The 138,013-nt window shown below is 50.4% G+C and overlaps 7 protein-coding genes and 1 long non-coding RNA gene across 19 annotated transcripts in view; 3 read left to right on the top strand and 5 right to left on the bottom strand.

The window, feature by feature from the left end:
* The window catches only part of Ehd1 (EH domain containing 1), a 22,307-nt gene extending 13,599 nt beyond the window's left edge, over positions 1-8,708 (bottom strand). Inside the window, exons 1-2 of the mRNA XM_006980691.4 lie at positions 8,112-8,708; positions 3,816-3,913 (exon numbers count right to left, since the gene is read on the bottom strand). Of these exons, the coding sequence (XP_006980753.3) occupies positions 3,816-3,913; positions 8,112-8,515 (502 nt within the window). The 5' untranslated portion in view covers positions 8,516-8,708. The remainder of the gene's footprint in view (positions 1-3,815; positions 3,914-8,111) is intronic.
* A 230-nt stretch (positions 8,709-8,938) lies between these two features.
* Positions 8,939-10,884, top strand: LOC143269974 (uncharacterized). The gene is made up of 2 exons (XR_013046790.1): positions 8,939-10,354; positions 10,406-10,884. It is a non-coding gene; the product is annotated as an uncharacterized LOC143269974 (long non-coding RNA).
* A 12,868-nt stretch (positions 10,885-23,752) lies between these two features.
* Atg2a (autophagy related 2A) lies at positions 23,753-45,383 on the bottom strand. 4 transcript variants are annotated; one of them, XM_006980690.4, is made up of 40 exons: positions 45,018-45,383; positions 41,467-41,629; positions 41,218-41,370; positions 40,961-41,063; positions 40,412-40,646; positions 39,758-39,854; positions 39,516-39,677; positions 39,274-39,414; positions 37,751-37,988; positions 37,517-37,664; positions 37,345-37,437; positions 36,687-36,842; positions 36,356-36,599; positions 35,868-35,964; positions 35,622-35,781; positions 34,901-35,043; positions 34,642-34,757; positions 34,381-34,538; positions 33,864-34,014; positions 33,557-33,750; positions 33,357-33,437; positions 33,003-33,109; positions 32,824-32,916; positions 31,714-31,784; positions 31,408-31,484; positions 30,856-31,020; positions 30,582-30,711; positions 30,282-30,496; positions 29,664-29,872; positions 29,343-29,478; positions 28,409-28,612; positions 28,127-28,228; positions 27,958-28,042; positions 27,734-27,866; positions 27,564-27,636; positions 27,365-27,447; positions 27,016-27,137; positions 26,018-26,172; positions 24,488-24,640; positions 23,753-24,417 (listed from the first exon to the last, which is right to left on the bottom strand). In XM_006980690.4, the coding sequence occupies exons 1-40, from the start codon at positions 45,186-45,188 to the stop codon at positions 24,181-24,183; spliced, it is 5,754 nt and encodes a 1,917-aa protein (XP_006980752.2). In that variant the 5' UTR covers positions 45,189-45,383; the 3' UTR covers positions 23,753-24,180. The 4 variants fall into 4 exon arrangements, with proteins under 4 accessions (XP_006980752.2, XP_015854614.2, XP_076414065.1 ...); XM_015999128.3 differs by having other exon boundaries at positions 30,850-31,020; positions 45,018-45,324; XM_076557950.1 differs by lacking the exon at positions 24,488-24,640 and having other exon boundaries at positions 23,753-23,848; positions 26,014-26,172.
* A 4,972-nt stretch (positions 45,384-50,355) lies between these two features.
* Positions 50,356-58,439, top strand: Ppp2r5b (protein phosphatase 2 regulatory subunit B'beta). Its single transcript, XM_006980689.3, has 14 exons — positions 50,356-51,102; positions 51,512-51,964; positions 52,621-52,817; positions 53,541-53,642; positions 53,802-53,894; positions 54,023-54,153; positions 55,231-55,290; positions 55,390-55,498; positions 55,825-55,878; positions 55,944-55,994; positions 56,105-56,224; positions 56,938-57,065; positions 57,256-57,357; positions 57,672-58,439. The coding sequence occupies exons 2-14, from the start codon at positions 51,766-51,768 to the stop codon at positions 57,817-57,819; spliced, it is 1,494 nt and encodes a 497-aa protein (XP_006980751.1). The 5' UTR covers positions 50,356-51,102; positions 51,512-51,765; the 3' UTR covers positions 57,820-58,439.
* On the bottom strand, positions 58,437-59,867 carry Gpha2 (glycoprotein hormone subunit alpha 2). Its single transcript, XM_006980688.4, has 4 exons — positions 59,500-59,867; positions 59,117-59,216; positions 58,819-59,003; positions 58,437-58,731 (listed from the first exon to the last, which is right to left on the bottom strand). Exons 2-4 carry the CDS (start codon positions 59,214-59,216, stop codon positions 58,630-58,632), a joined length of 387 nt encoding a protein of 128 aa, XP_006980750.2. The 5' UTR covers positions 59,500-59,867; the 3' UTR covers positions 58,437-58,629.
* Positions 59,868-62,230: 2,363 nt separating this feature from the next.
* Majin (membrane anchored junction protein) lies at positions 62,231-94,500 on the bottom strand. 5 transcript variants are annotated; one of them, XM_042259664.2, is made up of 12 exons: positions 90,597-90,689; positions 90,332-90,457; positions 82,893-83,010; positions 79,273-79,318; positions 74,211-74,286; positions 73,586-73,711; positions 72,511-72,542; positions 71,795-71,886; positions 70,065-70,128; positions 64,784-64,856; positions 63,777-63,885; positions 62,231-62,949 (listed from the first exon to the last, which is right to left on the bottom strand). In XM_042259664.2, exons 3-12 carry the CDS (start codon positions 82,991-82,993, stop codon positions 62,904-62,906), a joined length of 765 nt encoding a protein of 254 aa, XP_042115598.2. In that variant the 5' UTR covers positions 82,994-83,010; positions 90,332-90,457; positions 90,597-90,689; the 3' UTR covers positions 62,231-62,903. The 5 variants fall into 5 exon arrangements, with proteins under 5 accessions (XP_042115598.2, XP_006980748.2, XP_042115611.2 ...); XM_006980686.4 differs by lacking the exons at positions 90,332-90,457; positions 90,597-90,689 and adding an exon at positions 94,317-94,500; XM_042259677.2 differs by lacking the exons at positions 90,332-90,457; positions 90,597-90,689 and adding an exon at positions 94,279-94,393.
* A 10,212-nt stretch (positions 94,501-104,712) lies between these two features.
* On the bottom strand, positions 104,713-130,738 carry Batf2 (basic leucine zipper ATF-like transcription factor 2). 5 transcript variants are annotated; one of them, XM_076557846.1, is made up of 5 exons: positions 129,886-130,737; positions 114,408-114,651; positions 113,795-113,989; positions 109,256-109,360; positions 104,715-106,456 (listed from the first exon to the last, which is right to left on the bottom strand). In XM_076557846.1, the coding sequence occupies exons 3-5, from the start codon at positions 113,981-113,983 to the stop codon at positions 105,767-105,769; spliced, it is 984 nt and encodes a 327-aa protein (XP_076413961.1). In that variant the 5' UTR covers positions 113,984-113,989; positions 114,408-114,651; positions 129,886-130,737; the 3' UTR covers positions 104,715-105,766. The 5 variants fall into 5 exon arrangements, with proteins under 5 accessions (XP_076413970.1, XP_076413961.1, XP_076413969.1 ...); XM_076557854.1 differs by having other exon boundaries at positions 104,716-106,456; positions 114,568-114,651; XM_076557855.1 differs by having other exon boundaries at positions 104,713-106,453; positions 113,795-114,651; positions 129,886-130,738.
* Positions 130,739-131,903: 1,165 nt separating this feature from the next.
* Arl2 (ARF like GTPase 2) lies at positions 131,904-137,723 on the top strand. Its single transcript, XM_006980684.4, has 5 exons — positions 131,904-132,210; positions 134,113-134,223; positions 134,324-134,486; positions 135,850-135,930; positions 137,299-137,723. Exons 1-5 carry the CDS (start codon positions 132,146-132,148, stop codon positions 137,431-137,433), a joined length of 555 nt encoding a protein of 184 aa, XP_006980746.1. The 5' UTR covers positions 131,904-132,145; the 3' UTR covers positions 137,434-137,723.
* The last annotated feature ends 290 nt before the right edge of the window (positions 137,724-138,013 follow it).

Raw genomic sequence — 138,013 nt, 5'->3', positions numbered from 1 at the left:
GTGTGGTGTGGCTCAGTGGTAAGAGCACTGTTTCCATCTCCAGCACAGGAAGAAAATAAAAATCACATTCTCAGAGCATCACTTTGGTGGTTTTCCCCAGACACAAGCAAGTTTAGATCCTGCCGTGTCTCTCTGCTAACAGGAAAGGACATACCCCTGCGGCCCCAGTGGCAGGCTGGGGATCCCAGGGCATCAAGTCCAAGCTGCTCTGCCTAGGAAACACTGAGGACACAGAGAGCAGACGAACACCACTGTGCTGAGTACTGGCGGCCTCTGAGCTCCTTCTCAGGAGCTCCCGAGGGCTCCTGGGGCCTCACACCCTTCCCATCCCATCCCTTCCTCCAGGCCCGAGGACCTCACGCTGCCTCACCAGAAGGGCATTCTGGGAAGATAAGCCTTTGAGGGTGAGCTATTGTCTCTTATCTGAGGCTGTGTTCTCACCACACACCAGCCTGCTGGAGTCTGGCTCAGCCAAAAGATAAGTCTGTGGGCCTCAGACAATGGGCAGCAAACCCCGGCCCGGTGCAGGCCGGGACAGGCTCCTACTGCAGTTCTCTTACTTAAGAGACGCTAACCTGGATTTTCCAGCTTTACTCTGGCTTTGGTGAAAGAGTTACTTCTGTGTTCCCTTTACGAGCCTACAAAGACCACAAGAACCCCAACCCCTGCCCCCCACCAACACCCTGAAGGTCCACCAGCAATGGCGTTCGTTCTAGCAAGAAAAGTGTGATGCATGCCAGACATGGCAGTGTACATCTTTAATCCCAGCACTGGGGGGCAGAGGCAGGTGGATCTGAGTCAAGGCTAGCCTGGTCTACAGAGTGAGTTCCAGGACAGCTTGAGCTACACATAGTGAGACGCTGTCTCACCCTCTACCCCGAAAAAAAGAAAGAAAAGTGTATTGCTTACTAAGGCCTTTCTTTTCTTTTCTTTTTTCTTTTCTTTTCTTTTCTTTTTTTTTTGGTTTTTTTTTTTTTTTGTTTTTTGAGACAGGGTTTCTCTTTGGCACCTTTCCTGGAACTCACTCTGTAGCCCAGGCTGGCCTCGAACTCACAGAGATCCACCTGCCTCTGTCTCCCGAGTGCTGTGATTACAGGCGTGCACCACCACTGCCCGGCCTTTTCTTTTCTCTTTAGTGATGAGAACTGAACCCGGGGCCTCACGCATGCAAGGCAAAGGCTCTACCACCGAGCTCTATTTCCGTCTTCCTTCTCTGTGTGTGTACACGTTAATGAGGGTGTTCGTGTGTGGGGGCCAGAGGTCAGTGGCAGGTGTCTTCCTCTGTCAATTTTCCAGTCTTATGTTCTGCAGTAGGGTCTCTCACTGAACCTGGAACTCACTAACTCGAATAGACTATCGGTCGCTGTCCTCTGGCACTGGGGTCACAGGCGTCTACAGCCACAGCCGGCTTTACCGGCACAAACTTGTGTGGCAGGCATTTTACCAACTGAGCTGTCTCCCCAACCCTCTTTTCATTTGGAACAAGATCTCACTAACTTACCCTGAGCCCACTCGGTAGCCCAGGCAGGCTCTAAGCGTGGGATGTTTGGTCCCATCCCCAAGTAGCTGGGGTCACAGGCTTGTGCCATCTGCTCAACAGGTTGAAGCCAGGCGATGGTGGCACACACCTTTAATCCCAGCACTTGGGAGGCAGAGGCAGGCGGATCTCTGTGAGTTTGAGGCCAGCCTGGGCTACCAAGTGAGTTCTGGGAAAGGTGCAAAACTACACAGAGAAACCCTGTCTCGAAAAAAAAAAGTTGAATAGTAACAGCAGTAGAAAGAAGAAATGTGGCCCCTACTTTTTCGCCATAGGTCTCAAAATCTGTTCCCTTGAACTTCCAAGAGAGTCACTCTCCTAAGAGTGAGTGAGGCTGAAGCCTAACTAGTGTTGGGGCCACTTGTAATCCGGGCATTTGGGATGATGAGACAGATGCATAAAGAGCTGGAGGCCAGCCTGGGCTACGTGATAAAAACAAAACAAAAGCTGAACCGGCCACTTCTAACCTGATTAGAGATAGCCAGCTCACTGCACTGCAGTCTGTACACAGCCCCCACCCTGCTGGCTGGGGCCCCCACAACCCGAGAAAAGAGACACCACCTAGCACAGCCACAGCAGGGACACATGACTGCTCGCAGGCCGCTAGCGTTAACAGCCCCACCGCAGGGCAAGGGCCAAAGGGAAGAGCCGTCAGCGAGAACAAACTGGTCCTCGCAGACAGAGTCTGAGGAGGGACGGAACCCTCCTGCCTTCGTCCCCCCAACCCTGGAGTAGAGCGCTACACCAGCCTCTGGTGTTTCTCCCTTTTCTTTCTTTCAAACTTTTAAATTACGTGTGTGTGTGTGTGTGTGTGTGTGTGTGTGTGTGTGTGTGTGTGTGTGTGTCTGCCACAGCACGCATATATAGGACAGAGGATAACTTGTGGGAACTGGTTCATGCTTTCCATGACATGGGTTCCAGGGACCCAACTCAGGTCACCAGGCATAGTGGCCTTTAAACACCGGGCCATTTCACTGTTTCCTCTTTTTTTTCCTTTCCCTTTCTCCAACACTGCCCCTTGGCTGGCTTTCCTTCCTTCCTTCCTTTTTGAACCCAGGGCCCTGTGCCATTTTGCCCAGTGCCCTCCCACTGAGCTACAGTGAGTGAGGGTTTCACTTCTTCCTTCGCAGTGGCTCACTCCACTTCCGGCCAGCCCTCAACCTCTCCCAGAAGGTATTTCAACTCGATGGCTGGTGCCTACCCCTCCACCAAGAAGCCAGGGTTAAAACAAAGCCGTGCTCATCCTACACTAGGACCTCAAAGCAACATGAGGGACAGATCAGAGGATCCCCTAGCCTCTGTGGTCAGGGTTGGAATACACCCAGTGAGACAGCTCTCCTTGAGGCTCCAGGCCCTCCTGGAGATGGGGGTCTGTTTCTGTTTCTGAAACAAGGGTCTCATGTCAGACTTGCTGTGTGACCAAGAATGACCCTCATCAATTACTGATCTCCTTGCCTCTCTTCCACGCCAAGTGCTGGAATATAGGCGCGTGCCCCCACGTTCTGTCCACGCTGTCCTGGGGACTGAACCCAGGGCTCCTGCATGCTAAGTGGGGACTCTACTGACTGAGCCACACCCCCAGTCTGCCAGGCCCTCTCTGAACTATGCTGGAAAAGGTGGTATCTTTATGTCTATGGAAATAAAGTTCTATTTCATAAAACAAACAAATAAAAAGCCTAAAACATTTGAAAATGCATGGCAAAAGCTGGCCAGAGGTGACGCAACTGGACTGGCCAGGGCACTGACCGACCAACTGACCGGAACCTAGCAGGAAACCCCCTGCACTGGCAGATGGCCCCTGGGAGGCTGAGGATCAGCAAGGGCTATGCAAATGGAAGCAAATTCCCACCGCTGCTCAGGCAGGCCGCACACAAGTTTCTCCTTTTGCCTGGCTGACAGCTAACTAGGAACTGACATGACACTGAGAGGCACACAGTTCCCATGCTGAAGGGACAAGGAGTCCAGGGGTCAGCCAATGCTGGCTGGGACGCTCGGGCACAGAGATCAGGCAATTTCCTGCCCTCTACTTCACAGCCCAAGGCCCGAGCCTCAGTGGGTTCAAAAGCAGCTGGCTATATCCAGCATGGACCGGACTGTGATCTCAGCTGGGCCACTCTGGTCACCTGAGCACAGGGAGTCAGCTGTGGCCCCTCAGGTCACCACTGTGTAGATGAGATATGAGGTAAGAAGTCTGTCACCTGAACACACTTTTCTAGAGCCTGGGGCTGGAAGGAACCTGGAGCGTGGGGCGTGGCCCTCCAGCACAGAGCCTGCTTACCTCGACTGATTCGCTGCTTCTCTCCAGACAGGATCCCCGGAGTGTCAATGATGCTGATGCTGTCCAGGACCGGGTTGGGCAGCTGCGCACACATGAACCTGCAGGAGAGCAAAGCCAGGGAGACATCAGCGTGGGGCTGACACTTGTCCAGTGTCATGGGAGGGGTCTCAGCCTCCTTCCCTCTGGACAAACTGACTGGAGATGCTATCAGAAGGTCCAGCTTTAAAACAGCAGCTCTCCCTCCCGTCCCTCTCCTCCCCCAGGGCTCACAGCTCAGCTTCCCAGCTGCTGACTGTTCGTTAGTGAAAGCTGCACGAGCCCAGGCAGTGCTTCAGTTCTGAAGGGAAACAGTGTGTGATACTGAGACTTTGCAACTCCATCTTAAAACTTCCTCAGGTATATATAGTGTTGCACACCTATAATCCCAGCACTTAGGAAGCAGAGGCAGGAGGATTGATGCTAATTAAATTCTAGGACAGCATGGTCATTACAGGAAGTCCCTGGCTCAGTGGGTAGGAACAATTGCCACCAGGCCTGACAACTTTAGTTCAATCCTCAGAACCCACACAGTGGAAGGAGGTGACTCACTGTCCACTGATCTCCACAGCACTATAGCATGTAACACTAACACAGAATAAGTAAGTGTAAAGAAATAATAACACAGCAGGGCATGGTGGTGCACACCTTTAATCTGAGCACTCAGGAGGCTGAGGCAGGCAATCTCTGTAAATTCAAGGCCAGCCTGGTCTACAAACTGAGTTCCATGACAGCCAGGGCTACACAGAGAAATCCTGTTTCAAAAAACCAAACCAACCAAATAAACAAAAAGCCAAAAGTCCAGAGGTAGTGGCGCACACCTTGAATCCCAGCACTCAGGAGGCAGAGGCAAGCAGATGTCTATGAGTCTGAAGCTAGCCTGGTCTACAGGACAAGTTTCAGGCCAGCCAAGGCTACACAGAAAAACCCTGACTCAAAAAAACCAAATCAAAACAAAATAACAACAAAAAGAATAAGAAAAACCAACTACTTAGCTGAATTCCCATACACTAAAGAAGAATGGTTTCTTTCTGTGTGTGTGTATGTGTGTATATGTGTGTGCGCGTGTCTGCGCACATGGAGGCCAGAAATCAACCTCAAGTGTCTTCCTCTATCACCCTCTGCCTTACTGAGACAGACTCTCTCACCAAGCCTGTAGCCCACAGATTAAGCTAGGCTGTCTGGCCAGGGGCCCCCAGGATCCACCTTGGTGTCCATCTGCTCCCCTACCCCTAACCCCTTGCTGGGATTGCAGGCCAGCAATACGATCCTGTACCCAGAGTTTACAGGGGTGCCGCAGCTCCGAACTCAGGTCTTCGCCTTCCTCACTGAGCCACCCCCCAGCCCCTGGGATGGCTACTTTCTACTACTGCTCGGGCCAGCTGCTTGTGAGGGACTGCAGTGGCCACCGGTCGTGAGCAGTGTGGAAGGAGTGCAATCACACCACTCTCTGAAGGTCAAAACCAGCCGCGGAAGAAGAAGCCACAATACAGAGGGGAGCCTTGATGAGGCTAGGCTATGGACCTGCGCTCCATGCTGAACTAAGAGTTACCAGAGCAGCTATCAGCTGTCTAAAAGGGTGGGGTTCTTTAGTGGACAAAGAAAAGGCTCCTTTAAAAACCTCCTTATTATGAGCAAAGGTATTGTGAGCAAAGAAAATACAGACCCATGTGCCCGGGCAGGGGTGGCGCACGCCTTCAATCCCAGCACTCAAGAGGCAGAGGCAGGAGGATCTCTGTGAGTTCGAGGCCAGCCTGGTCTACAGAGCGAGATCCAGGACAGGAACCAAAACTACATGGAGAAACCTTGTCTCGAAAAACCAAAAAAAAAAAAAGAAAAAAGAAAAAGAAAATACAGACCCATTGTCTGCCAGACACAGGCTCCAAGCTACCCTTCCAACAGTGGGGAGCACTCAGGTAGATGAAGTGTCTCCTGTGGCCCCACACCCCCAGATGATAATGGTCAGTGTCCTCACAGGCTGGGGGCACCAAGTGAAAGGTACTGTCTCCAAGTGCAGCAGATCTTACTGCTGCTAAGTCACTGCACGCCAGACCTGACTTTCTTCTTGCTTGGGAGGAAACTTCTAGACTCAATGGAGAGTGTGTGACAGGAAAAAAAAAAAAAAAGTAACATACACAAAAAGGAGCATCTGCAGGTCCAGGAGAACCTACTACTCCACAATACCTAGTAACTGTACAGCAAGAAAGGCGGGGGCAGTAAAAATGCTTCCCTTGGCAACAAGGATGGAGACTTCAGTTCCTGGGACAAGTGGGTGGGTCCAGTTATGCAAGGAGGAACATTCACAAACCACTCTTGGGATTCTTTCATGCCTGCCTCCATCTGTTCCTCTCACTGTCTCTGAGGAGTACTCGGAGAAAAAGGCTAGCAAGTCAAGTTCACGACTCAATGGTCCCTTAAGAGTCCCAGGAAAAGTGGTATCAGCCAGAGAAAAGCCCCTTTGTTGTGCCCTCCCTGGCCAGAGGCACTGTGCTCTGAACATCCTGACACAGCTCCGGTCTTGGACTACACCAGCATTTTAGGGACCTCTGGAATTGGGGTGTGACAAGGAGGAAATGTAAGTATAGTTCTTGGGTCCCCTGGACCCCATGCTATCAAAGTGCCTGTCCTTTGCCAAGGGTTCCTCAGTTCTTCCTTTTGGGGGGACAGTAGTAGTGAACGCACAAAGCACAAAAACAGGCCATCGGCATGGCCTTAACCAGCAGGGCCTGAGTTTCATGAGTTAATGAGCTGGGGGTAAATGGTGTGTGAGATCCTTCCAGCTCTTCAGCTCTGCATTTCCAAAGGTGGGAAACTGAACAGGGGCCAAGTTCTTGTTTCAAAAGGTCTGCCCTCACAATGAAGTGAGGACACAGGACAGCAGTGGCTGGAACAGTGAAGGCTCACAGGAGCGAAGGCTCCTGTCACTCCTGAGGCAGAGACCTAATGCATGAACGAGCTCTGGTCCAGGAGCCAAACTTCTCACCAGACCAACGGCTCCCACCAACAGGAGTCTGAGTCAACGGCCTACCTACAGGCGCAGCAAAGCTCAAACACCCTTAGGGAAGGGCTGCAGGCTAAGGGGACCAGAGCATTGTGCTCAATCCAGGCCTGTCAGCAACCACCACCATCAACAAACAAGGCAGGCTGCAATTGCCTAGAAGGGACAAAAAGACAACATTAAAGGTCAGGTCCCTGCAGGAGGCAGGCCTGGCAGCAGGGGAGCTCTGGAACAGGCTGGCCCGCCCCGCACTGCTGGACAGTGTCTGTAGAGGAATGTGCTCACACAGGGCGGGGACCTGGAAAGCAGGATTGGGATTCTTTCCTGGGCCATTCCCCCAGGCTGAATGCAGACTTCGAAAGGCATGTAGAGTCAGTCACTCCTTGAAAGAGGGAGCACAGAGGGCAGGTCTGTGAGTCCCGTCATGCCTTCTGGGGGTGGAGGCCAGGATGCCCGACTGCCTTTACAGAAGTGATCCTGGGGGTTAAAGCTCCTCACACAGGCAGGCCACTGTGATCCACAACATCCTGAGGAGCTCAATCTCGCCTCATCCTTTGAACTGGTGAAACTGAGGCACATAAACGCCTCTCAATTCTATAGTGAAATGTAGGAGTCTGGTCATTTCAGTCTTACCACTCCCTGAAGTCTCCTGAGACAGCATTGACTCATTACAAAGTTTCTCTGGGACAGGGTCATCTCATGTACTCCTGGCTGGCCTGGAATTCACTTAAGTGCTACTTTTAGGAGGGATGTCGAGACTCCGTCATCCCCTGCCTTCAATGGGGGCCGCCCTCTTACACAAAACCACTGGTCCCTGGGGATATGTAGCACAGAGTGAGACACACACCAGCAAAGAGAACATATAAGTCTCGGGTTTCCCATGACACTTAAAAAACAGACTCCAGCAGAGAAGGAGGGAGACTGAATTGGTTGCTTCCAGAATGAGGAACAAGAAAGGGGGGACGGCAAGGGCTCATCTTCCTACGGCGGCTCCTGGCTCTGTGGGAAGGTCTGGGGTCTTCGAGGGGGAGGGAGTCAGAGTTAAGCTGATAACCTGGAAGATCCTGGGGGTGACTGAAGCCAGAAGAGAGGACGATGCCTATGCCCCGACACCTGGGCAGTCACTGGGACGCAACTAGGCCACTGTCCCTGGGAGTGGTCGCCTAGGGTCTGGCGGGGGCTCTTGGAGACAAAGGCCGGCGGGGGCCATGGCTGCGGGGGCCCACGGCGGTCCTCGCGCCTGGAGAGAAGGGGTAGGTTACCTGTTGAGGAAGGCGTTGCCGAAAGCGTTGAGCTTGCGGAAGGGGCGCCGCGGGTCGACGACGAGCGCGTTGCCCGGCACCACGCCCTCGGTGGGGCCGTGCATGACCGCGATGAAGGAGTCGGTGGTGGGCTCCGGCCCGATGCGCATCCCCGGGAAGTCCTGCTCGATCAGGTGGCGGATGAAGGTGGTCTTGCCGGTGCTGTACTGGCCGACCAGGAGCACCATGGGCTTGTTGTCGAAGTCAGCGTCCTCCAGCGCGGGCGAGTGGAACTCGTGGAAGCGATAATGCTCCTCCAGCGGCAGCAGCTTCTGCGCGTACAGCTGCCGCAGCCCCTCGGCCACCGTCTGGAAGAGCTCCGGCTCCTTCTTGCGGCGGGCATCCTTGCTCACCCAGCTGAACATGCTGCCGGAGACGGAGCTGGCTGCGGCGGGACGGAGCGGCGGCTGAGCGGGGCGAGGGCTCGCGGCCGAGGAGGGGCCGGCCGGCCGGCGGAGGGCAGCGGGGCAGGGGGCGGGGCGCGGCCCACACTGCGCAGGCGCAGGCTCGCGGACGGGCGCGCGGATCGCGAGAGCGCCCTCTGCCGAGAGCCGCGCCAGCCCCGCCGAGCGGCCCCTTTATAGGCCGGAGCCCGGCGTTCCTGGCGCGCAGGCCGCCGCCTCCGGGCCGGCCGGGGAGGGGGCGGGGGAAAGTCCTCCAAGCCCGGCCCCACTCGCGTGCCACGTCTTCCCCTGCTTCCCATTGGTTGATTTCAAATCTCGCGAGCCCGTGGCTGCGGTGCCCTGGCAACCGCACCTGTTTTGCTCCGCCCCTCGGGGCGTGGCTCGCGGAAGTGCTGCAGTTGGCCGTGCCAGGGGCTGGTGCCGATGTGTACTCAGCCTGAGCACCGTCCAGCACCCGCGGACTCCTGGGCACCCCAAACACCTCCACTGTGCTCCCCAACCACAGTGCTTCCACCGGCTCGGAACCCCAAAAGCATCGGGTGCTGCCTCTTCTCCCGCTTCCCTACCACGCACTCCTCACCCCTTAGTCTTTTAGCGGCTCTGGGGAGAGCCAGGACGGCGGGGATAGGGAAGCTGAGAAGGTAGAGGACCACGGGAGGAGGAAAATCGGTAAGGAAGGCGGAGGAGTGCAGCGGGACTCCACTCAGGCAGATGGGAGAGGGACCCAGCAGTGGACACAGTGAGGGGCCCTGGTGGGCAGAGGCCAGGGTCGCCCCGAAGAGCTTCATCCTCCGAATGGGGTGAAGAAATCGAGGCTTTCTGGCTACTTGAGTTTTGAGGAAGTGAAATCGGAAATTCCCCTTGTGAGGAAGAGGGGGAAATGTTGGGCAACAATGAAATGTTGTGGGAACTTAGGGGAAATCAAAAGCCCAAAAACTTCCGCTTTCCTGTCAGGGACACCACCAGTACCATCTTTTGTTCCGTTCTGAGTCCCAACCTCCTTACCAACTGATGGCTGTTTCACGGGGCTCATGCCCCCGCCATCATCCCTGGCCACACCTAGGCGCCCTTGGCTGTCTCTGCTGGTGAGAATTTTCAGTGGGTGATGTCAGAGATTTGGGGACTGTGATTGTTAGGTAACCAGTATCAGGTCACCTAAGTGGAAGAGGATCTAAGGGCTGATGGAGAAGTCTAAAATGAACCTGGGGAGTTGGTACTGGTTGACACACCTACGGGGTCTCAGCTGTTTGGAGAGCTGAGGTTGGAGGATCACTAGAACCCAACAATATGAGAGGCCAGCCTGGGCAACAGACTCTGTCTTAAAAATACATCTACTTATTGATGGATTAGGCTCGTCAGTTAATGGTAGAGCACTTTCCTGGCATGCACAAGCCCGTGGGGCCCATCTCCAGCACCACTACAACAAACAAAGCCTGGGTCCAACTTCATAGCCTTGAGATATTTTAGAAGCCTGGGGTCTGGACACCTATGTCAGGGAAGAAATCAGGAAGGGGAGAGAAAGCACCGGAGGCCCAGTGGAAGACAGAGAGATAGTGTACTGGGGATCTGAGTCAGGTGGGATCCCGAGAAGGCGAGCTGGGGAGGTTTTGGTCATCCACTTCGGAGATCACAGCCAGAGGAGCAAATTCCAACCTGTTTGCCAGCCCAGGACCCTGACTTCAGCTTTGATCTGGAGTTTCTCTTTATGGGGTGGGGGTGTGAGTGTGTCGTGTACAAGTCAGGAGACGGCTTCCAGAAGTTCTCACTTTCCACCATGTGGGTCCTGGGCACTGAACTCAGGTCACCATGCTCCTTGACAAGTGTTTCCTCCCACTGAGGCACTGAACTCAGGTCACCATGCTCCTTGACAAGTGTTTCCTCCCACTGAGCCGTCTCGTCAACCCTCACTCATTAGCATTCTATTCACCCATCGCTGTAATAGAAGCCATGGCCCTTTTTTAGAAAGAAGCTCGTGGGCAGGGGCTGTCGCCATCAGATGTGTGCCAACTGGTGACCAGGAGCCTCAGGCAAACCCAGTCCAGACTTCCTCAGCCAGCCTTAGAAGCTCAATGATTCTGCCTCCTACGCAGCCTAGATGAGGGGTCCACCCCGGAGATGTAATTTCAGGCCTGGTCCAGAGAAGAGCCGGAGGCTGAGATCCTAAATGAGGTGGTTGTTTAGACATCTGAATAGCTTCATGGCACTCTGTCTCCAGCAACACTCACACTCACCAGCCATGGTTTCCATGTCTCCCCAGAGCCCTGTGTACTGAGAAAACCCAGCCCCAAAAAACTGAAAACAAAATGTTCCTGGGTTATTTATAAATGAAACGAGATGTGTGTGTTCGCTCAACTTTGTCCAAGGAACTGAGGGTAGGAAAAGGGTCCTCACCCTTCCTTCTTCCCTCCCTCGTCAAGGCTTCCCCAGGTGCTGGCTGTCTTCCTGTCTTGTAACATCCCGGATTGTGAAACCCCTCATTTCCCTCCCAGTTGTGAGCAGGGCACTTTCTGTTTGGTGAGAACGCATAGAAAGTGAACAAGCAAATCACACTTTTGGTTCCTCCTGCTGCCTGCCTGGGTCCAGGACAGATGGGCAAGATTCAGTTATTTGCCTTCTGCCTCACAAACTGTGCCCACTGCCGGTGACACACACACACACACACACACACACACACACACACACACACACCTATGAACTGGAAGAGCAGTCATTGCCCCAGCAGAAATCTCCCACTTTCTTGCCCTCAGTCTGCTTTGTCCTCTATTGGCTTGTTCTAAGAAGGTGATAGCATTTATCCCCAAAGACTTTTTTTTGGGGGGGAGCGATTTTTTAAGACAGCCCTGGCTCTTCTGGGACTCGCTCTGTAGACCAGACTGACCTTTAATTCACAGAGATCCACCTGCTTCTTTCTCCCGAGTGTCCACCACTACGCCTGGCTAAAGGCCAATTTTATTTTTGAAAGAATGTGTGTATGTATGTTTTGTCTACATGTATGTCTGCACAATACCGGCATGCTTTGTGCTATTGGAGGCCAGAAGAGGGTATCAGATCCCCTGGGACTGGAGTTAAAGGACGTGTAAGTTACCATGTGGGTGCTGGGAATCAAACCCAGGTCCTCTTGAAGAGGAATCAACTTCTGAGCCATCTCTTCAGATCCAGCCTTCCCCCCTTTTTTGACACATGGTCTCACTGTGTAGTCCTGGCTGGCCTGGCACTCATTATGTAGACCAGGTTGGCCCCCACCTCAGAGATTAGCCTAGCTCTGTTTCTTTTGTGCTGAGATTGAAGACAACTTTTGAAGAAATAAAAGTGGGGGAGCTTTTCTCCAAATATGGCAAAAGAATTGGACTGGGAAAAGCCCAAAACACGGGTTTCTCCCTGGCTGAGCAGTGGCTCATTCTTTCCACTGAGGAAGTCAGCACATAAGCACAGACTTTTGCTCCCACAGTTAAGAGTAGATTTGGCAGCAGACCAGTTCTATGAAAAAGTAAACAGGGCTGGAGAAGTGGCCTAGCTGCTAAGAGCACTCGCTGCAGAGGCATGAGGGCCTGCGTTCAAATCCCCAACACCCACAGAAAGAGCCTAAGAGGCGGCTCTTCCAGAGGACCCGGGTTCAATTCCCACCACCCACATGGCAGCTCACACCTGTCTGTAACTACAGTTCTAGGGCTTCTGACACCCTCACAGAGACATGCATGCAGGCAAAACACCAATGCACATAAAATAAGCTGGGCAGTGGTGGCACATGCCTTTAATCCCAGCACTTAGGAGGCAGAGGCACTATATAGTGAGTTCCAGAACAGCCAGAGCTACATAGTGAAACCCTAGGGCGGGGGTCGAGGAGGCTGTAACCCCAGTGCTGTGATAGCAAAAACAGGTGGATCTCTGGGACTTACTGGCTACCGAACCTAGCTCCAAGTTCAATGAGAGTTCCTGCCTCAAGGGAATAGGATTTAGAGGAGCACACCTGACATCCTCCTCTGGCCTCTGCAGGTGTACAGGGATTCATGTGCCCACATACACTACATAAACATTAAAAAAAAAAATACCCAGCCAGGTGGGGGCACACACCTTTAATCCCAGCACTCAGGAGACAGAGGCAGGTGGAGCTCTGAGTTCGAGTCCAGCTTGGTCTACAGAGTGAGTTCCAGGACAGCCAGAGCTCCACAGGGAAATCCAAGTCTCAAAACAACAAAACCAAAACTAAACATGGATCCAGGTGTAGTTATACCCATCCCAGGCAGAGACAGGTGGATTTCTATGAGTTCGAGGCCATCCAGAGTTACAAGTCAAAGAAAGGGTCTGCTCCTCTGCATCCGGGTTTTCCGGTGCTGGCTGGAATCTTGGTTGCTCTCTATACCAGTAAGGAAAAAGCCTGAGGACCCAGAGTGTCAGGTGATTTGCCTGAAGAAACACAGGCTGAGGAGAAGCTAGACCTTTGGAATCTGAACTGCTTACACTCATCCCATCCCACCTGCAAGTCCTGCAGTCAGAAAAGCAGAGGTGGCGTCAAAGCCTCTTGGTGAAGGACAGGTTGCTGGGGACTGCCCCGGAGCTCACCTGCCCTCCGCACCTCTGCATCTTGCACCAGCAGATGACGCCTGTACTACAGTGTGCACATGCAACCAACCACACAGTGCTTTGCAGAGCTCAAGTCTAGATGCCTCTGAACGCTTTCACTTAAGTGACAGTCCAGGGTGGTGGCAGCTCAGTGGAGTGCTTGTGTCACAGAGACTGGTCCTGTACCCAGCGCAGTATAAACCAGGCATGATGATGCACTTGGAAGGTGGAGGCAGGAGGATTGGAAATTCAAGGTCACCCTTGGCTACCTAGGAAATTGAAAGCCAGAATTCATTCATTTAGATAAGATCATGAGATCCTATCGAAAAAGAAAAAAACAAACCCCCCAAAACGCTTTAGTTAACTGCCAGGCTAAAGGAGAATCCTGTTATTGGCTCCAAGTATCGGGCCTCTGGCTGCCGAAGCAGGAGCGACAGCTGAGCAGCTGCAGGGTGCAGCAGGATTTCCCTAAGGGCACTGGCTAGCCTGGCTACCCTCCAGCCTTTGCTGCGGGACCCCCAGGAAGTGGTTCAAAATTTGAAACGGGGCTGGAGAGATGGCTCAGAGGTTAAGAACAGTGGCAGCTCTTCCAGAGGTCCTGAGTTCAATTCCCAGCAACCACATGGTGGCTCACAACCATATGTATTGAGATCTGGCGCCCTCTTCTGGGGTGTAGGAATATATGCAGACAGAATATTGTATACATAATAAATAAATAAATCTTTAAAAAAAAATTGAAACAGGAACATTCTGCCTTCTACAATAGAGTGGGGTCAGATAACATAGGAGGATGCCTTTCAGGATCCTGGGGTTCTTTTTAAATAAGGCGTCATGGTCTACACCTATGAAACCAGCCTATAGGAGGCCGAGACAGGAAGATTGTTAGTTTAAGGCCAGCCTGGGCTACATAGCAAGATTCTGTCTCAAAAAGAAAAACACACCTATGAAATGTAGAGATAGAGAGCTTCCCAGCCTGTCGCCAAGCTTAGTCCATTAAGTGAGCATGGCCACTGCCTTCTGAAGGTCCCCTCTGTTGGTTAAGCGGTGGCGGAAGAATCATGAGCCATGGTTACCGTTCTAGAGCTTTATTGGGGGGGGGGGAGAGAGAGAGAGAGAGAGAGAGAGAGAGAGAGAGAGAGAGAGAGAGAGAGGGAGAGAGAGAGAGAGAGAACGGAAGGAGAGAGTGCGGAAAGAGAGGCCACAGAGAGGGCATTTTCCAACTTTTTAGGTGGGACGTTGTCGCAGGCTGGTGACGTAATTAAGGACATAATCCTTATACCCTCCAGGCACTTTTGAGGGTGACTCTGGCCTGTGTCTTGAGGGGCTCACAAAGTAGTTGTGGGGGACCTGCTCCCACTTTCTTCTCCAGGGTACTCTTGAGGAGTGAGGGATAAGGATAGAGGAGAGAGAGACAGAAACACAGGATAGCCTCAGGAGGGCCTGGATCCTTAGCCACCTAAAGGGCTATTTATAACAATGTCAAGGGGCGAGGCAAAAGACCTCCCCCTTGCTGGATCCAAGTGTAGAGCCTTCCAAACACCCGGTACCCTGACCTGTGATCCAGTCATCCTCTTCTGCAGCCCTGCTGGATAAAGCAAGCTCAGACCTCACTAGGAAACCTCTGTGGGCTCCCACAAGTAGTCAGCCTCTGTCCTCCTCCTCCTGCTGCTCCTTGACCCTGGCCTCCCCATCCTGTCCACTCTGGCTGGGGGTTCCTTGTGGGGCTTACACTCTGGGGACTAGAGTAGCTGTGTTCCTAGCCATGTGTCACAGAAGCTGCCCGACCCTCAGCAAGTGCAGCCCCTCTGCCCTGTGACCCGGGATCTCACACCTACACCTCGGCGGGGCCAGACAGTGTGCAGGCTACTGTCCAGCTGCTCCACGGACTTAAACTCCCTCATCTCCTCAGCTAGCCTTGCAGGAGGTGGGAGATGGCTCCTAAGTAGTCCTTGCAGTTGCCCAGGATACCTGTCCCCGAGGTCCACAGAGCCTCACTCGAATCTTCTTCACCCTGTCCTGAAGGGCAGGCAGTGGTGCTGCTGACAGAAAGGGACAGAAGCCACATCCTTCCTTCCACCGGGGCGTGTGTGCCCAGCTCCACGTCACCCCAGGAGCACATGTTGGGACATCCCAAGGATGTGTGCGGTGGGCCCTCCCCAAGTGGAGACCTGCTGCTTACCTCTCCTGAGTCCTGACTCCTCCATTCACAACCAGCCCCAGACACACTGTCTTATCCTTTTGATCATTGTGGAAGGCAGAATTGCAAAATGTCCCCAAGATCCCTTGGCCCTGTGGTGCATACCCCACACTAGTACTGAACATATTGTGGATTCTTCCAGATAGATTGTGTTAGAAGGCATGCCTTCCTTTACATAAGGTCATTGTCCCTGAAGGCTGATGGACTTACATTAAGTCTTTTGTTTATTTAATGGATTTATTTTGTGACAGGGTCTTACTCTGTAGCCCTGGCTGGCCTGAAACTCATTCTATAGACCAGGCTGGCCTTGAACTCAGAGATTCCTCTGCCTGCCAAGTGTTGGGATTAAAGGCGTGCGCCACCACTGCCCAGCTGTTTTTATACTTTATGTGCATTGGTGTTTTGCCTGCATGCATGTCTGTGTGAGGTGTCAGAACCCCTGGAACTGGAGTTACAGACAGGTGTGAGCTGCCATGTGGGTGGTGGGAATTGAACTCTGGTCCTCTGGAAGTCCTCTATTTTTTTTTTTTTCTTTTTGAAAGGGGGTCTTGGGCGGTGGTGGCAAATGCCTTTAATCCCAACACTTGGGAGGTAGAGACAGGCAGATCTCTAAGTTTGAGGATCTATAGAGCGAGTTCCAGGACAGCCAGGGCCACATAGTAAGACTTTGTCTTAAAAAACAAAAACGGGGCTGGAGAGATGGCTCAGCGGTTAAGAGCACTGGCTGTTCTTCCAGAGGTCCTGAGTTCAATTCCCAGCAACCACATGGTGGCTCACAACCATCCGTAATGAGACCTGGTGCCCTCTTCAGGCCTGCAAGCATACAGGTAGGCAGAATACTGTATACATAACAAAATATAAAAATTAATTAATTAAAAAAAAAACAACAAAGAACCAAACACAAAATGAATGATCTCACCATGTAGCTAAACTGGCTTAGAATTCACAGTGATCCTCCTGTCTCTGTAGCAGAAATTATGGAATTACAACTATGTATCACCACACCCAGCTTTTCTGAGAGTCTTTTAACAGCCTTACAAGGTAGCCCAAACTTGTCTTGAATCTCTGCTGGGCCTCAGGGTGCTAGGATTACACACAGGAGTCTCCATGCATGGCTCCATGAACTTCCACAGAATCCTCTAGCTGGACAGTTGTGGAAAAGGAAGGAGTCACACCATACTACAGGGCTCACCCGGGAGGTTTATTGAGGGGAGGGGAGAGGAGGGACAGAGAAGGGGGCACAGACCCTCGGACGAGAGCAAAAGAAGAGAAAGAGAAAGAGATGGGAGGTGGGCAAGGCCTGCCTTTTATAGGGTAACCTAGCAAATGTGCATAGGGGGCGCCCTTAGTGGCTGCAGATGAGGATGTATCCTGTCAGGACCCTAAGGGCGGCCAGTACAGATGCCTGAATGCTAGCAAAGGCAGAGATCAAAATGCAGGAGTGAGTCAGTGGCCCCAGGCCTGTGAGCCCAGCGACTTGGAGGCTGGAGCCAAAAGATCACCAATTCAAGGGCAGCAGCCTGAGCATCCTGACTAGAAATGAAAAAAAAAAAAAAAAAAAAAAAAAAAGGGGTGCTCCGTGGGTAAAGGCATTTACTGTGCGAACCTGAGGACTGAGGTTCAAGCCCAGGTGGGAGAAGAGGACTGACTCCTGAGAGTCATCCTGACTGCCACCTGAGTGCCGTACACAGTGGCCCACGAGTGAGCGCACACACAGAAAGTCCTAGTAATTAGTGAATAAACACCAAAAATAAGGACTGGAGAGATGGCTCAGCGGTTACGAGCGCTTGTTGCGTGAGAGCCAAAGTTACAGTTTAAGTTTTAATCACTATGCCTAAGAGATCCATGAAACAAAAATGCCTCTGATCTGCAAGCCCCTTGCCCAAGGACAGACAATTCCTGAAATCCTGGAGGCTCCTGTTTATGGGAGAAAACAAAGCCATGTTTTTCATTCCCTAAACAAGTTTGTTTGACCCATTAGCACTGATGTGCTTGGGGGGGGGCGGGGTCTGTCCCCCCCACTCGGCAACATCTAGAAGAGGACTGAATTGAAGAACAGGGTTGCATCAGTGGGGCGGACCTAATTTGCCAACTTTCTGGTTGTGTAAGGTATCATTTTTTCTCAGGAGATACATGTTGAAAGAGTTCATGGTGAAGGGTCATGACCTGTGTGCTGGTCTCCAGTAGTTCAGGAAAAACATGTATGTCTGTGAGAGAGCAAGAGAGAGGAAGCAGATGTTACCTTAGAATGCCAGCTGTCCATGAATCCAAATAAAGGCTCCGTGGGTGTTGAGTGTTCTGTTCTTGCAACATGTCGGAAGGTTTCCCAATTGTCATAAAGAAAAACAAAGTGTCTCTGAACCCAGATATGCCCTCCCCACCACCACGGAGACGGGACTGTGGAGCCCCACTGCTCCCAGCCCTAAGGAGGCCAGGTGCCAAGTCCCTTTGTGCTGAAAATGAAAAAAAAAAAAAAAAAACTTTCATTCATATAACAGAATATTGTTCCGCTGCAAAAGAATAAACTATGGTTCCAGAAATCTGGGGGGGGAACTTGGCCAGACCCAGCCATGCCACTCCCTGTATATAAACAGTGGCGACCCATTGTGTGGTTCTTACCCATTTTCTTTCTTTCTTCTCTCTCTCTCTCTCTCTCTCTTTTTTTTTTTGTTGTTGTTTTTTGTGTTTTTTTTTTTTTTTTGTTTTTTTGAGACAGGATTTCTCGTGTAGCTTTGAGCCTTTCCTGGAACTCACTCTGTAGACCAGGCTGGCCTCGAACTCACAGAGATCCACTTGGCTCTGCCTTCCAAGTGCTGGGATTAAAGGCGTGTGTCACCATCGCCTGGCTACGAGGACCCATTTTCTTTCTCTTTTTTGTTAGATTTATTTATTACGTACACAGTGTTCTGTCTGCAGACCAGAGGAGGGGACCAGATCACATTTCAGATGGTTGTGAGCCACCACGTGGTTGCTGGGAATTGAACTCAGGACCTCTGGAAGAGCAGCCAGGGATCTTAACCTCTGAGCCATCTCTCCAGCCCGAGGACCCATTTTCAAACCCACTCAGTGAAGGATAAAAGTGTGGCTTGGTACAGTTCAGAGGCACCAGGAGAGACCCCAGGGAGGTGCTGCGCTTGGTTTAGGAAGCAGCAGAAGCCCAAGAGGTAGACTGCCTTGGGGCACCTAACAGGTCCAGCTCGGTAGCTGCGTCCCCGGCGCCCCCTGGTGGTGGTTCCGGGGAATGATGCTTGCAGAAGAGCAAGCTGCCTCCTCCGCGGCTGCCTAGTGGTCTCACCAAGCTTTCTCTCCTTTCTGTATGTTTGTGCTCCTGTCCAGTTGCCATCCTTCACTGCAGCAAAAGCTGAACTCAGGTTCACCTCTCAGGAATCTTTCTTGGTCATGTTCGCCCGTTCTTTGCTGTGGGAATGTGAATTATTTGCACACGCTCCCGGGATGCTTGGTGGTTCAACATGTGTGCCATGACGGCAGTGGTGGGGAAGACAACCACTGGCACTTAAGGATCTCCTGTCCCCAGGCACTATATCAACCCTACTTCGTAATGCCCCTCCCTAAGAATCTCTATTCACACAAAGTGGTGGGTCCTCCTATAAGCGTTTATTAAGCAATTCTTGTGTTAATCTCTGAGGCTACAGGAAACAGTCAATGGCTATCACTCCCAGGGGTCCACAGTTTGTAAAGGGAATCGATGCTGGTGATGAGGTACGACAGGGTCACTAACAAGCCACCTGCACCAGGGAAGTGGGTGGGGCAAGTGACTCGGCAGTTTCCCGAGGCTCAGGCAGGTATCTGGGAGGCAATCAGGATTCTGAGAATGGGAGGAAGCCAGCAAGGAAAGATGTTCACAGGTCCAGGGTCTGCTGGGGAAAGACCACAGGTCCACAGGGGTCAAGAGACTGGACCGGAGAGAGCTGGGTGTGCTCTCAGTTGAGACAGTTCCTCAAAGCATTAGAGGCTTTTATGAGCTTGGTAGAGACAATTAGAGGAAACTCAGGCCAGGGACTACCTGCCATCCCCTTCAGCCCTAAGCCAGCACCTGGGATGGAGTAAGGGATGGTCCAGTGCCCATCTGTTCAGCCAGGGCATCTCCAGTACCTACCATACCAGAGGGTGTGGAAGATCAGAAAGCCAAGGACTTTGTTCTCTAGAGGCTGAGACCAGCCAAGGATTAGATAAGCATTCAGATAAGGGTGGTGGAGCAGACCTACAGGATCCAGGGGAGGTCCCTGAGCACGCGGGCCCAGACCACTCAGGTATGGAAAGGGGTGAGAGAGAACATTGGGACCCAAGTCATCCATTTTGTTGTCGCACAGGTCCTCAGAGAAGGTCCTGTGTGGCTTTGGCCAATTCTCTTCCTGGAGTCCGCATCTTCATTTCTGAGGCAGGCTCACAAGTGACCACACCAGGTAGCCGAGCCCTTGTGGTTTGTGAATGCCTGGCGCAGAGAGGGATCTCTCGCTGACTGCCTCGTGTCACTAAGCAATTTGACTTTATTCCTGGGTCTGGGTTTCTAATTTTAAAATTTTTATTTTTTTAGCTGGCCAGGTGCTAGTACACACTCAGAATCCTAGCACCCAAGCAAAAGCAAAAGGTTGGCTTCAAGTTCCACGTATACACACACACACACACACACACACACACACACACACACACACAAAGGGGGGAAGAGACCCTGTCTCAAAAATAAACAAAAAAACAGGTGGGGGGAGGCAGGCGCCCTTGTCAAGTGTCTGTGACGCCATCTCGGGGGGGGGGGGGGGGGGGGCCCTGACATTCTCTTCTGACTTCTGTGGGCACCGCTTATATGTGGTGCGCAGACATACCAATCTTTTTAAGAGGCCCGGGTGAGACTTAGACTCAATCACTTTAAGAAGACGCCTAGGCTGAGATTGTAGTTCGGTTGGCAGAGTGCCTGCCTAGCATGTACAGGGTTTAAGCATCAGCACCACCAATAAGCAGGCCTGGTGGTGCATGCTTGTAATCTTAGCATTTAGGAGGTAGCAGCAGGAGGATCAGAAGTTCCCAGTCACCCTAGACTACACAAAGTTTGAGGCAAGCTTGGGCTACCTGAGACCCTGTCTGAACAGAGAAGCTTCTTCCTTGGCTGAGAAGTACCTGATGCTTAGCATGAGGGCCTGGCTGCATCCCTATTACCTCCAGAACAAGGTAGCAAATGCTTGGGCTGAGCCTGGACAGTGGTCGATGATAAGAACACATCTGGAGCTGTGCACAATGACTCATGCCTGTGTGCCTATAATTCTGGTACTCTGCAGGCAGGGAGAGGTTCAAGGCCAGCCTGGGTTACATAGCAAGTTCCCACCAGCAACCAAAAAAGAACCTGGCAGAGAAGCTGGGGAGGGGACCCCGCAGAACACACAGGCATGCTACAAAGGGGGCAACAGGTGGGGGTGGTGTGGAAGGAGTTGGGGCCTTGACCTTGACGTCTTCCTCCCCACCCCCCGCCCTGCTCTTTCAGGTCCTTGTGGCTGGCATTGAGGCAAACATACCTGTGACCTATGGAATTGGCAGCCAGAGGAGAGACCAGAGCACTGGCTGTCAATTCATAGGTCAGAGCCCTGTGCACTCCATCTCGGCGGCCCGCTGACAGCCCGCTGCTTTCATTCCCAGGCCCGAGGGCCGCCGCGTCGCTGCTGGCGTGCGGGTGGCCGTGGCTTCTCTTCCTCCGTGGGTGCCAGCCTGCACCCCAGATAACAGCAGCCCCACTGGAAACCAGCGGGCACTTCCACATGGAGTTGCTGTTACAGGGGGTGGGGGCCAGAGTCGGTCCGGGCGCAGGCACCTCCTTTCCGGCAGGACCTGGGAAGAACCCCGCAGCTGCCCACCCATGCCCCTCGGCCCTCTTGGCTCCAGGTCCACACTTTTTATTGAGGCTTCTTATCATTCATCCAAGGCCCACACCTGGCACCCCATAGGACGCCAACCTTCTTCCTGGGCGAAGTCCAAGCTCAACCCGCGAGGCTCCCCATCGGATGGGAGCGGCTCTGATTTACAACTCTCCTGCAGCAGCCTTTGCTCAGGGACACCCACACCCTTTGCCCCCGAGTTCCCTTGTTTCCTCCACAAACAGACCTGGGCCCAGCTACAGCTTCTGCCCACCACCCTCAGGGCTGCAGCCATGGGGCAGAGGGACAGCAAAGGAGAGCTGGGCTGTAACCTCCAAGGATCTCGAAATGCCACTTTCCCGGGGTGGCCCTATCCAGGAAGCTGGAGACAAGAGTGAAGGAACCGGAAACATGAAAGACAGAAAGCGAGGCTGAGGGGCCAAGAGAAAAAGATGGGGACACGGGAGGAGGTAGGGAAGGAAAGGACAAGGGGCCCCGGGGTGACACTTAGTGGTAGAGTGCTGGGCTTAAGACTCTGAGCTTAATCCTCAGTATGTGGGGGGAGGGAGCGTGGACGGTGGTGCCCAACCTGGTTCCTTGAATGCTGAGAGCGGTATGGGCAGCCAGGCCCTGGAAGGATTCAGTTCCTCACCAGTCTCCGCTAGCGAGGGTCTGGGAGCTGGGTGACCTCTAACGAGCAGCTTCACTTCTCTGGATTACTTACTACCAACTCCACCTGTGCAGGCCAGGGCTTCGGGGAGGCCATCTTGCACACTGGTCTGTGCTGGTGAGAAGCTGCCTACCCTTCCACCCACCCCATCCCTGCCGTGACAAGGAGCTGAGAGGTGGGACCCCTGAGCTGACCCAGGGGTCCAGGAACTCATCTACGTTCTCATCATTTCCACAGATTCTGGCCCAAAAGGCTTCAGGGACAGGGGCCACTGTCTGTCCTACTGGGACTGAAAAGAAAGGGAAGCTTCCGGAGGACCCCATTTTGGCAGTGGTAGAAAAAGGCCCAGAGAAGCAGAGGGTGGTGCCCAAGGTCCCACTGCTGGGCCTTGGAGGGGGTCCTGCCCTGTGCTTTGCAAGAATCTTCCCTGGGAGGGCCGTCCTATGGAGGAAGAGTAAGTAGACGGTCAACCCTCTCCCCAGAGCCCTGCTGCCCATCCCAAGGCCTAGGCAGGCCCAGCCGCCTGCCGCACGAGGCACCAGCACTTCCATAAGACAGACATGGCAGCCGTTTAGGAATCCTGTCTCCTAAGAGCTAGCAAGCTCCAGGCCTGGACACTGCCGCCACCTCACCCAAAGGTGTAAAACCGAGGCCACAGAACGGGAGTCGGCTCCCCCGAAGTCCCCATGCCCACCTCTCTTTTCTTCCTCAGAAGGGCTGATGGCTCTGCAGGAAGGCTTGGAGTTGTGGACAGTCATGCCTTCCGGGAGACAGCCCGGGAGCTCTTACCTTCTACCTAGCTGGCCTTCAGGGCACAAGGAGGAAGTGGGGCCACCCTGGGCCCAGGGCCTTTTGAGCCGTTGGCCCAGCCCTGGTAGTGTTAATGATTAGCCCACTGCCGTCAATACTGATCACAAGTGGGGTCCGAAGGGCAGCAGACCTGGACTGTGCCCCGGCTGGTGGGGCGGGTCCAGGAAGTCCACGGGGCCTTCAGCTACCTAGTGGCAGACCCTGGCCACCCATGGGCTTGTCCCCCCTCAGGCTTCAGTGGCTCAACCTCTTGACTAGTCTGTTGGCCTGAGCTAACCACAGGCAGCCAAAATGGGGGGTGGAAGGGGACAGGGACAGGTCTCTGTTCAAAACTCAGATCTGTGACGGAGGCCAAAAGACCACCGTTGACTTCAGTGCTGGCCAGAGATGCTCAGCAAAGTGAGGGACCTCTGGGACTCCACAGACCCACCCATTTCCTGGCAGTGCCACTGAGGGTGCAGTCACTGGGTTGACTCCCTTGTGAACAAGGTATGTGGGATGGGGGCAATGGGCATCTTCTAGATGTCATGGCATTGTCCCAACACATCTCCCCTTTAAGGCCTGGACATCCCAAAAGCCTTTCTTTGAAGATGGTGAGAATAGCCTCCACAGGGCCTAGGAATCAGCCTTCTAGAGTGGGACAGCCCTGGATGCTGTCTCAGCTGGCAGACTAACAGATGTAGCCTTAGGCCACAACCCAGGGCTTCACAGCAGTGACCTGGAGCCCTGCTTGGCTCCAGCCCAAGAATAAGGCTGGACCCTGGGGTCTTACAGGGATAGAACCAAGAAATGGGGCTTTGATCTGGGCTCCTAGATCTCATCCTCTGAGATTGCCAGGTGATGCCTCACAGATTCACTCAGCAACCACCACTCAGAAGTAGTGCCAGGGTGATAGGCACCCAGGATAGTAGCTAGGTTGAGCCCAAAGTGGAAGAGGAAGCTGGTTTGCACCAGCAGAAAGCTAAGGGTGGAGTGTGGTGCCCCCTGGTGGCAACAGGCGGGTACTGCGTGCAGAGGTGGGACCTGGGAGGTCAAGGTCTAGGCTGAGGCAGGGCCGGCTGGGTGGGGCCTCACAGGTACACAGGACCTGAAAGAGGGGCTGGCGGTGGGCAAGTTTATTCCACTTCATGCAGACACTGACCCACACGCTCAAGGATCTTAAAAATACACTGACCCACATGGCATCTGTCCCCCACCTCCCCACGAGACATGGAGAGACACTTGGCTGAGCGGGGTCCGCGGGTCCAAAAGCCTCCATCCTCATTCTGGAACAAGGCAGCAGCGTGGGCCCAGGTAGCAGGGAGGAGCAGCGTCCTTTCTCCCCAGACGAAAGTGCAGAGACAGGGCAGAGGCCCCACAGCCGGAGGCCCCACAGCCGGAGGCCCCGCTCCCGCGGCGAATTGGCAACAGGCGGGCTGGGCAGGCATCCTTCCCAGTGGCCATCCCTCGAAGGGCCTGGTGGCGCCACTGCGGCTGGCCGGACACGGCGAGCACGTCGGGACAGTGGATGGATCCCAGGTGCCTGCAGTCAGTCCTGGGTCTCCTCCAAGCGCCACTTGAGAGCATGGTCCTTGTGCGCATCAGGCAGGATCTGGTTGCGCATGCCCCCGAGCACGTTGGATGTGGCCTCCGTGGCTAGGATTATTGGTTTGACCACTGTTGGGGGCAGCTGTCGGATCACACCCCCCACGGCACCCGTCAGTCCCTTCTGCTCATGGCCCCTTGATGCCACATCACAGATGGTCTGAGCTGTATCCAGGATGCCCTGTGGAGGTCAGAGGTCAGTGAGGGAGTCGGGGTGGGGCAGCTGGGAGTGGGACTAGGCTGGTTCTCACCTCTCGGACAGCATCATAGGCCTTGGCCATGCCCTCCCGGAGGTCAGCAGGTTGTTGACCTCTGCGCAGTTTCCGTGAAGAACGCTTGTCTTGTAGGGAGCGGGAGATGGGGGATGCGGGGGACAGGATGTCATACACTGTCTCAGCTGTAGCCTGAAGGACACCAGAGATGCCAGCCTGGGACCAGAGCTCCATCAGCACGACTGTCCCTTCCTATTCCGTCTACTTCCTCACCTCCTTTTCCCTCTAGTGGTTCCCATCACTTACCTCAGGGAACTTCCTTTTAAATTTCCCTCTTATTACTCATTTATCTTTATTTATGTGTGATACTGTGTGAATGCAGTGCCCCTACAGGCCAGAGGAGGGCCCAGGATCCTTTGAGGGAACTGAACCCAGGTCCTCTGCAAGAGCAGCAAGCAGCCCTAACTGCTGAGCCATCTCTCCAGCTCTGCAAGGACTTCCTCGATGTAAGGAGACATTAGCAAGCCATTCTGGGGCTGGCAAGATGGCTCCGAAGGTTAGGGTACTTGTTCTGAGGTGACCTGAATTCAATCCCCAACCTCAGAACCAACATGGTAGAGAGAACAGATTCCCCAAACGGTCTGACCTCCAAACTACAAGCCAGAGTACACATAGAGTAAGTAAATTAAAGAGAGAAGAAGGAGCCGGGCGGTGGTGGTGCACGCCTTTAATCCCAGCACTCGGGAGGCAGAGCCAGGCGGATCTCTGTGAGTTTGAGTCCAGCCTGGGCTACACAGAGAGTTCCAGGAAAGGCGCAAAGCTATACAGAGAAACCCGGTCTCAAAAACCAAAAGGAGAGAGAGAGAGAGAGGGAGGGAGGGAGCATTTCGGCTTGGTGAGACAGCTGCTGGAGAGAATGCCTGTGGGCCCCACACCCGGGCTGCCGCGGCTGAGACCTGCCCGAGCTGTCTAGTGCCCCAACTAGAGGGCAGCCCCTGTACAGACAGACCCTAAGCGTCATCAAAACAAGCCCACTGCCAAACAAACCCACCTTCTGCCCACCCACCCGCCCTTGGCTCTGTGTTCTCTACCCACTCCCTGTCTTTCCCGTCCAAATGAACCTCCACTGCAGACCCCTGGAACCCTGCCCTTCCCGCTCCGGGCTGAGCACAAAGGTCACTGATACACAGGGTTCCACACGTCTGCAGGCTCACCCAGCCCCACCCCGGAGCTCAGTCATTTCCGGGAAGACCTGGGCTTTGGGGTGTGTGTGTGTGTGTGCACGCGTGCGTGTGTGTCAGGGGGTAGAGACGCGCTCTGGGGCACTTTACTGGGCCACTTTCTGCATCTGCTCCGTGTACACTCCTCACTTACAAATAGCTGGAGCATGGAGACATGGTGGGCTCTGATAGCCCAGAACATACTTTTGGCCCCACCCATGGGAGTCACCATGTCATGTGGCCTTTATCTGTGCCCAGCCTTTTCAAGTTCAGCTTTCAGCAGAACTGGGAGGCCAGAATCAGGAGCCTGGGGATGAGGGTCTCCCTTTCCGGTCCAGCCTGCACTCACCTGGATAGCCTGCACCAGCCGGTTGCTCAGTTCCAGGGCAGCAGAGGCTGTGGATGACCCAAAGGAGGCAGCTCCACGCTGCAGCCCCCGGATGAGACGCCCATCTTTCCTGTACTGCTCAATGGGTAGCCACAGGAGGTCCCGGAACCCTTGGACTGGAGGACAGGATTATCAGAGATGCCAAGGTTGCCCTGGCTTTTCGTCCCTGCCCAAGGACCTGTACTTCTTTCCCAGTCCAGCTTTATTTTCCTCTTTTTAAAGATGGGATATTGCTAAGTAGCTTTCCCTGGCCTGGCCTAGCCCCATTCAGGCTGTTCTTGAACCAACAAGCAATCCTCCTGCCTCTGCCTCCCCAGTGCTGGGAATACAGCTATATGACACAGTTCCTTGAGTTCAAGGGCCGTTTCAAGAGTTCTTGGGCTTGATGGCACAGGCCAGGTGTGGTACCATAGGCCTGTGATCCTAGCAAGGGCTACATGAGACTCTGTCTCAAAAAATAAAATAGGAGGCCAGTGCCCTTTAACCCCAGCATTTGGAAGGCAGAAGCAGGAGGACCTCTGTGAGTTCGAGGATAGCCTGTCTTACATAGTGAGTTCCAGGACAGCCGGCACTACATAGTGAGACTCTGCCTCCAAAATCAAATCAAATAAAACAGAAGGGCCAGCAAGATGGCTGAGCAGGTAGAGGCCCTGCCACCAGGTCTGCTGACCCGAGTCCAACATCAGGAGAGGACTGAGTCCTGTGAGCTCCTCTGGCCTCCGCATATGCTCCGTGCATGTATGCATGCAACCACCCACATACACACAAAAGAAATGGAACTGTTTAAAAAGTGCGGTCTTCCCTTGGACCCGCCGTGCCGCCCGCCGCCCGCCACCCCCCGGGAATTTTCCTCACTTCCCCTGGTCTGTGTGTGTTCTGTAAAAACACACTTCTCTCCTCACTTCTTCCCCTGGTCTATGTGTGTTCTGTAAACACACTTCTCAAGAGCAGACACTCACACAGTTGCACAACCGAGTGCATGGGGCCCACGCCCCCCAGCAGGCCAGGCAGCTGATTCTTGCGGATGTCTTGCAGCCATTCATTGAGGGCGTAGCCCAGCACCTTGTCCACACCCAGGAGACTGGAAGGGAGGCAAGGATGAGGGACAAGTGTGGCCGGGCACCTCTAAGACGAGAACTGGGAGTGCCACTCCCTGCCCCAGGCTTACCCAGCAGCGTGGACTAACAATAGCCTACTACAAAGGAGAAACTGAGGCCTGAGAAGGGATTTGGACCACGACCATGCAACCCATGAGAAACAGCAGGGGGAGGGCTGTAGACCCCCCCAGGGGGCGGGCAAGGGGCTCACCCATGCCGGCAGCAAAGTCGCTTGAGCTTCAGCTCGGAGCAGTTGAGCTGGGCCAGGCCGATGAGGAGTCCTGTGAAAGTGCCCTGTTGGGAGGAGGGACACGGGTGTGTGGCATGTTTTGGGATATACACTGTCAATCTGTGTCCCCGACCCTGGACCTGCAGAGTGGCTCACACAGCCGCCTGATGGTAGCACTCACCACCTGGTCCACGGTGACATGCTTGCCGTGGTAATCCAGGCAGATGGGCACCTCGGATGTGAAGCGGAACTCCCTGAAAGGGGAAGGAGGAAGGGAAAGGGAGGTCTTTGGTCACTGACCTGGCCACTGACCTGGCTGGCAGGCAGCCTGGCTCAGAGCCCTCTCCCTACCTGAAGTAGATGGGCTGTGGATCGGAGGAGCTGTGGCCACTGCCTGGAGCCTCCTGAGGGCTGCTTACTGTCTCTGGAGCCTCAGACTGCCCTTCCTGGGGGCTGCTGGGCCGGCTGTGGGCTTCTCGGTTAGCTGAAGGAAGAGAAGTCAGAGACCCCGGATGGAACGGAGAATGGCTGAGGCAGCCAGGATCCAGACTCCCCTCCCTGGTCTGGCTTCTCACCCTCAGCAGACGTGTCCCCTGGCACCATGGGGTTGATGCCAGCTGCTAGGCTGGTGAAAAAGTCCTTGAGGAAGAAGAGGGCATCCTGTAGGAAGAGCTCTGGGTCAGATCCAGGGTCTGGAGATGGGGAGGGGGCCACGCTGGGCTCTGCCCTTGCCCATCTACTCACCTGGTCCACATTGAGCCTCAGAGGCATCATGGAGACTCGAAGACAGCACTCTGGCCCTCCCAGGCTGCTGGTGGGAGCCACGTGCAGCGCCTTGATGGTAAGCTGGTGGCCGAGGATGAACTGGGTGACTGCCGGGCTCTGGCAGCCCATTACCAAGTGCCATCGACCTTGCCTCTGCCCATGCTGTTCCCTCCCCTGAGCCTGGGCTCTGCCCCCCAGACACACGCCACCTTCAGGAGGGTCTATGGGAAAGAGGCTGCCCACACCCAGGCACGCTCTCACCATGTTAGAGTGTGTGCGCCTCGGCAGTCGCTCACTCGTGTGCAAATGAAGGAATTTGTTGATCTTGGAGGTGGCCAGCCGGTCTCGGATCTCCAGTTCTTGAACAATGAGCACCTGGCGGGACAGTGGCCGCTCCTCCAGCTCCTGGCCAGGGCCTCCGCCTGCGGCTGACTCTTCTGGGTATACTTCATGCTGAAAGCTCACCTGTGGGTAGAAGAGGCCTGAGTCGGGTCCTGGGGCCCAAGAGGGAGGAGGTCTGGCTGAGGCCCCTTCCCTGGCAGGGATCCTTCTGACCCTGTCCCACCTCGGGCCCATACTTTGCTGCTAATACAGCTAAATTACTGGCACCAACCTAGCCACACTAAACTTGACCTATCCCAACCCATCCACCTTCCCCAGCCTTTGTTCCACTTAAGGCACAGAGGCGCACCTTGTCAGACACTGCTGAGGCCCGTCCTGCACCTCTAAATGCCTTCCCTCTGCCCAGGATGGCTCCATCCTCTCTAAGCCATGCTCCATACCCAGGGAGGCATGCTCTGCTTCCCGTCCTGGGGGGCTTGACTTCCCCTCCACACCTGTCCTTGTTCTTGCTTACTGTGTGGCTGACTGACTGCCGCCCTTCTCTTTCTGGATGCTCCGGCTCCCCCAGGTCTGCTAGCTATTGCCAGGATGCTGTTTCCTGAGCCCTCCCGGGTACCAACAGCCTTGCACGTTCCGTCATCTGCTGCCATGCTTGCTCAGTACAAATGGGTCCTCTGAAAAACTGGAACCCCTAACACCCTCATGGGCGCAAGCCTTTTGGACCACTCTCTCTTTCTCGTAGACACAGCTGTGGCTCTTGCTAGCCAGTCCCTCAGGAACCCATCGTCACACCCCACGACCCTGCACTATCTGACAGTGTCTCTGTTTTCCCCGTCACTCGCCTTGCACTCACTTTGCTGAGCTGGATCTCCATGAGGACCTGGTGCTGCCGTCCGATGCCACCTTGGGTACGCCAAGAGTTCTGGGGCCGGTTGGGACCAGAGGAGCGGGAAGGGGAGACCCTGGGGCCTGTGAAGCCAGCTCTTGCTCTGAGAAATGACACATGGGGACAAGATAACTCTGAGGAAACATCTGCTCTCCTCAACCTCAGCACAGGGCAAGGACAAACTCAAGGTCAGATACGCATGAGGCTTGAGGTTGCCAGCTGCTGGAAGCCATAGCTAGGCTATGCCCAGATCTTAATGTCACCAATCGCCACCCACATGCCTCTAACCTGTAAGCAGGGTGAAGGCCAAAGTCTCTACCCCCGTAGAGGTGCCAGACGAAGGAGACCTCCCGTAGCACCACACGGATGCTGGGCACTGGGAAGTGGGCAGGTGCCCGCAGCAGGTCGGTGCTTCCCAGGGGCTGGGAGAAGTGTCCGTCCTGCACGATGATGGGGCCTGGGTGCAGCTGGGTCACAATGGGCTCCCCGTCTCGAGGCTGCCAGGGAATAGCCAAGCAAAAATGTCTTGCAAAGAAAGCAAGGGGTGGCCAACCCTGCACCTCCCCTTCGCTTCCCTCCCCTCTGCCCTCCGGGACTCGCAGCCCTGCTGTGTCTGGGTGGTCTGTCGGGAGTCTGCTCCTGCCGGTCCTGTGGTCCTGTCAGCTGGAATCCCAAGGAGTGTGGACACTCCGCTAGCCCTTGCAGTTACATGGTACCCATTCTGCCACCTGGCCCTCTTCTTCCTCTATCCTCTGTCTATGTAGGGTATTGTGTCTTCTCTTCTAGACTTCCGCCTGATCCTTTAGCCTGGAGCCAAGGCTGCTTCCTGGCTGCTTTTCCTACCTAAGAGTTCTAGAAGGGCCGGGCAGCCACCTGAGCACTCAGGACCCCCATCCCAACACACACCGCGATGCCTAGGCCGGGGGCGTCAAGGATGCAGAACTCATCACTGTCCAGGGTGTCTCCATCGCCCTCCTCTTCTTTTTCGTGCTCCTTTGCCTTAGAACAGGACTCCAAGGTATGAGAAGAGCCCCCAGGAGGAGGCAAAGGGGCCTGGGCCCCGCTCCGTTCACCAGGGAACAGATAAACGGAGACCGGGGAGGCCTGAGGAAGGGGGCCACCTATGGGGGGAGAAAGTGGCCAGTGTGAGAAGATGCGGCTGAGGGCTCCTGATCGGTCTGCTGTCCCTAGAACACCCTCACCGACCTGATGACTGGGCAAGCTCCCGCAGGCCACGCCGCTCAGTATCCAGAAGGGCATCAGTTAGGTCTCGCTGGTTGATGAGGGCTGTCTCGACTGGAGGGCAGGAGGGCAGGGAGGCAGGGCTCTCCGAGAGCTGGGCCAGGAAAGGGAAGGAAGGGGCAGGAGTGAGCCCCAGATGGGGGAGCTCCAGGGCTCCTCCCATCCAGGGCTGGTGTCTGTGAAAAGAGAGGGGCCTGGCCGAGCTCTGGTAGCCTAAGTGGCCAGGCCTCACCTGTACCTTCTGGCCAGCGATCTCCGTCGGGCTGGAAGGCCGGGGTGGGGGGTGCAGGTCGCCAGAGCTGGTCACGTACTGGAGCAGGTTGACGAGCAGGGCGCAGGAGTCGGCACAGCTGTGCACATGCACCACATTGTTGGAGCAGCGCAGCTCGAACAGCGGCTGGCTCTGTGGGTGGCGGGCCAGGGTTGGCACAGGAGCCACCACCTGCCAGGCTCCTCATCCCACACTGACCAAATATGCAGACATCCCAGACAACTGTTGAAGGTACCCCCCGCTCCAGGGTACCCACCACCCCCGCCCCAGACTTCAGCCTAGTGATACAGGAACTGTTATCTCACCATGAAGATGAGAAAAACTGGCGCCGACAGTGGCTGTCTCCCCGGGCCCCACCTCTGTCTTGCCTACAGGTGCCCTCTGTGCCCTCAGTGAGTTGGAAGGACACTCACAGGGACCTGGCCCTCCCCTGGAGGACACTAATAGTAGCCTGGTAAGGCAAGGGCGTGCACTGTGACCCTCCCGAGGCTCCTTTGACCTCTGGCGCCAGGCACTTACCGGTCTGCCCTCAGTGCTGCCCTTCCAGGTTTTGATTACAAGCTCTAGGAGGTCGATGTCCAGGACACAGACATAATCTGAGGCAGAGGGCACAAGGGTCTCATGGTCTCCATCTACCCTGCCCCATACTACCCACCACCAGGGGAAGAACCCAGGGTGTCTAGTACATCTGTGTGCAGGTGTGCAAGCAAAGGCAGGCATGTGTAGCTGAGAAGAGGCCAGCAGCCGGGTGACATCTGGCTGCTCTGAGTGTGTCAGGGGCTTGTCCCCTCAGTGTTGGGGGAGCGCAACCCAGGCCCTGCCCACCTCGCCGCAGATCCAGGGTCTCCACCTCACACTTGTCGGACAGGTACAAAGCGGAGTCGTCAAGGATGAACCTGGTGGGGAACAGGGCTGAGAAGGGCCCGGGAGCCACTGCAGGCGGCAGCTCAGTGGAGCCGGGCAGAGGGGCGGGAGGGGTCCCGGAGGCCATGGGCAGAGGCCCAAGCGCCTGAGCTACAGTGATGGGACCTCGACAGTCTCAGCACTGACCTTGACAGTCACAGGGAGCCTGGGAAGACCCTGCAGGTCCTTACTCCCATGGGACTTACAACACTCAAAACACTTCTAATTCTGCAGTGGACTTGGACTTCCCAGTGTGTGGCGGGTGCCCTTTTCCCCACCCCCTACAGCATTATCTGTCTGTTCATCTGTCTATCCATCCAGTACTAGGGATTCACTGAACACAGGGCCTGTCTTCTAGCCATCGGTGCACTAGGGACTGGACAGAGGGTACACGGTCTAGTTTTGAGGCAGTCTCACTTCACGTCCAGGCAGGATTCCCTCGCTTCAGCTTCCTAGGGAGCTGGGATCCCACACCTACTCCCCCCAGTACCAGCTTGTGTCTGAACTCCTGTTTCTTCCTCTCGCGACCTCCTGCTGGGATCTTAGGCTTGTGCCACCATACCCACCTAGTGTATTTTTTTAAAATATGTAGGCTGGCAATGCAGCTCAGTTGGTGGAGTTCTTGGCAGAGCACACAAGGCTCTGGGTTAAATTGCCATCACCACTAAAATAAGTTTTAAAAACTTTGTTTTTCCATCTAAATGTTCCCAGTAGGCACTGCACTACAGCCCCCTCCTTTCTGGAGCCGTGTGGAGATGTACCTCACACTGGGTTGCACTATACTCTAGCCCTCCATCCTTTTGAATACTTTTAGAACTCCCAGAAGTGAGATCACAGACCCATGACACCAGGCTCCAGTCTCATTTTGGGTGGAAGTGGAGACAACTCACATTCCTGAGGACATGTGAGAATATGGGACACCATCACCCCAAACACAGATGGCCCCAAGAGGCCCTGGGTAGACAGGCAGCAGGAAGTTGGCCGCAGCCCAGCCAGGTGTGGGATGGACCAGGTCTGGGTCAGCCTGCATACCTGAGCAGGAAGGTAGAAGTGTCCATGACAATGTTGCTGGAGACGGTGAAGGTCTCTGCCGTGATGAGGACTCGCACAGGGAGGTAGAGGGGCCTGAGGGGCAGACTTGGAATGGAGCAGGCTCCTCACATCTGAGGCTGGCCTCTGACCCTCTATCCCCAGCCCCCCAGCCTGGGTACCTGTAGTCCACAGCACAGGAGAACAGGTGTGTGTGTAGAATAGTGATGACTGTTGGGGGCAGGTAGCCCAGCACAGGATCATCCAGGACATCCAAGAAGTCCAATAGCTACAGGGTGAGGATGGGGGGCAATAGTGAAAACAAAGTGACCTTTCCTCTAATACCACCCTGACACCCTGCCCATGGCCCATCAGCCATCCACCACACCCCTTGTCAGGAGCTCTGACCAAGGCCAGCTCCAGTCCAGTCTGTAGTGTTCACACTGGCCTGCCTCTTCAGCCCATGTTTGACCTGCTTGCCCAAATCAGAAGTCCAGAGTCACAGGGCCGTGTGACCTCCCAGGTCCTTTGCTCACCTGGGAGTGCCAGCTTTGCTCAGGTGGGGCCATGTAGTGGCGTAGAGTGGCTTTGTACAGCCTTATTGTCACCAAAAACTCCTGGGGAAGAAGGTGCAGTCAGGAGGGAGGGGGCAGCGTGGGGACCCAGCTCCAGGGGGCACCAAGGAGGCAGTTGCCCCCAAGTCAAGTGGGCAGGTGAGCAGCTGAGGAATCCATACCTTGACGTTCTTGTGGGGGTCCAGGTGGATTCGGACGGCTGCAGACAGCATGGGGGGGCCCTGGCCCTTGCGGCCCGAGGTTCCCCGCTCTGTCACCCCTTCCTCTGATGGGTAGATGGTTGGAGCCAGCTGAGCTGGGGGAGCAAAGCTGGGTAGCTCCAGGTGAGTGGGCAGCAGGTAGTCCTCAATGGCAGCTGAGGAGGAATCTTGTGAGCCCTGTTGAGGATGTTGACCACCCCACTCACAGCCCACAGCCCCCCTGAACCTCCCTGACCCGGCCTGATATATACTTCAGCGGCCCCCACACCTTGATGGTAGAGTGTCGCCTTTTCAGCTTCCAGGCAGAAGTAGCCGAGCCCTGGTTGGCCACGGTACTGGGCGACACTGAAGAGGGTGCCCTGCTCCACGTCTAGTACCAGCTCCCCGTGGGTGACATCCGGCCGCCTCTCTGTCTCACCCTGCAGATATGCACATATTTAGCTTTACCCCGCATCTGGCACCGCTAACACCCAGAGACAGTGGCCTCTTGGAGTCCTAGCCCGAGGCGGCTCCAGCTCCTTCCAGGCTTCACTGGAGGTCTGCACCATGCGCCGCTGGCTGAAGGGGGAGGACACGCACCCCTCCCGCTGGTGTGGACCTCATGCTTTACATGGAGAAAAGGCTGGGAGGAGGCCGCCAGCTGGAGGGTGGTGTGGGTGAACAGGTAGACCGCGGCAGTGGGTGCTGCTGGCCCTCTATGCTTTCTGCCCTCTTGGTTCCTAACTTGAAGTTGGCAGGCTTGTTTGGCTGTACAAGAGGAACCCTCTGGAATTGGGCTGCCTCACCTTAGCCTCACAGAGCGCGGTGATCCGTCCCTTCAGCACTGTCACTAGTGTGGAGAAGGTGCTCTGGGACTGACGAGGGGAAGGCTCGGGGGCAGGAGTCTGAGGGGCACCTGATGCCATCGAGAAGAACTGGGTGTCTTCTTCGTCCGAGTCCGAGTCTGAGTGAACAGGTTGGCCGGTGGGAAGGAGATGTGGAGGGCTGGCCCAGCCCTGCCCGTACCAGGACTCCTCCTTCCCGTCTGCCCAGCACTCCTCTCGTACCCAGCTTGAAGGCCGACTTGCACATCTTGAACCCCATGGAGCCAGGCGGCCGAGTGGCAGTGGTGGACGTGGGAAGCAGGTCTGCGGGCTCCCACATGAGCAGGTCATTGTTGATCCTGACATGGGATAGGGACGGCGGAGGTAAGAGCACAGGGCTTTGAGCCCACCCAGCCCAGCCCAGCCCAGCCCAGCCCAACCCAGCCCAGCCCAGCCCAGCCCAGCCCAGCCCAGCCCAGCCCAGCCCAGCCCAGGTCTCCACCTGTTGTAGATGCTTTCATAGACCTCCTTGCTGGGCAGGAAGATGTGGGCACTGGGCATGACCACGTCCAGGGTACAGCGGGACATCGCCAACGTCCGGCTCTGGAATGTCCTCATCTCCTCAGGATCTCCAGGGGTCACCATCTAGACAGGTGAGGAAGGTCAGCCAGGTGACCTGCCTGGGCCTGTCTCTGGCTTCAGAATTGGAGATTCAGTCATCCATCCATCCATCCATCCATCCATCCATCCATCCATCCATCCATTCCCTGGTTAGTCCCTCCATCTGTCTATCCATTGGTATTGGTGCCCGTCTCTCCTCGTGGGTGGGTGATGTTCATCTGGGACACAGTGCCCAAGCATTCCCCCAGGCTCTACAGACTTCATGAAAGTGAATCCCTGCAATCCTCACAACAGCCTTCAAGACAGCAATTCCAGAGGAAGAGACACACGAGCCGGCAGGGAGCAGAGCCTGTCCAGAACCCAGGCGGTCCTGTCCCACCCAGGGTCTTCCCCACTTCACACGTGGCGCTCACACCGGTCGACTTCAGAAGAGGCTCCCGAGGCCCAAGTGCAGCCCTGGTATTAGATGGCTGAGGCGGCCAGGGTCCTGACCTCGGTGTAGCAGGCAGGCCCTGCTCCTGGTGAACTTCCCTCCCGACCCTGGGCAGGGGTGGGTGCGTCAGAGTCCTTGTTACCCAGAACAGGAAGGAGCCACCCCTCACCTCCTCGGTCTCGTACATGGTCCGCTTGGAGGAGAAGGGCGAGGGCTCCGGCTGCCGCAGCTCGCATGGACTCTCAGTGGATAACTCTAGGTCCCGGCCTTTCTCAGAGGCTGTCTCCCACTGTGTGCCACTGGACTGCGGGTTCAGGGTCACAACTACCCTGCCAGGACACAGGCCTGTTAGTGGCCTGCCACCAACACCAGCAGATCCTTCCTCTCCAGCTGCCCCTTCTAGTACCCCACTTACTGAGGTAGGAAGTACTTGGACCCAGTGCTCCTGGGATCCGGAGCTTTGGAGACTCGCAGGCAGGGGACAGGTGGCTTCTCTCCATCTTCATAGATTCCTGGAGGGGACAGAGAGGACAGGTCTCACTGCTGCCTCTTTTTTTTCCTTTTAATAATTTATTTACTTTTATTTCATTTGCATTGGTGTTTTGCCTGCCTGTATGACTGTGTGAGGTGTCAGATCTTGGAGTTAGAGGCAGCTGTGAGCTGCCATGTAGGTGGTGGGAATTGAACCCGGGTCCTCTGGAAGAGCAGTCAGTGCTCTTAACCGCTGAGCCATCCCTCCAGCCCGCTGCCTCTTTTCTTTTCCTCCCCATTGCTGGGTCAATGTCAGTGTCTCTGGGATGAAGGGGCCCCTCTGCCTGTGCTGGGGTCAGCTCCAACTGTAACCCAGACCCACCTCTCCAAGGGGCCCAGGCCTCTGCCCAGCTGGTCCCTGGCCACCCTTACCTTGCAGGTCTGAGCAGGTAAGTTCTAGGCGGGTGGGAGCTGGGGGGCCAGGCCCACTGCTGAGCTCTGAGCGGAACTGGGGCTCACTCAGCTCCAGTCGCAGCCGGTCAGCCCGCACAGCCTGGCCAGCCCAGGGGTCCCGCTCGGGCCGTAGGTCTGGGATGGGGAAGCGCAGCCTCAGGGTGGCCCGGGGTGCTGAGAGCCGAAACACCGTCTGCTGCTCAGTGGCCTGTGGGGGCTCTGCCTGTGGAAGGGCTGCAGGTCAGGGCTGTCACAGCGGACTGAAGGGAACTTGAGTGCCTGCTCCCCACCCCAGTGCGGGGCAGCTCACCAGCAGGCCAGCGGGGGGCTCCGAGGGTGCGGCGGTCTGACGAAGCAAGGCAGCAAGTCGGTCCAGGGACCCCAGCTCCACATCAGCTTGGAAGTCGGCTAGGTCCAGGGACAGTTCTGAGTGGCAATGGCAGGCCACGGAGCGCCGGGACCGGCTCTGGTTAGGGGCAAGGTGATTGGGTCAGCAAGGGCTGTGGGGAGTGAGGTCAGGGTAGGAAGGAAGGGGCTCCCACAAACCAAGCTTCCCAAGGGTGGGAGAGAAGCTGGGGCAGGAGCCTCAGCAGGGGACAGAAGAGGGCTTTGAACATCCCGCAGTGCTAGGGACCAGTGCGGCCCAGCTCCTTCTGACCCTTTTGAGACAGGACCTCATTGAGGTGACTGGCCTGGCCTTGAACTCTATCTGTAGCTCAGGCAGGCCTTCAACTTGCTGTCTTCCTGCCTCAGTTTCCCAGCCCCTCGGACTACAAGCCATGCCCTTTCACCCCACCATGCTGGCTTAGACAACCAAAGCCACCGCGCTCGCCTCTGTCAACCTCACAGGTCCAACACAGGCAGGCAAGGGGACGTCAGGCCACAGTGATAGCAAGGTCAGAACAAGGACAGATGTGCAAGGACCCTGAAGAGAGGGAGGCAGTCTGGCTCGGACAGGGACTGGTTACCTTGAGCACCCGGCGCAGGGTCTGTGTGTGGCGCAGGTGGGCACAGGGTCGAGCTGAGGCTTGGGAGCCCGAGTGACTGGGGAAGCTCAGGATCTACACGGGAACATACAAGGTAAGCGAGTTCAGGCTGGCCTGGTGCCCGCCCGACCCCCGGCCCTCCCTCCGGCCTCACCTCTGTGTACTCTGGCTCCGAGGCGGCCCTGGGCCACAGGCACTCCAGGACCTCCAGCTGCCCGAAGTGCATGTCCATGCTGCTCGTCCTGCGCCCGTGGCCGCCAGCCCGCAGCTCCCAGGACAGCTGCACAGCTGTGCCTGTTAGTCTGTGGGCAAGAGTACACGCTTCAGGGGCTGAGCTGTGGGCTCTGGGTGTTCCCTGGTGGCTCCTGACTCGGGCTGTGGCATGTACCGGACATGGCTACAAGGGCAGGCCCTCTGGAAGCGTGGTCGGAGGTGGTGGAAGTCCCGGGAGCCGAAGGGTCCATCTTTGGCAGCATCAAACTCAGCAAAAAAGTGGGTGGTGAGGTCAGGTGGTCCTGAAGATGGGGCAGCTGTCTGAAGCAAGGTCAGGGTCACACCTCCCAGGGTCATCTTCAGCAGGGAGTCGGGGCGCATGGTGTCCGGAAGAGGAGCTGGGGCCGTCTTGCCTGGGGGAACAGAGGCTTTAGTAGGGGGCTCCTGGGTATCTTAAATGGAGTCAGAGTTGGCCACTGAGCAGAGGGTTGGGAAACCCTGGCTAGCCTGGGCATGGTGGCACACACCTTTAATCCCAGCACTTAGAAGGCAGAGTCAGGCAGTCAGATGGATCTCTGTGAATTCAAGTTCAGTCTGGTCTATATAGGGAATTCCAGGCCAGCCAGGGCTACATAAGTGAGACTGTGTCTAGAAGGAGGAGGAGGAAGAAGAAGAGGAGGAGAAGGAAGAGGAAGATGAGAAGGAAGAAGAGAGGGAGGAAGAAGAGGAAGAGGAGAAGGAAGAAAAAGAAGAGAAAGGAGGAGAAGAGGAAGAAGAAACTGGCTAAACTGGACTATGGGAGACCAAATCCGTTGTATCACATGTGCCTGGAAGGACACCTGGTTCCTCTTGTATGCCAGGCCCTCTGACCAGGCTCAATCTAATCCTCTGAAGGTGTTAGAAGGATCAGTCAATGTGGTAAAGCACCTACACCAGTCTTTGATCTACACACTTAACTACTAACTAAAACATATAGTCTGATCTTCACTGTGCCCTTTTGTAGAAACGGGAACTGAGTCCAAAGAGCTGGAGTTCCTGGCCAAAGCATTCACTAAGAAACCTAGACTGTGGACTGAAAAGATGGCTCAGTGGTTAAGAGCATTGCTTGCTCTTCCAAGGGTCCTGAGTTCAATTCCCAGCAACCACATGGAGGCTCACAACCATCTGTAATGAGATCTGGCACCCTCTTCTGGCCTGCAGGGATACATGCAGGCAGAACACTGCATACATAATTTAAAAAAAAACAAAAAAAAAAAACACTGCTGACTGCTTTTCCAAAGATCGTGAATTCAATTCCCAGCAACTATATCACCGCCATCTATAATAGATCTGATGCCTGATGGAATGCAGGCATACGTGCAGACAGAGTATTCATACATAAAATCCAAACTAAATAAATTTAAGAGAAAGAGAGAAAGAGAGAAAGAGAGAGAGAGAGAGAGAAAGAGAGAAAGAGAGAAAGAAAGAAAGAAAGAAAGAAAGAAAGAAAGAAAGAAAGAAAGAAAGAAAGAAAGAAAGAAAGACCTAGATTGTGCATATTGCCTCACCAGCCTCCACTGAGTTAGGAGCTGGGAACCCCACGGATGGTGGGTCTACAAGCATCACTGAGACCTCCTGAATACACCTGACACCCCACCATCCTGAGGCTCCTTCCACCCCATCTTGCCCCTGGAATAAGCGCCTAAGGGGTCGACTTACCACCTGAGTGGGCTGGGGTAGAGGGCCGGTGGAAGGCCACGTTACTGTGAACAGAGGAGCCCAGGTCTACGCTGTACATGGAGAGCTCAGAGACAGCCGAGGTCACACTGCTTGTGAGGCCAGCCATGGAGAAGAAGAGGTCTGGGGGTGAGGTGAGGGGCAGTCAGGGATAGACAGGCTGGGCTCCCACCTCTCGCACTGACACACACTGCCCCTTCAACCTGCAAGGGCCTGGCACCCACCGGTGCTGTCCAAATTGAGGGGGTTGGTGACGGGGTGGAGGCTGAGGGACTCAGTCCCAGCACCCGCCTGTAGCTGCTGGTTCAGATCCTGCTCAATGAGCCACAGGTCTTCAGCACCCAGTGGGCGGCTCTTGTTTAGCCTGTCAGCCAGGCCTCCTGGGTCTGTAGGAACAGTGTTTCAGTGTAGCCTCCATGGTTACCCCAGCTCACCCCACCCGCCACCCAGAACCCAGCGGCTTCACCTGCAAGGTTGATGGCACTGAGCAGTTCCTGAAGCTGCTGGAGCTGGCGCGGGGTCAAGAGCAGGTGCAAGGAGCCCAGCTGTCCCGATACCTCCAACTGGGAACCAAATGGACAGCATGGAGCCCTTACATGTCACCTAGCCCAAGAAGGGCAACCCACCTACTCATACCCTGGGGACATGAGATACCAGTTGTTATGTGAAATTTGCTATCAAGCAGCTCTCGGACTCGGCCAGCCTGATCTTTCAGTCTGTTTTTTCAGTCACAAAGAAGACAGCAACATTTCCCCCCATCCCCATTGCAGGAACTAGAACTAAGCCAGGCGCTGATGGAGTACGCCTTTTGTTTTGTTTTGTTTTGTTTTTCAAGACAGGGTTTCTCTGTGTAGTTTTGGTGCCTGAATTCACAGAGATCCGCCTGGCTCTGCCTCTCGAGTGCTGGGATTAAAACAAACAAACAAACAAACAAACAAACAAACAAACGAAAAACCCTGAAATTCTCCTGTAGTCTAGGCTGAACTTGAACTGAAAGTAGCCTCTGTCAGGCTCCTGAAGGCTGGGATTACAGGCATGACCCGATATACCTGGCTCCTCCTCCTTAGGGCCTGGGGTCCCTCGGGAAGGGTCTGGACCGTCCGACTCTTCAGGGACTCACCTTGGGGCCTGGGAAGGCCTCATTCTGCTTGAGCTTCACCATGAGCTCCATGAACCCGGTGCAGCTGCCAATCTGCACAGGGGCCTTGGGGGGGTCGGCCTGGGGGGGCAGCTCCTCAAAGTGCAGGCGGACCCCAGTCAGCTGCAGCAGCTTGTGCAGAAAGGCAGGTGGCTGGTGCACATCCACAGGGGGCGCCTGGCTCGGGTCCCGCACGGCTTCATCACAGTACTCCAGTCTGCGGAGGGAAGGGTCCGGCCTTGTCTAGACAATCGCAGGTCAGAAGCCCCTCTTCAAAGCTGCTCTAGGGGCACGGAACTGAGGAGCCTGGCCTCCATCTTGGAAACTCAACTAGCTCTGCTTCCCAGAGTCTCAGAGTCCTTAGGCTCAGTTATTTTAGGCCTGGACCTCCTGGTCCCCGGTACCAGTGCAGGCTCTCAGCAGGGCCCGCATCCCCAGTCCCCCCAACCCTGCCCTACCCTGCCCCTGCCTGGGAGCCTGGCTCGGAACGAGGGTAGAGGTGCTTATCCTTCCCTCATTCCCTTCACCTACCTCTGTACCCGGATCTCCACAGCCGCGTTATGTTCCACATCACCCACCGAATGCTCCACCCTCACAACGGTGTTCAGAAAGGTCACCTTGATCCTCCGAAGCACTATGAAGGAGTGTCTAGAGTTAGGTGGTGCCGTGGGCAGCAAGATAAGTTCCTGCCACTCCGGGCGAAAAGGTGGCAGCCATGCATTTATCTAGGGCCCTGGTCCTGTAGTTTGGAGGGCCCGAGAACAGAGCAGCGGCAGGGGCCTGCTCACCAGTCTCGATGGTCTGTGCAAACATTTCCAGGCCCTCCAGGGGCTGAGGCGGTTCTGAGGGCTCGGGCAGCCCTTCACGCAGGCACTCTTGGGCCAGCTGCAGGCTCGTGGTCATGCATGAGGCCCAACTCTGCGAGTCGGCAGCCCCTGGTCCTGCGGGAAAGAACAGGGATTCAGGGTCAAAAGACCCAGATAGCTCCCGGGCCCCTTCCCAGCAACCTCCCACCCTCGGTCTTGCCCTGCCCTCACCTGGTCCCTGGCGGGGCTGTAGGACAAGCTGGAGGCCTGACACACACACCGTGCAGTGGTCAGTGAGAAGCGCAGCCCAGGGGACACCCACCTCGATGGAACTCACGAAGCCTTCCACCAGTTCCAGAGGTGACTCCATCGACCTCAGAACCTCGTTCACGGACTGGGCAAGAGGCAAGGTCAGTCAGCTCACCGAAACTCCAAATATGGCTACCAGCCACAGTCTTGCACAGCCATTGTCTTGGAGAAAACCTTGGTATGACCATCCTTCTTTATGCTATTTATAAGGCCTTCCCTTTGGCCCTGACCTCTTTTCATCTCACCCAGCTGCTCAACCCTTTGGGCCAGCTAAAGTTTCCTTCTCTGTTAGGTTCAAAACTTCATTTACTGCTGGGTGTGGCGGCTGGCGTGCCTTTAATCACAGCACTCAGGAGGCAGAGGAATCTTCTCAAGATCCAGGCCAGCCTGGTCTACAGTTGGTTGAGTGCTGTGTCCCAGCTCCAACAGAGCGAAGCTGGATATGGTAAGACTCATCTATAATCCTAACATCAGGGAAGCAGAGGCTGGAAAACTGTTGTCTATTTTTGCTCTTTTGGGGCCTGCCACCCAGCCCCCAAATAAATTACACATGGAGGCTTTTTTTTTTTTTTTTTTTTTTTTTTTTTTGAGCTGAGGATCGAACCCAGGGCAGCACTCTACCACTGAGCTAAATCCCCAACCCAAACTTTATTTTATTTTATTTATCTATTTTTTGTTTTGTTTTGTTTTTTCAGACAAGGTTTCTCTGTGTAGCTTTGCACCTTTCCTGGAACTCACTCTGTAGCCCAGGCTGGCCTCGAACTCACAAAGATCCGCCTGGCTCTGCCTCCTGAGTGCTGGGATTAAAGGCGTGCACCACCACTGCCCAGCGGTGTGTTACTTTTGTTTATGTTGCATTCGTTTAACTCTGTGAAGCTGTTACTGTGCCTGTCTAAAACACCTGATGGTCTAATAAAGAGCTGAATGGCCAATAGCGAGGTAGGAGAAAGGATAGGTAGGGCTGGCGGACAGAGAGACTATATAGGAGAAATCTGGGAAGAAAAAAAGAAGTAGCCAGAGAAGGAAGAGGACATTAGGGGCCAGCCACCCAGCTACACAGCAAGCCATGGAGTAAGATTTACAGAAGTAAGAGAAAGAGAAAAGCCCAGAGGCATAAGGGTGATGGGATAATTTAAGATTATTTATATTTAAGGCCCTGGATCGATCCTCAGCTCCAAAAAATAAAAATAAAAAAAAAATAACACACCTTAAAATAATATTCTACAACACTGGAAGATCAGAAGTTCAAGGCTATCCATTTTGAGCTAGAGGCCAGCCTGGGCTACATGAGGCTGAGCACCTTCTTGTGGCAACCAGAGGCTTCAGAGGTAGGTAATAAATGCCTTCATCTCCCAGTCTGGCTAGGTTGTAGCCAGGGTCTCAGAATGCCAGGCTGAGCTTCAGAAGTGAACAAGCACCAGGAAGGGGTGAGAGGAGCCTGCACCTAACCCAGCAGGGCCCACCAAGGGTGGGACAGTAGAAGAGTGAAGACCAGCAGCCAGGCAGAGGGAAGAGGATGGTGGCCTATTCCAGGCACAAGATCAAGTGGAGGGACCTAGTCCAGGGGGCAGCAAGCAACCCGTGCTCATCCCAGGCAAGCAAACAGTTCAAGGGGATAATGTCCAGGAGAGAGATTGACCTGAGGCCACATGGGCCCTGAGTCCTAGACCAACGGCGGAGCCGTGCATTTCTTTGAGACACAGGATAGAAATGTCTGTGGCAGGGTTGCCTCCCTGCCAGCCTGGGAGCTCCTGAAGGCATGAGTCACTGGTCTTCTCTCTATGACCCCAGGTGCTCTGGGTGGTACCAGAGGGCCTCAATAAACACCTGCTGGGCCCTTGAATAAACAAACACAGCCAGAGCCAGGAAGCAAGAGGAGACTGACTCAAAATTTCTTATCCATGGATGGGGAAACTGAGGCCTAGGCTTAGTCACTCGGGTGTATCTTAGTCAGGTACAATGAAAACTGCGACTGGGGCCCAGGCCTTGCTTCCCATCTCAACTCAGTCCCTAGGCATGTGGTCTCTTTGACAGCCTTCTGGGAAGGGGCTGCAAGGTGACCAGCTGAGAGAGGGCTGGGTTAAGTGAAGAGCCTGTGCTGTCAAGGGAGAAGCCAGACAGCCAATGCCATGGACTCCCCAAAAAAGGAGCATTGGGCCGGGTGGCGGCGGCCTTTAATCCCAGCACTCAGGAGGCAGAGGCAGGCAGGTCTCTGAGTTCGAGGCCAGCCTGGTCTACAGAGTGAGTTCCAGGGCTACACAGAGAAACCCTGTCTCTCTTTCTCTCTCTCTCTCTCTCTCTCTCTCTCTCTCTCTCTCTCTCTCTCTCTCACACACACACACACACACACACACACACACACACACACACACACAGGAGCATTACAGAGAACTAGGGAGATTTCCTGGAACTGGAAATGAAATGGGGGAGCCCAGATGCAGGGCAGCCTAAGAGGCTGAGGTAAGAGGCCAGAGGCCTCCTACACCAGGCCACTAGGAGATGCCACCAACTCTACAAGTCATATTTATTCCTAGGCACGGCCCACCTCCAGCTTTTCCAGAGTGGAAACCCAGAGGGCAGCTAAAAAGAAGGCCGGGCTAGGAGCCCATCCTGCCTCTGTGGAGCTGGGAGGATGACCCCATACCAGCCCTTAGCTGGAGCCTCTAATTGGTGGTTCCCTGGCTGCTCCCCAGTCATCTCAGCTGTGAGTCAGTGCCCCCACCTGCCACCCCCAGCAGCCTGCCCCTGACTCCACATAGTAGGCCTCAGACCGTCTAAGCGTCTTCTTCCAGAATCTCATCCCACCCCCTAGCCCCACCCCCAGGCTGCCCGAGGCTAGACCTCAACACCTTTCCTGGAGGGCTGCCCTTCAGGTAGCTATACCAGAACCAAATCCCTCCCAAACCCAAGCTAGGTCCCGCCCACTCTCCCAAAAGCAGGAAGTAGAGAGCAGCCGCAGTCACACGAGGTGGATCAACACGGCAGGCAATGACGCTGTTGTTGACATCCACATCCGGGGGCGATCACCACCCTTTATGCCCAGGATCACAGGGGTCAGGAGGCCAGGACACCGTTTTCTACAGGTGCCCCTGACAGGGCTCTTAACGCCCCCCAAAGCCTCCTCTGACTACCCCAGTCCCAACCCTGTCACAACCCTTGCCGGGCTCCCCTCACCCAAACTCTCGAGAACCCCCTTCCCCAGCCAGCCCCCCTGAACTCCATATGATAATGGTGGCAAGTGACACCCCACTGCCCAGCCCGTTTCTCCCGTTGAGGGGCGAAGACAGGGACTCCTCTCCTGGTCTCTGGTTAGGAAGTGAAGGGCCAGCCAGGGGGCCTGGCGGAGGCGGTCGGGACCCACTGGCCTCTCCAAACACAGTGCCCGTCCCCCAGCCCAAACCTTCGGCGAGGCCCCTCCGGTGGCCGTGCTCCCTCCCTCCGCATCAGGCCGGCTCTGCTGTGCAGCTCCTCACCCAGGTCTCCAGGTGGATATCCCGCAGGGCAACGCTGCCCTTGTACAGATCCAGGCTGAGCTGGTCCAGGCTGAGGTGCTCCTGAAAGAAGTGACCCAAGTAGTGCTGGAGCAAGTAGCGGCAGACACGCTCTTTCACACAGTTCGACCATGGCCACAGCCATCGTGACATCTCGGGGACCGCCGGGCCCGGGCCGCTGCCTCCAGCCGCCAGCTGGCGACCTCCGTCCGGCTGCGTTGTTCACTAGAGCCCCTGGTTCGCCCCGCCGCTTCTCTCGGCGCCAGGCCGCGCCCCCGGACGCCCAGCCACGCCCCCACGCTTGGTGCCATTGGTCATTGCAAAGGGCGAGGCCCGCTGATTGGCCGCAGGAGGCGGAGCCTGGAGGAGCGAAAAAAGGACTGGGCTCCCTGCGAGATACGGTGCTCCCAATCGGAGTTTACGCCTGCGCGTCGATTCTGAGTGGGAGGACCTTTAACCTCCTTTAACAAGCTGCGGGAAGGCTGTAACTGAAAGGCGGCCGGCAGGCCCGGGGCAGTGCGCAGGTGCGGGTTTGTCCACCTTCTTACGGCGCTTGGGAAGGATTTAAAGGGACAGTGACCCACCTAGCTCTGCAGACCGCTGCTGATTCGAGGGGTGAAGTCAGGGCGAACTCTGCAGCGTACATTGTGGCAGCAAATACACATTTGCAGTTTATAAAACTTTTTAACCGCTTATCTCATCCAGTCTTATTAACAACTCCCTAAAGAGGAACTATTGTTTCCACTTTTTTTGTTTCTTTATTGAGACAGGGTTTCTGTAGTCCCGGCTGTCCTGGAACTTGCTCTCATATGCTCTATAGACCAGGCTAGCCTCGAACTCGAATATGGGTCTCTCTCTCTCTCTCTCTCTCTCTCTCTCTCTCTCTCTCTCTCTCTCTCTCTCTCTCCTCTCCTCTTCTTCTCTCTCTCTCTCTCTCTCTCTCTCTCTCTCTCTTTCATTGTGTCACCTCCCAAGAAATTACTTTTCTCAAAGTCTGGTATTTAGACAAAAGCCAGCATTCCTTCAGGGACTTAAGATAGTTCCTACTTAGCTGGGCGGTGGTGGCACACGCCTTTAATCCCAGCACTCAGGAGGCAGAGCCAGGAGGATCTCTGAGTTCAAGGCCAGCCTGGTCTACAGAGCGAGATCCAGGACAGGCACCAAAGCTACACAGAGAAACCCTGTCTCGAAAAAAAAAACAAAAACAAACAAAAAAGATAGTCCCTACTTGATCAAAGGAGTCATTCAATTTATCTCTAGCAAAAGGGATGTATGGCTCCTCTATTAATTATGCCCATGGTGCCTATTAGCATGTCAAGGTCTATGCTGGCCTCCAGGCTCCCTCAGTCCCTACTCACAAGTACTGTTACATTACAGAGTCATCCTGGCTGACATACCTTGTCCCCCAAGCCTCTCCAGCCCAGGGGCTTCCTTTCCCTTCCCATCCCCCAGCTTCTGATTTCCATATAACCCTGCCATTTCGGCCACACATGTTCTTGGTCCTCTTTGCCCTTTTGGCTCTCTCTTTTCTCTCCTCTTCTCTTCCTATCTCTCTCTTCTCATGGCCAAGTTAAGTCTACTACTTTCTCTCCCTGCTCTGGACTCTTCCAGATGCCTCCGGCTGTACTCTTCCTCAAAACTACAGTAAAACCCCCCTCAACTGTACCTTGGAGTGGTCATGTGCTCATTTTTATTCAGTTTGCTATTGTTCCCATTTTAAGGGCTAGAAAATAGAATTACAAAGGTTGCTTAGACCATCTCCAGGAAGCCCCTCCCCACTCCTTACTAAGGAATGTACAGCAGGATATTAAAGCACCCTCCCTTCTGTGGTCCTTGGGACTCTCTCTGAAATAATGGCTTTTCATATCTCTAATCTTAAAGTCAATGATCCAACTCCCGGAAGCAGGGATCTACAGTATCCTACGGGCTGGAAGCTGAAAGTGACGTGGAATTTGTGTTTGTTGTCTCCTTACTGTGTATTCCTGGCTGGTGGGGAACTCACCTCAGACTTGTGATCCTCCTGCCTCTTGGACGTGTCTGTTTCTTACATAGTTGGGGAGAAATGGAAGGAAGAAGGACAGTTCACGACATGAAGAGAGAAAGTCTCAGCGTTCACTTCAGTGCTCAGACAGCTCCTGGGGCACAGGCTTGCTCACTTGCTAAATGCAGTCTAGGGCCGCTCTCTCCCGATACAGTGGCAGAGCTCGGGAACTGAGATGGAGGCAGAGGCCTACAAAACCTAAAATACTTCTTTTTTGATCATTTACAGAAAAAGTTTGCCCACCTCTCTTCTGTGGAGGTGGCCTCCAAACCTTTCCCATGAGAGACATGAAGGACACCATGGGTAATTGTGAGCCTATTTTAGCTTTGATGGAGTTGGACTGTTTTAGTATAATGCTAAAAGCCAGCTTGAAGGAGTCTGGTGTGGTAAGCCCTGTCTCAGAAAAGCGCTGTGGGAACTGAGAGGTGGACTGCAGAAACCTTTCAGATGGTCCAGTGCTTGCCTAGCAGGGTGGGTCTCTCTGAATTAGACACCAGCCTGGACTACAGAGCAAGTTCCAGGACAGCCAGAGCTACACAGAGAAACCCTGTCTCGAAAAAACTAACCAACAAACAAACTGCCTAGAAGCAAGCATGAGCAAAAACCCTGGCCTGTGACAGAGACCTGGCTTCCTCTCAGCTCTTGGTAGCTTTGGCAAGTCATTAATCTCTGTGCTTTAAGCTCAGGTCTCACAGCTTGGGCTGGTCTTGAACTCCTAATCCTGTTGTCATTTACCATGTGTTCTGGTATTTCAGGCATGCCCCACCAGGTTCAACATGATATTCTGACTTGCTTATTTATCAGTACTGGGGATTGAACCCAAGCCCTTGTACATTCTAAACAGACCCTCCCGCTGAGCTGTATCCCTGACCAGCCTTTTGTATGTTTAGACCCTCCACCTCTATGTTAGAATGGCACCACGGTAGCTCATTATTGCAACAGGCTTCAAAGAGCCTCCAAGAGAATTGGGAAACTCTGTGGTCCTGGAAGGCCCCATTCAAAGAGACAGATCAATGAGGGTAGCCATTTTGAAACTATCTGTGGAATGACTCAAGAGATCTATCTGTCCTTGACAGGCCTGAGGAATCCAATATTCATCAAATGCTTATTTAATTAATAATAGTAACAGGTGCACAAAATGAGTGCTAGGAATGTAGTTCAATTGGTAGAGCACTTGCTTAGTTAGCATGCATGAAGCCCTGGGTTTGATCCCCATTGTTACCTAATTTTGGCATGCTGATGCAAATTGGTAATCCCAGCCCTGGGATCTATACACAGAACAGTCAGAAGTTCAAGGTCACCCTCTGCAACATAACAAGGCAAAGACAAGTCTAGACTGCTTGAGACCATTTCTTTTTCTTTTTTCTTTTCTTTCTTTCTTTCTTTCTTTCTTTTTTTTTTTTTTTTTTTTTGAACTGAGGATTGAACCCAGGGCCTTGCGCTTGCTAGGCAAGCGCTCTACCACTGAGCTAAATCTCCAACCCTGAGACCATTTCTTGAAAAAAAAAAAAAAAAAAACTACTAATAATAGAGCAAGTGCAGTAGCTCACACTTGCAATCCCATCAACTGGGAAGAGAAGGAAGAGGATGGTTGTAAATCAAGCTGGGCTATGCAGCTCTAGGTAAGCCTGGGTTACAGAGGGACTGTCATCCTATGAACCTGGGAGGCAGATGCAGGTGGGGCTCTGTGGAATCCAGGCTGGCCTGGCTTACATAGTGAGTTCCAGGAAAGCCAGGGCTACATAAAAATAACCTGTCTCAAAATAAACAAGCAAACAATTTGAGTGTGTACAGGGCATGGTGACATACATCTTCAATCCCAGCACTCAAGAGGCAGAAACAGACAGATCTCTGTGAGTTCAAGGCCAGCCTGGTCTACATAATGAGTTCTAGTCTACACAGTGAGACCTTGTCTTAAAATTGTAAAGAATGGCCAAAATGTAAAAGGATCACCCACAAATTCTAAGCAGTGAGTTCTAGGCCAGCTAGGATAACACAGAAACACACAGAGAGATAAAAATCAATATAATGAAACTTTGCTAAGACTAAGAGTTTAAAAAGAATAAGAAAAGACTTTTCAATCCTTTACGTCTCAATGCCTATTTGAAAATCAATTCAAATTCCACTTCCGAAGCAAGGGATACACTCAGGAGTAGAGCTCTTGCCCAGCATGTATGAGGCCGCATGACTTAACCTCCTAGAATCAGAAACAAAGAATCCCAAAGCCACTTCTTCCAATAGGTCTCCTCCTGCCTTGTCCAGGGCCTTGCCTTCCATGGTCAGTCCGCCTTGGTCAGCCTGGCCTGAAGGACACAGCACAGAGGTCTGTGGAGGGTCCTAAAGCCAGCTGGTGCCAGATCCTTTGGATGATAAACTGTGCCACCATGGACAAGTCTCCCCTGTCTGGGCCTCTGGGTCCTGGTCTGGCATTAAGAAGCTCTGTGGATCTGGTTTCCCCACCTTCTTATTAGGCAGGAAGGGGAGGAAAGTCCTGTTCTGAGCCTCCGGTGGGCCAGGTAGTAGTTTAGAGGGTTCCTGGCAGATGAAAAGCCAAGGGAGTCCTGGCTGGGTCTCCACTGATGCAGTCCTACATTCTAGCCCAACTGAACTGTGAGCCTCAACCCAGGCCTCTGCTCTCGGTTGCTCTGCAGGGGGGCACCTCTTGGGTATACGAGCTTCTTCTGCATCACTAAACATCACCAGGACCCAAAGCCGGGTGGGACCAAAGGCATCCCAGTTTCCCTGACCCCATTGTCCAGGCTCATTGCTCGCTCCTGCTGCTCGGTATGGACCAGTTAGTCACCCAGACAAAACTTCGGGGTGAAGATCTCACAGTCATTGCAGGGAATAATGTTGGAGTCCAGGTACTATGATGGGGCCCCAGCACTGCAGCCTGAGAACTTTTGGCCAGAATGCCAAACTCTTGGAACACAGCTGAGCCTTGGATACCAGCAACATTTTTTTTGTTTTTTGTTTTTGTTGTTTGTTTGTTTTTTAAATCAAGAACGCTCCACTCCCCAGGGCACAGGAGCCAGAGAAGGTGGGAGGTCCGGTTGCCTTAGGGTGGGGGCAACTCCAAGGTAGCACCTTCTGCCTTCATGCTTTGCCATCCCAAGGCTGGCCCTTTAAACTATAGGCCATGATGTCACCATAGACAGCAAGTGACAGGAGGGGCACTGCAGGCCCGAAGGATGGACTACATTTCCCAGGACTCTCCAGTGAACCACACCCCTCCCAGCAGGCGCTAAAGCAAAGCAGACTATTAACCACTCCAGCGCCGGATTCAAGGGGTTTTGGAAGTATCCGGCTTCATTCTGGGCCGAGTATGGGGCTCCTTTGGGGTTGGCCTGAGGCACAGATGGCCCAGACCAGATTGTGGGCCTGGCACATCATGCTAGGCCTCTGTCCTGCCACAGCTCTGTCATTAGTCCGGAGTCCTCTTCTTTCTCTACACAGTGTCCCTTCCAGAACCCAGGGGTCCAGCTCTAAGCTGGAGTCCGTCCCACTCTGCTGCAGGTTTGAAAAGCCTCAGCTCTGTCCCGGGAGTGAGGAGTCTGTCTCGGGGGTTACCCGTAATGTCGGGTCTCTCCCTTTAAGCAGGGTGCAGACTACATTTCCCAGCGGCCCCGAGGCCTCCCTGACGCAGCCCCCCCAGAGGAGGGGAGGTGCGGACCGGGAGGGGGGAGGTGACTTGATGTCATCCTGAGCAGCTGGGCGGCGGGTGCCGGTGCGCAGCGAGCCGGGGCTCCCGCTGCGCTGCACCGCGCGGGTCTGAGTCCCGAGATAGCTGCCGTGGATCGCGTGCTGCTGGGGTCCAGCCCAGAGCCCGCCGAGCGCGCGGCCCCTTCTGGGGCTGAGCTGGGGGCATGCTCCAGCACCCCCAGAGCCCGGGAGCGAACCCAGGAGCGCCGCCGCCCAGCCCCAGCGCCCCGAGCGGCGGAACCACCGCTAAGGACCCTTGAACCGCCGCCCCGTCCTCCGAGTCAGCCTCTAGGGGTCGGCGACCAAAGTCTGGGTTTCTGAGAAGTGAGTGTGTGCCCTACTACCACCATGAGGTTTGGAGATCAGGAAGGAGCGGGATGCAGGGAGAGATGCTCGGGTTTGGAGGGGGGTGCGTGAGAACAGGACCCTCGTTTCTGTATGAGTGCACCGGGCCGGGAGGCATTAGTGGAGCAGGAGAGTCCCACTGCTGTAAGGAGCTGGAGATGCTAAACAGAGTCCCATCCTGAGTAGAAGTAGGCCGTATTTGGGGAGGGGCTACTTGGAGCTTGGGTCTGGAAGAAGGCAGGGACATGATTGCACCCTTGCTTGGGGGATCTAGCAAGGGGACGAAGGGAAAAAAGTGAGAGTAGCTGCAGCACACGGGCTGTTTCTGGAAAAGAACCCACCTGCTCTCTGTGTCTCTCCTGCTGACCTTTCTAACCTGACTTCTCAGAAGAGCCAGCGTGGGAACCCTGACTGGACTCTTCTGGACCCCCAGGAAAGACCTGAGCCATTGCCTTTCTACCTTGCCTGCCCCCCCAGGACTGGGCAGTGGCCAGAGGCCCTGGGGGGGTCAGGACTGCGGTTGTGCCCCCGCAACACGCTGGTCAGGATGGGTCCCAGTTAGTGTGTGTGGCCTCACTCAGCTTCCTCCAGACCTACAAGGAGCCCCCCATGCTCTGAAAGGTTGACGGCTGCCCACTGGCCATGGAGACGAAGCTGCCCCCTGCGAGCACCCCCACGAGCCCCTCCTCCCCAGGGCTGTCTCCCGTGCCACCACCAGACAAGGTGGACGGCTTCTCCCGCCGGTCCCTCCGCAGGGCTCGTCCCCGTCGCTCACACAGCTCTTCTCAGTTCCGCTATCAGAGCAACCAGCAAGAGCTCACGCCACTGCCCCTGCTCAAAGGTGAGCCCTTGCCTCATGCTGAGGTGCCCGAGCCTAGAAGGAAGCAAGGTAGGGGAGGACCGAGGGACGAACATGTCAGGTAGAATTCGGATACCCTTTGTAGGCTAGGAACTCCATGGGAACTGACCCCCAGTCTCCAGCCCTCTGCTGACGCATGGCCTGACCGGCCTGTCATCTCCGGAGGTGGGGCATCTGGAAGTGGTGCCAGGGGCAGGCAAGGGCCAAGGGTGGGGCACACAGCCTACATTTCAGGAGGCTCCTATCAGCCCAGCCAGCTGCCTAGCTCTTGGAATAGGTGCTTGGCATGATTCCCTGTGATCACCACATCCCCGCAACCTTACTTCTGCCCCGCTTTCTACTTCTGGCTCATAAATCCATGTGCCACCAAGGAGAGAGGCAGTGACTGTTTGGGAGAATGACTGTATATCCAGAGTTCGTGGTCTTGCTTTAAAATGATGAGGTCTCTGATCCTGGATTAGAAAAAAGGACCACCTTCCTACCCCCAACCTCCCGGGAGTGAAGGATGGGACTAGAATTGTTTGGTAGCTGTACCCTGGTACCCTGTGTGAAAGTCAGCCTGAGGGATGAGGAGATCCGCCCCTATCTGGAGCGCTAGCGGCGATGGCCCAGGCTCCGTCTCCTGCTTCCTCTCCCAGATGTACCAGCCTCTGAGCTGCATGAGTTGCTGAGCCGGAAACTGGCCCAGTGTGGGGTGATGTTTGACTTCTTGGACTGTGTGGCTGACCTCAAGGGGAAGGAGGTGAAGCGTGCGGCCCTCAATGAACTGGTGGAATGTGTGGGGAGCACCCGGGGTGTCCTCATCGAGCCCGTCTACCCAGACATCATCCGCATGGTAAGCACTGTGCCCAGCCTCGGGGGACAAGAACCCCATCAGTCGACCACTAGGCCCCCTGTGGGAAGAATTAATGCATGTTCTTTAGCTTGGCCAAGGACTAAGCTTCCAGCTCCACTGAACCCACTGCTGCCCAGCACCCACTCAGGATTTCCTCTCCGTTGTCCCTGCACCTCTGAGCTGGGCCTGGGGGACCTGTCCTTTGAGCCACTTGTCTTCCATGGCCTGACTCAGGCCTGGGCTATTCTGTGAAACCCTCTCTCAGGAGCTTCTCCGAACCAGAAACTCTGACCCTAAATGCCTGGGGGCCTCACTGCTCAGCCTTACCATCCCCACTGATCACACCCACCCAGGGATGTGTCAAGCCACCCTTGGGTCCCCAGCCCTTGGCTCAGGGTTTTCATGAACTTGGTGCTTAAGTGAAGGTTGTCCCGAGGGGTGAGTTGCTTGCTGGGGAATAGGTCAGTCCAGGAGAACTGGAGGAGGAAAGGGCTGGTGGTAAAACTCAGTGCAAGGCCTCAGGTTCAAGCCCCACGTACTCAGTGTACTTGAAAAGTGCTTGGTCTGGCGTTACATGCCTATAATCCTAGCTACTCGGGAGGCTGAGGCAGGATGGTCACAAGGTCATTACCTGCCTGGGATACAGAGAACTTTGAGAATTCCCAAAACTTGTGCCTCCAAGTTCTCATCCTTAAAGAACCCTGCCTTGCCCCCCGCCCCCAGATATCAGTAAATATCTTTCGGACCCTGCCACCCAGTGAGAACCCTGAATTTGACCCTGAAGAGGATGAGCCCAACCTTGAGCCTTCGTGGCCACATCTACAGGTGTGAAGGGCTGGGGAGCAGGGGGGTCTGCATTTCAGAGGCGACTGGAGGGCTGTGGGGGAGTTTGTATAGTTTCTGACTGTTGCTGAGAGCTGCAAGGTAAGGGGAGTGGGTGAGGCTGTAACTGAACTCACCTTTTGGTCTGTCTCCCACCCCCAGCTGGTATATGAGTTTTTCCTGCGTTTCTTGGAGAGTCCAGACTTCCAGCCCTCTGTGGCCAAGAGATATGTGGATCAAAAGTTTGTCCTGATGGTGACTTGGGGAGCCCAGGCTGGGTGGTACCCTGCAGCAGGCACAGGCTATCTGGGGAACATGGGGATAGGATGGGGAAAAGTAGGGGTTGACACCTGGCCTTATATACCCTAACCCTGGTCCTACAGCTCCTGGAGCTATTTGACAGCGAGGACCCTCGGGAACGTGAGTACCTCAAGACCATCTTGCATCGGGTATACGGCAAGTTCCTGGGTCTCCGGGCCTACATCCGCAAACAGTGCAACCACATCTTCCTCCGGTGCGTGATTGCTGTCTGCTCAGCAGAGACCTGGGAGGGAGGCAGGGAAGGAGGGACCTGCTGGGACCCCCAGGCTGTGTGGACTGTATGTTTACCAAGTTCTGTCTCTGCAATGCATAGTATTGATGATACAAAGCCTGTGAAATCAGTAGAGAATGAGTTTTCTTTCCATTTTAAAGATGAGCAAATAGAGGCCAATTAAGTAGTTTAGAGGGACTAGGGCAGTCCAGTGCAATATAGAGTCTAGATCTTCTGATCCTTATCAGGCTTTCTACAAACATGTACTGAGCACCAATCCACTGCGCATTGGGAGGCCCTGTGACCTTGTAGTTGAGACTATGGTTGGATATGTGAGTTTGGTTCAAGTATTCGGGTGAACTTGGGCAAGTCCTTCAAGTTCTCTGTTTACTTCACTCTTTGAAGTGGTTACACTGCCTGTGCTAATGTGGGTCCGTTCTTCAGATGAAGCCCGATGGGGTCTCCAAAACACCTGGCATAGCTCCTAGCCTGAGGTGGGGCCGCTGAAATATTAGCTGTTGTTTCTAGTGATAGAATAGAGGAGACATGACCCATGTTCTCTAGGAGCTCAGAGTCCATTAGCTTCCCCACTTATTAACTTTGAGGCAAGTAGCCTTTAGTTAGAGTCTCAGCTTCATCTCTGTAACGGCTTTCATATGCCCTGCCTGCCAGGGGGGTTTCGGGAATTACAGTGCAGGGTAGAGATGTTTGTCGTTGCTTTGGTTGACTGCGTGAAGGTTGAAGGTCCTAGGCTGGGTGCCTGCTGGCTGGGCATCAGGTAAGGAGTGCTAGGGACTGGAAGAGACGAACTGGGGCTGTCTCACAGATGAGAGGCTGAGCTGGGACTGACAGTGGCCGAGATGGCTGGGCTGGGTAAGACACTTTGCCTGTGGGTGTGGACTCAGTGGGGCCTGGTTTGGGGCGCCAGGAAGGGAGCACTCCTGTGGTTTGGGGAACGTTGGACAGCCGTGTGGGGTGAGTCAAGGTGGCTGGCAGGAAGACCGACGGAGAGCTGGACCTGTCCCAAGCTCCCACCCTCTAGATTCTTCTCTCCTGCAGGTTCATCTATGAGCTGGAGCACTTCAATGGTGTGGCTGAACTGCTAGAGATCTTAGGAAGGTAATTCTCCTTAGCTTTGGCTAGAGCTGGGGGTTCTGGTAGGCGGGACTGGGAGGCTGATTGGATGAGCCCTGCTCCTCTCTTCTGTCCATTCCAAAGCATCATCAATGGCTTTGCGTTGCCCCTGAAGACCGAGCACAAGCAGTTCCTGGTTCGAGTCCTGATCCCCTTGCACTCTGTCAAGTCGCTGTCTGTTTTTCATGCCCAGGTGAGCCCCAGGCCTGGCCCTGCAGCAGCAGGTGTGCTGACACTCAGGGCTGCCTGTGGGGCCAGGAAGTCAGATTGACCCTTGCTGCATCCTATCTTACCTCTGAGTCAGTCTCCTCTACCTGAGAACTGACCTCAGACACCAGCTCTGTGCCGCTTGGCACTCGAGAGCTTGGTGCCTTTAAGTCCAAAGCAGCAGTAAGTGCTCAGTGAACAAGAGTGTGAAGGCAGTAATGAGCAGATACCTGGCATGCTGTCCTGGGCAGCTAGTTCTTGGCTCCTGGCCCTTCCTGACCTTGGCTCCTTCTTTCCATTCTGGCCCTGCAGCTGGCGTACTGTGTGGTGCAGTTCCTGGAGAAGGATGCCACCTTGACGGAGCATGTGAGTACCTTGGAGGGAAGGTGGGCCCCTCACTCTGCGTATCTGACTCCTCCTCCACCCTACAGGTTATCCGGGGGCTCCTCAAATACTGGCCTAAAACCTGCACCCAGAAGGAGGTATGAAGGGCTCTCACAACCCTGGGAGCGGGTGGGAGGGCTCAGCTTCCAGAAGGCGAGCAGGTGTATGCTTTAGGAGAACGTGAGCTGCTGCCCTGCCCTCTCCCCAGGTGATGTTCCTGGGGGAGATGGAAGAGATTCTTGATGTCATTGAGCCCTCCCAGTTTGTGAAGATCCAGGAGCCCCTCTTCAAGCAGGTGGCTCGCTGTGTCTCCAGCCCCCATTTCCAGGTATGTGCCAAAGGCAGGTGGAGTCAGAGCAGGGCACAGCCTGGCAAAGTTTCAGAGTTGGCCTAACATAGTCCCCTCTTCCCTCAGCTTCTCTTCCAGCCCTAGACCTGATAATAGGGAGATGCTGGCCTTGGGTCATGAGACCTAGGGTCAAAGCGCAGATGGGTATTCCACTGGCTGAGAGGCTTTGGAAGGAGCACTTTCTCTGAGTCTAAGTAGGTTTCCTTGACTATAAAATGGGCCAACAATAGTCTCTTCGTAGTGAAAAGGAGCTCACAGCAGTGAACACATCAGGAAACCGACACAAAGTGGACTGCAGGATTGTTAGCCCCTCTCTTCTTTCCTTGGTAACCTTCGACTTCACTGGTCCCATTTTCTGTGAGGAGGCTCAGTTCCCCATGCCAGTACACTCACCCCCACTCCTAGGAGCCATAACCTGGTGGAAGCTGGTTCTTCCTCATGATGGCTCTGGTATTTCACTTTTAAAACACCTTGAAGTACAGGAACTCATTTCATCCTGACAGCAGCTGGTGGAGATGGGTATTCTTAGCCCCATTCACACAGCAGACAGCTCAGGCTGAGGCGCTGAATGCCTCACAAGGCCGCACGTGTGCGGTGGGCTCTGAAGGAGCCAGGACTGCTGATGTCGACTGTGAAACCACTTGTCCCCTCCAAAGCCATTACCAGGCCCTCTCTACTGCTTCCCTGCCCAGGTTGCAGAGCGGGCTCTGTATTTCTGGAATAATGAGTACATCCTGAGCCTCATTGAGGACAACTGCCACACTGTGCTGCCTGCGGTATTTGGGACCCTCTACCAAGTGTCCAAGGAGCACTGGAATCAGTGAGTGCCCAAGCTTTGTCCAACCCTTGGAGACAGGCACCACAGCTGGTCCGGCCCCCAGGGCCGCTCCTAGTGGGCAGAGAGCAGATGTCAGGATGCTAAAGGGCGGTAAAGGCAAGTGGTCAGGGACCGGGGATGAGCAGAATGGTATTTCATTCAGCTCCTTAACACCTCGCCTTGACTCTGCCAGAACCATCGTATCGCTGATCTACAACGTGCTCAAGACTTTCATGGAGATGAATGGAAAGCTCTTCGATGAGCTCACAGCCTCCTACAAGCTGGAGAAACAGCAGTGAGTACTGGACAGAAGGCTGGCCAGGGGAGGGCAGGAAAGCAGGAAGGCATCAGACCTCAGGCTGGAGGGGATATGAAGAGGACCCATCCCAGTGCGTCAGCTTCACCCCGTTTCCAGCAGGGGCTGCCCACGGACTGCTCTCACTCCCTGTACCCGGGCAGCTCACAGCCCAATTCTTCCTCTCCTTTCTCCCCTCCCCTCCCCTCCAAGCCGACTTCCGGGAGTCCTAGTCACTTTACAGTGGGGTCCTGGTATGGGAGGTTAGACTGCTGGCAGCTGGGGAGGAAGGGCTGCCTCTCCTCTCTCCCCAGGGAGCAGCAGAAGGCCCAGGAACGGCAGGAGCTCTGGCGAGGATTGGAGGAACTGCAGCTACGCCGGCTACAGGGGGCCCAAGGGGCTAAAGAAGCCCCCCTCCCTCGGCCTCCACCCCAGGTGGCTGCCAGCGGGGGTCAGAGCTAGACAAATCCAGAAGGGGAGAAGCTAAACCCAGAGCTATCAGCCCCTCCACCCCTTCTGCCCAGGGGCCCAGTGAGGCCCACGCCTCCCCGTGGCCTTGCCAGAGTGGTTCTAGGACTCCCTGCCAGCCCCATGGGAACAGCTTTCATGGTGGGGGGGACAAGAACGCAAGATGGTAGTCTTGGCAGCAGAACTCTCAGGCCTTTGTGGCAAGATTCTGGCAAGACTAGACCAGGGCAACCATGTGACTGGGAAGCTGCCATCAGGGATCCTCCCCTGCCCTGTACAGCTGGCCTCCCATCCCTGCCCCTGTCCTGGGGCATGGGCACTCAGCACCTGGCCTGGCCTGCCTCAGCCTGGCCAGGGCCTTCCTCATCCCCACCATGGGGGCACAGTCTATTTATTCTGCCCAGCTCACCCTCAACAAGACACTGTCCAGGGACATTCTCCTCTCCCTTGCCCTGTACTTCCTTGTCTCCTTTTTATTTATTGGGCAGGGGGAGGGGTGAGGGCACAGGCGAGAAGAGATTCACATTGTCCTGGGGTGAGGGGGGGGTTACAGTAATCATGGTCTGCCCCCTTCACCTGGCTAGGGGGCAGACTTAATAAAGAGCGAAACTCAAGCCTTGCCTGCTTTATTGAGGACAGGCGTGAAGGACAGCGTAGCAGTGAGACTGCTCTGAAGGCCGGGTAAAAGGAGGGGAAGCCCATCTTCGCTGGCTCTAAAGAGGGTCAGAGCTGAAGCAGCCCCTTATTTGAGAGATTCGCCCATGGCAGATCAGTGGCAGGACTGGAGCCTGGGCCACCCAGGGACTAGTAGCGGGAGAGACGGCACATGTCACACCGGCAGGCCCTGGCAGTGAAGATCTCAATCTCCCCCTGCTGGCTCCCCACGCAGTTCAGCCACACCTTCACCTGTTGGGGGAGGGACCCAAGTTTGCTCCCATCCCCTCCCACCCTGGGTCCCCACCCTCACGCCCCCACCAGGCCCAGGCCCCTCACCTTTTTTAGGCTACTAATGGTGCAGCACTGGGAGACAGAGGTGATGTTGTGTCGATAGCCACTGGCCACCAGCACGGAGTACCGGGACGGGAAGGCACTAGATTCACAGTGTCCTACACAGGCCTGTGCCACATGGGAGCCCTGGCAGGTGCCATGGCGGTCACTTCGCACTGTCACATTGAAGGCTGGAAGGAGACAAGGAAGCAGGCTGTGAAGACTGCTGGTTGGGGTTATCCCAGTGCTCAGTGGGACACCTCTGCTCTCGTCCCCAATCCACTCTTCCTAGAGAGTTACTCACGGTGCAAGTGGCAGCCTGGGATGGCTGCCTCCCGACAATGGCCTTCAGTGACTGCCAGGACCAGCAGACAGAGGAGCAGGACACATGGGGCCATGGGCATCTGAAACAGAGTAGGTGGGGGGGGGGGCGGCGGGGGGAGGCCAAGCTGCTGGGTCGTCCGACTGGTGAGGTCTATCCTGTCTTTAGCAGGAATGTGTGGGGTGTGTGCCGCTCTGCCTGGGCTACTCAGAAACCGTATGAGTAGCCATTTCTGGATGGGACTTGTCATCCTTCTGTGCAGGTTTTCCCTGGAAGGTCCCATCCCATCTGGGGTACAAACCTCTCCCCTCTCACAACCCTCCTCCCTCCCCAGCTCCACCTGCTCGCCTGCTATGGCAGCTCACCAGTCCAGCAGAAACAGGCTGGAGACTCCCAGGGCCTCCTGCTGGTCTCCAAACTGGTGCCGGCCCTCCAGGCTTTTATCTGCCAGTGTTTTAGAGCCACGCCTTCCTAGAGATCAGCTTTCAGGCCCCTCCTAGCCTGAAGCCTCCGTGCAGCCCCACCTGGGATGGGAGCTGAGGTCTCTTCAGGGAGCAGTCTCTGCTGACATTTCTCTAGGGTAGAGTACTTCGAGGGGTGAGGTAAGCTCAGGAGTGGCCCCGTGTGACGTGTGTGCAGCTGGGCTCTCTTCCCACTGCCAGCTTGGGCAGGACTCTTCGCTGATCAGCCTTTCTGTCTAAAAACTACCCTCAGTCCTGTTGCCTGTCTGCCTCTTAGTGATTGCAAAGTAATGGGATTAAAAAGCAACCTTTTTCTTTTTCTTAAAACATAATCTCATGCGTCCCAGAAGCAACCTTAAACTTCTGATCCTCCAGCCTCCACCTCCAAAGTCCTAGAATAACAGGCATAAACCACCATATCCAGTTTATGTTGTTCTGGGGTCAAATCCAGGGCCTTGTGCATACTAGGGAGGCACTCCACCAATGAAGTTACATCCCCAGCCCCAGAACAAGATCCATTTGTTCAAGGGATGTCCCACCAGTGGGGGCACCTAAGCTGTGCTTGGTGGCAGACTAGGGGTATGTCCATGTCAGTCTCCCAATAGTATCCTGTGAATGCCTTCTCCTCATGTGGCCAGCTACAGAGTGAATTCTGAGCCAGAGAATCTCCCAGTCCCTGAAACAACAGGGACCGGACCCCATATAAGCAGAGCTGAATCCCAATCTCAGCACATCTGTGGTGTCCAGCTCTGGTTATAGAGGAGAGGCTACCTACTAAACATCACGTTCAAATATCCTGCTATCTATCCATGGTGCTAAATGACACCTGAGACAAGAATGTGACATGTTGAGATGTAGTTCAGTGGCAGAGCACTTGCCTAGCAGCTTGAGGTTTTGGGTTCTATCTATTTTTAACACCATAAAAAATAAATAAATAACAAGCCAGGTGGTGGTGGTGCACTCAGGAGGCAGAGGCAGGCGGACCTCTGAGTTTGTGGCCAGCCTGCTCTACAGAGTAAGTTCTAGGACATGCATAGCTGCATAGAGAAAAACTGTCTTGGGGGCAGGGGAACCAAACGAAACAAAACAAAACAAACAAACAAACAAACAAAAAACCCAGAAACCAACTAACCAAACCAAACAAATCCCATACCAAAACAAAGCACAATAACGAAAGCCTTAGCCACCATCAGCTGGAGGTTGGAGAAGGCCCAGATCAGTGTCTACGGTGGTTGCAAGCAGCCCCTCTCAGAACCACTACCACACTGGCCTGGCTCCAAAGACTAGGGCAGTCCACAGCCTGCCAGAGCTCAAGGGATCCTCAGAGTTTTCAAATCCTACCTCCCACTTTCCAGATGAGAAGAAAGGGCCACCGAGGTCCTTTGGTAAGGGGTCCCGGTCAGTGTGAACACTCAGGTCTCCAGGCTTTAAGCTGTCCCCTTCAGCAGCAGCTGTCAGATTATGCTTGGGATCTTAGGACGAAGGTAGTAAACAGAATTTGGGAGGAACTGGAGGTGTCCATGTTGCTCACCCGCCTGTCCCTGCACCCTTGCCTGCCTTTTAGTGTCTTCCTGCTCAGGTCCCAGGTCCTTGATTGGCAGGCCCTCCCAGAGCACTCTGGAGGCCTCCCTTTTCTCTGTCAAAGTAGAGGCAGCCTATTTGAAACCTGGAGCTTATGCAGGGACGCTTGGCTCAGTCTGGGAGGAAGGGACTGGACCTGCCTGGACTGAGTCTACCAGGTTGTTCGCAGGATTTGCCCTGGAGGAGGTGGGAATGGGGGGTAGGTTGGGGGTAAGGGGATGGGGTGGGAGGGGGGAGAACAGGGGAAACCGTGGCTGATATGTAAAACTGAATGGTATTGTAAAATAAAATAAAAGGGAAAAAAAAAAGATAGAACAAAAACAAAAAAGTAGAGGCAGCCTAGCAAAGGAACTAGGAGGGACTTAGCATTCTAGCCCTAGGCTTCCCATTAAGAACCCTCTGGCATGTGACAGGCAGTTTAAAGACCCGAGGTGGCAAGGGCTCCTTACCTACAAGTAGTCCACTCTAATATCAGACTTCACTAAAAGTTAAAACGTTGATGCGTTTGTTCAGAGCTAAAACGAGTTCTCCTAAATTTCCATCCATTATTCTTTTGGTTCTCTGAGGCCGCATAAGTCCACTCTAAATAGTTCTCTAAAAGGCCCTTTCGTTGAAGAAAGGACTTAGGTACCTTGGCCTGCCTTCTCCAGGGGCCCTAACTTGCACAGGCTTCCAGTTAACTGATGGACTACTTTGTGTTACTGTGAAGGAACCAGAGGGAGAAACAGGTGGGGAGCATTTTACATTTGAGGCATTATCCTCTGGGGACAAACCAAATAAAGAAGTGTTTCTTAGGGGCAGTGGGACTCAGGCCAGTGAATCTTGTGTGACCCTATTCCCTGACCTCTGGTAAAGAACCGTAAGAGCTGAGATCAGGTGAACATCCATGTGGTTCACTAAGCAACAACCTGTGACCCAGGGAGAAGGTCTGTGAATGCTTCTCCGGTCTCTCATGCTCTGCTTCTTCAAGTTCAATCAATAATCTATCATGAACAATTATTGACATTAGAATCCTAAGCACTAGAGACAAAAGACTTAAACTTTGGGGCAGTGGAATTCTTTCCTTAGTGTTTTAATTTTTATTAAAACTACATCTATTCTGTATGAATGTACAAGCCATGGTGCATACATGGAGGCTGAACTCAGGTCATCAGGTTTGGCTGCAGGTGCTTTACCATCAAGCCACCTTGCTGTCCCTTAGTGTTGTTCCGGTTTGTTTTTCTAGCTTTGGGAGTGGGGAGGGGTGTGCAAGTGCCTGCAGAGGCCAGAAGAGGGGTCAGCTCTGATGGGAGTGGACTTAGAGGGCATTGTGGATTGCTTGTTGTGGGCACTGAGCACCAAACTCAGGTCCTCGGCAATAGCAGTATGCACTCTTAACCACCGTCTCTCCAGCCCATCCTTAGTGTTTTAAATAGGAAAAAAACAAAAGCAAACAATAGAATAAACTCATAGGAGGATTCAGTCTGGTGCCCTCTTCCCCATAACCCAGGAATTACAAGAAAAGGATGGCGTGTGGTGGTGCAGACCAGGAGCCCAAGACAGGAAGATGGGGCACCTGAAGCCAGCCTAGGTGATTTAACAGTAACACTTGTCTCAAAAATAAACAAAAGGAAAAAAAAAAAGGAAGAAACTAAAGCAAATGATGTTTGGTATAGCTCAGGAGCCACTGCAAGAGAAAGTCCTCTTTCCGACCGACCGACACCACCGTGCTGTGGTGCCTAGCAGGCTTACTGCCAGCTCTTCCTGAAGAAATACCGGAACGGAAGCAGAGTGCTGTAGGGAAGAGAGCAGAGGAGTCTGAGACTGAGGAGGTCGCTTCCCTTCTCCCTGGTTCCCATTAGTGCTTCATTAGCTGGGGCATTTTGCTCTGGGGAACTACTGAATGGAAATTCAGGTCCAAAACAGCATTTGAGAAGGCACCCAAATTAGATTACACCCAGAAGGGGGAATAAAAGGAAAGAGGTGCAGTAGGATGGCTGAGCTCTAGGTAGACACATTTGCTCAGTGTTCTCTACAAAAATGATTCTGAACACACACCTAGATTCAGAGGGGAGAGTGGAAACATTCTAGACTCAAACCATCTGAATAACCTAAGAAAGACCGATGTTTCTGTTCAAGCAACATTTGTGAAACAGGCTTGTGTGGGCACCTCAAGGTGGAAAGAACTGTACACAAACAAGCAGAGAGCAGAGCAGCCCAAGCTCAAAAGAAGCCTGGGCTACAAAGTGAGACCCTGTCCCAAAAGGAAGGAACCTGGTGTGATGGCGCACATCTTTAATCTCAGCACTCTGGAGGCAGAGGCAGGAGGATCTCTGTGAGTTTGAGGACAGCATGGTCTACACAGTGAGTTACAGGCCGGTCAGGGTTATGTAGTGAGACCTTGTCTCAAAAAACAAACAAACAAACAAACAAGCAAGCACGCACACAGTCTTTTGAATTAGGGCCTTGTTTTCAATCCATTCCCACCATCTATCTTTGACACAACCGAGAAATCACAGTAAAGAATCTACTTCTCCTCTGGTCTCGCCCTGCCCAAGACTCAAGGAAGCAAGGGACCTAGAGACTGCTTTTCAGCTTGAAGGCAAAACACTCTGTCTTACCTCAGAAACCCAAAGAAGCCACTGGTTCCCGGTCCTTTGGGGGTTGGTGGGTTGCTCTGCTGCAGTGGAGGGACAGCTAGCTCTGGCAGGTTGTGCCCCGACTTAGAATCTGTAAGGAAAACGTTCGGGCAGGGGAAAGAGACTGGCCCACAGGCTCCTTGAATCTGAGCGATCACAGGGCAGGCACACACCAGGAATTATTTAGAGCCAGGTGAAATGTTTGCTCTGACCTTTCCAGTTTCATCTCAGCTCAGTAAAATTCTATTCTGTCCTTGGGTGTATTTTCAAAGTCAGGCTTGAGATATTTACACAACTCAAGCCTCAGCCATCCACCAGAGCGGACATGTTTCTACAAGGAACCACAACTTGTCCAGTAATTCACATGCTCACATCCTGCATCTGGATAACTGCATTCCACTCCAAGTCCTTGTGCTGGGTAAGAGACCAGAAAGCTGGAAGGGCGTGCCTCGTTGGGCATTCACAGGCCTTGTAGAGTACCTGTCTATACCGTCAATTTATTTGTTTTTTGAGACAAGATTTTATGCAGCCCAGGCTAGCCCCTAACTCGCTATGCAGTGAATCACTGCAGGTGTGCACCTTGCCAGATTTTGTGAGGTGCTGGGGACTGTCCCAGGGTTTTATGCAAGTGAGGTGAATACTTTACCAGCTGGGTACCAGCTCTAGTCTCTGTACTGTCAACCTTAAAGCTGAGATCCCAGGGGAAGAGGAGAAAGTGCTTCCCAGAAATAGTTCTTCAACCCCACAGAAGAGGGAACCACATCCCTTCCAACTTCCTTTTGAGTCCTCCTACTTCGTTAGGAAATGTTTTGGAATTGCTGGACTACTGAGTTCACTGTCAGAAGTAAGGGGCGGCTGGGCATGGTGGCTCGTGCCTATAATCTCGGCATACAGGAGGCTCAAGAGTTAGAGGCCAGCCTGGGCTCTACCACAAGACCCTGTCCCAAAGAACAAAACCTTCCACCAAACAAGAATCTCCCCAAACCTACCCTGTTCCTGAACATCAGTGGCATCAGAAGCTGGGGTATCCTGATATTCTTGCTGGGCTCCTCCTTCTCTGTTCTGTTTTAAAAAAAAAAAAAAGGCCAAGGATAAAATCCTTCATCCTACAAGACCTGTAATCTGGGTGCTACTGGCTTCTGACAGCCCAGGCCAAGTCCTCTACGTCCTTCTGTAGGACTATTCTGTTCACTCCAGCTTCCTAACATAGTCCCTCTAAAGCCATATGCTGCTGCAGGAGATCAGAACAAGCCCACCTGGGCATGCCTCTCCACCCCTATTGCTGAGACCTGCTGGTGCTAAAGCCTGAAGAACAAATGTCATTTTGGAGACACATTCAATCCACAGGGCAAGGCTACACCACAAGCCAGTGTGGTGAGGCTGCCCCACGAGTCTGCAGTGTTATGGTTGCAAAGTGGGTGGCAGTTGTCAGGGAAGGCTTCACAGGGAAAGTGACATGTGGATGGAGCTTTGACGGATGAATGGGATTTTGTCATAATTGGGGTGAGGAGCTGGTCAGGGAGAGCAGGGCTTTCCGGGCAGAGACATGATGAAAAGGGCACAGTGCCATACTGAGTAAATACAATCAGCATAGCTAGAGCCAGGCATGGTGGAAACATGACAGCTGAACAGCCAGTACAATGCAGTGCAATCTTATATCTCCCCATGTGTCACTGCTTGGTAGAAACTCCTTTGTATGTTGAAGAGGACATCCTACAACCTGGCTCCAGGTCCACATTTCTAGCAAACATTCTGACGCTCAGAAACATAGGCATACATTTTCTTTGGAATATCTGCCAGCTGGCCTGTCCTCACCAAGCATAGCCCGAGTGCCTGATTGCACAGCAGCATGTATGCTATTCAGGCTGTGCTTCTGGTGAAGAATTGGTACAGGGTGACCGGGGAGGCAGAGTTGCAGTAAGTCCTGAGAGTCAGCCCTGGCCCTCAGTCTAAGCACAACTTTCAAGTTAGAATAGTAGATCTTTCTGAGATGAGCTTCCTCATAAACCCTTGAGATCCAGGTCTGCAGTAGGTAGGGCCAGGCTCATATTCCCACATAGGTGTGAGAGCCACAGGGAGGAAGAAAACCATCCTTTCCTCCTGCCCCTAGACAGAGAGGAAGGACTTAGAAGGCCTAGCTCTAGACTCATGAAAGGATAATTCTTATAAATTTAAGGAAACTATGATTTTTGGACTTAAATCTTGCTGCAGAGATGACCAAAGACAGCAGTGTCATGAGGACTGGGCATAAGGGATCAGAGGGAAAAGGCCATCCCAGAAACAAGGAGACTCCTCTTATAAGAAGGATAGCTTCCCTTGAAGGCAGTGTACAGGCACAAGCTGTAAGGAAGGAAAGATGCAGCTGAGACTGTGGTGCCACTGCAGAGAGCCAGTGGGTGTCACACCTTGAACGCCAGTGACAGCTAAGGGCCAGTTCTGCTGAGAAGTGGGGCAGACACGGGGACACACCGAGCGGTCTGGTCCACATCAGGGCCATTGATCTGCTCTCTCCTGTCTTTTCATCTTTTCATAGTCTGGGTCTCCAGGTCTGGGATCTGAGAGAACAAAAAGAAAGGGTCTTCCCTTCCTTATTCTTCCCCAGACATCTCTCATGAGACAAGTATTGTATTCTTCTAAGCGTTCTGTGCAAAAGCTTTTCAATGTGTTCAGACACGCACAATCCTCTCTGTGCTGTATGTGATCCTATACCCAAACTTCCCACAAAGGGGTGGGGGATGCCAAGCACTGAACCATAGGAGCAAATTCAATTTTTCCAGCTCAAGTGGCTTGCACTAAGAGTCACTGTGATTACCTTAATTTAGGAGAAATCCTCTCCCTGGGAACAGAGTCTGTGATGGAGGCTGTCTTTGGGCGTTGAGTCAAAATCAATAAACATGCTCCTTTTGCTCAGCTTTTCTCTAAGCCCAGAATCAGGTTGAAAAGGTAATTATGTTGAGTAAGAAGCTGTGGGTACTGTTCTTGCGGGAGATGATGTGTCAAACTAAGAATAGGAAGGTACGGAGGATAGTGCGAGGGAAATGCTCCTTTAGAGCAATTATCTTGCTTGTGTAGAGCACTTTGTTCTCCAGAGCTTCATGTACCCCTCTTGTACTTTCTCAGTTCTCTTCTTGCCTCGCCAAAGGCTGGGAACACAGGAGACAGCTTTCTACCTAACACCTCAGTGGGCTGTGGGGCTGTGACACAACATTGGGGCCCCATCTTCTAACCCTGTTCCCAGAGGCAGAAGTCTAGATCCCAAGGGCACAGTCGAGTAACTGATAAACTCCTAGAATGAGCAGCCAGGTTTACGTGTGTGTTGGGTGTCCTGGCACACAATATGCCAACAGGTGATAAAATGGTAGACTAGAAATGAAATTGCTCCATTACTTTACTCAAAAATATTTTAGGTAATTCCTATGATCTTGGTGGACTTAAGGCCTATCACCGTCTACCCATGCTGGTCTGTCCAGTAACATTTCTCAGCACTGTGCCCTAAGTTCTGTGTGCACTGGCCTGCAGCATGAAAAGCATCATACTCTTTCCTCTTGGCCTGGGCTCTTCAAGGGCCTCAGCTTCCCCAGGGAACTCTTTCCTCATGACCTCTTTGTATTCACTAGGCACTTAGTGCTCCCCGCACACAGTGCTCCCCGCACACAGTGCTCCCCGCACACAGTGCTCCCCGCACACAGTGCTCCCTGCACACAGCACAGAGATATGTGGCTGTCTGGCCTGACCTTCCTGGGGGCTTTAGAAGCATGACAGCCCAAGTACTTGGCACACAGTAGACACAGGATGGTGTCTTGAATGAATGCATATGGCAGTTCTTTGCTCCTTAATTGATCATGCTGTGGGCCTGGGAAGGGGAAGGAGGTAACTATTAGAGGGAAAAATGTGCAACTTTGAAGACAGCTATTGGAAAGGAGCCTTAAAATGGAGAAGTAGCCAACATATGAACATCTAAACAAAGGAACAGACCCCAAAATCAATAAAAATCAAAGTAAATAAAATCAGTGGGACAGGTGGGCGGTGGCCCACACCTTTAGTCCCAGCACTCAGGAGGCAGAGGCAGGAGGATCTCTGTGAGTTCTAGGACAGTCAAAGCTACAGAGAAACCCTGTCTCGAGAACAAACAAAACCAAAATGACTGGGACAGCCCGTCACTGTTCTAGAGGCTTTGCTCCTTTGTTTCTTTCCTTGTTTTTCTGTTTTGACAGAGTTTTTCTGTGTAGCCCTTGCTGTCCTGGAACTCACTCTGTAGACCAGGCTGTCCTTGAACTCACAGAGATCTGCCTGCCTCTGCCTCCTGAGTGCTGTACTTCGCTTTGCTCTTTTTTTAAAAAAAAAATTGTTGTTTTTACATTTTTATGTATTTATTTTATTTTAAATTACATGTGTGTGAACATGTACATGTGAGTGCAGTACCCACAGAAGACAGAGACCTCTGTGGGTAGGAAAGATCCCTTGGGAGCTGGAGTTACAGGCAGTTGGGAGATGCCTGACCTGATTGCTGGGAATCGAACTGGCGACCTATAAAGAGCAGTATATGATCTTAACCCTGCCCCATCTCTCCAGCCCTTTTAATTACTTTATTTTGGGGAAGGAGTAGGAGCAGAGTGTATGTAGCCCTGACTGGCCTTGAACTCATAGTGATCTGCCTGCCTCTGCTTCACCAGTGCTAGAATTAAAGGCATTAGCAATCATGCCCTGGCTTAACTATCTTTACGATTTTTATTGATGTAGACATGTGAGGGTGTGCTTGTGTCATGTCAGGGACACAGAAGTCGGAGCACCTTGTGCGAGTCAGTTCTTCCTTCCTCCATGTGCGTCCTCGGGATAGAAGTCCAGTCATCAGACTTGGAGCAGGGGCCTTTGCCAAACGAGCCATCTCACTGGCTCTTTGATTTGGTTTTTTAATTAAAAATGTATTTACTTGCATGTGTGTGTACAGAGTGAAGGTGCCCACAGAGGCCAGAAGATGGTGTTGGATCTCCTGGAGCTAGAGTTCCAGGCAGTTGTGAGCTGTCCAACATGGATATTGGAACTGAATTCAGGTCTTCTGCAAGAGCAGCAAGTGCTCCGAAGGGCTGAGCCATCTCTCAACCCCTTTGTTTATTTCTTTAAAGACTGGGTCTGGCCTGGAACTCTCTGTGTAGACCAGGAGGACCGTGAACTCAAGAGAATTCAGATCCTGCCTCTGACTCCTAAGTGCTGAGATTAAAGGCATGTCCAGCTTCCTCCATTTTTTGTAAAACAATTTAAAATGTATCCTTTCACAGTCCCATGCATGTAAAGTATTTAGGTCACCCTTACTCCCCACTCCACTCTCCTCTCTCCTCCCTCACTCCGCAGCCCTTCTTCCCAGCGCATCTCCCCTGCCCCGCTGCTGCCATGGCTTTCTCCTTGGAACCCACAACCTAACCAGGCTTCTTGCGTGTCTATAGGTGTAGGGTTATTTGCGGGATCATGGGCAGCTTACAGTGGCTACACTCCTGGATAAAATGATTGTCCTCCCCCAGCAGTTCATGAACTGCCAGCACCTCAGCTGGGGCGGAGCTTCATGTGCCCTTCCCCAATCCACGGAGGGAGATGACTGGCTAGATCTTGTACAGCTTTTATTCAGGTAAGCACTGCTGCTGTGAGCTTATGAACGGCTGACTAGTCATGCCTGGAAGGCATCACTTCACAGCACTCCTCCTCACGCCCAGCTCCTACATTATTTCTTCCTTGCCTAGTCTTTTCGGACAATGTCTCACTCCACAGACCTGTCTGACCTGAAACTTACAGTGTAGTCAGGCTGGCCTCAAACTTGCAGCCATCTCACTGCCGTGGCCCAAGTGCTGGAGTTACAGCATGTGCTACTTACTGCTCCTTACCAACTTCTGGGGCTGCCACATGCCCACCTCATCTGCTAAAACTAGACACACCCAGACTCAGACTCCAATGCAGACTAAGGCAAACATTTTCTACAGTGAGGATTCTACATTGGATTTCATACCCATTCAATCCAGGCATATTTTAAATTACAGAACACAAGCAGCTTTTAAGTTGAGAAGACTCTCAACATGAAAAATAAGATCCATACAACCACTTTAGGGATAGACTGTGACAAGCACAGAATAGTTGGATGTCACTCTACAAAGAATGAAACCCAAGAATGAGTTCAGTCAATTCAATCTGTAGCAAGGACCAAGCTGAGCATGTAACAGGAACCCCGGCCTTTAACAAAGAAGGAGCCAGCAAGAGCCTCAAAGCTTCCATCTTGATGCTTACCCTCTTGGTTTCCTTCTGGGGCTTCTGATTGCTTAAGGCTTCACTAGAAGTCTCTATCTTGGCCCTGAAAGGGAGGGAGGAGCCCAGGAAATGTCATTGGCTATGGCAACATTACCACATTCAAGCAAATGTAGTCCAAATGAATATTTCAGCAAGCTGGCTATTTTTATACTACTCCTGGCTGGCAGGGAAAATTGTGTGGCAAAAATTTCTTTGGTGGTTTTAATTCACAATAAAATCCAACTGGAGACATTTAAGGGCATGCTTGAGAAACAAAATGTGACTGACAGAGGTACTGGACTATGAGATGTTCAGTTGTGCTTCAAAACCCAGGGGAGATTTGGGGCCTCATCTCTGTGGGAAAATCAGTTAAATAAAATCAAACCGAGTCTTATACCTCAAATATGCCCACATTCCATATGGCTTGTCACTGACACATTTACCCAGAAATCACAGGGTCATCCCCTTCATAGTCTGTCTTCACTGTTTATATGTCTAAGGGGCCCTCAAGTCCTAGGAGACCTTGGCATAAAAGCACCTTGGGCTGGGAAGCAAACCACGACTTGGATTATTCCAGGTGGCCTCTCTGGGATGCTCAAGAATGACTAAATTGTCTCATTGACTAATTCTTCCTGTGACAGAGAATCAAAAGGACACACGTAGCCTCTACAACAAGAACTTCAACATGTTGGGATATGCTCAGCATTCCCGCTAACAATTCATGCGCACTACATTGTCTTTTAAGAAGACAAGGTCTCACTAGTATCCCTGGCTGGCCTCGTGCACTGGGTGATTCTCCTGCCTTTGCTCCTGAAGGCTGAATTTACAAATGTGTACCACCACATGTACAATATCTTGCACACATTTACATTTTACCCAATTGCTCATGGGATGAAACAGAGTTCTACGTTATTTGTTCTCATTCTTTCAAAGTTTTTTTTTTATCTGCATGTTCACGTATGTATAAGGGTGTGGATGCACACATGTACACCTGTGTGGAGGGAAAAGACAACCTCCAGTGCCGTTTCCCGAGCACTGTTCACTTTTCTGTTTGAGACAGAGTCCCTTACTGGCCTGGAGCTCGCCAAGTAGGCTGGGTTGGCCAGCCACTTGCCCACATCTCTCCAGCACCACAGTTATAAGCCTGGGCCACCACGCCTGGCAGCCCCCATGGGTTCTGGGGGTTACAGTCAGGCCCTCATGCTTGCATGGCAAACACTTGACCAGCCACACTATCTCTTCAGCGTCCTTCTGTCTTTGTATGATATTCTGAGACTTCCTAAGTTTTGTGCCTTCTACAATATAATACCATATGTATTCATTGACTATGCTGAGCTCAGAGCTATAGATCTGTGTTTCCTCTTAGCCTTTATGTTTTTCCCCTCCTCCTCCTCCTCCTCCTCCTCCTCCTCCTCCTCCTCCTCCTCCTCGAGGTCCACCTGCCCCTGCCTCCTGAGTGCTGGGATTAAAGGGGTGCGCCACCACCCCCCAGCCTTCTTTTTTGATGCTAGGGCTTCACACTTATTAGGAGAGCACTCCACCTAGCTACACTCCAGTTCAGCCTCCATTTTTGATGAACAGAACAATCTTACTTTGCTGAGAGACTGTTCAAATTACAAAGAAAATTTCAACTTATTCCCTTTCCTCAGTTCACCCCTGGGGTGAGCAAGGTACTGAAGAACCTCCAAATCAAGAACTGCCCAAGGGTAAAACCTCTCTCCACCACTGACCTGTGTGGTCCTGGCCTGCTAGGGGAGCTGGGCTCCTCCATGAGTCTTCGTTTCCGCACCGTGGCTTCTTCTGCTTTCTTCTCAACTAGGACCTGCAGGGAGGAAACCGGACTCCTGGGAACCCACCTTTTCCAGAGTGGCTCACAGTTTAGGAGGGCCCAGCACAGAGGACTGCCTACTAAAGACAACTTGTAATACCTCCACTTCAGCAAGATATTCTGGCAGAGACATCACCTCTGAAATCTAGACGAGGGGAGACACACGGTCTCCTACTTACAGTTGAGATGGGACCTGAGCAGTGACTGAGAGGCAAAGGCAGAAAAGACCAGAGCAGCACTTTTGAGGCAAGAAAGACAACTTTCATTTTATATAGAAAAATCAAACGTGCTGGGCGTGGTGAAGCATGACTTTAATTCCAGCACTCAGGAGGCAGAGGCAGGCGGATCTCTGTGAGTTCGAGGCCAGCCTGGTCTCTAAAGCGAGTTCCAGTAAAGGTGCAAAGCTACACAGAGAAACCCTGTCTTGAAAAACCAAAAAAAAAAAAAAATAATAATAATAATAATAATAATAAAATAATTCCAGCACTCAGGAGGCAGAGGCAGGTGGATCTCTGAGTTTACAGTGAGTTCCAGGACAGCTAGAGCTGTTACATAGAGAACTTATTTTGAAAAACAAAAACAAACAAAACCCCCCAAAGAAAGAAAGAACAAACTTACCAATTCAAGAGGACTATCATCTGTTGGTTTCCCTACAATGGGAGATTTGAACAACATGATGGGTTGAGACTGTCTTACCTGGGTTTCTGAACTTTAGTTCTGGGAACTGGATTGACAAACAACTTCTGTTTGGGCCCTTTCCTCTTCTGCCCAACACCACTTTCCCCACCTAATGTCTTTGAGCTTCTGTCCTACCCTGCTCCAGAACAATTGTCACCTCTAAGCTGAAGTGGAGTTGACTCTCGCTATACTTATCAGTACGCCCTTCAAAAGAGGATGTATCTTACTACATGCCGTGGGTATCCTCAGTTGTTTTCCATCTAATCCCTTGAGGCAGTATCTCTCACTGAATCAGAAACTCAACATTTCAGCTAGGCTGGCCAGCAGTGAGCTCCCAGGATCTGCCCGTCTCTACCAACGCCGGGGTTATAGGTACATGTGGCCATGGGCAATGGGGAGTGAAAATCAGGCCCTGTGCTTACACAGCAAACATCATCACCCACTGGACCATCTCTCCAGCCTTCTTTTGTACTTTTCAAATCAAACCAGCAGGTATTTATTTGTCTTTTAGTAAAAATAACCACATCCTTTGGAGATTAATAACTGGAAGATAGTGTTAAGATATCAGAGAAAGCCCAGCACGGCTTTTAGTCCCCATACTCAGGAGGCAGAAGCAGGTGGATCACTGTGAGTTTGAGGCCAGCCTAGTCTATATAGTGAGCACCAGGACAGCCAGGGCTATATAGTGAGATCCTACCTCACAAACAAAAACAAAGTGTTTGCATAGGCTCTTTCACTGAGTAATTACTCTCCAGACAGACTATGTCTTCCCACCCACCAATACTTACACATACAACCCCTGAAATTAGTGTCTCTTCACTATTTCACAAAGGGAGATTAAATCAGTTATCATAATGCCTAAGTCACAGGGTATTGTGAGTCAAGCTCAGAGGAAATGCTCCAGAGCTCTGTCCTATGCAGTCAGAACCCAGTTGGGTAGACAGCCACCTGGTACTCAGTTCATACTCCTGCCTATTTCCTGTTCTACCGCCCCCATTCTCATCATTCTACTGACCTGAAGGCAGATTTCCAGTAAACCATTTCATTTCTACATACAGAGTGAAAACAAATGGGTATGGGGTCAAGATGATTTCTCCCTGTTTAAATTTCAGGTGGGAAACTCTCTCCCACTTGCTTTTATCTGAGGATGGTGCTAAGGAAATGAGGAGGGAGAGCAGCTTGCATTCCTGGAAACTATTTGAAGGCTGAGACTCTAGCTTCCTTTCTCTACCTACCCTTCAAACTGCTTTTGGTCTCACTGATTCCACTGGAATCTGGAGTGTGACTTGTAGCTCATTAGCAGCTAGTAAAAGCCGCTATGTTCTGTATGCAAGATGTTCTGTTGTATGCCTACAATCACAACACCCAGGAGCTGAGGCAAGAGGATTACTGTAACTTCCATGCTACCCTTGACATCATCCTGAGTAGCAGGCAGGCATGGCTAACTACCTCAAAAGTCCAGCTGTCAGGCATGGTGCTTTAGAGAGGGCTCCACTTGGAAGCTAGCACTTGGGAGGTGGAGGTTGGACCAGGTGCTTACATGGTGATTGCAAGGCCAGCCTGGGCCACATGAGATAGGCCTATCTTAAACACCAAACTTCACTTTTCTGGGGAAAATAAGACCAGGAAAGAAAGGATACAGGGAAATACAATGAAGTGTTCTGTAACAAAGGGCTGCAGGTTGTCCATGTTTGCCAAGACTGCACGGATAGAATCCTGAAAGACATTTAAAAATTATTTTAATATTGTTGAAGCTCAGCTAATATTTCCATTTAAATCTTTCACTTTAAAACCAACACTATGTTCTGTTTATTGTTGCTTATTTGTTTTTCTTTTTTTTCTTTTTCTTTCTTTTCTTTTTGAGGCAGGGTCTCACTGTGTACCCCTGGCTGGCTTGTAACTCACTATGTAGACAAGGCTGGCCCTGAACTCACAGAGATCTACCACTATAGAGATCAGCCACTATGCCCAGATTTATATTATTTTTTAATTAAAAAAATGTTAAGAGGTTGATTGTGGTCTTAAAGAAAGAAATTGTTGGGGCTGGAGAGATGGCTCAGTGGTTAAGAGCACTGGCTGCTCTTCCACAGGACCCAGCTTCAGTTCCCAGCAGCCACATACATAGTGGCTCACAACCATCTGTAACTCCAGTTCCAGGGGATCCACCACCTCTTCTGGCCTCCATGGGCACCAGGTACTCACAATAGTTATTGATAGATAGGTATTTTTCTTTTGCTCAGGTCAAAAAGTCTTGCTTTAAACTTTTTCAAAATTTATTTTTATTTTATGTTCATTGGTGTTTTGCCTTCATGTATGTCCATGTGAGGGTGTTGGATCCCCTAGAACTGGGGTTACAGACAGCTGTGAGCTGCCATGTGGGTGCTGGGAATTGAACCCAGGTCCTCTGGGAATGCAGCCAGTGCTCTTAACCACTGAGCCATTTCTCGAGACCTTGCTTTACCTAGTAATTGATTAGTCCGTTGTGGTGATATTTTATTTGTGCACCTCAATATCTGGCTCCAGGTTTTTATTAATAAGACTGTTTAGCAATTCGTCTTACATCTGGCCCCACACCAAAATAGGATAGATAATGGAAAATTTCCACTGAATTTGTCAAATGCAAATGAACTAGATATTGTTGGTGTATTTACTGCCTGTATAAATTGTATATAGTTATTGTATTTATCGTATATAGTGTTTCTTATATTAGTTATAATTTTTTTATTTTAGACAAAAACGGAAAATGTGGTAATATTTTATTTGTGCACCCCAATATCTGGCTCCAGGTTTTTATTAATAAGACCATTTAGCAATTTGTCTTACAGTCCGTAATTAATCTATGCTCCTTAGTCTAAATATTTTGGTATTATAAAATGACTACTTGGACCACGGGCTGGCTCAGGGAGAGACTTCCTGTCACCAGGTTTGAGAACCTGAGTTTAACCCCTGACACCCCAGTGATAGGAGAGAACCAACTCCTGCAAGCTGTCCTCTGGCCTCCACATGTGCATTGTGGGGCCCACACATACATCCACGAAAGAAATGTGTTTTAAAAGACATCTTCTAGCCGGGCGGTGGTGGCGGCGCACGCCTTTAATCCCAGCACTTGGGAGGCAGAGGCAGGCGGATCTCTGTGAGTTTGAGGCCAGCCTGGGCTACCAAGTGAGTTCCAGGAAAGGTGCAAAGCTACACAGAGAAACCCTGTCTCGAAAAACCAAAAAAAAAAAAAAAAAAAAAAAAAAAAGACATCTTCTATGGCCAGATGGTAGTGACACACACTTTAATCTCAGCACTTGGGAGGCAGAGGCAGGCAGGATAGCCAGGGCTACACAGCGAAACCCTGTCTCAAAAACAACAACAACAACAAATTTCTATGACTTTTTCTAGGAGGAGGAGGAGTGGATATTGTGACTGAATGTAGGCCTTGTTGTCATGGGTTCTTTCCACTTAACTAGATCCCTCTCCCAAGACCATTCTTGTTTTGTTTTGTTTTGGAACTCAGAGATCCGACTGCCTCTTTCTCCCAAGTGCTGGAATTAAAAGCATGTGCTACCACTACCCAGCAACCATTTTTTTCCTATGGAAAAAAATTCTGATTTTAAGTCCCAACTTTTGTAATTTTACTTTGTTTAGTGGGGGAGGGGTTCAAGATAGGATTTCTCTGTGTAGCCCTGGCTATCCTGGAACTTGCTTTGTAGACCACGCTGGCCTCAAACTCAGAGATCTGCCTGTCTCTCCTTTCCAAGTGCTGGGATTAAAGGCATGCACCACCACCACCACCACCACCACCACCACCACCACCACCACCACCACCACCAGGCATAATTTCACTTTTGTAAGCATGGTTTTTTCCTCAAGTTTGGGTCTCAGGAAACAGAAACTATCATTTATTGTTGTACCTGCTATACTAACGTGGTGTATTGTTTATAATAGTAGCCTAACACTCTTTATGGTGGCCAGTTTCTTTGGCGTATACATGTGTTCTGTGATTATGTGCACGTGTCCACATGCACCTGCGCACACATAGAGAAGCCCAGAGTTGATCCTGAGTGTCTTCCTTCATCTCTCCTCTTAGTTTTAGACACAGGGTTCCTCACTGAAGCTGGAGCTCATTGATTTGGTGAAGCTAGCCAGTCTATGAGTAATAGGGATCCAGTGTCTCTGCCTCCCTGGCACTGGGGTCACAGAGTGCTGACCTCAGCTTTTATGGGTGCTGAGGATCTGAACTCAGGTCCTCATGCTTTTGTGGTAGGTACTTTTTCAGCCTCTAGAGCTGACATTTTAAATCATTAGGCTACACTAATTCTCAGTTAATATTTTCTTCCTTCCTTCCTTCCTTCCTTCCTTCCTTCCTTCCTTCCTTCCTTCCTTCCTTCCTTCCTTCCTTCCTTCCTTTCTTTCTGAGACAGGGTTTCTCTGTGTAGCTTTGGCACCTTTCCTGGAACTCACTCTGTAGCCCAGGCTAGCCTCAAATTCATAGAGATCCGCCTGCCTCTGCTTCCTGAGTACTAAGATTAAAGGTGTGTGCCACCACTGCCCAGCTCCAGTTAATATTTTCTAAAGGAACAAAAGAGAATGATAATATTTGTCCCTAAAACTAATAAGGAGTGAAAGAACATGTAGGGCTGGAGAGATGGCTCAGTGGCAAAGAGCATGGGCTGCTCTAGAGGACCCTGGTTTGATTTCCAGCACTCACATGGCTGTTCACAATCTGTAACTCTAGTTCTAAAGGATCCAACACCCTCTTCTGCCTCTGCAAGCACTGAGCACATGGGTGTTACACAGACATGCATACAGGCAAAACATTCACATACATAAAATAAATAAATAAAATTTGAAAAAATAAAAGAAAATGTATAAAAAGTATTTTGCTGCTAGATATGGTGGCATATAATCACAGCAGTTGGGAGGCCAAGGCAGGAGGAGGATTATGAATTCAGGGCCAACCTAGGCTTCATAGTGAGATCTTGTCTCAACATTTTTAAAAAAAAATGCTTTTCGTTGGCAGTGGTGGTGCACACCTTTAATCCCAGCACTCGGGAGGCATGGGCAGGTGAAACTCTGTGCATTCGATGCCAGCCTGAGCTACAGAGCCAGTTCCAAGATAGTTAGGACTTCTACACAGAGAAACCCTGTCTTAAAAACAAAAAGAAAACAAAAACAAAAAAAAAAACTTTGCAGCCGGGCATAATAGTGCATACTTTTAACTCTAGCACTTAGAAAGCTGAAGCAGGAGAATTGCCATTAGTTCCAGGTTATTTCTGGGCTTCATGACAGTACCAGACAGTACCAGTCTAGCAAGGGCTACTACCAAATAAGATCCTGTCTCAAAAACCAAGAGAGTGGGCTGGAGAGATGGCTCAGAGGTTCTTCCAGGGGAACAGGGTTCAATTCCCAACACCTTTATGGTGACTCACAACCATCTGTAATTCTAGTCTCAATGGATCCGATGCCCTCTTTTGGTCCCTTCAGACACCTGACACACACGTGGTAAACAGATAAACACACAGGCAAAGTACCCATATACATAAAATAAATAAATAAAAATTGAAAAAAAGAGTTGGGGATGCAACATAGATGGTAGAGTCATTACTTAGTATACATGAAGTCCTAGGTTCAATCTCTAGCACTGTATAAACCAGGTGTAGAGATATATACCTACAACACACCCAGGGTGATACACACAGGCAGGAGGACCAGGAGTGCAAGGATATCCTCAGATACACAGGCTAGCCTGGGATATATGAGACCTTGCTGCAAAAAATAAAACACACATGTACTCACCCACAAATTCATGGAAAGGACTAACAGTGGAAGCTCATGCTTGAAATCCCAGTACTTGGGAGGCAGAGGCAGAGGCAGAGGCAGAGGCAGAAGGTTCTCTGAAAGCTCAAAGCCAGCTTGGTCTACACAAGTTCCAGGCCAGGCAGTAATATATACCGAGACCCTGTGTCCAAAAATAAACCAAAACCAAAACAAACAAAAAAGCAGCTTTCAAACTTTAATATGCACATAAATGCATGCAAATGTTTTCTAGCCTGGATGTGTGGCAGGTATTGGACACATCTATTTGAAATCCGTACCATAATCCTGGAAACAAGTTAACCTCATTTGACAGGTGAAGGGACAGACTGGGACATAGGACCAGGTCCCCAAGACTATAACTGCTGGCCCAATACTTTGACCAGTTTACAAAGCTGTATCCCTGCTCAGTCTTCTTTCTGGAAATCTCTAACAAGCAGAGCTGTGCAGAAAAGGAATGAACATGAACTTGGAACAAAGCAATGGCAAATGCTTCCAATTAGAGTGAAGACACAGCCACTTGTCAGTGTATTTACTGCCCAGTTTCCTGAACGTCAAACACCAGGAGGTGGTTGGGATCGTGGCATTCGCAGAGCCTTGGAAGGCAGCAGTCCTCCGGAAGCTGCTCAGTGCCAACTGCCACAACAGAGCTGCCCTGTCTGGGAACCCTCGTGAAAACAAACAACAGCCAATCTCAAAGGCGCTCATACCTTAGTGAGACTTGAGAAAGGATACGGGCTTTAACATTTCCTGGAAAAAGTGGCTTCTTTGCACTGAGATACCAATTTACCAGGTGGAGTTTGTGACTCACTTTGAGGGAAATAATAGAAGTCTGGTATGGATTCTTCCTTGGTTTGAGGAGTAAATAATTTCTTCAGAAGTTGTCTGATTTGTTCCTACCTCCAGCTCCTGGATGATGACTTCCTTGTCCTCTATTTCTTCTCCTCTAGAAGGTAAACAGATAGGTACCATAAGACAGTCAGCCGTGTCCAGCATCTGCTCTGTGGCACTAAAGAAACCAGATACGTTACAGTCTGGCTGACCCAGTGCTCGCCTTACACGGTGTAGTTTGAGCAGCAGTTGTTTCCCCACCCCCAGTCTTCTCTGTTAAACTTCCAAGACCTTATAGTCCTGATGCAAAGGTTACTAATGCTCCAGAGCATTTTTAAAAGTGCTGAATTGGAGGGGCTCAGAGCATTAGACCTAGGGCTTTGGATAACCAGTGCAAATATTCTACCCCTGAGCCACACTTTAAGCCCACTATTTAAATTTATTTGAACTGCCAAGCATGGTGGCACATGCCTGTAATCCCAGAACCTGAGAGGTGGAGGCAGACGGACCAGGAGTTTAAGACTAGACTCAGCTACACAGTGAACGAAGTTGGCCTGGGCTTCAAGAAACCCTGTCTCAAAAAAAAATTTTTTTAACTGATAAATAGAAACATAAATTTTTATGAGATTCGGGAGATATTCTTTCTTTTTCCTTAAGACAGGGTCCCATTGTATGGCTTTGGCTATCCACAAACTTACTCTGTAGACCAGGCTGGCCTCAAACTCACAGAGATCCACCTGTTTCTGCCTCCTAAGTGCTGAGATTTAAGAAATATACCATCAAACTGGGCTTCATTGTATCTTAAATTTTTTTTAACTTACATTTACTCCCTATTTTTTATTTTATGTGTATGGATGTTTTGCCTACATGTATTCTATGCATCACATGTGTGAAGTACCCATCTATGGGAAGAGGGCATAGTATCTCCTTAGATTTAAGTTACAGTTGATTATGGGTGCTGGTGCTATGCAAGAGCAGCCAATGCTCTTATCCACTGTGCCATCTCTCTAGTCTCCCATCCCATACTGTTTCTTTTCTTTTCTTTTCTTTTTTTTTTGAGACAGGGTTTCTCTGCGTAGCTTTGCGCCTTTCCTGGAGCTCACTTGGTAGCCCAGGCTGGCCTCGAACTCACAGAGATCCGCCTGGCTCTGCCTCCCGAGTGCTGGGATTAAAGGCCATACTGTTTCTTTTAAGGTATGTGTGATGGCTATTCTTGGCTGTCAGCTTGACTACTGTGGAAATAATCAAAACCCAAGTGAGTGGGTACAACTGTGAGAAATTTTCTTAATTAAATCATTTGAAGTGGGAAGACCCACTTTTTTAAAAAAAGATTTATTTATTTATTATGTACACAGAAGAGGGTGCAGATCTCATTATAGATGGTTGTGAGCCACTGTGTTGTTGCTGGGAATTGAACTCAGGACCTCTGGAAGAGCAGTCAGTGCTCTTAACCTCTGAGCCATCTCTCCAGCCCCTTTTTTTTGGTTTTTTTGAGACAGGGTTTCTCTGTGTAGCTTTGTGCCTTTCCTGGAACTTACTCTGTAGCCCAGGCTGGCCTTGAACTCACAGAGATCCGCCTGGCCCTGCCTCCCAAGTCCTGGGATTAAAGGCGTGTGCCACCACCGCCTGGCATGGGAAGACCCACTTTTAATCCAGATCTTCTGAGGTGGGAAGACCCACTTTTAATCCAGATCTTCTGAGGTGGGAAGACCCACTTTAATCTGGGCCACACCTTCTGCTGGCCGCCTATAGAAAGGACATGGAAGAAGGACACTTGTTCTCTCTGCCTGCTCGCTCTCGTTCTTGCTGTCAAGTCCATTCCTTCACTGGCATTAGAGTCCACTTCAAGAGTCAGGTATGTATGGAAGACCAACCGAGACAGCCAGCCTCAGGGACTGATACCTACTGGATTCTTGGACCTTCCATTGGGAGACAGCCATTGTTGGACTAGCTGGACCACAGCCTGTAAGCCAGTCTAATAAATTCCCTTCATTCAAATATATACATACATACATACATACATACATATATATATGTATGTGTGTGTGTATATGTGTGTATGTATATATGTATATATGTGTATGTATGCATCTGTATACAGCTTCATTCCCTGAGTTCTGCTCCTCTAGAGAATCCTGATACAGTACATAGAAAAACAAGAAGCACCGAGGAAAAGAACATGTGTGACACTTTAAGTTGCAAACAGAATGAGCTGCTCTTTTCATGCAATAATGTTTTACTTAAATAATTAGGTGATAAACAAATCGTCTGTTCTTCAGCTCTGTGAGGTTAACATTTCCTCAAATGTCAATAAAGCAAGCACATCAAATTCAAGGAAACAACTGGCAGTATTTGTTGTCAATAATAAGTTTTGGGCTTTTGAGAGAAAATTTTAAAAAAAATTATCTATTTCCCCCCCAAGACAGGGTTTTTCTATGTAATAGTACTGGCTGTCCTGGAACTCACTCTGTAGACCAGGCTGGCCTCAAACTCACAGAGATCCACCTGCCTCTGCCTCCTGAGTGCTGGGATCAAAGGTATGCACCACCACCACATGGCTAACAAATCTTTTTTTTTCTTTTAACATTTATTTTATGTGCATTGGTGTTTTGCCTTCATGTATGTCTCTGTGAGGGTGTCAGATCCCCTGAAACTGGAGTTTCAGACAGTTGTGAGCTGCCATGTGAGTGCTAGGAATTGAACCTGGGTCCTGTGGAAGAAGCAGCTAGTGCTCTTAACCACTGAGCCATCTCTCCAGTCCCCAGCTAATAAATCTTAAAAAAACAAAAACCAAAACATAAAAACCTGAATATGGTGGTGTCTACTTTTGATTCCAGCATCCAGGGGCTAAACAAGAGGACCACAGGTTTGGGGCCAGGGCTACACAGCCAGACCTGTCTCAAAACAAAACCATAAGCCAAACAACAAAAAAGTAAGGTATGAAAATACGAACCCAACTTGGCTATTTTTTATAATTGTTTTGGCTTTTTAGTGTCCTTTGAAAAATTTTTTTTTGTTGTTGTTGTTTTTGTTTTTCAAGACAGGGTTTCTCTGTGTAGTTTTGGTGCCTGTCCTGGAACTCACTCTGTAGACCAGGCCGGCCTCAAACTCAGAGATCCCCCTGTCTCTGCCTCCTGAGTGCTGGGTTCGGGAAATCTTATTCTGGTCCTTTGGGAGAGTAATACCTACTCAGCTGCTGAGTCATCTCTTCAGGCCCTATTTTTATCTTATGCATATGGGCGTTTTGCCTGTATGTATGTCTGTGAACCACATGCACGTGGTACCTGTGGAGGCTAGGCTAGCAGGCCATCAGACCCACTGGAACGAAAGTTACAGAAGAGGTTACCACATAGGTTCGGGAAACAGAACCTGAATGTGGAAGAGAAGTCAGTGCTCTTAAATGACAAATAATTTCTCCAGACCTATTTACAATTGATTGATTGATTCATGGTGGTTTTGAGACAAGGACAAGCTGAAAAAGTTCTGAGAAATATCTTCTCAAAGGCATACTGTCCCTACTTTAGGAAAGTATATCAATAACAAATATAATGAATACTAAGGACCTGGGAAAGCCTGACCAGGTGCTACTGCAGTCACTCCCCTGGACTGAGCCAGGCAAAGACATGATGACCTGGAGGAATGCACTGCCTGTGCTAGCATGAGCTATCTTCCTATACCTTTCAAATTACCTGATACTGTCGCCGTATCTGATTTTGAACTTATACACATTGGGTCCTGCATGAAGGAACCTTGTCTCTGGAAATGGGTAGGTGAACGGTTTTAAACTCATTGTTTCTTGATGGTAGCCTAAAAAAAATAGAAATATTAATCAATAAAAAGCAAAAGATGAGCCCAGTGGTGGTGGCGCATGCCTTTAATCCCAGCACTTGGGAGGCAGAGCCAGGTGGATCTGTGAGTTCAAGACCAGCTTGGTCTGCAGAGCGAGGTCCAGGACAAGCTCCAAAGCTACAGAGAGAAAGCCTGTCTCAAAAGATGGCTCCTTAAATATAGGAAAGAAAGCCTGTCAATCTGCAGCATCTCTTGAAGGGTAAATGTTCAACACAGTACTAGTGCCCAAGAACCAGGCTCACTCAGCACTGCTATTGATTACCTGGACCGTTTTCCTACCTAGTCAGTGAAAATAAATGGTGTGTTGGACCCACATCTATATAAAGGCAAAAAGACAACATTCAAGTTTGAATTTTATGACTGTGTTGGTTAGTTGTGTTTTTATTTTGTTGTTTTTTTTTGTTTGTTTGTTTGCTTTGTTAACTTGGCATAACCTAGAATCATCTAGAAGAGGGAACCTCAATGCTTCCATCAGATTGGCCTGTGGGCAAGTCTGTGAGTTATTGTCTTGATTAGTGACTGATGTGGGAGGACCCAGCCCATTATGGGAAATGCCATCCCTCCGCAGATGGTCCTGGCTTGTGTGGGAAAAGTAGACTTGAGCAAGCCAGGGGGAGCAATTTGGTAGACCAGTCCTGCATGGTATCTGCTTCAGTTCCTGCCTTGGCTTTCCCTGATAAGCCAAATAGACCCCTTCATCCAAGGTGCTTTTGGTCATGGAGACTTATGGCACCAATAAAAAGCAAACCAAGACAGGTCACATTTGGCATGAGCTCAGAGACAAAATCAAGGACACCAATTTTCTAAATTACTAGGGCTTTTCTGTGGCTCCCTTCTTTTTAAAGTAGAGATATAAATGCTGCAGTCCCTTGGCCTTTACATGCAGAATTTTAAATAATAAATAGGTCCACAGTTTTCAAGGATCAAAGTTTCCTATATTCAACTCTCGGACTTTGATTTTAGAAGAAGCAACTGAGATGTAATAAACAGAACAGGCACAAAAGAGAATCTTGGTTTGAATCTCAGTCCTAATGTCCCTACTTGATTTCTGCATGTCAGTCTCTCCTCTCTTCTCCATCTTTCCTTTCCCTCTTTAATACAAAAATTTCAGACAAGTTCTTACTTTGTAACCCGGGCTGGCCTGGAACAATGTAGCCTAGGCTGCCTTCAAATTCATGGCAATCCTCCAGCCTCAAGCTTGAGCCTTAGTTTTCTTACACAGTAACAACAGTTATTTTTGCTTTTTGAACACAGGGTCCTATGTAGTTTAGGTTGGCCTTGAACACCCTATATTCCTGAGCATGACCTTGAACTGATCCTCAGTCCTCTAACTCCCAAGGGCTGGAACAATAGGGTTTTTGTTATTGTATTTTGTTTTGTTTTGAAGATGGGTCTTCCTATGTTACCCAGTCTGTCTTAGTTAGGGTTTCTATTGCTTCGGCCAAACACCATAACCAAAAAGCAAATTGTGAAGAAAAGAGTTTATTAGGCTTATACTTCAGCGTTGCTGTTCATCACTGAAGGAAGTCAGGACAGGAACTCAACTAGGGCAGATCCTGGAGGCAGGAGCTGATGCACACAGAGGTCATGGAGGGGTGCTGCTTACTGCCTGGCTTCCCATGGCTTGCTCAGCCTACCTTCTCATAGAACCCAGGACCAAGAGCCCAGGGATAGAGCCCCACCCACCATGGGCTGGGTCCTCCCCCATTGGTCACTAAATAAGAAAATGCCTTACAGCTGGATCTCAAGGAGGCATTTCCTCAGCTAAGGCTCCTTCCTCTGGTGACTCTATAGTGTGTGTCAAATTGACACACAAAACCATCCAGTACAGGCCCAGAGCTACTGAGCTCAAGTGATCTTCTTGCCTCAGCCTTCTGAATAGTTGGGGCTATAGAGTGTGTCACGGTGACCAATAAAAAACTACTTTTGCTACACCCTACGCTAAATGCTCATTATGTATTTATCTGACTTGTCACAAGCCTATGCAACTAGTGTAGACTTGACAGACTAGGAACTGAAGCACTATCGAAGGAGTGTATGTCCATCAATCATTCTGTTAGCCCACCTTCTAGTTACAAAGAGGAAGAAACCAAGATAATAAGCATAAAATCATTTTGTAAATAGTAAAATCATATAGACATTCATGTAAGGTTTTTTTCTTATTTTCTTTTTTGGTTATTTGAAACAGGGTTTCTATATGCATCCCAGCAAAGCCTTGAGCTCCTTAATATGGCTAATGTAGTCCAGACTTGTCTCTCATTCACAACAATCCTCCTGCATCAGTATCCCCGAGTGCTGGGATTACAGGCATGCACCACCACATTCTGTACTATTTTCATTATTTTTCCTCTGTGTTATCTTACACCATTTCTATTCAGCAGCAAAGAATCTTATACAGCAGAATTATAAAAGCTATGTGCCAAGGAAACGGAATGTCCTGGAATTTCCCAAGTTCAAGTCTGAGCTGACAGTAAGGAGATCCCCCGGTGTCTGATCCCGGCTGTTTGGGAGCGGAATGGGAGGTGGTTGGAGCAGGGACTATTTAGACTAGAATTTCAGTCAAAAATGAAAAGCAGTTGTTGCCAACTGCAAAGTTACCAGAGGGGAAATGCAATGCACATCCTGAGAAAAAAAGTGGTGAACGTCCCTTGCCCGAGGCATGGCAGGAATCCAAGGTAAAGGGGATCAGTTTGGGCTCCAGACGGATTTTCTAAGGAGGTAGGGGGCCCACCTGGTGAGGCTTTGGTTACTGCCACAGAAACTCAGTTCTTCAGAGTTGAAGACGCAGTGACCTCCGCATAACCTAAGACCTAGGGGCGCCTGAGCAAAAGAAAGATGACTGTCCCAAGAGGAAACTCCATGTCCTGCACCACAGCTGGCTGGCTGAGAACAATTCTCTTCTAGCTGAGGCCTGTTCCTATGAGTTGCTGGCTGCCTGCTTCAGATGCAGACACCACACACTAATTAGCTCATTTGAAAATAAAGAGTAGACAGCATACTCCAAAACACCCAGATGGCAGCAGTGCCTCAAGGATTTCACAGGGTTATTTTCCAACTTTGACAACTGTCGTCATGGCGACACTAGGTGCCAGGAACTACTATTAGGTTGACGGGACCTTATAGAATAGAGGTCGGATTCTCGACCCATTTGTGGGTGACTACAAGTCATGACAGAAGGAAACAAAGAAGAAAAGTAGAGTTTGTTTTGTTTTGTTTTTTTCTTTTCCCAAACAGGATCTCACTTTGTAGCCCAGGCTGGCCTGGAATTCGAAATCCTCCTGCCTTGGCCTTCCAGTGCTGGAACGTTTGACGTCTGCTTCATAGAAATTAGGTCCTGAGCAGTAGCTCAGCCTCTTCATTTCTTAGTTTCTACAGCAGATACGGCAATGATTCTACCTACTCCTGGAATTGCAGGAATAAATGAAATACTGTTCTAAATAGCCACCTCACAAACCCCAAGATGTTCTCTAAGCACCAGCCATTAATGATGGATTTCTGTGCACGTGTGTATGGTGCACACATGACTGTGTGGGTGGGTGCTCCTGTGTGTGTGATGTGGAAGCCAGAGCAGGACATTTGGAGTTTTCCTCCATCAATCTCTGCCTTTCTGCCTCCAGACCAGGTTTCTCACTGAACCAGAAGCTTCCTGTTTTGGCTAGGCTGGCTAACCAGTGAGCTCCCAGCATCCTCCTGTCCCCATTCCCTGTCCCCACTTCCATACCCTCAATGCTGGGGTTATAAGCAAGTGTAGCCATGCCTGGGTTTTTATATGGGTGCTGAGGATTCAAACTCACATCTTCATGATTACAGATGGAACACTATTATCCACTGACACCCCTATACACACACACACACACACACACACACACACACACACACACACACACACACCAACCCTTATTATTGAAGAGGTTTTCTCTTAATGCTTTACAAGAAAAGTAATTTGGGGTTGGAGAGACCGCAGCTGAGAGCACTGACTGCTCTTCCAGAAGACCTGGGTTCAATTCCCAGCACCCACATGCAGCTAACAACTGTCTGTAACTCCAAGATCTGACACCCTCACACATATATGCAAGCAAAACACCAATGCACACAAAATAAAATAAATAATTTAAAAAGAAAATAACAGCAAAGCCAATTTAAGAGAGCAAAACTGGATTGGGCAGTGGTGGCACACACCTTTAATCCCAGCACCTGTGAGGCAGAGGCAGACAAATCTCTGTGAGTTCGAGGCCAGCCTGGGCTACAGAGAGAGTTCCAGGACAGGCTCCAAAGCTACACAGAGAAACCCTGTCTCAAAAAACCAAAAACAAAACAAAACAAAAAAAAACCTTAACATAGACACACAATCTGACATGAGATTCCCAAATATTAGATTTAAACAACATCTAAGAAAGATTTTTCAAGGTTTGAGTAATTTGTTTCACATACAGAAACATCTGGGTCAGTACAGAACTTAATGTGGGACTGAATGGTAATGAGGATAACACAAGTTGCCATGGAAGATAACAGTAGGGTTGCGCAGCCACTAAACATATCTGGAGGAAAAATTCTCTACAGCATTGGAGAATAAAGAGTGTCTACATTTATTCAACATACATTTGCACAGCAGACCTAACCTGGTAGGCTACTGAGAACACAAGTGAGTGTGGACAACAATGTAGGAGAATCCTATTAGTGTTACAAACCCAGCTTTCAGGACTGAGATCAAGGGCATGTGACCACTTTCTCCTTCTCTTTCCAAGTCCTTGGTAGTCTCAAGAGATCTTCCCATTATTGCTGAAGTAGAGTCAGAATCTCTGAAAGCCTGTATTTCCAACTAGAGCAGTGGTTCTCAACTGTAGGTCACGACCCCTCTGGGAGTAGAACCATTCATTCCACAGGGGTTGCATATCAGATAGCCCGCATATCAGATATTTACATTATGATTAATAACAGCAGTAAAATTACAATTATGCAACAGCAATGAAAATAATTTTATGGTTAGGGGTCATCACAACATGAGGAACTGTATTAAAGAGTCACAGCATTAGGAAGGTTGAGAACAACTGAACTAGAGATTCACAGACAGGACACTTAAGTTCAGAGTGTGTAATTTCAGAGGGCATTGGAGAGAAGCCACTTCGCCAAAGGAAGAAATACTTTTCAGGCTCACATAGTCCTGTATGGAAGCAGGTCTAGACCGGATTACTAAGATTATAATTCCTTTGGTCCACAAAATTTCCACTACAGCCTATCATCATTTAGTCATTTTATTAAAGTATATCTCTGGGCACTCTCTTGACTCAGGTAACTCTAGGCAAACTCATTCTGGGTTCAAATAATCAGGCCAAAATATAAACTTTTTAGATTAGTGGTTATTAAAAATTATAATTTTGGATATGAAGAGTTAAAATATATTTCTCTTCAAGATGTATATTCAAGAGCTGGGCATGGTGAGTGGTATATATCTTTAATCTCAATAGAGGCAAAATGATCTCTATGAGTTTGATACCAACCAGCCTGGTCTACATAGTGAGTTCCAGGATAGCCAGGGCTACTTAGAGAGACCTTGTCTCAACAAAACAAAAATTCATTTTCAAACAAAACTTCATTTCCTCCACCTGTAGACTAATCATGAAGACTAATGAAAGAAAGCACACGTTAAATGTAGTCTTTAGCACTGGGTAGTCAGTAAAGAACTCTTTTTAGTCCCAGCACTCAGGGGGCAGAGGCAGGCAGATCTCTGTGAGTTTGAGGCCTGGTCTACAAAGCGAGTTCCAGGACAGCCAGGACTACACAGAGAATCCCTATCTAGAAAAACAAAACAAAACAAAAAACAGTGTTAAGTTGCACGGTAGTGGCGCAAGCCTTGAATCCCAACTCTCCAGAGGCAGAGGTAGGCGGATCTCTGTGAGATCCAGAGCAGCCTGGTCTACATAGTAAGATCCTGTCTCAAGGAAAAAGGACAGGAAGAGACTGATGATCTAGTCCAGATTCTTGGAAACTTCCACAATTTTTGAGATCATTCTGTTCTTTTACCTGTTTATTCCTGTTCTTTCTAGTAAACATAACCTTTAAAAGTGGCCTCTCTGTGGTAAGTTTTGCCTTTAGAGCTGTGCCAGATTTGGTTTTGTTTAGCAGGAAAGGGTAAACTTAATAGTTGCAAAGCTACCCTGAAAATGAAATTAAAAGGTTTTGGTGGACAACTCAATAAACCAGAAGGAGTCAAACTCTTAAATTCCTCACTGTACCTGAGTGTGTCTTCCACATCTCCCTTAGCCATACTGAAAACCAATGGAAACCAGCTCTGCTCAACAGACTGTGTTCCTATTCTGGAAAACAGCGTTTTCTCATCTCTGTCCTGCCCAATGTCAAGTCCAAAAGAAACTGAACAAATGGCTAACTGTGGGGCCTATTAGCACACCAAAGAGCATGCTTGCATCCTGGCTCCTCCCAGCTCTTCTCACTCTGCCCCTCACACTAATTGTCTCCAGCTCATGGGCTTACTTTTCCAGCTTCTCATCCCTGTATAACCCTACCATTTTAGCCATGCCCTCTCTTGGTCCTCTTGAGCTCCTCTCTCTGGCTCTCCACACTGTCCTCTCTCCTCTCATGGCCGGTTCAGTCTACTGGTCATGTCTACTCCTTTCTCTTCCTCTTCTGTACTCTTCCAGATGCCTCTGGTTGTTCTCTCCCTTGTATCTTCAATAAAAACCTTCCCCTCAACCATACCTTGGAGCAGTCATGACTTCATTTTACACATCTGGTGCTGAAACCTGAAAGGGTCACATATGAGCTCCCTTCCAAGGGGCTCGGCCTCTCCTAACCGAACCAAGCTGCTGATGTGACTTTTCCTGTATATGTATGTACGTAAGAATCATTTGTTTCCGCTGCCTTCTGTCACCCACCATTTGTGGCCTATGACCTGAAGACCAACCTGTCTATTAGCGTTCATATCACACTGACTTCACTGTAGCACTCTCAAATTTCTACCTGTCCCAGGGACCTAAAATTCATTTAGATTTAAAACTACAGGTAATTGGGGATGTTTTATTTTTGGTTATACCAACTGGGCCCACTGCTTAAAGTAGTAAACTAGAAAATTATAAAAGAAAGTGAGGCAAAGTCCATAGTTTTAGAAGGGAAAATGGCAAAAGAATACCTTCAGCTAAAAAAAGAAAGCATCTTTTACAATGTTGGGCTATAAGCCCTGCATCTCTGAGATACATAACTCAAGGGCCTTAGAGACAGAAGAAAGGAACAAGGAAGTGTGAACGAAAGCTCCCAAAATACACACCTTTGTTCTTGACAGGGAGCTGAAGCTGGGTGTGCGGTCTCCTGCCTGTAATTCTAGCCGAAGAAGCTGAGGTAGGAGGATTGTTGCAAATTCAAAGCCAGCCTGGGCTACACAGCAAAACCCTGTCTTAAAAAAGAAAAGAAAAACTTAAATTAAAAAAAAGCCTTTTATATAAGGAAAAAAATTCACTTAGAAAATCTGAAATATTTTACTAGCTTTAATACAAATTTTGGTGAGATATTTGGGATATAATAATTGTACTCACTAAGTTTATGAAGATAGACTTGAAAAGGCCTGGAGATACAGGCCTATAATCTCAGCTACTCTGGAGGCTGACACAGGATTCCAAATTCAAGACCTGATAGGAATATAGCAAGTTCAAGGCCAACCTAAGCAATTCAGTGAGACAGTTTTAAATTCTAAGTACATGGAAACAAAGGATCAAGTATAGAGTACTTGCTTAGCGTGCATGAAGCTCCAGGCTCTGTCCTGACTACACACACACACACACACACACACACACACACACACACACACACACACACACACACGACAGGCCTGCCATGAGGTCATCTGATTTGGACAGAGTTAGACATCCAAGTTAAGACTAGGCAAACAGCCACGTACAGTGGCACACACTTTTAACCTCAGACTTTTGTTTGTTGTTTGTGGGTTTTGTTGTTTGTGGGTGTGCATGTGCCACAGCACACACAGGCAGGTCAGACGTCAGCCCTGCCGAGTGGGACCCTAGATGGAACTCAGCTGTCAGGATGGTCAGGAGGTGCCCTCTACCCCTGAACCGTCTCACTGGCCCTGCTTCAGGCATTTTCATATCTGGCTGCTAAGGTGAAAAGGGCTGTAAACACAAGAACGGAAGCTGAGAGGCAGTCAGAAAGCTGCTGTTACTCCAGGAGAAAGCTGCTCCTGACCTGGACCTGCAGCTTTTGTAGTGAATGACTGGACTTGAGATAGATTTGACATTAATGGAAGGCTGGATATGGGAATCAATGATGGCTTTTGGAAACTGGGTAAGCAATAGTGCTTATTCTTTACTGAGGACTCAAGAAAGAGTTCTGGGAGACAGAACCCATAGTTGTTTCTGTTAAGTCTGGCAAGATCTGGTTATGCTGAGGAGGCAGTGTCCTACTGTGCAAGGATGGAAATCAGGATGGAAATGTAAAAGGGAGTCATCCGTGTTTCAGTGGTACTTGAAGCTGTTAGAAGGGATGAGATCATCTAGGGAGGAAATGCAGAGAAGGGACAAAGGCCTTCCTTATGAGGATGGTTATGGATCATGCAGCCTATCCTAAATCAGAAAGGAAGCACTGAAGGGCATAAGAAAGACCTCTGGGCCTCTGCTCAAACACGTGCCTGTACATCTGTACTCATCTGTGTACAGTCTCATATTAACATGTATGTAACACACACACAAACTGGATGGTTGGTTTTCTTTTGCTTTGTTGTTTTGACACAGATTCTCAAGTAGTCCTGGCTGGCCTTTAACTGTACCTAAGGATGACCTTGAACTCCCAACTCTCTTGCCTCTACCTTTCAAGTTCTGGGATTACTGCTGTCCAGTTTACTGGTTGTAATGGGGGGGGAATAAAAAAATAAACCTGTGTGGTAGTTTGAATGAGAATGGCCCCTATAGGCTCATATATTTGAATGCGTGATCTGCAGTTGGCAGACTGTTTGAGAAGGATAAGAAGAATTAGAATGTGTGCCCTTATTGGAGTAGGTGTGGCCTTGGAGTAAGTGTGTTGTTGTGGGTGGGCTTTGAGATTTCAAACACCCACAGCAGGCCCAGTGTATCTCTCTTGGCCTGCTGCCTGTAGATCAGGATGCAGCTCTCAGTTACTTCTCCAGCATCGTGCCTGCACGCCACCATACTCCCGTGATACTAACCCTCTGAAACTGTAAGCAAGCCCCCTATTAAATGCTTTCCTTTATGAGAGTTGCCTTGGTCATGGTGTCTCTTCACAGCAAGAGAACAGTAACTAAGATAACCTGGAACAGAGAAGGTGAAAAGGATCAGATTAAGGAGACATTTGTAGTTCCAGACAGAAGCTAATGGTAGCATGATCTTTAGTGCTAAAAGTAGAGCTGAAGAAGGGCAGTGGTGGCTCCTGCCTTTAATCCCAGCACTGGGAAGGCAGAGGCAGGTGAATCTTTGAATTCAAGACCAGCCTGATCTACAGAATGAATTCAAGGACATCCAGAGCTATACAGAGAAACCCTGTCTCAAAAAACCAGAAGAAAAAAGAAAAAGAAAGCTGAAATGTAGAGTGACTTGAAAGATACCCACTCGTGATTCGGTGACTTGACAAGGTGAAGGAAAAGGATCAGTCAAGAATGACTCCCCCAGCCACGTGTCCTGGTTCACACCTGTAATCCTAACCGAACACCAGGAGGATGAAGAACTGCTGTAAGTTTGATGGCGGCTTGACCTCAAGAGTCAGACCCTGACTCAAAAAAGGAAAGCGAGCTGGGGAGACGGCTCAAGGGTCGAAGTGTGTGCCCTGCTATATGAGGAGCAGAGTCAGGGTCTCCAGAACCCAGGTAAATGCCCGGCGGCTTGCGATGCCTGCCTCAGAGGCAGGGACAGGGCTCTCCAGCACAAGCTCACTAGCCAGACTAATTGTACTGACAAGCTCTGGGTTTGATGGAGAGACTTCGCCTCAATTAATGAGGTGGAAGAGGGACGGAGGCTAATTCCAACGACAGCCTTCTGCCCAGTATACATGTAAATACACATGCACACCACACACGTGTAAATACATGTAAATACATGTAAATACACACGCACACCACACACGTGTAAATACACATGCACACCACACACATGTAAATACATGTAAATACACATGCACACCACCCACGCATGAAAATCGAGAAGAGAAATAAATATTAAAAAAGAGCAAACAAAGAGAGATCCCCAGTTACTGAACAGTTACTCCAACACCTAACTGAAGATGTATACATGCCCTTCCTGGGGAAAAAAAAAGGGTGTCTTGGAAAATAAATTCTTTGTTTTTTCTTTAAATATCATTGTTGTTTTTGTGTGTTATTGTTATTATTTTGTGTGTACGGGTGTTTTGCCTCTATGTATTTCTGTGCACCACAGAGAATTTAGTGCCCACAGACGCCAGAAGAGGACATCACATCCCCTGGAACTGGAGTTACTGATAGTCGTGACCCCTGTATGGGTGCTGAGAATCAAACCTTAGCTATATGTTGAATTTTGGGCCAACTTGGGCTACATGAAACCCTGACTCCATGAGACTCCAAAACACAAAACCATACTAAAAAAAAAAAAAAAAAAAAAGTAAATAAATAAAGAAAAATAAAAAAAAAAAAAAAGAACAAAACCACCAAACAATAAAGAAAGCAAAACAAAACAAAATGACAAAAACAACCCATGTTGTGACAGGAAAACATTTCAATGGAGGAAGTCTTTTTTTTTTTTTTTTTTTTTTTCATGGCAACTGATAGCCTTGACTAGGGAGTGGTTATAAACCAGAACGAGCCCTTTGATTATCTGGACATTGCTGTGCAGAGGGGTTGGGTGGGGGAAGCTGGAGCGCTGAACAGGTGTCACAGACAACATGGCCCCACCTCAGGAGTGGTGGGGCTGAAGACCAGTCCTCGGCAGCCCAGAAGACAAGGGTTCTCGCCATCTCTGAGCCGGTCGCCGTCTGGAGTCGGGGGTCCTGGAGGCTGCCTGAGACTCGGTGGTGGCCGGTGCTCACGGTCATGGCCATCCCCTCGCTGCCTCCCCAGCTCTCCACACCCTCCGACCTCCAGCCGCGGTCCATCCAACCCGCGGGACGCCTGGCGGGGGTCCGACGGGGGGCCCCGCGGCACGGATCACTCCAGGGGCTGACGAGTGCGCCCCCCCGAAACTCCCTCCAGCCAGACTCACGGGACCCCAGACGGCGGGCGGTTACCTCCGCCTCGAAGCGCAGGCTTGGCCACACTTTCTCACCCGCACACTGACGAGGGGTCCTCGAGCACCTCAGAAAAGTGGCCACGCTTGCGCTCCCGCTCAGAAACCTCGTCTCAAAGAGAGGACGCCGGCCCCCAAGACGGCAGGCCCCGGCCTCGCGAGCCAGTCTCTCGGAACTTGGCCTCCAGACAAATCCTCCTGCGCAAGCGCAGCCCTTCCCGCCTTATCCTCTGCGCACGCGCGGGTCTGAAGCGCGGTGGGTTCCACAAAACTAAAACCTGTGCAAGCGCGCACAGTCTCGGGCCTTATGCGCAGCCTCCTGACCTTTCCGCGCATATGGACTCTCTGAGTTGGCCGCAGTGTGCTGTGGAGTTCTCCTTTTTGTTGTTGTTTGTTGTTTTTCTGTGTGTGTGTGTGTGTGTGTGTGTGTGTGCGCGCGTGCGCGTGTAAAAGACAGTTCACAGGAGGCATTTCTCTTCCTTCCACCTTGTAGGTTCTGGGAATCGAACTCAGGCCATTAGGCTTCTCCTGCAAGCGCCTTTACTAGCTGAGCCAGGTCGCAGCCTCCTTTCCTTAGTTCTTGCAGGACCACACTTGAGTCCCTAATGGGCGGGATGTCTAGGCATGCTTTTCCCCGCCCCCCACCTGCTCATGCTAGGCACGGCCCAGGCAGGTACCAGCCGCTTAATGGCACCTACTGTGTGCCAGGCATCATGCACAGCACCGTGGTATACTCCTTCAGTGCTCACTGCCATTCCCTAAGGCAGGTCTTCCGATTTTAAAACAACCTGGAAATGGAAGGACTTATGGAGGCAGGGTACTCCATCAGTCATGGGTCTGTGTGCCCTTCCACTTCCTGTTAGTCAGGTTTTGTGTTATGAATCACTAGGCAATATGCAGAGTGTGCTGGATGGGTGATGATGGGCTGCCTCTGTGGGAGATGACCCATGGCCTCCATGCTACATAAACACAAGCCTAGGACAGACAGGAAGTCTTCGGGGGGTGGGGACAGCCATTGGCTCTGTGAAATCCGGGCAAGTCTCCCTAGGGAGACTTGAGCATTCACTGATTTAAAAAGATGAGAGGCTGCAGACTCTTGTGCAAGGGAATGAAAATCGGCGCACAGACCATACAGACACAGTCCTCAGGAGTCCTCTCCTGGCTGCTGGGTGGGAATTACCCCAGAGGCACAGACAAGCCCTCATCCAAAGGAGGTCTGAATCTCTCCTGATGTGAGTCACCTCCGTGAGACCTGAAACCTCCCCCCATCCCCCACCCCGGTCAAGGGCCCCTTAAAGGCAGCCCTGGCTCTGTCCATGGTTCTGACGGTTAACGACTCCAACCTGGCAGTAATGCTTGGTGTTTCTCTCCCACCCAACCCTTTACTCTTCTATTCCTCCCCCCCCCCCCCCCGCCCCTTCTCCTTGCTTGCCTTTTGTTCATGGTGCACATGCCACACGAGCATTCTGCCACCGTGTGTGTTCTGAGACAACACCCTGTTCTGCAGCCCAGGCTGCTGGCTTCCACCTCTCAAATACTGTTGCGGTGTTGCAGGCTGGAGCCATTACAGTCGTCTCCTTCCTTTTCTTCTTCTTCTTCTTCTTCTTCTTCTTCTTCTTCTTCTTCTTCTTCTTCTTCTTCTTCTTCTTCTTCTTCTTCTTCTTCTTCTTCTTCTTCTTCTTCTTCTTCTGATGTTTATGTGAGTGTGTTTGATTGACTTGTTTTTTTTTTTTCAGTATGAGTGGTCTGTCTGCATGTACGCCTGCAGGCCAGAGGAGGGCATCAGATCCCATTATGGTTATGGGCCACCATGTGGTTGCTGGGACTTGAACTCAGGACCTCTGGAAGAGCAGCCAGTACTCTTAACCACTGAGCCACCTCTCCAGCCCTATTTTTTTAAACAGAATCTTACATACCCTACTTGGGCTCAAACTCCTGACTACCCTGCCTCACCTCCTGTATCACAGAATTATAGGCACATTCTACCACTCCCAGATTATTTGGGGGGGGGGGTAATAGATAGGTTGTCACTATATAGAACAGGCTGGCCTAGAACTTACAGCAATCCTCCTGCCTCTGCCTCCCAAGTGCCATGAGCCACCAAGCCTGGCTTTGTTCTTTTTTAAGAACTAACATTTATGCCAAGCCATGGTGGTGGAGCACACCTTTAATCCCAGCACTCAGGAGGCAGAAGCAGGTGGATCTTTGAGTCCGAGGCCAGCCTGGTCTACAGAGTGAGTTCCAGGACAGCCAGGGCTACATAGAAAAACCCTGTCTCAACCCCTGCCCCCCAAAGAAAGAAAAAAGAAAAATAGCAGAGCATGATGGAGCTGTTGAGGACCCTCCTGGGCCCCCAGAGGCTGACAGCTGTGACAACTCACTCAGCTTTTAACTGTAGATTCCTCCTGAACCTGAAATAAATGGAGCGTACAAGTTTCCTTCTCTTAGTGTCTGAAGCTATGAAGACCGAGGAAAATGGGGGGCGGGGTTGTTGCAGGAAAGGAGCCCAGTGAAGCTTCTCACCAGCTGAGAAACAAAGACTTTAGCCCAATTAGCATTTCTGTAAGAGCTGAAGAAATGCAGATGCTATTCCTTTGCATATAAATATTTTACATTAAAATTGCAAAGAGACAGGCTTAAGGCCTGCAAAGTATATGACCTTGGCTGGGGCTTTGTTTCATTTCTCAGACATGTTCTGGGGATTCCAAGCAAGGCTGTAAACCTTCCATTTTGGTCCCTTCAAAATCCGTGGGTTGTTTTGTTTTGTTCTTTTATTTGTATGGGTGTTTGCCTGCATGTCTGTCTGCGCATGCCTGGTACCCCTGGAGGTCAGAGAGGGTGTTGGGTCCCCTGGAACTGGTTACAGATGGTTGTGAACTACCACGTGGGTGCTGGGAATGAAACCTGGGTCCTCTGGAACCATTCATCTCTCCAACCGTTCTGTTCCCTTTGTAAACAGTATCTATTGTAATCTTGTCAGAAACCCTGGGAACCACTCTGTGATCTCATCTTGATCCCATAGCAGCTCCTTGAAGACAATAGCTTCAAACACAACCACAATCGTACATATGGTTATGAAAACAATAGAGTGAGCACTTCTTTGAGAAGCGTGTACCCATGCTCTGGGTGTGCCTTTCTCTTAAAGTCTCTATTAAAATATATTTCATAAACTTCAGCTGGGCTTCACACTGACTAGTCCTGAAGCTCTTCTCCACAGAGGAGCCAAGGATCCAGTTTTGCCTGTGTTGAGGTCTCAGGAGATAAGGTGACTCTTTGGGCTGTTAGGTGGAAATCTGGAACTGTGTCACTGACCCTGTTCATTTTGACATTTGTGATATTTATCATCCTTCTGTCCCAGACAGCTGTATACCTCATTCATTCCCACAGCTGTATAGCATTGCCCATGTAAAATATTCTAATTTATTTTTAGTTGATAGGTATTAGGTATTTGGGTTGTTTCCAGTTTTCTCCCACTATGAATGCTACTGATATAAGCACTTTGGGTATTTTTGTTATTGTTATTTTCTTTTAGAGTCAAACTGGCCTCAAACTCCCTTTACTCTCTGTAGCTAGAGTTTTCCTGCCTGTCCCACAGTCAGGACAAATCTCTCTCACCCGCCAGTCCCACAGCCGCTCAGACCCAACCAAGTAAACACAGAGACTTATATTGCTTACAAACTCTATGGCAGTGGCAGGCTTCTTGCTAACTGTTCTTATAGCTTAAATTAACCCATTTCCATAAATCTATAGCTTGCCACGTGGCTCGTGGCTTACCGGCATCTTCACATGCTGCTTGTCCTGGCAGCAGCTGGCAGTGACTCCTTCTGCCTTCCTGTTCTTTCTTTTTTCCTCTCTGTTAGTCCCACCTATACTTCCTGCCTGGCCACTGGCCAATCAGTGTTTTATTTATTGACCAATCAGAGCAACACATTTGCCATACAGAACATGCCACAGCAACTATCTATGTAGATGAAGCTGGCTTTGAACTCCTGATTCTCCTACCTCCACCTTCTGAGAGCTAGGATTGCAGGCTTGTGTCACCATCCTAACTCCACTCTTGTTTCTTTTCTTTCTTTCTTTCTTTCTTTCTTTCTTTCTTTCTTTCTTTCTTTCTTTCTTTCTTTCTTTCTCTCTTTCTTTTTTTGTTTTTTTTTTGGGGGGGAGGGGGTCATGTCTGGCTAGAAACTTTGCCTCAGCCCCACTCTTTCCCATTCCAAGCCCCGCCCCTCTCAAAAAGACTGCCAAAAGTCTAGGCTCCTCCCCCGAAATTCAAGACAGCACCTACAGTGTATTAAAGCCCGTTTTTAGACCTTCCACTTGCTCTCCACCCCTCCCCCCACCCCCGCCTAACCTCTAGGGGCTGGAGAGTCACCCTAGAGCATTTGGCCCAATAAGCCTGATCTTTTTAATTCGGCTTGATCTGGCTTACTGCGTCAGCTGAGAAATCTACTATCGGTATCCAAAAAAAAGCTATCATCTTGGTACCCAGCCTGGGTAGAGTTGAGCATTCCCCACCCACCCCCTGACCACGTGTGAAGCCACTCTTCCTTTTACCCCACCCTCCATCAATTTTTTTTTTTTTTTTGGTTTTTCGAGACAGGGTTTCTCTGTGTAGCTTTGCGCCTTTCCTGGATCTCGCTCTGTAGCCCAGGCTGGCCTTGAACTCACAGAGATCCGCCTGCCTCTGCCTCCAGAGTGCTGGGATTAAAGGCATTCGCCACCACTGCCCGGCCAGATTAAATTTTGACTCAGGTAAGTCACCCACTTCCAAGCCAAAAGTCTATAATGGGTCCAGGACCTCTTCCGAGTCTTTGGCCCCTTCTTCTAGGGCACCTGCCAGGCCGCTGCAGTGACAGGTATCCCCAGCCCGTTTCTGGAGCAGGGACAGTCCTTGCCCTGTGGAGTCCTTTGTGCAGGAGGTGGTCTGCACAGAGGCATTCCTCACACCGCTCTGGTGTGAGGTGAAGTGTGAGGCTGGCTGTCAATGCGTAGCACCTCTGGGTGGAGAACACAGGCTGTGCACAGCCTGGCTGAGGACAAGCTGCCACTGATGGCGTGTCAGCAGCCTGAGGAGGGGGTCCAGGGAAAGCTCACAACCCACAGGGGAAAGGAGCCAAACAGCCAGACAGTCTGAAAGGCAGACCCAGGGGAATGTGGAAAGCAGCAGGTGTGACTGGCGGGAAGTGAAAGCACAGAGCTGCCTGAAGGCAGAGCTGGCGGGTGGTGAGGGGCTAACACCAGCGGGTATGGAGCCCAGGGGCCCGTGGAGTCTGGGCTTGTGCAGATTGCTGTAGAGGAGCTGCAAGAGGAAAATCCCAGACTGCTCAGAGGGCTTGGGGAAGCAAAGGGAAAGCCAGCCGATGGTGTGGTGACTCCGGAGAGTGCAGCTCCTGTATGCAGCCCCACCCCCCACCCCCGTGGGTGTCAGTGGCCACAAAGCCACAGGCAAGTGGCTATTTCGTGAATTTGTGCCCCAAAAGCTGGATGCCAGATTAAGCGTCAATGTAATTAATCTTTTATTAATGTATACAGTGTTTTGTCTGCCTGTATGTCTGCAGGCCAGAAGAGGGAAGCAGATCTCATTACAGATGGTTGTGAGCCACCATGTGGTTGCTGGGAATTGAACTCAGGACCTCTGGAAGAGCAGTTAGTGCTCTTAACCTCCGAGCCATCTCTCCAGCCCCAATGTAATTAATCTTATCAATAAAAAAACCAGGAGTCAGATATTGGGGCAAGAACCTGAAAAATCAGAGAAGCCGGGAGCAGCTGCAGTTGCTTCCTACCTCTACTGTTCCTTCGTCCAAAAGTCTGCCTTACTACTTCCTGTCTCTTCTCTGTTTATAGTCCTCCAAACCTCTATGGTCAACTAGTGGCTAGCTCTGCCCTCTGACTGCAAGCAACCTTTATTTGTCAGAACACAACCAAAATATCACACAACACCTGACACTCCTGCTTCTTTTCTTACCCCGTCATCTCACTAAGATGCAAGATTCATATAGATAGGCATTTGCAGGGGTTTGTTCTTATTTCCAGTGCTTTGAATAGCACTTGGCATACAGTATAGCAGTCAATACATAACTGCTTTGGTGTTTTGTTTTTTAGAGAGAGAGAGAGAGAGAGAGACAGACAGACAGACAGACAGACAAGAAGGGAGGAAAGAAGGAAAGGAGGGAGGAAGGAAGAGTATGTGTGTGTGTGTGTGTATGTGTGTGTGTGTGTGTGTGTGTGTGTGTGTGTGTGTGTGTGAGCTGTGCATGCTGGTGCCCATGTGCCACAGACCACATGTGGAGGTGGGAGGACAGCTTTTAAGGAGTCAGTTCTCTCTCCACCTCAGAATCTGGGGGCTGAGCTCAGGTCCACCACACTTGCACAGCAAGTGCTTTTACCCACCTGCTCATCTTGCTCCCACTTTTGTTGTGGAGACACTCACATGTAGCGTAGGCTGGCCTTAAACTTATGTAGTAGACCAGGCTGGCCTTGAACTGAACCTGTGGTGATCCTCCTGCCTCTGTGTCTCATGTTCTGGGATTCTAGGCATGTCAATAGTCATTTTTTTTAATAACTTATTTTATCTTACATGTGAGAGAAAGAACAAGAGAGAGCAGGTCTGAATGTGTGATGATACGTGTGTGCAGATCAGAGTATAGCTCCTGAGAGTTGGCTCTCTCTTGTCACTTTTTGAGATCTGGGGACTCAACTCTGATTATTATTAAGTCTGGTCATTACTGCCTCTGCTTACTAAGTTAACTCGATGGCCTTCAATAAATTGTTTTAAGGTGAAATTAGGACACAAAATAGTAGAACATACCTATAGTCTCGGCAGTTGGGAGGAACAGGCAGGAAGATCAGAAGATCAAGGCCAGCCTTGGCTACATAGTGAGTTTGAGGCCAGCTTAAACTACAAGACTCTCTCAAATAAACTCTCTCTCTCTCTCTCTCTCTCTCTCTCTCTCTCTCTCTCTCTCTCTCTCTCTCTCTCCCTCTGTGTGTGTGTGTGTGTGTGTGTGTGTGTGTGTGTGTGTGTGTACGTGTGTAAAACCACCTCCACAAAACAAAACAGCTTAAAATGTTCCAGGGACTGCTCACTCACCCAATCAATGGCCTTTTGTAGGCTCCATGATATCATGGCCCATGTTCTAGCCTCATCTTTGTCTTTCCACTCATTATTAATGGGACTCTCGTCACATCAGTTTTCTTTCTTGTCTTCAAGCACAATTAGCCTGTCCCAACCCAGAACCTTTGCTCATTCCTGTCTTCTGCCTGGGATAGCCTATCCCAAGTTTTTGCATGACCCAGGGCTTGGCCATGAATGACACTTACCTAGAGATTCTGTCCCTTTAACTCTGGTCATTTTCTTTTCTTTTTTTGAGACAGAGTCTCACTATGTAGCCAAGGCTCTCCTGGAACTCACTATGTAGACCAGGCTGTCCTCAAACTCACAGAAATCTGCCTGCTTCTGCCTCCTGTAGTTGTTTTTTTGTTTTGTTTGTTTGGTTTTTGGTCTTTTGAGATGGGGTTTCTCCGTGTAGTTTTGGTACCTGTCCTGGATCTCGATCTGTAGACCAGACTGGCCTCAAACTCACTGAGATCCTCCTGGCTCTGCCTCCCGAGTGCTGGGATTAAAGGCGTGCGCCACCACTGCCTGGCCTTGTAGTTGTTTTTTCACTCTTTACTCTTTTACTCTTTGTTCTTTGCTCTTTTGGGGGCCACCACCCCGCTCCCAGAAAAATCACACACAGAGTCTTATTCTTACTTATGAATGCCCAGCCTTAGCTTGGCTTGTTTATAGCCAGGTTTCTTAACTTAAATTATCCCATCTACCTTTTGCCTCTGGGCTTTTATCTTTTTCTATTCTATATGTCTTTCTTTATTTCTTACTCCATTGCTGGTTGTAGCTGGGTGGCTGGCCCCTGATGTCCTCCTCTCCTTCTCCTTTTTTGCTCCTCCTATTTATTCTCTCTGCCTGCCAGCCCCACCTACTCTTTCTCTTGCCTTGCTATTGGCCATTCAGCTCTTTATTAGACCAATCATGTGTTTTAGACAGGCACAGTAACACAGCTTCACAGAGTTAAACAAATGCAACACAAAAGGATACAATACATCTTTGCATCATTAAACAAATATTCCACAGCATAAACAAATACAACACATCTTCAATTAATATTCTACAACATTGCCACCACTACCTGGCCATTTGTTTTGTTTTTCTTTTTTTTTTTTTTTTTTTTGGTTTTTCGAGACAGGGTTTCTCTGTGTAGCTTTGCGCCTTTCCTGGAGCTCACTTGGTAGCCCAGGCTGGCCTCGAACTCACAGAGATCCGCCTGGCTCTGCCTCCCGAGTGCTGGGATTAAAGGCGTGCGCCACCAACGCCCGGCTTGTTTTGTTTTTCAAAACAGAGTTTCTCTGTGTAGCAGTCCTGGAACTCCTGTATAGTCCAGAGGCATCCAACTCACAGAAATCCGCCTGCCTCTGCCTCCTGAATGCTGGGATTAAAGCCATGTGCCATCACTACCCTGCCATTCTTGACTTTATAATTCCACTCTCTGAATTTATGTGTATTGGTACTAGAGGCTGAACCAAGGGGTTCACACATGCCAAGCAGGGACTCTACTACTGAGCTATATCCCCAGCTCACTTCATATTTGTGTGTGTGTGTGTGTGTGTGTGTGTGTGTGTGTGTATGTGTTTATGTGTGTAGATATACAGATGTGCATCAGTGTGTCTACATGTGTGTGCTCATGTTTGTGGAAGCCAGAGGACAATCTTGGGTGTCATTCCTCAAGTACCATACGTCTCCTCCTCCTCTTCCTCCCTTTTCTCCTCCTCCTTCTTTTTGAGACTCTCTTGCTGGTCTGAAATTCACCAAATAGCCTAGGCTGGCTGACCAGCAAGTCCCAGGGATCACCAGTCTCAATGTCCCCAGCACTGAGATTAGAAGCACGTTCTGCAACACACCAGTTTCTTTGTTTGTGGAAGGTGATATCTGCAGATTGAACTTAGGCACTCATGCTTGCAAAGCAAACATTTTACCAACTAATCTATCTTCCCAGACCAATATTTACTTGTTTTTGCAATGCTAGGGAAGAACCAAGGCTTCATGAGGGCTAGGCAAGCACTCTGTCATTAAGCCATAGCCCCTCCTTTTATTATTTTTTAAAGGTTTATTTTAATTATGTGTCTATATGTGTGTACACCTGTGGGGTATGCACATATAAAGGAAGGTGACCAAAGAGTTCAGAAGAAGCTTCCGATCCCCTCGAGCTGGAACTAACAGATGGTTATGAGTTGTCTGCCACGGGTGCAGGGAACCAAACTTGGGTCCATTGCAAGACCAGTATGGGCTCTTAGCCGAGCAGTGGCGCACGCCTTTAATCCCAGCACCCGGGAGGCAGAGGCAGGCGGATCTCTGTGAGTTCGAGGCCAGCCTGGGCTACCAAGTGAGCTCCAGGAAAGGCGCAAAGCTACACAGAGAAACCCTGTCTCGAAAAAACCAAAAAAGAAAGAAGGAAAGAAGAGAGAGAGAGAGAGAGAGAGAGAGAGAGAGAGAGAGAGAGAGAGAGAGAGAGAGAAAGAAAGAAAGAAAGAAAGAAAGAAAGAAAGAAAGAAAGAAAGAAAGAAAGAAAGAAAGAAAGAAAGAAAGAAAACTGTTTGGTGCTTAAGCTACTAAGTTTTGGAGCCGTTTGTCACATAGCAACAGATCACCAGCACGGCCGTGCAGACGTGAGGATGTGCCGAGCCTCCTGGAAAGCTCGTCTAGCTGTGTTTACAGATCTGGAGTCGCACAGACAGAGTGCCTGCTGCTCTCAGAAGCCGAGTCCTCCCACCGCCTGATTCTGTTTATGTTTTTAAACAAACAGAGGATCAAACTACAGTGACAGTTCTAGTGCTAGACTCTAGTTTTCCTGCTTAGGATGTTGCAAACAGCGCCTCCTCTCAATCTACAAAGCACTCTAGTTTCTTACTGTGTGCAGGGATGGTGTGTGGGGAGGAGGATGCACCCCAGCACACCTGTAGAGAGCTGAGGACAACTTTGGGGAGTCAGTTCTCTCCTACTTTTATGTGGAACTCAGCTCACCAGCCTTAAATGGCAAGTCAGTGCCTTTGCCATCTGGCTGGCCCTCCAAAATATTCTCTATTCTTCGAAGCTCTTCAGTAGTCGTCAAATGAGCAGTGATCTAAACGCAGTCCTTTCACATTTGAGCAGAAGAGGGAGGATAGCCTTCCGAGCCCTTGACTAGAAGCATATGCCAGCCCTTCTGCTCGAGGTCTGCACTCAGAGTGCAGGGAAGAAACAGCCATGGTGGTCCACGTCTGTCATCTTAGCACGAGGGATGCTGAAGCTCACAGACTGATGCAAGTTCAAGGCTAACCTGGACTACATAGTGAGTTCCTGGGCAAGTCTGCACCACCCAGTGAGAACTCTGATGACTGATATGCCTGAGAAAATCCATCTCATCTCTATTTTGCTGTCTTGTTTTTGCTTCCAACGTGTGTGTGTGTGTGTGTGTGTGTGTGTGTGTGTGTGTGTGTGTAGGTGGTTTTTCTGTCCCACATGCCTATTCCCAAATATCCGGTAGCTGCTTCCCAAATAATTGACTCGGAGGCTTAATATAAATTATAAACACTTGGCCAATAGCTCAGGCTTGTTACTAACTAGCTCTTACAACTTAACCTATTTCTATGTATGTGCTGCCCTGAGGCTCACGGCTTTTACCTCTATCCCATTTTGTGTGTCTGACTCATTCATTCTCCGACTGGCTGGTGCCCCTCTGACTCTACCCTTCCTCATCCCATCATTCTCAGTTTGGCTTTCCCACCAAAATTTATCCCATTCAGCTATTGGCCAGCCAATTTTGTTTATTAAACCAATCATAGTGACATATGTACAGAAAGATTATTCCACCGCATATGTTTATATAATATATATAATCAACAGAGTGTAACCAATTTTCAACAACCCAGAAAAACAAAGGGGCCTGGGAAATACTTTTATTTTTAGCATCACAAGTGCTGAGAGGTGTGTTCCGATCCTGGAGTGAGTCCACTTCTGACACACCGTCTCACTCAGTTCCGTGTGTGAAACCCTCGCGAAGAGCTCGAGGCACTTTGGGGTGCTGGGTGGGAATGACCGCCCTTTGGGAGCTGATAACCCTGCAGAGCTCCCCTACTCTCTTAGCTGTCATGGCCCCAGTCCCAAGAGCCATGAAGGAGCCTCTTTAGGGGAGCCCGAGGGTAACGGGACCTGGTACTGTCCAGGGCTGGAAGAGCCACCAAGAAAGACACAGGCAGTATTGCAGCCAGGTTCAAGGTTCTTGCGTCTGCCCCGCCCCCATCATCTTTTCCAGTAGCCTCCGCTGAGGGAGAGGACGGCTTTGCTTGGTCCACAGCAGTATGCACGCACTCGGTGACTCAAGCAGAAATGGAGGCGCTGCCTGCGTGCTGAGGCTGCTTCAGGAACTCAGGGAAGGCAGCCCAGCTCTAGGGACAGGCTAGAAGAGGACTTTTGCAGAAGAGAGCAGCGGGAAGGTCACGAGGGGGTGTGGACTAGGGTCCGCAGACAGCTTCTGCCAGTCTGCCGAGGAGCCAGACAGTGCAGGCAAGCGCTCTGTGTTCTGCGGACACTCTGGTCCCAGAGCAGCTGGAGCGCTGGAGGAGGATGCCAGCTTCCTGCTGGTGGGATGCTCCAGCCTGAGGGGCTGAGGAGAGCCCAGCTGGCCTGGGGGGCTGGGCATGAGGGCATCAGACTTAGAGAAAGACCCCAGCAGGCTGGAGCCAGGGGGTGATGCGGACAGTACAGGGCTGGGGCACAGCTGGGCTAGAGGGGCCCTCATCATGAGAGGGTCAAAGGACAGCGAGGGCAGTGGGGAAGGGCGGAGGCCAGGGGACTCATGGAAGCACGGACTTGGAGAGAGTTGCTGGGCTGGGGGAGAGGAGCCAGGAGTCTGGAACAGGCCCGGCTCTTCCTGGCAGCCACGGTATCCATGGGAGGCAGGTTGTCCGGGGAGTTGCTCGGCCTGGGCTGGGCATCCAGAGGGCAGCGGAGCGGGGCAGGAGCCACCGTCCACTCGGCACAGGCGTTCATGCAGATGCAGTGTCCGGCCCCACCGTGCCAGCTCAGCCTGCAAGGCCTGGATCTCCTTCCGAAGGGCGTGGTTGTGTTTCTCCAAGGACTCGTGCTGCTGAGAGAGAAGCAAGTGGCAGGGAGAGATGTCAGGACCGGGACCCTGAGCTGGGGTCTTGCTCTCTGCCCACTACGGGTCCTCTGAGGAGCACCACTTCTTACCCAGGATCTGTCCCCCACTTCCGTCACTTCATTGGCCCATTCAGTGACTGGGTCTGGTTTGATGGATTTGAACTGTATCTCTGATTGGTTGGGGAGGGGGCACTGTAAGCAAATGAGGTGCCAGGAAGACATTGGGGATCTTCTATTGTTCTCTGCCTTCTATATCCTTAAGTCTGGATCTCCTGCCTAAACCTGGAGCGGGACATTTTGGTCAGCAGGCTCCTGGGATGTGCCTGTTCGTGCCTCTAATGCTGCAGTTCAGGCACAGGTGGCCATGCCCAGCATCTAAGATGGTTAGGTTTGAACTCAAACCCTCATGCTCGCACAGCAATTACCTACTACGGCATCTCCCAGTAGAAATATCCATTCTGGGGCCGTAGAGAGGGCTCCGCAGGTAAGAGCAGATGCTGCCAGGTCCGAGGACCTGAGTTCAATCTCTAAGACCCACACAGTGGAAGAAGAGAACTGACCCCTGGAAGTTGTCTTTGACCCCCACACTTGCACCGTGGTGTGGATGTGCCCCTGCACACATAAATAAAATGCACTTGAAATTTCTGTAAAGGAAAAAGCAGTGTCCTTTCCATCTGCAGAACCCGTTGTGCAAGTGGTGCTCAGACCTAGCATAACTGCCTGGCCAGTCACCCAAGGTTCCTCTATAACACTGGGACATTCATCTTTAGCCTGCAGGCATCGAAGATCTGACAGAATTTTCTGGGGAGCAGGAATTTTGAAGGACTGTCCTCCTTATCTTGGCAAAGTTTGGCAGTCACTTTCTTTTGTGTCCTGCTTGTCCATTTGGACAGCATACTGTCAGCACTCAAGGCAAGGACAGTTTCCTGCCCAGTGGCTAATTTCTGCCACAAAGAAAGTAAACTCCGGAGCTGGAGAGATGACTCAGAGGTTAAGAGCACTGACTGCTCTTCCAGAGGTCCTGAGTTGAATTCCCAGAAACCACATGGTGGCTCACAACCATCCATAATGAGATCTGGTGCCCTCTTCTGGTCTGCAGTCATACATGCTGTATACATAATAAATAAATAAATCTTTAAGAAAAAGAAAATAAACTCCATATGGAGTTTCTTTGATGCCCATCATCTTCTTTGAAGTAGATTGGTGCTGCCAGATATGTCTCATTGTCATAAAAAAAAAAAAAACCTTATGGGGCTGGAGAGATGGCTCAGAGATTAAGAGCACTGACTGCTCTTCCAGAGGTCCCGAGTTCAATTCCCAGCAACCACATGGTGGCTCACAACCATCCGTAATGAGATCTGGTGCCCTCTTTTGGTGTGCAGACATACATACAAACAGAACACTGTATACATAATAAATAAATAAACCTTAAAAAAAACTATGTTATTAAAACATTTTAAATGCCATATTCTGTAGCTCTCTGAAGTGTTTGAAGACCACCTGTCTATCTAAAAGATATCTCTGTTTGACCTTGAAAACATATCTAACATGACTACCAGTTTGATTGTAATAGGTGACTAACTACTAACGTGCATTTCCTTATTATCCTCAATAGTTTGTAATAGTAACTTTCAAGGACTATAAATTTATATTACATTGTTAAATAAGCTGCATAGGTGCAATACCTTAAACAAGAGTAGAAAGGTAGGTACAGTAGGTTCTAACAAAAATAACCTTAAATTTGTGTCAATATATAAAAATATCTTAAACAAGAGTAGAAACAGGGCTGGAGAGATAGCTCAGCAGTTAGGAGCACTGGCTGGTCTTCCAGAGGACTTGGGTTCAATTCCCAGCACCCACGTGGCAGCTCACAACTGTCTGTAACTCCAGTTCCAGGGGATCCATCTCCCTCACACAGACACACATGCAGGCAAAACAAGAATGCACATAAAACAAAAATAAATAATTAAAAAAAGAGTAGAAATATATATTCAGTATAACAAAAATAACTTCATATTTGTATCAATATACAAAAATCCATAGCAGTGAAAAATATTTAAGATTAGTAGTTTTTTATCTAAAAGTAGATTTAATAAACTATTCACATGTTATTGGATTCAAGGCAACGGTGTGGATAAAGCATGGAATGATGGCCGTGGTGAGGGATGGACTGATCCACTCATGGGTTAATGGTTATGTTTCTGGCATACTCCTTCTTCACCATGTCATGTCTTCACTTTCCCGTGACTCCCCAAGAGGTTCTCACTAGATGCTGGGCAGATGCTGGCTCATGCTCTGGACGTTGCAGAAGAAACTCTTCTGGGTCTAGAGAGATGGCTCATTGGTTAAGAGCACTGGCTGCTCTTCCAGAGGGACAGGCTCCATTCTCAGCACCTACATGGGGGCTCACAACCATCTGCAACTCTAGTCCCAGGGGATCTGCTGTCCTCTTCCGTCCTCCAGAACATGACACACATGTTGTGCACAGACATATATGCAGGCAAAATATTCATACCCATACATACAAAATAAAACAAACTTTTAGCGGGGTAGTGGTGACATACCCCTTTAATCCCAACACTCGGGAGGCAGAGGAGGTGGATCTCTGAGTTTGAGGCCAGCTTGGTCTACAGAGTGAGTTCTAGGACAGCCAGGGCTACACAGAGAAACCCTGTCTCAAAAAAAACAAAACAAAACAAAACAGAAACAATAACAACAAATAAGGTAAACTTTAAAAAAGAAGAGAGCTCTTTTCTCTACAGGAACCAACAGAGGGCATCCCTACCTGGTGCAGGGCATCTGCCTTGTCGGTGTGCTTCTGTCGGCTGCGCTGCGCAGCCAGCCGGTTCTTCTGCTTCTTCTTCAGCTGCTTCTGACACTCCTCAGGGTCCTATGAGGCATGAGGCAGAGAGTTCTGGGGTCCTGGCAGTGGCTTGGCCCCTCTACCCTGATCAGCTGTCTTTCTCAAGTCTAGTCCTTGAGAACCCCTATTCTCCCAAAATGTTTCCTCCCATGGTGCCTACAGCCCCCTTACCCCCAAGACACTTCAGTCCTTACTGTAAACCCAACCTTATCCAGTGTCCAGCTCACAGCTTACATAAGTTAGAAGGCTGGGATTCAAACCCAGAACATAGCAACCTCAAACACACATTCTCAAAAGCCAGCATTGACTCTTCTGAGTACAACAGAGGCACATGGTGCTGCCCCAAATGTCCACAGAGAGTGGAGGAGAGAAGTTGGGAGCAGACACACCAGTGAGCTGCCATTTCTATAATCCAAGGATTGATCTTCCTGGCCAAGAGCTCCACAAAGACAGCGTCAGGGCCTGATATGGTTCCATGTGCTCGTGCCCACCTCAGTCCCAAAGTACTGGTATTCACTTATTCAAAGAACATTTATGTACCACAAAAAAAGAACATTAATTTTTTAATGAGTGTGTGTGTGTGTGTGTGTGTGTGTGTGTGTGTGTGTGTGTATAGACACACAAGTGTATAGAAGCCAGAAAGTCAACTTTAGGTATCATTCATGCTCAGAAGCCCTCCACCTTATTTTCATTTTAAAAGTCATGTGCATATGTATGTGGTGACATGGATGTGTATGTGAGTGTAGGTACCCTTGGAGGCCAGAAGAAGGTGTTGAATCCCCTGGAGCTGGAGTCACAGGTGGTTTGGTTGTGAGCTGCCCCATGTAGATTCTGGGAACCAAACTCAGGTCCTCTCTAAGAGCAGTAAGTGCTCCCTAAGCAATGAGCCTCTCTCCAGCCCCCGTCTTATTTTGTGAGGCAGTCTCTCACTGGCCTGGTCTCACCACTGCCTGGTCATCACACAGAGACCTGCGTCTTTCCTCCCCCAGTGCCTGACACCACAGCAGACTTTTTAAACAGATGCTAGGGACCAAACCCAGGTCTTCAGACTCCCAAGGCAAGTACTTCACCGACTACGCCGTCCCCTCACCCTTTCAGCAAACATTTATTAAGCACTTACTGTGTACCAGGCACTAATCTAGGAGGGCACAGAAGTGGGAAGAAAAAAACAAACCAGCCGGGCGGTGGTGGCACATGCCTTTAATCCCAGCACTCGGGAGGCAGAGCCAGGCAGATCTCTGTGAGTTCAAGGCCAGCCTGGTCTACAAAGCTAGTTCTAGGACAGCCAGGGCTGTTACACAGAGAAACCCTGTCTCGAAGAAAACAAAACAAAAAGCAAAGCAAAACAGGCAAAATGGCCAGATGTGGTGGTGTCTGTTTATAATTCCGACAGAAGGATTAGGTCAAGGCCAGGCTTGGCTACATAGTGAGTTCAAGGCTAGGATGAAATACATGAGACTTTTTCTCAAACAAACAATAAAGAAGGTAGGAATACAGCTTAGTGGGGAGTATTTGCCTAGCTTAGAAAAGGTGGCAAAACGCCATGCTCACGCTGAAATGGAGCGGCTGCCGAGAATGAATGAATGGAGAGTCTGCCTGACAGAGGCGGGGACTGTGGCTGAGAGCTCTGAGCCGTCCAACCCTGGGGACCACGGGACTTAAATGGAACCTGTGCCTCTGTCACTCTATCCCAGGCAGGACCCCAGCCACCCTGCCGAGGACTCTGCACACTCCTTGCTTTGTGGCTGCCAGTGGCTATATTCTCCTCAGGGCAAACTTCAGAGCCCAGAGGACCAGAAGACTAGAGGCTGGGGAGAGAGTCAGTGAGGAAAGAAGGAAGCTTCGATCTGAGGAACTGAGGAGAGAAGGGGAGGGTCTGGAAAACGCAGCAGCAAGGTGAGAGCAAATGGAACAAGAGTAATCAGGTCTGCAGAGTCCAAGTTGAAAGCTGGAGGCTGGTCTGCAGTGTGAGAGCTGGGAAGGCCTCATTCCGATCCCCAGGAGGAACTGAACCCAGAGATGGGAGTGTGGAGCCCAGTCCCAGGTCACACAGACCATGGTGTCACACAGACCGTGGTGTGGAGCTGGGACCGGAGCTCCTCACTGCATCCTTCCTCGTCTGAGCCCAGGGACCCGTGGCCGCTTTCTCTCCGTGTGTTTCTTTCCTGGTCCCCTGTACTCACTGGCCCAGGCAGCAGCGCACCGCTCCCACAGAGTTGCATGGCTTAGGCAGGGGAGCAGAGGTTCAATCCGGTCCTGGGTGTCCCTCAGCAGCCTTGCCCTCCCAGTGCCCTCTGGAGGCCCAAGGAAGTGGTGGCTCTTTAAATTCCCAGTGACCACTCCGCCCCCACACACCCAGTTTCAGTTTCTCCTAAAGCCACCGGCTGCCCAGAATCCTTGGCTCTTGCTTGCTCACGTGGCTGGAACTTCCTAACGTGAACGGCCTTCCGGTTGGCCCTTTCTCTGGAAGAAGGATGGTGGACGGTAGACAGGAGGAACAAGGCAGTACCCTGGGGAGGGCTGGCAGGCTGCCAGGAGCAGAACTGAGAGGAAAAGCGGGGTTGCGGGTGGGGTGCTTGGGGGTGCATGAAGGAGCCCCCATAATCTTTTGGGGAGCCCTCGGTTCACAGTCCACACTGGAGCTGTGCAGCTTTGAGAAGATGACTCATCTTCTCTGAACTTTAGTTTCTTCATCTGTAAAGGATGTGGTAGGATGGAACAAATTCCCAGACTTGGGGCTGGGTGTGGTCAGTGCCCTGCTTGCACTACAGAAGCAGAGGCAGGAGGATCACCCATGAGTTTGAGGCCAACCTGGGCTACATAGTAAAAGTTCCCAGGCTTGACAAAGGAACTGAGACAATGCAACCACTCTGAAATCTCTGAGACCAATGTGGCAGGCATGACTGCAAAAATAAACAGTCAGGGCTGGCATGGTGTGCACACCTTTAGATTCCAGAGCCAGGAGGGTGTCTATGAGTTAGAGGCTATCAAGTTACAGGACAGCCAGTACTAAACAATCCTAGCATTTGGGAAATGGAGGCAAGAGGATCAGAAGTTCAAGTTCATTTATAGGTACACAGAGAGTTGGAGGCTAGCCTGGACTATAAGTGGTGGTGTCTCTTAATAAATAGGTAAATAAATAAAAATAGAAGAGAACTACAATTGATTAGCAATGTCTGCCATGCCATGATTGATTAGTGATGTCTGTAATGACCAGAGCTATGGAGCACAACAATCCTTTGCCATATCTAGAACTGGTCCCGAAGCCAGCCTGGGCTTTATAGTTGGAAATCCTGACTGAGCCCTGGTGCTCTGCCCACCAAGTTTACAGTGGGAAGCTTCACTGTGCTCATCCCTTTTCTGGGGATGATAAAATCAGTCCTAGTTTACAGAGCTGTTTGAGGGGAAGAACAAGATGAGAAGAAAGCCCTTCCCCTATCATAAAGTACTGCCAGCTAGGTACATTCCCTCTTCTGAAACTTGTAATGAATCTGGATTCTAGGATCACTGATGTGTGCTCATAATTAAAACTGTCTGGGTAGGTGAGATTAGATATGACAGCCGGACCCTGTCACCTTGCTTCTGAGAGTCCTGGGGGCAGAGGCTGAAATGGGGTAACCCCATACAATGAGGCTGCTCATTTCTTGAAACTATTTTTGTTTCCCAGACATCAGAAGACTAGGACAGCTGGCTTGAGGCACGCACCTGAGGGGCTCATTAAGCCAGTCTGTGAACTCCATTGGGGAACAGTCAGGGCTTGGGCATGATGTCACTCCAAAAAAAAAAACCACCTATGGGGGAGGCTAGGGCCTAGTGTCCCTACTTCAGCCTGTAGATCTAACTAGATCTAGACTCCCTTGACCGCCTAGACCAGGGGCGACCAGGGGCTTCCAGTAGAGGGTGGGCAGTCTACAGGAGTGTGTGTGTCCCCTCCTCCCGCCCCCCTTCCCGGGAAAGCCTCCCAGAGGAAGAGGAAAGGGAGGTGTTTATGGCTTGATCTCCAGGAAAAGGGAGAGGGTGTGGCAGGCAGGGAGGGGTTCAAGGTAATAATTAACCCTAAATGGTCCTGCAAGGCTTCCCTGAGAGGTGGATGGACTCCCAGGCCAGTGGGGCCACACACTCTGACCCCTCACTTGGAAAGTGCCCTCATCACCTCACACCAACACAATACTGTAGCCTGGGTGGCTTAAACGTTTATTTCCCATAGCTTTGGAGGCAGAAAAGCCCAAAGATGCAGCAGATTCAGCTTCTGCAGAGAGTTGACAGGGTCTCATTTTGTAGCCCAGGCTAAACTTAAACTCACAGAGAAGCTTCTTCTGTCTTAGCCTCCAGAACACTGGCATTACACGTGTGTGTGGTACCAAGTTCGACAGTCTTATGGTAGGACAGGTTCTCACTAGGTAGCCCTGGCTGTAGACCAAGTTGGCTTCACACCTCCTGCCTCTGCCTAGTGCCCCATACCTGGTGGCTGCTGCCGCCGCCGCCACTTCCTTCTCCTCCTCTTCCTCTTCCTCCTCCTCCTCCTCCTCCTCCTCCCTCTTCTTTTTTTTGAGACAGGGTCTTATATAGTCCAGGCATGCCTTCTGGGATTGCGTTGTAGCAATCCGGCCTCCGCCTCCTGGTGGTGGGACTACAGGTGTGTGACACCATACCTAACTGAAGGACAGGTATTTAAAACATGAGTTTGGCAAGAACATAGACATTCAGAACATTCCCCAAGGGGAGGAACAGAATACCCAGAGAGTTAAGGTCACCTACCCCAGGGAGGCAGAGATGGAAGCAGAACAGAATCTCTCCCTCTTCCAAGCCCTTAATCCTCTCCACTGAGCTCTTGGGGGCCTATTAATCTGGCAGTCCTGGGAGGTGGAAGCTGGAGGGTCTCGGGTCTGATACCTGAGGTCCAAAGCGAGTGGCTGTCTTGCTCTATGATGTGGTCCCTGTACCTCCACCTAACAAACGCTCTGTTGGCACCTGAATGAACTAAAGCCCACTTGGCTGGACTCTGTACACCCAGGATCTCCAAAATTTTCCTCAGAAAAGAAACTTTGGGAAGACTCACTCCCATAAGACCTACCCTAGAAACCTGGAGGACTCTGCTAGCCAAGCTCCTCAATCTGCTTGTGTGGAAACTGAGGCACAGGGAAGGAAAGGATCATTTGGTAGAGTCCAGGATGTGTTGATGCTTGGTCCCAATGCCCTCCCACACCTCCTGGGGTTGGAACAGATGCTCAGACCTCCAGCTGTGCAGGGATGAGGATCTCTTGGTTTAAATCTTCCCAGTATGTGAATCCTTTGTTTTAGGCCTGGCCTCCTCAGCCCTTGAAGTGAACAGAAGAAAATGGGGCTGAGGTGGGCTGACTTCTCGTGTAGAAGAAGGACTTGCTGAGAGCTCACCCCAGCTGCTCACACCCCGTAACTGAAGAGTGTGTGGGGCACTCCTGCGGAGGGGGCCAGGGAAGGCAACAGCAGTTTGGGATGTACATCAGAGGGCAAGCAGGTTCTCGCCAGGTCTGAAATCTGTCCTGGACCAGTCACTGCACTAACTTCTGTGTCTCCTCTGTAAAATGGGCTAATAAGGGTTTGATGAAGCAGAAATGTAAAAGGCCTACCTAGCATGTTACACAGCAGACCGTAAGTCAAACTTTTGGGGAATATTTTTGGGTTTTGCTTTTTTTATAACCAACAATCTTTTACGTGTGTGTGTGTGTGTGTGTGTGTGTGTGTGTGTGTGTGTGTGTGTGTGTGTTTTCAGACAAAGTTTCTCTGTATAGCCCTGACTGTGCTGGAACTCACTCTGTAGACCAGGCTGGCCTTAAAACTCACAGCAATCCCCCTGCCTCTGCCTCTTGAGTGTGGGGATTAAAGACGTGTGCCACCACTGCCCAGCAGAATATCATTTTCATACTCTCTCTCTCTCTCTCTCTCTCTCTCTCTCTCTCTCTCTCTCTCTCTCTGTGTGTGTGTGTGTGTGTGTGTGTGTGTGTTGTTCTAGCTGCCTGAAACTCATTACTTAGAATTTGTGGGAGATCCTCCTGTTTTCTGTGTAGCCAGACTTTTCTTTGGGCCACCAGCTCACAAAAAAATGACACAGAGACTTATTATTAATTATGAAAGCTCGGCCTACAGCTTAGGGTTGTTTCTAACTAGCTCTTATGACTTTAAATCAACCCATTTATATTCATCTACATGCTGCCATGTGGCTCATGACATTACCTCTCCTCCTTCATGTCTTGCTCCCTCTGTGTCCAGCTAGTGACTGCCCCCTCTTCTTCCCAGAGCTCTCTCTGTCCAGAAGTCCCTGCTATACCCCTGGCTTAGCTATTGGCCGTTCAGCTCTTTATGAATCCGGTCACAGTGACACATCTTCACAGTGGAAAGGAATATTCCACAGCACTTCTGTCTTTTCCGTCATTCTTTAAGTTTGAGACAGGGTCTCACGCTGTAGCCTGGAACTTACAATGTAGACTAGGCTGACTCAGACTCACAGAGATCTGTCCACCTCTGCCTATCGAATGCTGATGCTAAAGGTATGTACCACCATGCCCAAAACTTAGCGCCATCTTTCAACCTAGCTATAAATAACCTAGTGGACTAGGGAAGTAGAGGCAGACGGATCAGGAGTTCAAGGTTATTTTCAGCTACATAGTGAACAAGAATATTTGGCCCTCTTTTTTAGCATAACTTTTTTATTGATTCTTTAGGAATTTCATATCACGCATCTCAATCCCACTCATTCTCTAGTTCTTCCACCCTTGTAACCCCTCCACCACCACCAAAAATTAAAAAAAAAAAATTGTTTGTTTGTTTTGTTTTTCAAGACAGGGTTTCTCACTGGGCGGTGGTGGCGCACGCCTTTAATCTCAGCACTCCGGAGGCAGAGGCAGGTGGGTCTCTGTGAGTTCAAGGCCAGCCTGGGCTTCAGAGTGAGTTCCAGGAAAGGTGCAAAGCTACACAGAGAAACCTTGTCTCGAAAAACCAAAAGAAAAAAATGTAAGCCATCTCACCCGCCCTCTGGACAGCTACCTCTCTCCACTGCAGCCTCCTCTCACACTGTCATGGCTGCCGCAGCTCCATGACATGTACCGCTCTGCTCTTCTGTCTTTCCTGCCTCTCCGTCATGAAGCTGTGGTGTGTCGAGCCCTGAGCCCTTTTGCCCCAAACACCTTTACTTGCAAACGTTCGCTGCGATGAGTCACTGTCTGGTTCAAGGTCACCAGCACACCATCCATCCTGGACCCTCACCGAGACTCCCCTCCGATTTCCTGCTGTTGCCCCAGTCATGGAGATCCACGGGACCAGATCCGTCACAGTCTGGCAGCTCACAGGTGGGGTAGATGGTGGGGTGGGTCAGCGGCAGCTGGTGAGGGCGTGGGGCCAGCTCAGACATCAACATGGTTTCAGGCTGCAGCCCAGACCACAGACATCGACACAGATCCTGGCTTCAGCAGGACCACAGGCCCAGACATGGCCCTCAGGTGGGAGCAAAGGCCTCTCACATCAGCCTGTTCCTCACCAGTTCCGCTCCCTCCACAGCACACAAACCACTCTGCTTCTCTTTCTCCCCAGTCTCTCTACTACGTAATTGCTCATCATAGTGGCACCTGCCCGCCTATGAAAAGAGGCAGGTGGGCCTCTTGGCTCTCTTTTTTAATATAACTTTTTTTGAGATTATAATTACATCATTTCCCTCTCCCCTCACCTCCCTCCAAACATTTTCATGTATCCCCCTTGCTCTCTTTCAGATTTATAGTCTTTTCCTTAATTGTTGTTACACACACACACACTTAACTTGATGATTCTGTATAATGTTACTTGCATGTAAATGACTTCAGGGTTGACCTCTTGGTATTGAATAAACAATTGGTGTGTTCTCCATCTGTTGCAAAGAATGTTCTTGGTGAGGGGTGAGCACTACACTTACCTGCACAGTCCCTGGGGAATGGTGGCCGACCCTCTTGATTTGTGAATTTTGTAGGTCTCCTGGTCAAAAGAACAGTGAATCTTTTTTGCAGGTCACCTCACAATGCTCACAAAGAAGCACATTGGACTTTCAACGGAGGGACTCAGTGGATATCTAATTGTTTTTGTTCATGTCATGCCAGCTTGGATTTCCTTCTCTGCCATCACCATCACCATCACTAGCCAAGAGTGGTGACTCACACCTATAATCCCATAACTCTTGATGCTGAGGCAGGAGGATCAGTGGTAACAGGGATAGAGACACAGCTCCATGCCACTGCCTCTGAAGCCTGATAAGTTCCTTTAATCTTTTAGGGACCTCTACTCAGGTAAAACCAGGCCATTGGTTTCAAAACAGAAAAAGTTTCATGACTAGCCATTATGAAGCAGAGTTGAGATTTATTAAAGATAATTTACTGTTGTGAGATATTTAATTACACTGTGTAAAAGATATGTCACTGTGATTTTGGTTGAATAAAAAGCTATGAATGGCCAATAGCTAAGCAGGATTTCCAGGCACAGAGGACTCTGGGAAGAAGAAGGGCGGAGATGAGAGAGAGAGAGAGACGCAGGAAAGCAGGATGGACAGTACATAGATGAGGTAAACGAGCCTCAGGGCAGCACACAGATGAATAGAAATGGTTAATTTAAGTTGTAAGAGCTAGCTAAAAAGAAGTCTAAGCTACTGGCCAAGCTTTCATAATTAATAATAAATCTCCATGTCATTATTGGGGAGCCAACGGTCCCGACCAAAAAGTCAGCCCACAATTTACAGCTGGTGAGGCTCAGAGGGTAAAGGGGGCTGGCTACCAAGCCTGATGACCTGAGTTCAATCCCCAAGACCCACATGGTAGAAAGAGAAAACCAGTTCCACCAAGTTGTTCTCTGACCTCCACATGCGTACTGTGCCCTGGCATGTACACCCCTGTAGTTTGACTTTCTTGTCAGGCTTTCTTGGACTGCTAGCCCACAAATAAGGACAGAGACCTCTTATTAATTATGAAAGCTCGGCCTTAGCTTAGGCTTGTCCCCCAACCAGCTCTGATAACTCAAATGAACCTGCTTCTATTAACCTATGTTCTGCCATGTGGCTCGGTTACCTCTCCTCTGTACTGTATGTTCAACCTGTTCTGAGTCTTGCTGGAGTCTACTCCTTTCCAAGAGTCCTCTCTCTCTCTCTCTCTCTCTCTCTCTCTCTCTCTCTCTCTCTCTCTCTCTCTCTCTCTCTCTCTCTCTCTCTCTCTCCTGGAAGTCCCGCCTATTCTCTCCTACTTGGCTATTGGCCATTTAACACTTTATTAAACCAATCAGAAGGTACCTTAGGCAGAGACACATCTTTACAGTGTAAATAAACGCTCCACAACACACTCACCTGCAAATATTCATATACACAATAAATACGTTTTAACAAGATTTTATTTAGAGATTTGTCTGTATGTGTACTAGCATGATTTTATATGTACCATGTGTGTGTGCATGGGTGTCCTCAAAAGCCAGATGAGTGGAGTCACAGGCAGTTGTGAGTCACCTTCTGTGGTGCTGGGGATCAACCTGTCCTCTGCAAGCGCAGTAATTGCTCTTGAGTGCTGAGCCATCTCTCCAGGCCCACAGCAAATGTTTATGTTGTTCTTGCTTCTCAGCTGGCAATGAAGCTTCAACCAGAGTCCAGGGTTCAGTCACCTTTCCCTTCCCTCTAATAATTTTCTTTCCAGGCTGCCTGAGAAGATAGTCACAAGTTCCTAGATCCCCCAACTTTTGCCCACCCCACCTCCATTTTTCCAGGGTACAAGAACAGAAAGGATATACATATTTAATGAAGAGGCCCTCAAACCCACTTGGTGCCTGGCTTCATTTCCCATGCAGGGCCTCCTTAGCAGGCTGCCCACAAGAGGCAGCAACTTAGTGGCCCCAGGAGGGGGAGACCCCTAATCTTTCTCAGTAGGCATGACAATATCTCCAGGCTCTTCATTCCTGGTCTGACTCAAGTCTCCTGGGTATTCCTAATACCCTTGAGCTGGGCAAAGCCAGGGTCCCAGGCTCACTTGGTGGCAGGTAGTGGGGTCAACCTTATCTGAACCTAAGGGACTAGGAGTGAGGCAGGGACAACTCCCAAGGCCATTAGGGTGCTGCTGTCAGAAGAAGGGCACATGGCAGAGTGCCTCCTGGGCTCAGATCAATCCAATATGAAAAGTCTAAAAGTCTAGGTTGTCCTTCCCTCTCCCAAGTCACCTTGCCAGGGAGGAACAGACTCTCTTTGTTGTTTGAAATTGGGCCTTATATACCCCCAGGGTGACCTCAAATTCCCTATGCAGCTAAAGAGGACCTTGAATTCTTTTAACGCGTGTTTTGCTTACAGATAAGTCTGTGTACCCTTGCATGTCTGGGGCCCAAGAAGGTCAGAAGAGATGGTTGTGAGGCACCATGTGGGTGCTGGGAATTGAACCCAGTGCTCTCAACTACTGAGCTATCTCTCCAGCCCAAGCCTTTGAATTCTTGACCTTCCTCCCAAATGCTAGGAGGCCTGTGCTACCTGCCCTTGCAGGGACTTTTATTCCTACTCATCTCTTTGCATTCCTTCCCAGCAGCTAGAATCGGGAAGCAAGGTCCTGAGAGCCACCTACACACGGAAAGGCAAAGGCTTGCCGAAGGGACTGGGGAAGTGGCTCTTGGGGGACCCAGCCCAGGAAGGACGCTTTCAGTTCCAGCACAGCTAATGAGAAGGTCTCCCAAGGGGCAGGTGACTGCACCTGGAATTCTATGACATCACCACAGTCATCAGTCCTTTCCTGGTGGTGGGTTGTGCCATTGAGAGGAAGTGGGAGATGACACATGCCAGCTCTCAGCTCTCTGTGGAGCCCTCTGAGGTCTGGGAAGTATTGCCTGCGCTTTGCTCCGCTTTCCTTAAGCCGCATGCATTTCCAGGAAGCTAGCTCACTGAACTCCTGGAGGAGAGCAGGAAGTATAAACAGTAAACAACAGGGCTGAGGAGGCGTGGCTGGGACCCCTGCTCCTAGATTCTCCCAAAGCCTTTGTGACCTTGGCCAAGGCCTGGTTTTTTCCGGACCTCGGTTTCCTTGTCTACAAAATGAAAACCCTCTCTTTGTGAGAGCTATCATCATGACTGAAGCTACATATGGACAGAGGTCACTAGTGAGCTCAGGAAGGGTGAGTCCCCTTGTTCTTGTCCTTTGAGAGCAGCCAGCAAGGGTCAAGGAGCAAGCACCAGAGACCTGGCTGGGCTGGAGCAGAGTGAAGACTGCCCATCCCAGAGAGGCCAGCACCTCACAGGCCCCAACCCAAGAGGCTGCCTTTGGCCAACTCAGCACCTTGGATGGTGCCAAGAGGGTAGGGATGGACCTGGGACCACCTGAGCTAGGCAAGTGGACAGGTGACCACAACCAGAGCACTCGAAAACTTGTCTATCCAGCCTCCTGGCTTTCTAACTGGGGGAAACTGAGGCTCAGTAAGAAGAGAGGATATAGTAAAAGTCAAAATGGCAAAACCAAGGAGACTCAGGTTCTGCCAGTCACAGCGTGTGTGTGTGTGTGTGTGTGTGTGTGTGTGTGTGTGTGTGTGTGTGTGCATGCTCCTGTATGTGCATATATGTGGAGGTCAGAGGGCAACCTCTGTGTCTTTCTTAGTCCTCTCTACCTTGTTGGGCTTTTCCTCTGTCTCTCTGCCCTCTCTCCCGCTCCCCATCGTGTGTGCATGTGCCCTATACGTGCAGGTGCTTGTGGAGCTGGAGTTCCAGGTGGTGGTGAGCCACCCAGCATGGGTGCTGGGGACCAAGCTCGGGCTCACTGCAGGTGCAGTAAACACCCCTAACCATTGTGCCATTGTGCCATTGTCCCAGCCTCTCGACCTGGACTTTTAGGACAGGTCTCTCATTGAGTCTGGACTTCATCCATTAGGCTCAGCTAGATGAGCAGCAGGCCTCTGGATGGGTGGCACCAGGCTCTGTGGTGTTTCATGTTTGCTTTGGGTTTTAGCTGTGGCTGTGGGGATCCAATCCAGTCCTCACGCTTGCACTGCGGGCATTGTGCTGTCCCCAGCCCCCACATGCTCTCCTCTTGCTCTGCACTGACCCAGCCCTCCCTGTCCCATTGCTATCTCCTGTTCTCATCACTAGCGCACAAACCTTCCGTCCTTATCCTTATTACTCAGCAAACACTCTGAACATCTACTACATGGCAGGTCCTGTCCTAGGCGACTGGAAACATCTGTTTAAGAAAAATTCAAGGTGATGCTTGGCTACATAGGAATTTGAAGCCGGACTGGGCAACATGAAACTCTGTCTTAAAACAACAAAACAGGCTGGACGGTGGTGGCGCACGCCTTTAATTCCAGAACTCGAGAGGCAGAGGCAGGTGGATCTCTATGAGTCCGGGGCCAGCCTGGTCTACAGATCGAGTTCCAGGACAATCAGGGCCACACAAAGAAACCCTGTCTTTAAAAAACAAGCAAACAGACAAAACAATAACAAAATCAGAAGGGGCCGGAGCTATGCCTCAGCAGTTAAAAGCACTTGGGGCACTTCCAGAGGACCTGAGTTTAGTTTCTAACACCCACATAGGGCAGCTCACAACTGCCTATAACTCCTGCTCCAGAGGACTCAATACCCTCTTCTGACTTACACAGGTACCAGGTACACACACATGGTGCACAGACATATAAAAAGGCAAACAACATAAATAAATAAATAAATAAATAAATAAATAAATAAATAAATAAATAAATAAATAAATAAAAAAATAAATAAATAAAGCAAAACATACACATAAAATAAAGAGTAATTAAAATTTTTTTTTTTTTTGTTTTTTGAGCAAGGTCTCATTATGTGGCTCTTACTCTCCTGGAAATCTCTCTGAGGACCAGGCTGCTCTCAAATTCACAGAGATCTGCCTGCCTCTGCCTCCCAAATGTTGGGATTAGAGGTGTGTACCACCACACCCAGCTAAAATAATTTTTAATGGAGTCTTGTTGGGCTTATTGTTCTTACTGTTTTTGGATGAGTCTGGTTCTCCTGCAGCCTAAACTGACCTGTCCCTTCCAACTTTGCCAGGCAGTTGACAACGACTTTGAACTTATTTATTTTGTATGTTCTAGATGGGGTTCTTCCGTGCAGCCCTGACTGTCCCAGAACTCAATTGACCTTGAACTCTTGATTCTCCTGCCTGCATTTCCCAACTACTAGGATTACAGGTTTATATTACCATTCCCAACTATTTTAATTAAGCTATTGCTAGACTAATTGCTTGATTGCTTGTGGTGCTGGAACTTACCCCTGGGTCTTGTGCATGCCATGTAATAACTCTATCACTGAGCTAAAGTCCCAGCCAATCTCTGCACAAGAACATAGAGTTTTAGACACTGGACATTTGAGCAAAGAAAGAAAGGGGAGGCTTTGGGTGGCCAGCAGCAAAGGAGGGTAGTGGTACTCCAAGCCCAGGTGGGATTAACGTGGAGGGGGGCAGTAGACCAGGACTGATCCAAGGGACCAAACATTCAAGCTCTAGCAGACATGCTTAAGTTCTGGAGATACCAACTGCCAAAGTTAAAAGAACCCTGTTACTGGGGATGTCTTTCTGTATGCTGTGAATGTGTGTTGCTCTGATTTGGTTGATAAACAAAACGCTGATTGGCCAGTAGCCAGGCAGGAAGTATAGTATAGGCAGGAAAGCAGAGAGGAGAATTCTGGGAAGAGGAAGGCTGAGTCAGGAGTTGCCAGACAGACACAGAGGAAGCAAGATGTGAAGGCAGAACTGAGAAAAGGCACCAAGCCACATGGCTAAACATAAGTAAGAATTATGGGTTAATTTAACTGTAAGAGCTCGTCAAGAGTTAGCCTGAGCTAATGGCCAAGCAGTTTTAATTAATATAAGCCTGTGTGTGTTTACTTGGGTCCAAGTGGTCGCAGGGCCGTGGGTGCTGGGCAGGACTAGAAAAACTTCAGCTACACCCCGTGGAGCCAGGCATGGTGGGCACCCCTGCAATCCTGACACTCAGGAGGCTGTGCCAAGAGGATTGAAGGCCATAAGGTCAAGGACAGCCTAGGCTGCATGCAAGATCCTGTCTCAAAGAAACAACAGCGCAGAGGAAGCAGCCAGGGCTGCCCTGCTTTCCAGGTGAACGAAGGCTGTGTGGGTGGAGACAAGAGCGGCCTCGTCCCTCAGCCAAGTGAGGCCCAGCGAGGATGGACACCTGGAAACACAGCCATTCCTGCTCTCAGTCATCAGCTGGCCCTCAGGAATCACATGCCAACTGAGACGCTGTGACAACTTCGTTTGGGGGAGATGCTGTGGTCATTTTTCTTTCTTTAATAGCATTCTCTGTTTGGGGTTTGGGTTTTTTCTTTTTCTTTCTTTCTTTTCTTTTCTTTTTCTTTCTTTTTTTTTTTTTTTTTTGGTTGTTTCGGTTTTCAAGACAGGGTTTCTCTGGGTAGCCATGGCTGTCCTGTAACTCACTCTGTAGATCAGGCTGGCCTCCAACTCAAGAATGCCAAGATTAAAGGAATGCATAGCCACACCCTGATGGTTTTTTTCTTTTTAAAGACAGAGTCTATGTGGCCTTGGCTGTCCTGGAACTCCCTGTGTAGACTGGACTGACCTTGAACTCACAGAGATCTTCCTGACTGCCTCTCAAGTGCTGAGCCTAAAGGTGTGGGTCACCATACCCAGTATGCTTTGTTTGTTTTGAGACAGGGTCTCACTCTATAGCCCAAGCTAAGCTGGAACTCACTATGTAGCTCAAGCTGGCCTCACACTGGTGTCAATCCTCCTGCCTCTGCCTCCTGAGTGCTAGGATTACAGGTATGATGGGTACTACCCCTCTACAGTCCTGCTCCAAAGGGATCCTCAGGCACCAGATGAAGTGAGCATGAAAGTGGAAATGCTGAGTTCCGAGTACTTCCCAACGCCCAAGGTCCAAGGTCCGGGTGCAGCCTGAGGATGGCATGTGCCAGCAGTGACTGACTGGGGGAGTAACCACTCCTTCGTCACCTGCAAGTGGGATGGGACGATGCTTGTTCCGCCCACATGAGGCAGCTGGGCCGAGACCTGTAATGAAGATGTTTGGGTGCTCTGACCTGTCTTCTGAAGTACCTGACTGAGTCCCGCATGGTGCACACACCCACTGACCAGTCAGGGACAAACACCTGGACAGGGTTTGCCCTAGGACATTGGAGACTCCCTCGGAGATGAGTGGGAGTCTAAAAGCAGGCCAGGACAGAACTAGTCTGTTCACAGTTACCATTTCAATATTTAGATTACACATTCTACCTTCCGGTTCTTGGCTATTTAACAGGACAAAATCTATATTTGAGTATGCTGCCACCAAGTGCTGGCTGGTGCCACAGTTGTGGGCATGTGACATGAACAATGACACTAGCATCTCATGCCTTACAAGAGCGAAAATCAGGTTTTCTTCCTTTCTCATCACTCCCTTCCTTACTTTGGTGGTGCTGGTGGCTGAACAGAAGGCCTTGATCTAGGACCACGGCCACTGTGCAAGCCTGTCCCCAGCCCCTGTACCTTTAAATAAGCTAATGTAGGGAGAGCTGCTGCCGAGCTGCAGCTGGTTTGATGTGTGTGTGTGTGTGTGTGTGTGTGTGTGTGTGTGTGTGTTAGCACCTGGCTTTGATCTGCCTTTTGTGACTGCTACCTTTTGTCTCCAGTACCTTCTTCCATTTGAAACATGTCAATCTTGTCTAGCGTTTCCGAGGAGTGCAAAGCCTGTGCAGTACTTGGTTGGGGAGGACTTGGCAAACCAATAGGTCTCCTGAGAATTGAGACTCTGCATTGGCATGGTCTCGTTGGAGAACTTAGAGAAGAGGTTTGGGTGGAGGAGACTGACTTGCTAAAGATGGGAACTGGGTAACAATAAAAGCCCTTTGCTAAGAGACAGTGAGTCAATCTGCCAGAGCTGATCCCCTTGCAGCTGAAAAGGCTAAAAATTTCATCCTTAGAGGGCATCTGTGTCTTCTTTCCATGTACCCGTGTGTTGTAGAGTATTATTTTAAGGTGTGTTACTTTTGTTTATGTTGTATTTGTTTAACTCTGTGAAGCTGTGTTACTTTGCCTGTCTAAAACACCTGGTGGTCTAATAAAGAGCTGAATGGCCAATAGCAAGGTAGGAGAAAGGATGGGCAGGACTGCCAGGCAGAGAGGATAAATAGGAGGGGAAATCTGAGAGGGGAGGACATCGGGGGCCAGTCACCCAGCTACTCAGCAAGCCACGGACTAAGAGTGAGATTCACAGAAGTAAGAGGACAGGAAAAGCCCCAAGGCTTTATAGATAGATGGGTTAATTTAAGAAAAGCTAGCTAGCAACAAACCAAGCTAAGGCTGAGCATTTACAATTAAGAATAAGCCTCTGGCCAGGCGGTGGTGGCCCACGCCTTTAATCCTAGCACTCGGGAGGCAAAGGCAGGCGGATCTCTGTGAGTTCAAGGGCAGCCTGGGCTACAGAATGAGTTCCAGGGAAGGTGCAAAGCTACACAGAGAAACCCTGTCTCAGACAACCAAAAAAAAAAAAAAAAAAAAAAAAAGAATAAGCCTCTGTGTGTGATTTATTTGGGAACTGGACCCTCTAAAAGAGCCAAGAAACAAACAACATTTTGGCATACCGACATGGTGCTCAAATATCCCCAGGGCCTAAGAAAACTAAAAAAAAAAAAAAAAAGGGGGGGATAGGGCTCCTTTAAGAGTTCCAGCCCAACAGTTTCTGCCAGTCAATGAGCCCCTGAGCAGATAGTATGTTAAGTAGGAAGAAAAAACTAAGTAAAAACACCTGCCACAGTGCAAGCACACTCTAGAGCTCTAGGAGGGTTGAAGGCAATTCCTGGTGAGACAAACCACTGACCAGCCTCAAGTTCCATGCTTGGTTTTTTGTTTTTTTTGTTTTTGTTTTTTTTTTTTTGGTTTTTCGAGACAGGGTTTCTCTGTGTAGCTTTGAAGCCTGTCCTGGAACTTGCTCAGTAGACCAGGCTGGCCTTGAACTCACAGAGTTCCTCCTGCCTCTGCCTCTCTAGTGCTGGGATTAAAGGTGTAACCACCACCGCCAGCCCATGCTTGGTTTTCACAACCCAAGCAGTGGGCAGAGCCAGCTGAAAGTCCCTCTCAGAGGATCCAGGTGTAGGTTAGCAATTTAAAGGTTCATTCGCAGTTTAAAGGTTTGTTCATAAGGTCAAAAAACGTGGAAGATATGCAATAATAGAGGTCCAGGCAGAAAAACCTCTAAATAGGTTACAGTGTGTTTAACAATGTACGTAGGCTTAAGAAATGAAAAGGTATAGTCATAGAAAGAAATGAATAGTTTAAAAATAATAATAAAGTCTTTAAAGAGAGAGTAAAAGTAATATAAAAGAAAAAAGTCATGTGAGATGGGAAATACACAGGGAATTGGATCCTGTTTGTTATTGTGTTGAGTTTGAAGGTTTTGGTTGTTGAAAAGCAAAGGAAAGCTGCAAAGAGACCTGGAATTGAAAGAGGGACTGTTGAAATAAATCAGCCTGTATACTTTAGGAATGCCTTATTTTTTAAAAGTCAAAAAATATGTATTTGTCAAATGGAAATCAAAAATACTTTGGAGTTTTGTTCTCACAGGAGACGAGACGCTGTGGATTCCTTCAGGGTTAATATGGATTAGATTTGATCAGGCAAGACCTCCTGAAACTTGACACGTGATATCTATCAGCAAAGGTTACTGCTGGTCTTCACAGGACTTGGTCATTATTTCAAAATTTTCACTCTGGGACCCTAAAGATACTTTGTCCAGAAAACAGGAAGCAATTTGGAGAACATGATGTCCATGTTCCTAAGAGGGGTGTGGGAGGCTTTTGGTTATTTGGTGGGTTATGGATGTTGGTTTTCATTTAAGAGAATATAGAATATTGATACAAATTTAAAGTTATTTTTTTTTACACTGTATATATGTTACACTCTTATTTAAAGGATTTTTGTATATTGGTAAAAATTTAAGGTTATTTTTGTTACAACATATTGTATGTATGTTTCTATTTTTGTTTGAAGTATTGTACCTATGCAGTTCATTTGGAAATGTGGGATAACATTCTAATTTTTTTTTTTTTTTTTTTTGGTTTTTCGAGACAGGGTTTCTCTGTGTAGCTTTGCGCCTTTCCTGGGACTCACTTGGTAGCCCAGGCTGGCCTCGAACTCACAGAGATCCTCCTGGCTCTGCCTCCCGAGTGCTGGGATTAAAGGCGTGCGCCACCACCGCCCGGCAACATTCTAATTTTTGAAAGCTATTATTATAAACTATATAGGATAATCATGAAACATAGGTTAGTGGTTAGTCATTTGTAACAATCAAAATTGTAGATATGTTAGGTATGCTTTTCAGGTCATATAGAGATATATTTTAGATAGACAGATGGTCTTCAAACCTTTCAAAGATCTACAGAATATAGTATTGGAGAAATTATTTTGGCCACTCCACGTAGTTAAAAGGATATTTATTTAATGGCGTAACTCACAAATTAAGTAATGGGTAGGTCGCAGGGTCTGGGGAAGGTGTAATGCAGTCCAGCGGTGTTCTCCGGAGCTCTGCACAGTCAATCTCCACCGGTCAGCGTTCAGGCACCGAGAGAGCGCCCAGAGAGAGCGCTGGCCCATCCAGCTCTCGGGTCCCCAGGCGCCTCCCCTCGCCCCGCCTCGTAGGTGTGACAGTTGCCAGAGTCTCAATGGGGGTTGGAACTTCCAGAACCAAGCTGGAATGGCTACCCACTACAATATAGCATTGTAAATGTTTTGTTAACTTAGGGCTTTTCATGACAATGAGAAACGTCTGCTCCTGGTAGCATGAATTTACTTCAGAGATGATGGGCATCAAAGAAACTCCTTATGGAGATTGCTTTCAATGTGGCAAGGCTAGTCATTTGGGCAAGAAGCTGATCTTGCCTGGACTGACTGACAGTATGTTATATAAACTGAACATGCAGGACCCCCAGAAAGTGACCACTGAATTTTGCCAAAACAAGGCATGATGGTCCTTCAGGGTTCCTGCTTCACAGAAGAAACCGCTCAATATTCTGCAGAACACACAGGAAAGTGACTGATGAATTTGCCAAAACAAGGCAGGACAGTTCAAAATTCCTGCCAGATATTCTGGACCTGTAGGCTGAAGATGGATGTCCCAACGTCGCAGAGGAACTTTGGGTGACTGTCCAGGCAACCAAATGTCTCTGCTTTCTGGGTCTTTGTGGAGTTGAAGACTAGAGAGTTACAGTTGCAATTTTCGTTAGTTATGACAGAAAGTAAATTATGTCTAAAACTTTAGAGTCACTCAGATAGATGAAGGGTGGAATGCTTTCTCTGAATTTGCTAAATGTAAATAAAGTGAATATTATAAATTAATTTTTATTTGATAACTTTTTTGTATGCAGTTATACTATGTTAAAGTTAAAAACCTTTCTTTTTATTTAGACAAAAAGGGGAAATGTTGTAAAATATTATTTTAAGGTGTGTTACTTTTGTTTATGCTGTATTTGTTTAATTCTGTGGAGCTGTGTTACTTTGCCTGTCTAAAACACCTGATGGTCTAAAGAAGAAGTGAACGGCCAATACCAGGGCAGGAGAATGGATAGGTGGGGCTGGCGGGCAGAGTGAACATATAGAAGGAGAAATCTGGGAGGGGAGATATAGTGGCCAGAAAAGGAGAAGAAGGACATCAGGGGCCAGCCACCCAGCTACTCAGCAAGCCACAGACTGAGATTTATAGAAGTAAGAGAACAGGAAGAGCCCCAAGGCCAAAGATAGATGGGTTAATTTAAGAAAAGCTAGCTATCAACAAACCAAGCTAAGGCCGAGCATTTACAATTAAGAATAAGCCTCACCTGGGCCTTTAATCCCAACACTCAGGAGGCAGAGCCAGGCGGATCTCTGTGAGTTCGAGGCCAGCCTGGTCTACAGATTTAGTTCCAGGAAAGGCGCAAAGCTTCACAGAGAAACCCATATCTTGAAAAACAAACAAACAAAAAGAATAAGCTTCGATGTGTGATTTACTTGAGAGCTGGGTGGCGGGCCCCTGAAAAGAGGCAAGAAACAAACAATAATACTCATGTTGTATATACCCAATATATAACAAGCTAATATGAGTATTACAGTTCTCCCAAGTACTAACAAGCTTGACTCTGGTTAGCTTCCAAGTTCAGAAGAGATCAGACGTTCAGGGAGGTATGGCTGTAGATAGCATTATAGTTCTAACAAACAGAAAATTTATCTAAGGTTGCCTTAAAAATAAATGTTTAGATATTAAAAATGAGTAAAAATATTTCAATATACTTCAATAGTGCTTAATGATTAGCAATTTTCTTTTTTCTCTTTTTCTTTCTTTCTTTCTTTTTCTTTTTGGTTTTTCGAGACAGGGTTTCTCGGTGTAGTTTTTTTTTTTTTTTGGTGCCTATCCTAGATCTCACTCTGTATACACAGTTGGCCTCAAACTCACAGAGATCCGCCTAGCTCTGCCTCCTGAGTGCTGGGATTAAAGGTGTGTGCCCAACAGCTTTCTTTTTTCTTAATGGCAGTTTTCTTTTTTCTTAAGTGATTGGTTTATTGTTATGTTCATTGGTGTTTTACCTGCATGTATGTCCTGTGAGTGTGTTGGGTCCCCTGGAACTGGAGTTACAGACAGCTGTGAGCTGCCATGTGGGTGCTGGGAATTGAAGCTGGTCTTCTGGAAGAGCAGACAGTACTCTTAACTATGGAGCCATCTCTCTAGCCCAGCAATTTTCATTTAAACAGGTGTCCTTGAGTCCTAGTAGTTTCCATTTCTGTTCCAGAATAAAAAGTTTGGTTATGGTCACTCTGACTTCAAAGATAACAGGGGAGTAGAGCAGCTCTTTGAAAGGTGACACCTGCTTTATTTATTTATAGTTTTGGGAGGAAGTCTCATGCTGTCGTCCTGCCAGTCCTGAAGTCCGGGTTCAAGCCCCCTGCTAGCCCCAGCAGGCCCTTGAACTGCTGATTCAAGACACTCCAGCCTCAGCAAGCACCAGCCACTGCATCCAGCAAAAGTCTGGCTACGTTGTTTCCTTTGGGTAAACTGAGCCCTGCACAGAGCCTCGGGACTACTTAGCTACACAAAACAACAACAAAAGGGATTGGAGAGACGGTGGATCAGTAAACAGCTCCATTCTCAGCACCGGCCTGGTGGATCACAGTTAACCATAACTCCACTTCCAGGGGCTCCAATGCCCTCTTCTGGCCCCAAGTGGTACCAGGCACTCACGTGGTGCCCAGACAAGCATGCAAGCAAATATTTATACACATATAAATGAAACAGGAGCCGGGCATGGTGGCGCACGCCTTTAATCCCAGCACTTGGGAGGCAGAGGTAGGTGGATCTCTGTGAGTTCGAGGCCAGCCTGGGCTACCAAGTGAGCTCCAGGAAAGGCGCAATGCTACACAGAGAAACCCTGTCTCGAGAAAAAAAAAAAAAAAAAAAAAAAAACATATAAATGAAACAGTAAATTAAAACAAAGCAAACCCCACAAACAATGGGTGAGATACAGTGGACCAGCCCATAATCCCAGCACTTGGGAAGTGGGAAGAGGATCAAGAGTTCTTCACTATCCTTAGCTGCATAGTGAGTTTAAGGCCAGCCTTTAAATTGTCCTCTGACCTCCAGTTGTATGAGCAAGGGTGAGCAAGGGCGCGCGCGCACGCGCGCGCACACACACACACACACACACACAATTTACAGACAATATTTTTTTTTTTTGAGACAGTATCTCACTATATGTAGCCCTGGCTGGCCTGAAACTTGATATGTAGACCAGGCTGGCCTCATCTACTTGCCTCTGACTCCCAGGTGCTGGGATTAAAAGTGTGTGCCACCACCAGCATTCAGGAGTCTTTGAGTTCGAGGCCATCCTGGTCTATAGATCGAGTTCCAAGACAGCCAGGGCTACACAGAAAAACCCTGTCTCCAAAAACAAAACAAAAAGAACTCTTGGGCAAAATCATTCAAAATCATGCCAGCAGGTGGGCTTCAGGTTTTTAAAAATCTGTTTGTTTTTTGAAACAGGGTCTCTCTACATAGCACTGGTTGTCCTGGAACTTCTTATGTAGACCAGGCTGGCCTTGAATTCAGAGATCCGCCCGGCTCTGCCTCCCTAGTGCTGGGATTAAAGGCATGCGCCACCACCGACCGGATAGCCCCCAGTTTTATCCGAACGTTGGAATGGAGCTTCTCAACCTGATAGCTTCCTAGACCGGCCAATCCTTTGTGCAGGTCTGATCGCTGCATTGCGGGAAACTTAGAGCTTTAAATGTCACTGAAACAACCCAAAGGAGCCCTCATTGCCCGCACATTTCCAAATGGCCCTTAGGGGGCATCATCCCCCTCGACTGAACGCACAGGGCCATATGCGACAGAGTCCCGCACCAGGATCAACGCGTTTTCGATCTCTTGGCAGATGTGAATAATGCAAGTCACAAGATGCGCAGGAACTGGGCCATTATTACGGTCCCCGGCTGGTTCGTCAGCCCCTTATGGAACTAGGCTCGAACTCCTGGCTAAGAATCCCTTCGCGGGTTCTCCCTACCCAAACGAGACACAGCTCGAGATGTCAGCTTCGCGTCCGCGACCGAGGCCTCGGAGTCAGGGGGTTTGGGGACTTTGCCCTAGTCCTCCCCAAACCACCGACATCGGAAAGCGAAGGAAGGGTTAACGCGGCAGGCAGCAAATTCGCCGCCGCGCCGCTAGAGGGCGACGCCCCGCACTCAGGCGTCACGTGATAGCGAAGGCGGAACCAAGCACCGGACTGGCCAATAGGAACCGGGAGCGGGGTCCCGGGACTAGAAGAAACGGCGGCCGGGAGGGGGCGACGGGATCATGGGGCTTCTGACCATTCTGAAGAAGATGAAGCAGAAAGAGCGAGAGCTGCGGCTGCTCATGCTGTATCCTCAGAGCGCCCCAGCGGCCGCGAGGGTGGGTCCGCCGGGTGGGCGGAGCCGGGCGCGAGGGCGCGGCCGCCGTGGGCACCCACGGCCGGTGGTGCGTCACGCACGCGGCGCTACCACTGCTCGGCGCGGGGCCGGGGCGGGCCGTACCACTCTGCGGGCCGGGGGGTTGTGTGCTACCGCCGGCGGTGTGAACCTGAGGGACGGGCCTGGACTGGGGTCTCCAGTGTCATGGGGAGGCGCGTCGCGCCGGTGGTGATCGGACGTCACGGTCTCTCGGGCTGGCTCGAGCGTGGGCCCCGCTCCTCCCCACCGCTGACCCCCCACCCCACCCCTTCGTGTAGGCCCTGGCGGTTCCCTCCGGCTTGGAATCCCAGGGGCGTGGGGACCGCCTAGGCCCCTGCGCGTAGGCGTGGACTGGGCTGCAGGTCTAACTGTCACACGCAGGGCCCCTTGCGGACCTTCCATTGCCTTAACTGGCACCTGCATCACCCGCCTTGCGCTGTCCCCGGCTGCCCGGACATCTGCGATCCACAAACTGTCAGGGAGAGAGGAGGGAAATTAATATGCACTTAGAATTTTAGAGAGTTGTGGGAAAGACAGTCATTGGATTACTATGTATTGATCACCTGCTGTGTTAGGGAATGCTGTAAAACAGGGAAACGAAAAAGCCTTCGTTATGGATAACAGAAGAGGAGAAAAAAAGTAATAAAGCCAATAAAATGTGTAGTTTGCTTGAGTAGAGAAGAATGCAGTCCAAAGTGGTCAAAGACCATGCCAAGATAGTAACTATTGGGCAAAGATTTGAGGAAGGTAGAGGTGTCTGGGAAAATTTAGGCAGAGGGCCTAAGATGGGGAGAGTGAGTGGATTCAGGGTACTGCTGGAGCATGCAAAGTGGGAGTTTGCTAATGAGGAAGATACAAGAGAGAAGGAAACATGGAGAGGGGATGGTATTGGAAGGCACGGGATAATCAGGGCCAACTTCCAAGGCTAAAGTTGGGCTACAGATGATGAGCGGTACTCTGCTCACCCCCTTAGCGATGGGGATCTCTGGCCCTGGGTCAGGTGAGCAGGAAGAAGTTCTAAAGCAAAGCCTGTCCCTTCCCTCTCACCCCTCAGTTCAGGCTGTGGCTGCTCCAAGTTCTCCCCTGCTGTCGAGCTTACCCAGCCGTTTGTTCTCTGCAGTAGAGGCTGTGGATCATTCCAGAAAGAGATGAAGGTGGTTGCCCCCTCTAGATATTTGCACTTTACTAGGTCCTTCAGAAGACTGGGCCCATCTGTTTTGGTCCTCGAGACCCCACAGAGCCTTATTTGGTACCTAAGCTGAAAGCCACCCCTTCCAGGAATGTCTCACTGGTTTCAGGGATCCCACGTACCTAACTTTCTCCTCTTCTGCTTTATTCAGTCTTTTTTTTTCCTTCTTTGTGTGAGTATTTTGCCTCTATGTATGTATGTGAACCATGTCGAGCGCCTGGTGCCCATAGAGGTCAGAGTTTGGTTGTGAACCACCATGAGGGTGCTGGGAACTGAACCAAGGTCCTCTGCAAGGGCAGCTATCGCTCTTTACTGATGAGCCATCTCTCCAGCCCCTTTAGGTTTTTTGTTTTTTGTTTTTTGCTAGTGTCATAAGGGTGAAGACTTGTCCACCAACACCCGAGGGGACTTGGCACATAATAGGCACTAAATATTTGTTGCATAAATTAAGTTACTTTGAGTTGCCCGAGATGATACAATTCCATTTTGATACTTCCACATTAATCTCAAGCCAATTATGGGCCAGGCATATGCTCAACTTGTTTGAATACACAGTAGGAAAAACTAGTCCCTGAGAAGGTGGTAGTGTGAAGACATGTCCTCTCGAAGAGCTCGGGGATTTCTCCTTAGCCCGTGTGCCCCAGTGGCTTGGACAATGCTGGCAAAACCACCATCCTCAAGAAGTTCAATGGGGAAGATGTGGACACCATCTCCCCAACACTGGGCTTCAACATCAAGACCCTAGAGCACCGGGGGTGAGTAGGGCCACTGCGGGCCACCGTGGGGCCACCGTGGGGCTGGGGGAAAGCAGGGAGGGCAGGACCAGCTTGACCTTCATCACCCCTTCCTCCCCAGATTCAAGCTGAACATCTGGGATGTGGGTGGCCAGAAGTCTCTGCGCTCCTACTGGAGGAACTACTTTGAGAGCACAGACGGCCTCATCTGGGTGGTGGACAGCGCCGACCGCCAGCGCATGCAGGACTGTCAGCGGGAGCTGCAGAGCCTGCTGGTGGAGGAGGTGTGCCCTGGGCTTCCAAATGCACCGTGACTGGTCTGGACGCTTGGGGAGGGAGGGGTGAAGTCATTCTTTCACTGGGCCCTGGGCTGAGACCTGGACTCACATCTCTTTGGTTTTACTGAGTCACCACCCTGAGTGAATCTGCAGGAGCTGCCTCAGGACCAGGGCAGGGGCGAAGCTCAGGGAGCCAATGACACTTGCATAGGAATCTAACTGCGCTGTGTGGCTTTAGGAAGACACATAACCTCCCTGAGCCTCAGCTTCCACATTCCTAAAATTGTAATTAGGCTAATCTTGACATTTGCTATCTGGACCAAAACACCTTTTTTTTTGTTTTGTTGACACAGAGTTTTACTCTGAATCTCAGGCTGGCCTAAACTGGCTAAGGCTAACCTTGAACTGCTGATCCACCGGCCTCTACTTCCCAAATAATAGGATTACTGGTGTGTGCCGCCATGCCCTATCATTATTATCTATTTGTTTTGGCAAGGTTGATTTTTTTTTTTTTTTGAGGGAGTGGTGAGATCAGGTTTCTCTATGTAGCCCAGGCTGGCTCCATCCTTCTTAACCACCTGAGTACAGGGATTACAGTTGGGCGCCACTAAGCCATGCTCAGGAATTGCTATTATCCTAAGCTACGAGTTTTATTTGAATACTGCCATTTCTCCATTAATGTGCTCTGTCTGTCCCAGGACTTGAGTCACGTTGCCACATTTCAGTTAGTTGAAGGCCAGGGCACTTTTGAGAGGGTAAGAGGGAACTGCTAATGTCTGTGCAGAAACCACAGGAATGCATGGGACTGTCAGACTACAGACACAGACACACACCACCAGTATGAGTGCAGCCCCGTCTGGAGTACTGAACAAGTCTAGAGAGGTCACTGTTGACAGAGGCTGAGCCAAGGCCCAGCCGGGTTAGGCCCAGAAGTTAGATTCCTCTTTGCACATGGAGAGATTCTGGTTGCAAACCCACCAAGGCAATTAAGTAGAGAAAGGCCAACAGGGCAGTTACTGGGAGGACAAGTTAAGGATTCTGTGAACGGGGAGGAGGGGCAGGGGGTTCTATCACTGTGTTCCCAGGGCAGCCCTCAGCATGCTTATGTTTTCTGTGCAGAGCCAGAGCTACCAAGGGCTCAGGGATCCCTGTGGCCAACACCCTCCCCCATCATGGAAGAGATGCCCACCGGGTGGTAGCTAGCATCAGCAGCTCTGTCCACTTTGCCTACCCCACCTGGGGCTCCCCAACAACCATGGAGTCCTGCTCTTGACCCTGCATGCTGACCGCTAACCCCCATGGTTTGCAGAGAAGGGATCAGGCTGTACACTAACCCTCCCCACCCCCACCCTGTGCTCTCTTTCCCCAGCGCCTGGCTGGAGCGACCCTCCTCATCTTTGCAAACAAGCAGGACCTGCCTGGAGCACTGTCCTCTAATGCTATTCAGGAGGTGAGTCAGGCCCTGGTGCAGGCTCATTGAGAAAAACTGAAAGGTCTTTAGTGCTTTATTATTTTTAATTGTGTTTATTTTTGTTTTTTTGAACTGGGTTTCGCAGTCCTAGCAGACCTCAGACTTACTAGAAGCTGAGGATGCCCAGGAATGTTCATCTTCCTGCCTCCACCTGGAGAGTCCTTGAGATTAAGGTGTGCACCACATGTCAGTTTCTGTTGAGCTAGTGATTGTTCCCAGAGCCTTGTGCATGCTAGGCAAGCACTTCTAACTGAGCCACATCCCTAGGCCCAGTCTGTTTGTTGTTGTTGTTTTGTTTTTTGTTTTTGTTTTGTTTTTCGAGACAGGGTTTCTCTCTGTAGTTTTGGTGCCTGTCCTAGATCTTGCTCTGTAGACCAGGCTGACCTCGAACTCACAGCAATCTGCCTGGCTCTGCCTCCCAAATGCTGGGATTAAAGGCGTACGCTACCACCGCCCGGCAGTCTTTTTTATTTACTTTTGAGACAGGGTTTCTGTAGCCAGGCCGGTCTCAAACTCAACAGCAGTCCTCCTGCCTGAAACTTCAAGCATGCACCTCCATGCCTGGCTAATTGGTTTTAAAAGCACTTATCAGCCCCTGCTGTGTGGCAGGCCCTAGGCAGGGTACCCGGAATTTGATGATTAATAAGGTAGTGTGGCCCCAGTCTAGGCGAAGGCAGACCTGCAAATTGATCATTTCACAGGGTTCTAGCAGCCAGCCTGCAGTGAGTGCTTCCCACTGCGATGCTCTCTGCATGGATTCACGTTTCATTCTTCCTGTATACAACAATCTCATGAGGCAGAAATGACTGTCACTGCACAAAGCATGCAGGAGACTCAGAGAGGTTAAGTAACCTCCCCAGTGTCACACAGTAGGTAAACAAGCCAAGATTGTTCCCCAGGTTGACCTAGCGCTGGAGTCATAGCTGCATCTTGACTGTTACTCTAGCAGGTTTAGAATCTTGATTTTTGTCTGTCTGAGACAGGTTTCGTGTACCCCTGCCTCCACCTCCCGTGAACTGTGTCATAGGTGTGCACCACCACCGCTGGCTTTAGAATCTTTCTGCCGCCTTTTAACTGGCTAAGTGGTGTGGAAGGTTATGGAGCCTCAGTTTGGATTCCATCCTTGGTAAAATGGACCACATCATCCCTGGATCAGGAGGCCTTAGCAAGAGACAGATGACCTCTGTGGTTCCTGCAAAATGCCTGGCTCCTAGCAGACACTCAGCAGCCCATGTTGATTTTATGTCACCGAGGGGTGCCACTGGCGTGCAGCTGGAGTTGGCCCCTGGGTGCCCGGGAAAGGACAGGCTAAGGCCTGCTGGTTCCACCAGTCCTTTCTGTCCCCAGGCCCTGGACCTGGCCTCCATCCGCAGCCACCACTGGCGCATCCAGGGCTGCAGTGCCGTCACCGGGGAGGACCTGCTGCCTGGCATCGACTGGCTCCTCGATGACATTTCCAGTCGTGTCTTTACTGCCGACTGAGCTGCTTCAGTGTCCCCAGCTCACTGTCCAGGCCCCTCCCCTCATCAGACACCAGCTTTGGGGGACAGGCACCAGCCGGCCAGACTAACACTCCAACCCCGCCGTGACCTGCTGCTGCTACTGCTACCCACTGCTGCTCCCCTCTAGGCCAGGGCTGTCACCCTGGCTCCCGAAGTGGCCTCCAGCTGCCATGCCAAAAGGAAAGGCTGAACTGGGAGGGACTACCTGCTGCTACCAAGGTCCTAGGTGTCGCCTCTGTCCAGCAGTGAGAATAAAACCTTCCTTTCCCAGTTCCTGGCTGCACCATTTGTGTTTCACTGACTTGAGCCCTCGCCTGGATGCTTGAGTCCGGAGGGGACAGATCGGGAGAGGTGTAACTGATTTTATCAAAGGACCGTGCAGAGCATGGACGCTCAGGACAGGGCTAGCTGGTTCCACCTGCAAGAGACCAACCGGGCTTCCTGGGGGTTACATTAAAACAGGGAATCAAGGGAAGAGAAGGGTTTGAGAAGGAGGGGTTAGCAATTCCCTAGAGGAACACGTGCCTTCATCAATGTAAATCACAAGACAAACACGACAA

This window comes from Peromyscus maniculatus, chromosome 1 (genome assembly GCF_049852395.1).
Source record: "Peromyscus maniculatus bairdii isolate BWxNUB_F1_BW_parent chromosome 1, HU_Pman_BW_mat_3.1, whole genome shotgun sequence".
Lineage (NCBI taxonomy): Eukaryota > Metazoa > Chordata > Mammalia > Rodentia > Cricetidae > Peromyscus > Peromyscus maniculatus.
This window is presented reverse-complemented; position numbering and strand designations above follow the sequence as displayed.

Bases quoted from the DNA above. Each gene is read 5' to 3' on its own strand.
- Ppp2r5b (XM_006980689.3), top strand. From the start codon at position 51,766: ATGGAGACGAAGCTGCCCCCTGCGAGCACCCCCACGAGCCCCTCCTCC. The intron at 52,818-53,540 runs GTAAGCACTGTG...CCCCGCCCCCAG, and splicing joins ACCCAGACATCATCCGCATG to ATATCAGTAAATATCTTTCG. The intron at 55,499-55,824 runs GTGAGCCCCAGG...CTGGCCCTGCAG, and splicing joins TGTCTGTTTTTCATGCCCAG to CTGGCGTACTGTGTGGTGCA.
- Atg2a (XM_015999128.3), bottom strand. From the start codon at position 45,188: ATGTCACGATGGCTGTGGCCATGGTCGAACTGTGTGAAAGAGCGTGTC. The intron at 39,678-39,757 runs GTGAAGCCGCTG...CTGTTCCTACAG, and splicing joins CAGTGCCATCAACCTTGCAG to ACCCAGGAGGCCTGGCTGAC. The intron at 39,415-39,515 runs GTGGGTGCCAGG...CCTCACCCCCAG, and splicing joins CCTCAATTTGGACAGCACCG to ACCTCTTCTTCTCCATGGCT.
- Arl2 (XM_006980684.4), top strand. From the start codon at position 132,146: ATGGGGCTTCTGACCATTCTGAAGAAGATGAAGCAGAAAGAGCGAGAG. The intron at 134,487-135,849 runs GTGTGCCCTGGG...CTCTTTCCCCAG, and splicing joins AGAGCCTGCTGGTGGAGGAG to CGCCTGGCTGGAGCGACCCT. The intron at 135,931-137,298 runs GTGAGTCAGGCC...TTCTGTCCCCAG, and splicing joins CCTCTAATGCTATTCAGGAG to GCCCTGGACCTGGCCTCCAT.
- Batf2 (XM_076557846.1), bottom strand. From the start codon at position 113,983: ATGGTGTCACACACCTGTAGTCCCACCACCAGGAGGCGGAGGCCGGAT. The intron at 109,361-113,794 runs GTATGGGGCACT...CATGCCTCATAG, and splicing joins GCGGCGGCAGCAGCCACCAG to GACCCTGAGGAGTGTCAGAA. The intron at 106,457-109,255 runs GTAGGGATGCCC...CTTCTCTCTCAG, and splicing joins AGGCAGATGCCCTGCACCAG to CAGCACGAGTCCTTGGAGAA.
- Gpha2 (XM_006980688.4), bottom strand. From the start codon at position 59,216: ATGCCCATGGCCCCATGTGTCCTGCTCCTCTGTCTGCTGGTCCTGGCA. The intron at 59,004-59,116 runs GTGAGTAACTCT...GTCTCCTTCCAG, and splicing joins CCCAGGCTGCCACTTGCACC to CCTTCAATGTGACAGTGCGA. The intron at 58,732-58,818 runs GTGAGGGGCCTG...CTCCCCCAACAG, and splicing joins CCATTAGTAGCCTAAAAAAG to GTGAAGGTGTGGCTGAACTG.
- Majin (XM_006980686.4), bottom strand. From the start codon at position 82,993: ATGAGTTTAAAACCGTTCACCTACCCATTTCCAGAGACAAGGTTCCTT. The intron at 64,857-70,064 runs GTAAGCATCAAG...TTTTTAAAACAG, and splicing joins CCCAGAAGGAAACCAAGAGG to AACAGAGAAGGAGGAGCCCA. The intron at 62,950-63,776 runs GTAAGACAGAGT...TCTTCCCTACAG, and splicing joins GGCTTCTTTGGGTTTCTGAG to CACTCTGCTTCCGTTCCGGT.